We start from the raw sequence: 144,179 nt of genomic DNA, 5'->3' as shown, positions 1-144,179 counted from the left end.
CTCCCCATACCTCTCTCCATTCCTCTCTCCATTCCTCTCTCCATTCCTCTCTCCATTCCTCTCTCCATTCCTCTCTCCATTTCCCTCACCATTCCTCTCTCCATTCCTCTCTCCATTCCTCTCTCCATACCTCTCTCCATTCCTCTCTCCATTCCTCTCTCCATTCCTCTGTCCATTCTCTCTCCATTCCTCTCTCCATTCCTCTCTCCATTCCCCTCTCCATTCCTCTCTCCATACCTCTCTCCATTTCCCTCTCCATTCCTCTCCCCATATCTCTCTCCATACCTCTCTCCATTCTTTCTCCATTCCTCTCTCCATTCCCCTCTCCATTCCTCTCTCCATATCTCTCTCCATACCTCTCTCCATTCCTCTCTCCATTCCTCTCTCCATTCCTCTCTCCATTCCTCTGTCCATTCTCTCTCCATTCCTCTCTCCATTCCCCTCTCCATTCCTCTCTCCATATCTCTCTCCATTCCTCTCTCCATTCCTCTCTCCATTGCCCTCTCTATTCCTCTCTCCATATCTCTCTCCATTCCTCTGTCCATTCTCTCTCCATTCCTCTCTCCATTCCCCTCTCCATTCCTCTCTCCATATCTCTCTCCATTCCTCTCTCCATTCCTCTCTCCATTCCTCTGTCCATTCTCTCTCCATTCCTCTCTCCATTCCCCTCTCCATTCCTCTCTCCATACCTCTCTCCATTCCTCTCTCCATTCCTCTCTCCATACCTATCTCCATTCCTCTCTCCATTCCTCTCTCCATTTCCCTCTCCATTCCTCTCTCCATTTCCCTCTCCATTCCTCTCTCCATATCACTCTCCATTCCTCTCTCCATCCCTCTCTCCGTTCCTCTCTCCATTCCTCTCTCCATATCTCTCTCCATTCCTCTCTCCATTCCTCTCTCCATTCCTGTCTCCATTCCTCTCTCCATTCCTCTCTCCATATCTCTCTCCATACCTCTCTCCATTCCTCTCTCGATACCTCTCTCCATTCCTCTCTCTATTCCTCTCTCGATACCTCTCTCCATTTCTCTCTCCATTCCTCTCTCCATTCCTCTCTCCATTCCCCTCTCTATTCCTCTCTCCATATCTCTCTCCATTCCTCTCTCCATTCCTCTCTCCATTCCTCTCTCCATATCTCTCTCCATTCCTCTCTCCATTCCTCTCTCCATTCCTCTCTCCATATCTCTCTCCATTCCTCTCTCCATTCCTCTCTCCATTCCTCTCTCCATTCCTCTCTCCATTCCTCTCTCCATTACTCTCTCCATTCCTCTCTCCATTCCTCTCTCCATACCTCTCTCCATTCCTCTCTCCATTCCTCTCTCCATACCTCTCTCCATTCCTCTCTCGATACCTCTCTCCATTCCTCTCTCGATACCTCTCTCCATTCCTCTCTCCATTCCTCTCTCCATTCCTCTGTCCATTCTCTCTCCATTCCTCTCTCCATTCCCCTCTCCATTCCTCTCTCCATACCTCTCTCCATTCTTCTCTCCATTCCCCTCTCCATACCTCTCTCCATTCCTCTCTCCATTCCTCTCTCCATTCCTCTGTCCATTCTCTCTCCATTCCTCTCTCCATTCCTCTCTCCATTCCCCTCTCCATTTCTCTCTCCATACCTCTCTCCATTTCCCTCTCCATTCCTCTCTCCATATCTCTCTCCATACCTCTCTCCATTCTCTCTCCATACCTCTCTCCATTCCACTCTCAATTCCTCTCTCCATATCTCTCTCCATACCTCTCTCCATTCCTCTCTCCATTCCACTCTCCATTCCTCTGTCCATTCTCTCTCCATTCCTCTCTCCATTCCCCTCTCTATTCCTCTCTCCATATCTCTCTCCATTCCTCTGTCCATTCTCTCTCCATTCCTCTCTCCATTCCCCTCTCCATTCCTCTCTCCATATCTCTCTCCATTCCTCTCTCCATTCCTCTCTCCATTCCTCTCTCCATTCTCTCTCGATTCCTCTCTCCATTCCCCTCTCCATTCCTCTCTCCATACCTCTCTCCATTCCTCTCTCCATTTCCCTCTCCATTCCTCTCTCCATTTCACTCTCCATTCCTCTCTCCATATCTCTCTCCATTCCTCTCTCCATTCCTCTCTCCGTTCCTCTCTCCATTCCTCTCTCCATATCTCTCTCCATTCCTCTCTCCATTCCTCTCTCCATTCCTCTCTCCATTCCTCTCTCCATTCCTCTCTCCATATCTCTCTCCATACCTCTCTCCATTCCTCTCTCCATTCCTCTCTCGATACCTCTCTCCATTCCTCTCTCCATTCCTCTCTCGATGCCTCTCTCCATTCCTCTCTCCATTCCTCTCTCCATTCCTCTCTCCATTCCTCTCTCCATTCCTCTCTCCATATCTCTCTCCATACCTCTCTCCATTCCTCTCTCCATTCCTCTCTCCATATCTCTCTCCATACCTCTCTCCATTCTCTCTCCATACCTCTCTCCATTCCACTCTCAATTCCTCTCTCCATATCTCTCTCCATACCTCTCTCCATTCCTCTCTCCATTCCACTCTCCATTCCTCTGTCCATTCTCTCTCCATTCCTCTCTCCATTCCCCTCTCTATTCCTCTCTCCATATCTCTCTCCATTCCTCTGTCCATTCTCTCTCCATTCCTCTCTCCATTCCCCTCTCCATTCCTCTCTCCATATCTCTCTCCATTCCTCTCTCCATTCCTCTCTCCATTCCTCTCTCCATTCTCTCTCGATTCCTCTCTCCATTCCCCTCTCCATTCCTCTCTCCATACCTCTCTCCATTCCTCTCTCCATTTCCCTCTCCATTCCTCTCTCCATTTCACTCTCCATTCCTCTCTCCATATCTCTCTCCATTCCTCTCTCCATTCCTCTCTCCGTTCCTCTCTCCATTCCTCTCTCCATATCTCTCTCCATTCCTCTCTCCATTCCTCTCTCCATTCCTCTCTCCATTCCTCTCTCCATTCCTCTCTCCATATCTCTCTCCATACCTCTCTCCATTCCTCTCTCCATTCCTCTCTCGATACCTCTCTCCATTCCTCTCTCCATTCCTCTCTCGATGCCTCTCTCCATTCCTCTCTCCATTCCTCTCTCCATTCCTCTCTCCATTCCTCTCTCCATTCCTCTCTCCATATCTCTCTCCATACCTCTCTCCATTCCTCTCTCCATTCCTCTCTCCATTCCCCTCTCCATTCCTCTCTCCATATCTCTCTCCATTCCTCTCTCCATTCCTCTCTCCATATCTCTCTCCATTCCTCTCCCCATTCCTCTCTCCATTCCTCTCTCCATTCCTCTCTCCATTCCTCTCTCCATTCCTCTCTCCATTCCTCTCTCCATTCCTCTCTCCATTCCCCTCTCCATTCCTCTCTCCATACCTCTCTCCATTCCTCTCTCCATTCCTCTCTCCATACCTCTCTCCATTCCTCTCTCGATACCTCTCTCCATTCCTCTCTCGATACCTCTCTCCATTCCTCTCTCCATACCTCTCCCCATTCCTCTCTCCATTCCTCTCTCCATACCTCTCTCCATTCCTCTCTCCATTCCTCTCTCCATTCCTCTCTCCATTCCCCTCTCCATACCTCTCTCCATACCTCTCTCCATTCCTCTCTCCATTCCCCTCTCCATTCCTCTCTCCATACCTCTCGCCATACCTCTCTCCATTCCTCTCTCCATTTCCCTCTCCATTCCTCTCTCCATTTCCCTCTCCATTCCTCTCTCCATATCTCTCTCCATTCCTCTCTCCATTCCTCTCTCCATATCTCTCTCCATTCCTCTCTCCATTCCTCTCTCCATTCCTCTCTCCATATCTCTCTCCATTCCTCTCTCCATTCCTCTCTCCATTCCTCTCTCCATTCCTCTCTCGATACCTCTCTCCATTCCTCTCTCCATATCTCTCTCCATTCCTCTGTCCATTCTCTCTCCATTCCTCTCTCCATTCCTCTCTCCATTCCTCTCTCCATTCCTCTCTCCATTCCCCTCTCCATTCCTCTCTCCATATCTCTCTCCATTCCTCTCTCCATTCCTCTCTCCATTCCTCTCTCCATATCTCTCTCCATTCCTCTCTCCATTCCTCTCTCCATTCCTCTCTCCATATCTCTCTCCATTCCTCTCTCCATTCCTCTCTCCATTCCTCTCTCCATTCCTCTCTCCATTCCTCTCTCGATACCTCTCTCCATTCCTCTCTCGATACCTCTCTCCATTCCTCTCTCCATACCTCTCTCCATTCCTCTCGCCATTCCCCTCTCCATACCTCTCTCCATACCTCTCTCCATTCCTCTCTGCATTCCTCTCTCCATTCCCCTCTCCATACCTCTCTCCATTCCTCTCTCCATTCCTCTCTCAATTACCCTCTCTATTCCTCTCTCCATATCTCTCTCCATTCCTCTCTCCATTCCCCTCTCCATTCCTCTCTCCATATCTCTCTCCATACCTCTCTCCATTCTTTCTCCATTCCTCTCTCCATTCCCCTCTCCATTCCTCTCTCCATATCTCTCTCCATACCTCTCTCCATTCCTCTCTCCATTCCTCTCTCCATTCCTCTCTCCATTCCTCTGTCCATTCTCTCTCCATTCCTCTCTCCATTCCCCTCTCCATTCCTCTCTCCATATCTCTCTCCATTCCTCTCTCCATTCCTCTCTCCATTGCCCTCTCTATTCCTCTCTCCATATCTCTCTCCATTCCTCTGTCCATTCTCTCTCCATTCCTCTCTCCATTCCCCTCTCCATTCCTCTCTCCATATCTCTCTCCATTCCTCTCTCCATTCCTCTCTCCATTCCTCTGTCCATTCTCTCTCCATTCCTCTCTCCATTCCCCTCTCCATTCCCCTCTCCATTCCTCTCTCCATACCTCTCTCCATTCCTCTCTCCATTCCTCTCTCCATACCTATCTCCATTCCTCTCTCCATTCCTCTCTCCATTTCCCTCTCCATTCCTCTCTCCATTTCCCTCTCCATTCCTCTCTCCATATCTCTCTCCATTCCTCTCTCCATCCCTCTCTCCGTTCCTCTCTCCATTCCTCTCTCCATATCTCTCTCCATTCCTCTCTCCATTCCTCTCTCCATTCCTGTCTCCATTCCTCTCTCCATTCCTCTCTCCATATCTCTCTCCATACCTCTCTCCATTCCTCTCTCGATACCTCTCTCCATTCCTCTCTCCATTCCTCTCTCGATACCTCTCTCCATTTCTCTCTCCATTCCTCTCTCCATTCCTCTCTCCATTCCCCTCTCCATTCCTCTCTCCATATCTCTCTCCATTCCTCTCTCCATTCCTCTCTCCATTCCTCTCTCCATATCTCTCTCCATTCCTCTCTCCATTCCTCTCTCCATTCCTCTCTCCATTCCTCTCTCCATTCTCTCTCCATTCCCCTCTCCATCCCTCTCTCCATATCTCTCTCCATTCCTCTCTCCATTCCTCTCTCCATTCCTCTCTCCATATCTCTCTCCATTCCTCTCTCCATTCCTCTCTCCATTCCTCTCTCCATTCCTCTCTCCATTCCTCTCTCCATTCCTCTCTCCATTCCTCTCTCCATTACTCTCTCCATTCCTCTCTCCATTCCCCTCTCCATTCCTCTCTCCATACCTCTCTCCATTCCTCTCTCCATTCCTCTCTCCATACCTCTCTCCATTCCTCTCTCGATACCTCTCTCCATTCCTCTCTCGATACCTCTCTCCATTCCTCTCTCCATTCCTCTCTCCATTCCTCTGTCCATTCTCTCTCCATTCCTCTCTCCATTCCCCTCTCCATTCCACTCTCCATACCTCTCTCCATTCTTCTCTCCATTCCCCTCTCCATACCTCTCTCCATTCCTCTCTCCATTCCTCTCTCCATTCCTCTGTCCATTCTCTCTCCATTCCTCTCTCCATTCCTCTCTCCATTCCCCTCTCCATTCCTCTCTCCATACCTCTCTCCATTTCCCTCTCCATTCCTCTCTCCATATCTCTCTCCATACCTCTCTCCATTCTCTCTCCATACCTCTCTCCATTCCACTCTCCATTCCTCTCTCCATATCTCTCTCCATACCTCTCTCCATTCCTCTCTCCATTCCTCTGTCCATTCTCTCTCCATTCCTCTCTCCATTCCTCTCTCCATTCCCCTCTCCATTCCTCTCTCCATACCTCTCTCCATTTCCCTCTCCATTCCTCTCTCCATATCTCTCTCCAGACCTCTCTCCATTCTCTCTCCATACCTCTCTCCATTCCACTCTCCATTCCTCTCTCCATTCCTCTGTCCATTCTCTCTCCATTCCTCTCTCCATTCCCCTCTCTATTCCTCTCTCCATATCTCTCTCCATTCCTCTGTCCATTCTCTCTCCATTCCTCTCTCCATTCCCCTCTCCATTCCTCTCTCCATTCCTCTCTCCATTCCTCTCTCCATTCCTCTCTCCATTCTCTCTCGATTCCTCTCTCCATTCCCCTCTCCATTCCTCTCTCCATACCTCTCTCCATTCCTCTCTCCATTCCTCTCTCCATACCTCTCTCCATTCCTCTCTCCATTCCTCTCTCCATTTCCCTCTCCATTCCTCTCTCCATTTCACTCTCCATTCCTCTCTCCATATCTCTCTCCATTCCTCTCTCCATTCCTCTCTCCGTTCCTCTCTCCATTCCTCTCTCCATATCTCTCTCCATTCCTCTCTCCATTCCTCTCTCCATTCCTCTCTCCATTCCTCTCTCCATTCCTCTCTCCATATCTCTCTCCATACCTCTCTCCATTCCTCTCTCCATTCCTCTCTCGATACCTCTCTCCATTCCTCTCTCCATTCCTCTCTCGATGCCTCTCTCCATTCCTCTCTCCATTCCTCTCTCCATTCCTTTCTCCATTCCCCTCTCCATTCCTCTCTCCATATCTCTCTCCATTCCTCTCTCCATTCCTCTCTCCATATCTCTCTCCATTCCTCTCCCCATTCATCTCTCCATTCCTCTCTCCATTCCTCTCTCCATTCCTCTCTCCATTCCTCTCTCCATTCCTCTCTCCATTCCTCTCTCCATTCCCCTCTCCATTCCTCTCTCCATACCTCTCTCCATTCCTCTCTCCATTCCTCTCTCCATACCTCTCTCCATTCCTCTCTCGATACCTCTCTCCATTCCTCTCTCGATACCTCTCTCCATTCCTCTCTCCATACCTCTCCCCATTCCTCTCTCCATTCCCCTCTCCATACCTCTCTCCATACCTCTCTCCATTCCTCTCTCCATTCCTCTCTCCATTCCCCTCTCCATTCCTCTCTCCATACCTCTCTCCATTCCTCTCTCCATTCCTCTCTCCATTCCCCTCTCCATACCTCTCTCCATACCTCTCTCCATTCCTCTCTCCATTCCCCTCTCTATTCCTCTCTCCATACCTCTCTCCATTCCTCTGTCCATTCTCTCTCCATTCCTCTCTCCATTCCCCTCTCCATTCCTCTCTCCATATCTCTCTCCATTCCTCTGTCCATTCTCTCTCCATTCCTCTCGCCATTCCTCTCTCCATACCTCTCTCCATTCCTCTCTCCATTTCCCTCTCCATTCCTCTCTCCATTTCCCTCTCCATTCCTCTCTCCATACCTCTCTCCATTCCTCTCTCCATTCCTCTCTCCATATCTCTCTCCATTCCTCTCTCGATACCTCTCTCCATTCCTCTCTCGATACCTCTCTCCATTCCTCTCTCCATTCCTCTCTCCATTCTCTCTCCATTCCTCTCTCCATTCCCCTCTCCATTCCTCTCTCCATATCTCTCTCCATTCCTCTGTCCATTCTCTCTCCATTCCTCTCTCCATTCCTCTCTCCACTCCTCTCTCGATACCTCTCTCCATTCCTCTCTCCATATCTCTCTCCATTCCTCTGTCCATTCTCTCTCCATTCCTCTCTCCATTCCTCTCTCCATTCCTCTCTCCATTCCCCTCTCCATTCCTCTCTCCATACCTCTCTCCATTCCTCTCTCCATTCCTCTCTCCATTCCTCTCTCCACTCCTCTCTCGATACCTCTCTCCATTCCTCTCTCCATATCTCTCTCCATTCCTCTCTCCATTCCTCTCTCCATTCCTCTCTCCATTCCTCTCTCCATTCCTCTCTCCATTCCCCTCTCCATTCCTCTCTCCATATCTCTCTCCATTCCTCTCTCCATTCCTCTCTCCATTCCTCTCTCCATATCTCTCTCCATTCCTCTCTCCATTCCTCTCTCCATTCCTCTCTCCATATCTCTCTCCATTCCTCTCTCCATTCCTCTCTCCATTCCTCTCTCCATTCCTCTCTCCATTCCTCTCTCCATTCCTCTCTCCATTCCTCTCTCCATTCCCCTCTCCATTCCTCTCTCCATACCTCTCTCCATTCCTCTCTCCATTCCTCTCTCCATACCTCTCTCCATTCCTCTCTCGATACCTCTCTCCATTCCTCTCTCGATACCTCTCTCCATTCCTCTCTCCATACCTCTCTCCATTCCTCTCTCCATTCCCCTCTCCATACCTCTCTCCATACCTCTCTCCATTCCTCTCTGCATTCCTCTCTCCATTCCCCTCTCCATACCTCTCTCCATACCTCTCTCCATTCCTCTCTCCATTCCCCTCTCTATTCCTCTCTCCATATCTCTCTCCATTCCTCTGTCCATTCTCTCTCCATTCCTCTCTCCATTCCCCTCTCCATTCCTCTCTCCATATCTCTCTCCATTCCTCTCTCCATTCCTCTCTCCATTCCTCTCTCCATTCCTCTGTCCATTCTCTCTCCATTCCTCTCTCCATTCCCCTCTCCATTCCTCTCTCCATACCTCTCTCCATTCCTCTCTCCATTCCTCTCTCCATTCCTCTCTCCATTCCTCTCTCCATTTCCCTCTCCATTCCTCTCTCCATTTCCCTCTCCATTCCTCTCTCCATATCTCTCTCCATTCCTCTCTCCATTCCTCTCTCCATATCTCTCTCCATTCCTCTCTCCATTCCTCTCTCCATTCCTCTCTCCATTCCTCTCACCATATCTCTCTCCATTCCTCTCTCCATTCCTCTCTCCATTCCTCTCTCCATTCCTCTCTCCATTCCTCTCTCCATTCCTCTCTCCATTCCCCTCTCCATTCCTCTCTCCATACCTCTCTCCATTCCTCTCTCCATTCCTCTCTCCATACCTCTCTCCATTCCTCTCTCGATACCTCTCTCCATTCCTCTCTCGATACCTCTCTCCATTCCTCTCTCCATTCCTCTCTCCATTCCTCTCTCCATTCTCTCTCCATTCCTCTCTCCATTCCCCTCTCCATTCCTCTCTCCATATCTCTCTCCATTCCTCTGTCCATTCTCTCTCCATTCCTCTCTCCATTCCTCTCTCCACTCCTCTCTCGATACCTCTCTCCATTCCTCTCTCCATATCTCTCTCCATTCCTCTGTCCATTCTCTCTCCATTCCTCTCTCCATTCCCCTCTCCATTCCTCTCTCCATTCCTCTCTCCATTCCTCTCTCCACTCCTCTCTCGATACCTCTCTCCATTCCTCTCTCCATATCTCTCTCCATTCCTCTCTCCATTCCTCTCTCCATTCCTCTCTCGATACCTCTCTCCATTCCTCTGTCCATTCTCTCTCCATATCTCTCTCCGTATCTCTCTCCATTCCCCTCTCACCCTAGGTATTGTTCCCATCCCCCCCCCCCCCTTAGGTTTGCTATGTTTTTTTTGTCTCAGAGGTGAACCTGGTGCACAGAGTGGAGGTCTGTCTGCAGTAGGCTGTGGGCAATGGGGGGAGAGTGCTCGGGTTGTTGGGGCACACTGGGGTTTGCAAAATATTGCTTGGCTCTGGAAGTAGTGCTTCACCTGGAGCCAATGGTATTGACCATACTGGGCGAGATGAAATTGGCCGGATGACCGGTGGGAGAGCAGGACCTGGTCCTGGAGGAGCTGCGGATCATTTTTTCTTGCCAGGCTCCGGATCCACCTGCGATGATTTTTTTTCTTAAAGCTCTTGGCTCGAAATGGTTCAGAATTGCACTTCCAACCCGAATCGGGACAGCTTCCTTTCTTTCTGACATGACGTTTTCCCCAGTATTTACTGTCTTTTTCAGGAGCTTTCAAAAATTACTTGGGCTTCACGGATGGAGTCACTTTCTCCTTTTTCTTATCGATATTGCATTCCTTCCTGGATACTTGTTTCTTCCATCGAGCCACTGCTGTCGAACCACTAGCTTTACATATGTTGAAGCAAGCTTTTATTTTCCGTTTTGGTTCTTGGGAAGGCCATTGATCCGTACCCCAATAACTATTTTGTCTCTAAACCGACTTTTGGAGCTCCAGAGGTTCAGGTGTGGAGACTCACTGCTCTCCACCTTTGTTTGATCAGGATTCGGCCTCGATCGTTGAATATAAACGACATTTTTTACTTCTCGCAACACAAAATTATTCTTTGTTGCTGAAAAAAACATCATTGCCAGTTTTGCTTTCATCCGTCTCAAACTAAAGACCAGCAAGTATTTTCAGTGCTTCTGTCCATTCTGGTGATTAGCATAGAGGTTCTGATGTATGTTGGTTGCTTAATGGATATGATGTATTCTCATAACTGCCTCAAATTCTCCCAAAGCTTTTCCGACTGATCGTTAGATTACCCGCTATCTCTAGTTTTGCTGAAAATGGCACATTCTGAACAACAGATCCACTGAGCTGTACAGCGGCTGCACTCCCAGTGCCTAACATTTAACTTTGTGTCTTGGCTGTTGCGGCTGATACGGCTTCATAGGGCAAGATGCAGTCAAACGAAAGTGGTATCTGGCCAGTTTAGAGCATTTGGAGTCGAAATCCGACTTGGGGAGGGGGGGATGCCAAACAGGCGGTAACTCTGGAACCGCCCGTTACATGCCCCGCTTGATATTCAGTCCTATTGAAGTCAACGGATGCGATCCTGTCCGTTTTTGTGCTACGCTGAAAACAAATTTCTACCCCACTAGCTGAAGGGCACATGGGGTTGTGAGCAGCTGGATTTTCTGGTTTCAGATGTACTTTTCCTCTGTTCCCATGTTCTGAGTCTCCTTTTAAAATGCTCTGGTAAATTCTGACACCATAGTGGCATTTGTCATTAAGTTTGGTTGGTAACAAATAAGAAATTACTTCAGGGCTTAAAAGCGTACTCTTTATCGATCAGTCATTCCAATTAAACTGCGTGCCACTGTTAATCAGACAAACACCTCCAAGTCAGAGGGAACGCTCAGGGAACATTCTGTACTTGACTTTGGAGATAAAGTTACACCAATATTGATACAGAGACAGGCCTTCAACATCATTACGTATCAGGGCCAACTCCAGATCATACATGGAATAATCCGCACCCCATACACGGTCCAGAAATTTCACCCCTCCGTATTTACCAAGTTACGAATGCGGGAAAGCTGATAACAGCTTCAAAAAAGCTGACACAGCCTCTAATACACTGACAAGTCAAGGAGCAGCATTCAATTGAAAAACAGTCCCGTATAAAGGCCTCTAACCAAGGCGTCTGCTTCAAGGCAGCTAAATACATTAAATCCCTTCATATTACATTGGTGTACAGGGTTTTTATTAGTGCTTTGGAATTAGATTCTGCAATTCAGTTCATTTTTCTGTGAAGACTGAAACCCCAGAGGTCTCACATATGCACAGTGACCAATCATCCACTTTTGGAGCACAGCTGTTTGTGAGGGAACAGCCAATTCAGGAACTACTCGAATCCTCAGTGACTCACTTACTTCCACATTGTTGCTAGTCTGTTTCTGCTCCTCAGCAACCTTCCCCCCACCTTAGATTCTGTGTGTGTACATGAGTGTGTACATGAGTGTGTACGTGTGTGTGTACGTGTGTGTACGTGTGTGTGTGTGCGTATGTGTGTGTATTAGGGTTGCCAACCCTCCAGGACTGCCCTGGAGTCTCCAGGAATTGAAGATTAATCTCCAGGACACAACCCGAGCATTAAACAAAAATTCTTGGGAGGTGGGGGGAGTTTTAACCTCCCCACGACAGGCAGGAGAGGGTTGGTGGGGGTGGGGGGGAGTTAAATTGGTAAAAATGTGAAACCCAACCCCGACCCACCGCAAACACGCCTACTCCTTATTCTAATGAGGGCCTGCCGTTAAATTTGGCAGGACCTCGGCCATGCTCCTCCGCTCCCTCCCTACCCATAAATATCGAGGCCTATGTGTTTTTTCATTTTCTTTGAACACTTTTGTTTATTAGTTATAGAAATGTTGGAAATGGGGGAAAAAAGGCTGTTTGACTCTGCAGGGCCATTGGAGGGGAAATGTCTTGTGATGAAGCCTCCAGGAATACGTTCAACCAGAGTTGGCAACCCTAGTGTGTATGTGTGTGTGCGTATGTGTGTGTGTGAGTGTTTGTATGTGTGTGTGTGTTTGTGTGTGTGTGTCTGTGTGAGTGTTTGTATGTGTGTGTATGTGTGTGTATGTGTGTTTGTATGTATGTGTGTATGTGTGTGTATGTTTGTATGTATGTGTGCGTGTGTTTGTATGTTTGTATGTGTGAGTGTTTGTATGTGTGTGTGAGTGTTCGTGTGTGTGTGTCTGTGTGAGTGTTTGTATGTGTGTGTCTGTGTGTGTGTTTGTTTGTGTGTGTGAGTGTTTGTGTGTGTGTGTCTGTGTGTGTGTTTGTATGTGTGTGTCTGTGTGTGTGTTTGTATGTGTGTGTGTGTTTGTTTGTGTGTGTGTGTTTGTTTGTGTGTATGTTTGTATGTGTGTGTATGTGTGGTTGTGTGTGTATGTGTGTGTATGTTTATATGTGTGTGTATGTGTGTTTGTGTGTGTATGTGTGTATGTTTGTATGTGTGTGTATGTGTGTTTGTGTGTGTATGTGTGTATGTTTGTATGTGTGTGTATGTGTGTTTGTGTGTGTATGTGTGTTTGTATGTTTGTGTGTGTGTTTGAATGTGTTTGTATGTGTGTATGTTTGTATGTGTGTGTTTGTATGTTTGTGTGTGTGAGTGTTCGTGTGTGTGTGTCTGTGTGAGTGTTTGTATGTGTGTGTCTGTGTGTGTGTTTGTTTGTGTGTGTGAGTGTTTGTGTGTGTGTGTCTGTGTGTGTGTTTGTATGTGTGTGTCTGTGTGTGTGTTTGTATGTGTGTGTGTGTTTGTTTGTGTGTGTGTGTTTGTTTGTGTGTGTGTGTGTTTGTGTGTGTGTGTGTTTGTATGTGTGTATGTTTGTATGTGTGTGTATGTGTGGTTGTGTGTGTATGTGTGTGTATGTTTATATGTGTGTGTATGTGTGTTTGTGTGTGTATGTGTGTATGTTTGTATGTGTGTGTATGTGTGTTTGTGTGTGTATGTGTGTATGTTTGTATGTGTGTGTATGTGTGTTTGTGTGTGTATGTGTGTTTGTATGTTTGTGTGTGTGTTTGAATGTGTTTGTATGTGTGTATGTTTGTATGTGTGTGTGTTTGTATGTTTGTGTGTGTGTTTGAATGTTTGTGTGTGTGTGTATGTTTGTATGTGTGTGTATGTGTGTTTGTGTGTGTATGTGTGTTTGTATGTTTGTGTGTGTGTTTGAATGTGTTTGTATGTGTGTATGTTTGTATGTGTGTGTGTTTGTATGTTTGTGTGTGTGTTTGAATGTTTGTGTGTGTGTGTGTGTGTTTGTATGTGTGTGTGTGTGTGTGTGTGTGTGTAAGAGGGCACAGGACTGGCTCTCACCTCCTTCCCTGTGCGACAGGTCTGAGAGCAGCCAGAAGGCCTTCACCTTCTAAGTGGGTCCAGTTGGCCTTGTGGAAAGAAAGACCCGAGCTTCCGGCTGGCCAATAGTTTGCATCCAGACTGTACTTATATTGGAGGATCTGAGCTGGCTGGGATCAAGGAGTAAGGCCCACTATTTGTGGGCATGCTAAATTTGGGGTCGACCAAGCAAAGCCCCAGGTAAATGAGGTGAGGTGTGATGATGCCACTCCAGCCCCGCTTCCATATTATTTCAATGCTCGCTCCTGTTGTAGGTGCAAGCATTCCCATGTTCCCTCAGGAAAACCCCCAGAAGTTCCCTGGCACTGAAAAGGGGACAGAGGCGTAGAGCTGTAGGTTACCACCCCTTTATCCTCTGCTTTACACTCAGGGAGTAAATGTTCTCCAGAGGAAAAATCAGCCCTGCATGGTTTTTCCTAAAGTATAAAGTATAAATGTGAATGTAAATAATAAAAAACACAGAAGTGAAAAATAAAAGGATAAATGGTGTACACTCTTTTAAAGGATCCTTGACCAGGTGTCTGACAAAGGGGAAAAGACCGTATAGGAACATAGAAACATAGAAAATAGGAGCAGGAATAGGCCATTCGGCCCTTCGAGCCTGGTCCACCATTCATTATGATCATGGCTGATCCTCTATCTCGATACTATATTCCTGCTCCCTCCCCATACCCCTTGATGCCTCTTGTGTCTAGAAATCTATCTCGCTCCTTCTTAAATATATTCAGTGACTTGGCCTCCACAGCCTTCTGTGGTAGAGAATTCCACAGGTTCACCACCCTCTGAGTGAAGAAATTTCTCCTCATCTCAGTCCTAAATGTCCTCCCCCGTATCCTGAGTCTGTGACCCCTCGTTCTAGATCCCTCAGCCAGGGGAAACATCCTTCCTGCATCCAGTCTGTCTAGCCCTGTCAGAATTTTATATGTTTCAATGAAATCCCCTCTCATTCTTCTAAACTCGAGTGAATACAGGCCGAGTCGACCCAATCTCTCCTCATACGACAGCCCTGCCATCCCAGGAATCAGTCTGGTGAACCTTCGCTGCACTCCCTCCATGGCAAGGACATCCTTTCTTAGGTAAGGAGACCAAAACTGTACACAATACTCCAGCTGTGGTCTCACCAGTATAACTGCAGTAAGACATCCTTGCTCCTGTACTCAAATCCTCTTGCAATGAAGGCCAACATGCCATTTGCCTTCCTAACTGCTTGCTGCACCTGCATGTTTGCTTTCAGTGACTGGTGTACAAGGACACCCAGGTCCCTTTGTACATCAACATTTCCCAATCTATCACCATTTAAATAATACTCCTGCCTTTCTGTTCTTCCTTCTGAAATGGATAAATTCACATTTATCTACATTATACTGCATCTGCCATGTATTTGCCAACTCACTCAACTTGTCTAAATCACCTTGAAGCCTCTTTGCATCCTCCTCACAACTCACGATCCCACCTAGTTTTGTGTTGTCAGCAAACTTGGAAATATTACATTTGGTTCCCTCATCCAAATCATTGATATATATTGTGAATAGCTGGGGCCCAAGCACTGATCCCTGCGGTACCCCACTAGTCACCGCCTGACACCCTGAAAAAGACCCATTTATTCCTACTCTCTGTTTCCTGTCTGTTAACCAATTTTCAATCCATGCCAGTATATTACCCCCAATCCCATGTGCTTTAATTTTGCACACTAACCTCTTATGTGGGACTTTATCAAAGGCCTTCTGAAAATCCAAATAAACCACATCCACTGGTTCTCCCTTATCTATTCTACCAGTTACATCCTCAAAAAACTCCAATATGTTTGTCAAACATGATTTCCCTTTCATAAATCCATGTTGACTTTGTCTAATCCCGTTGAAATTTTCTATGTGTCCTGTTATCACATCCTTTATAATAGACTCTAGCATTTTCCCTACGACTGATGTTAGGCTAACAGGTCTGTAGTTCCCTGTTTTCTCTCTCCCTCCTTTTTTAAATAGTGGGATTACATTTGCCACCCTCCAATCTGCAGGAACTGTTCCATGATCTATAGAATTTTGGAAGCTGACAACTAATGCATCCACTATTTCCATGGCTACCTCTTTTAGTACTCTGGGATGCAGATTATCAGGCCCTGGGAATTTATCGGCTTTCAGTCCCATTAATTTCTCCAGCACTATTTTTTTACCAATACTAATTTCCTTTAATTCCTCCTTCTCACTAGTCCCTTGGTTCCCTATCATTTCTGGGAAGTTATTTGTGTCCTCTTCCGTGAAGACAGAACCAAAGTATTTGTTTAATTGCTCTGCCATTTCCTTGTTCCCCATTATAAATTCTCCCGTTTCTGACTGTAAGGGACCTACATTTGTCTTCACTAATCTTTTTCTTTTTACATACTTGTAGAAGCTTTTATAAGTAAAAAAGTAACCGATAAAAAGTTACTTTCATGAAAGATGTGGCCATTCATATGAATAAAGATTTACTGAAGGTGAAAGTCCCACAGTTCCAGCCTTTAATTTAAAAACTAATTACAGAGGATTATTAACAGCAGAAGTGTAAAGGTGTATTTTAAACCAGAGCAAAGCTTTATTTTTGATAAAGTCACAGCATTCCACCACTTAATCGGCAAAATGTCATGCAGAAAAATTTAAAAAGAAAATGGCATGTTTTATACCAGAGAAACCGACTGCGAACCATGACACAGGAATAAGAAGAGCGAGAAAATAATCTGTTTTGAGCCACATTAAAACAATGTTTCGCCTGCATTGGCATTATCATTAGAGATAAAGCCAAGGTTGTCAAGCTAACGGATTCACAGAATAGACTTTGCGGGTTTAAAGCCTCAGACCTCCCATCCCCCCCCCCTTCGTACAGCAAAGGGCACTCGTTTAAAGTTTAAGCAGGGCTGCAGGGGGAGGTCACGACAATGGCTGGAACTGCAGCTGCACTAGGCCCGAGGTCCTTCCTGTCCAAAAAGGCAGAAAAGAAAAAAAAAACGTGCCTCACAGCACAGAAAGGGCATCATTAAAAAAAAATGTTTTAATTCTTCTGTAGGTGGACACTAAAGTGAAAGGGGCTTTTTAATCCTTACCACTTAGAAGTTCGGAAGTTCCCCTGTATTTTACCTTGACCTCGAACTTTTTAAGTTCTCTTTTGAGGCTAATTTCCTCTTTCTAAAAAAAAACTCAATGCTTGAGTGGAATTCAGAGTGTTCCGTTATTTTGTACAGCTGGGGGCAAATAGAGGCAATGATCTATCGTAAGCATTGTAAGGAGATTCATCGTGACATACAGAATGTTCACTTTTCTAAAGAAATGAACTTTGATAGAAATTTTTGTGGAAATTCTTTTGGTGCCTATTTTGCTGAGATTTAATCAGATTGTATGATCTTCCCCCCCCCACCTCAATTTTCTCACATCAGTTTCTGAAAGTCCCAACTTGTCCTGGGATACAGTTTCACAGGTGCTGACAGCCTTCCTGTATCTTCGTCACGTGTGAGCCTGGACAGCGAGCGTCAGCAGCCTGTTTGTTCATAGAGGACAACAAAACCAAGCCCAATCCTCACCTCACCCAACTTCTACACTCACACGTTGTCCAGCGGGGGCCAAGTGACTAGGCATGAGAATCCTGACTGATTTTCTTTCCCCCCTTCCCTGACTGAGGAACAAGGAAGCCCATTGTAGCCTCCCATTGCCCAAACATCTGAAATCACCAAATGCAGCCCAGGGTGAAACCTGGGACCTTCCCATTCTGTTATGGCTCTAATCCAGCCCCAGCCCATAAAGTCTGCACAGTAGGTACAGAGTTCATTTTTTTGAAAGGGAGGAAATTAGCTTCTCACTGACTTATCTCAACCTCAAAGGAGCACAGAAGGGTTCAAAGTCACGTTAAAATACAGGTGTACTCCTGGTCTGTATGGCTCAGCAATGATTTTTAACAACCTCCCGTGATAATAAAGGAATAAAATAAACCAAGTGATGAATAGTAAATGGAAAAAAGCCGATTGATGATGGAACTTTTGATTAATTTATGAACGATATAATCATGAAATTCAGGTGCCTATCATGTATTGAATCGTTAAGCGTTAATACAAACATAGGAGTCGATAGATTCCGTAATGTCCCTGAAGGAGGTGGAAGTGCAGCAGGGTGGGATTCCTACCAGCTGTTGACCCAGGTGGGATTCCTGCCAGCTGTTGACCCAGGTGGGATTCCTGCCAGCTGTTGACCCAGGTGGGATTCCTACCAGCTGTTGACTCAGGTGGGATTCCTGCCGGCTGTTGACCCAGGTGGGATTCCTACCAGCTGTTGACCCAGGTGGGATTCCTACCAGCTGTTGACCCAGGTGGGATTCCTGTCAGCTGTTGACCCAGGTGGGATTCCTACCAGCTGTTGACTCAGGTGGGATTCCTACCAGCTGTTGACTCAGGTGGGATTCCTGCCGGCTGTTGACCCAGGTGGGATTCCTACCAGCTGTTGACCCAGGTGGGATTCCTGTCAGCTGTTGACCCAGGTGGGATTCCTACCAGCTGTTGACCCAGGTGGGATTCCTACCAGCTGTTGACTCAGGTGGGATTCCTGCCGGCTGTTGACCCAGGTGGGATTCCTACCAGCTGTTGACCCAGGTGGGATTCCTACCAGCTGTTGACTCAGGTGGGATTCCTGCCGGCTGTTGACCCAGGTGGGATTCCTACCAGCTGTTGACCCAGGTGGGATTCCTACCAGCTGTTGACTCAGGTGGGATTCCTGCCAGCTGTTGACCCAGGTGGGATTCCTACCAGCTGTTGACCCAGGTGGGATTCCTACCAGCTGTTGACTCAGGTGGGATTCCTGCCGGCTGTTGACCCAGGTGGGAGTCCTGCCAGCTGTTGACCCAGGTGGGATTCCTGCCGGCTGTTGACCCAGGTGGGATTCCTGCCAGCTGTTGACCCAGGTGGGAGTCCTGCCAGCTGTTGACCTAGGTGGGAGTCCTGCTAGCTGTTGACCCAGGTGGGATTCCTACCGGCTGTTGACCCAGGTGGGATTCCTACCAGCTGTTGACCCAGGTGGGATTCCTACCAGCTGTTGACCCAGGTGGGATTCCTACCAGCTGTTGACCCAGGTGGGATTCCTGCCAGCTGTTGACCCAGGTGGGATTCCTACCGGCTGTTGACCCAGGTGGGATTCCTACCAGCTGTTGACCCAGGTGGGATTCCTACCAGCTGTTGACCTGGCCTCAAATCCCTGGGTCGGGGTCATTTGAATATTCGATCCGGGCACCCATGCATGTAGCGACGCATCGGGGGCACCTGCCCTGCTGAAGAGGCAATGGTCGGACCGCTTCCCTGCCCCTCTGAGAGGGGGAACCCCAGGCCTGAAACAGGCCAAAGGGTAGTTGCTAAAAAAGATTTATCAAGGAGCATAAGGCCAGCTTTATAAAAGTAATTGATCTCTCTGATCCACTGGGGCAAGCTGGATGCAATTCCTAGAGTAACCCAGGAATGCCCCATAAACACCCGCCAAAAGTTCAATTGTGCCGTAATGGAAGCAGCCCTAACAAACTCCCAGAACACTGGTGAAATTGCAATTAATGGAAACCAAGTGGATCTGGGTTCCACCTCCCATTGTAACCCTACAGCTGGAATTCTGCTCCTCCTCCCAACTGGAATTTCAACTTCGGGCCTTGACTTCATAGTATTTTTTTGGACTAAATGCACACAATTTTTTCCATAGAGGCATCGTACAACAAGGAGAAACTGGAAACAAAAAATAGACAAAGGGGGTAGGGAAACAAAGTGAACCAAAACAACAGCTCAACACCACTTATAAAAGATGCTTCAAAGGGAGAGTGGAGCTGGACTACATTGTATCTGCATGTTGAGCTCCTTACCTCAGCCCTGCCAGCTATTTCCTGACGGGAAGAGAGGGAAATTTCCATCCCTGTCCCTTTTGCAGAACTCCCAGCAGTTGATTTCAGGGCAGCATTGATTATAGGGCCAGGAGCAGGTCACATGTCCTCTCTACTGTGGATGGCTTGAAGCCAGGGGAGGGGAGTAAATAGCACAATGGCCGACAAATTAAGATGGGTATAGAGGGATATGGGCCAAGTGCAGGCAATTGGGACTAGCTTAGTGGTATAAACTGGGCGACATGGACATGTTGGGCTGAAGGGTCTGTTTCCATGTTGTAAACTTCTATGATTCTAAATACACCATTTCAGTGAGGTCCTATTCGAAATCAATTGAAATAATTAAAAATGTTCTTTTTTTCAAATAGCATGGCAAACTGCACAGAACAACCCCAAATGTTAACCATTTTTTCAGATGCTGATGGGATATACTGTATATTTTTCCAGTATCATTTTGTTTCAGATTTCCAGGATTCACAGATTTTTTATCTAACAAGATATGCAATCTCAAAGCATCCAGGCAATATCACAAGCCGAAGCTTCGCTGTGAAAAAATGCTTAAGAAGCACATGTTAATTGTTACAAAAATTGGTGGTGGAAGTGTTCTGATTTACGGTGGAAGGTACGTATCCTGAACCTCGAAGGTCATTATCTTTATTATCAGCATCCATCAAACTACATTTGATTGCTCCACATAGTTTTCCGAGAGCATTTATAATGCTCTATATTTTTGAACTTGCCTTCTATATCTGACTACTCAGTGACAATTTTCAGAAAATAACGCTATAGAACTAAAACATAATATCATACCATCATAGGAGGCCATTCGGCCCATTGTGCCTGTGCTGGCTCTTTGGTAGAGCCATACAACTAGTCCCACTCCCCTGCTCTTTCCCCATAGCCCTGTAATTTTTTTCCCTTCAAGTATTTATCCCATTCCCTTTTGAAAGTTTTTATTGAATCTGGTTCCACCACCCATTCAGGCAGAGCATTGTGCTGCGTTAAAAGATGTTTCCTCATGTCACCTCTGGTTCATTTGTCAATCACCTCTGGTTACCGACCCTTCTGTCACAGGAAACAGTTTCTCTTTGTTCACTTTATCAAAACTTCATGATTTTGAACACCTCTATCAAATCTCCCCTTAACCTTCTCTGCTCTAAGGAGAACAACCCCAGCTTCTCCAGTCTCTCCACATAACTGAAGTCCCTCATCCCTGGTACCATTCTAGTAAATCTCTTCTGCACCCTCCCTAAGGCCTTGACATCCTTCCTAAACCAGTGTTTTATAAAGATTTAGCATAACTTTTTTGCTTTTGTACTCTATCCCTTGATTAATAAAGCCATATGCTTTTTTAATAGCCTTCTTAACTTGTCCTGCCACCTTCAAAAGATTTGTGTATCTGCACCCCCAGGTCTCTCTGTTCCTGCACCCCCTTCAAAATTGTACCATTTAGTTTATATTGCCTCTCTTCATTCTTCCTACCAAAATGTATCACTTCACACTTCTCTGTTTTAAATTTCATCTGCCATGTGTCTGCCCATTTCACCAGTCTGTCTCTGTCCTCCTGAAGTCTGTTACTATCCTCAACATTGTTTACTACATTTCTGAGTTTCGTGTCATCTGCAAACTTTGAAATTTTGCCCTGTCTACTGATGTCCAGGCCATTAATATATGTCAAAAAGAGCAGTGGTCCTAATACTGACCCCTGGGGAACACCACTGTATACTTCCCTCCAGTCTGAAAAATAACCGTTCACCACTACTCTCTGCTTTCTGTCCCTTAGCCAATTTTGTACCCACGCTGCCACTGTCCCTTTAATCCCATGGGCTTTAATTTTGCCATCAAGTCTATTATGTGGCACTTAGTCAAATGCCTTTTGAAAGTCCATATACACATCAACCACACTACCCTCATCAACCCTCTCTGTCACTTCATCAAAGAACTCAATCAAGTTCGTCAAACACGATTTTCCTTTAACAAATCCGTGCTGACTTTCATTTATTAGCCCATACTTTTCCAAGTGCCAATTAATTTTGTCCCAGATTATTGTCTCTAAAAGTTTCCCCACCACCAATGTTAGGTAGAGTGGCCTGTAATTGCCGGGTTTATCCCCCTCTTTTGGAACGGGGTGTAACATTTGCAATCCTCCAGTCCTCCGGAACTGTCCCCATATCTAAGGACAAGTGGAAGATTGTGGCCAGAGCCTCCGCAATTTCCACCCTAACTTCCCTCAGTAACCTAGGATCCATCCCATCTGGACCAGGTGACTTTTCTACTTTGAGTACTGCCAATCTTTTAAGTACCTCCTCTTTATCTATTTTTATCCTATCCAATATCACTACTACCTCCTCCTTTACTGCTACATTGGCAGCATCCTCTTCTCTAGTGATGACGGATGCAAAGTATTCATTCAGTACCTCAGCCACACCCTCTGCCTCCACAAGAAGATCAACTTTTTTTGTCCTAATCGGCCCCACCCTCCTTGGGCTACCCTTTTTTTTTTGATTCGTTCATGGGATGTGGGCGTCGCTGGCGAGGCCGGCATTTATTGCCCATCTATTTATTACTATTTATATGTTTATAAAAGACTTTAGGATTCCCTTTTGTGTTAGCCACCAGTCTATTCTCTTTGCCCCTTTTGTTCCCTTTTTTAGATCTCCTCTGTACTTTCTGTATTTAGCTTGGTTCTCCACTGTATTATGAACCTTACATTTGTCATAAGCCTCCTTTTTCTCTTTTGCTTTAATCTGTGGAGCTCCTGCGTGCACACAGCAACATTCAGAAACATTTAAGAGAATAAACTGCCGCGATGGCTTACTGAGGGGTTCTCAAAAAAATAAATAAAATTGAATGCCTCGTAGTCAGTGTTGGAACCTGTATTGGTAGCTCTTTAGCCAGGTCTTGAATGCCTGGGCAGATAGGACGAGTCTCTTCATTTGGATGGTTCGTCAGGGTCCTAAGTGACATCACATTACTTGCTGTCAGTTGAGCCTTTAGCATAAAATTCAATTCTAATTGGGCAATTTCTCACAGAAAGATCATGAAATGAAAATGTGACACTGATGAAGTTAATGGTCCTTTAAACACTGGTCGAGAATTAGGAGTGGAAATCTGTCTCGGGCAAAATGGGCGCTGGCGAATTGGCAGCCCGTTTTACACTCTGCCTGATTTTCTTTTCCGATGAAATCAATCTCACCGCTATATTACCGTGTGCATGCAGAAGCTTCACTGTCTATGGGTAGCACTGTGCTGCGGTACGAAATCCAGCCTTTCAGAGAAATGGACCAAAATTTATTTTTTTGGAACTCTACAAGTCGGCTCACTAATGTTGTTGCAGCCAGCAACCCCAAGCCCCACCCAGTAACTTTCCTGAGGCAGGCACCCCAGATGAGACATTAATGGAATGGGCATCTGTCCTATGTATGATTGGGTAAAGTGGGACGGAGCCATGGCACAGCTGGTGGGTGAGTCGATGTTCTGTCCCGCCCAAGGTCTAGCCCCAAAAGTTCCCTTAAAATTCGGGACCAACTTGTTGTTTCAAATAGTAATATTGTGAGCAGCCATATTCTCGGTTTCTAAAATACTGAGAAAATGCAGGTAATTCAACTTAAGGCTATGAGCACAGAACTAGAGGATATGAGTGTAAAATGAACAAGGCTTAAGCAGTGGATATTCACAATAGACTGCCAACTAAGGCGGTTAATGTTGTGTTAATTACAACCTTTAAAAAGAGAGCTAAATGAATAGCTGGTTAAGAAGAGAATTAAGGGTTGTAAGGATAATTACAGCTGGAGCTAATCAAATACTGTGTGAAGCCACTGAGACCATGGATACGGGCCAATGAATTCAACCAGTCTCGAACATTTATTATCCTTTCATAAGATTTTAACACCATACAGATAGATTAGCTGGCCTTTCAGCTCATTGCTGTTTGAAGGGCACTGCTGGTGGAGAATGGCTGCTTTATTTGCCGACATAACATCAGTCACTGCAAAAGCAATTCATGCGGGGAGATTTCAATCTTTGGGCGGCTGACTGACGGAGCTGGCTGCCCGTTCTGGGATTGAAGAGGCCAGAGCCGATTTGAGGCCCGGGCCTCAACCGGCCAGCAGCAGGCACCAAACGGGTAGCTCCTCGGTTTCGGGCCTGAGGAATCTTGGCTGGCTCCTACTCCTAGCTGGTCCTGAGTAGTTTGGGGGAGGAGGCGGGGGTGGTGGGACGTGTGGCCCGGCCCAGCAGTGGCTCGCAGTAGTTTTGTGGAACCAGGAAGACCACTCCTGCTCCGTCTGGCTCCGCAAAAATATAACGTTAAAGATTTTTTGGGGCCCTTTAAGGACCGCTGCTTAGGCCGCTCAACACGAGTATGCATGCATGTGTGTCCCTTAAAATTGAAATCAGGGTCCTACTATGTCATAGGACCCCGATTTGAATAATCAAGATGCCTACTGCCTGAAACAGGCGGGTGCTCCGGCCACCCAAGGGAAGGCCCCTTTCAAAATGGCAGCAGCCAGCTGCCGGCGATAACAAGGGGGTAAGTCTACCGACCCCATTTTGAGGACGTTCCCTGCATTTTAACGCCGATTTCAGCCAGTTAAAATCGGCTTGATTGTGTGAACGACGTAGGTAGAAAGAGGGATGAGGTCCTGGAGGCAGATTTTAAGGAGCTAGGAAAGAGACTAATAAGCAGGACCTCGAAGGTAGTAATCTCCGGATTACTCCCGGTGCCGCGCGTTAGCAAGTATAGAAATAGGAGGATAGGGAAGATGAATGCGTGACTGGAGGCAGGGCTTTAGATTCCTGGGGTATTGGGAGCGGTTCTGGTGGAGGTGGGATCTGTACAGGCCGGACGGGTTGCACCTCAACAGGGCCGGGACCAATGTCCTCGCAGGGAGGTTCACTAGTGCTGTGGGGGAGGGTTTAAACTAATTTGGCAGGAGGATGGGCACCAGGATGTAGCACTGGAAAGGAGAATCAAGGTGCACAAAGGATTGGGAGAGTCAGATAGCACTAGAGTAAAAAATAGTACAGTATTAGGTGGAATCAGACTAAGAGAGAATACAAGAAGGTCTAAGATAGGCTTACAGTGCATGCGTGTAAACACATGAAGCGTGGTAAATAAGGTTGGTGAGCTGCAGGCACAAATAGCCACATGGGAATATGATGTCATGGCAATAACAGAGACCTGGCACAAAAAAGGGCAGGAGTGCGTACTAAATATTCCTGGATACAAGGTGTTCAGGAAAGATAGGGAAGGAAAGAAAGGAGGGGGAGGGGTGGCTGTATTGATTAAGGAGAATATTGCAGTGCTGGAGAGAGATGATGTCCTGGAGGGGTCAAGGACAGATTCTGTTTGGTTCGAGTTAAGAAACAATAGAGGTGCCATTACACTACTGGGTGTATTCTACAGGGGACCAACTAGTGGGAAGGAGATAGGAGCAAATTTGCAGGGAAATTACAGAGAGGTGCAAGAACCATAGAGTAGTGATAATGGGGGACTTCAATTGCCCTAATATAGACTGGGATAGTAATAGTGTAAAGGGTAGAGAGGGGAAGAATTTCTGAAGTGTGTTCAGGAGAATTTCCTTGATCAGTACGTTTCCGGCCCAACGAGGAAGGAGGCATTGCTGGATCTGGTTCTGGGGAATGAGGTGGGTCAAGTGGAGCAAGTGTCAGTGGGGGAACATTTAGGGAACAGTGATCATAGTATCATAAGGTTTAGATTAGTTATGGAAAAGGACAAGGAGCAATCTAGAGTAAAAATACTCAATTGGAGGACGGACAATTTCAGTGGGATGAGAACAGATCTGGCCCGGGTAAATTGGAATCAAAGATTGGCAGGCAAAACGGCAATCGAACAATGGGCGGCCTTTAAAGGGGAGATTGTTCGGGTACAGTCTAGGTACATTCCCATGAGGGGGAAAGGTAGGGCAAACAAAGCCAGAGCTCCCTGGATGACAAAAGAGATAGAGAGTAAGATGAAGCAGAAAAAGACATCAGGTTAATAATACAATTGAGAACCAGGCTGAATATAGAAAGTTCAGAGGGGAAGTGAAAAAGGAAATAAGAGGGACAAAGAGAGAGTCTGAGAATAGACTGGCGGCCAACATAAAAGGGAATCCAAAAGTCTTCTATAGGCATGTAAACAGTAAATGGGTAGTAAGAGGAGGGATGGGGCCAATTAGGGACCAAAAAGGAGATCTACTCATGGAGGCAGAGGGCATGGTCGAGGTACTAAATGAGTACTTTGCATCTGTCTTTACCAAGGAGGAAGATGCTGCCAAAGTCACAGTAAAAGAGGAGGAAGTTAAGATACTGGATGGGCTAAAAATTGATAAAGGGGAAGTACTAGAAAGGCTGGCTGTACTTAAAGTATATAAGTCACCAGGTCCGGATGGGATGCATCCTAGGTTGCTGAGAGAATGGTGGAAATTGCGGAGGTACTGGCCATAATCTTCCAAACATCCTTAGATACTGGGCTGGTGCCAGAGGACTGGAGAATTGCAAATGTTATACCCTTGTTCAAAAAAGGGTGTAAGGATAATCCCAGCAACTATAGGCCAGTCAGTTTAACCTCAGTGGTGGGGAAACTTTTGGAAACGATAATCCGAGACAGAATTAACAGACACTTGGACAAGTGTGGATTGATTAGGGAAATCCAGCACGGATGTGTTAAAGGCAAATCGTGTTTAACTAACTTAATTGAGTTTTTTGATGAGATAACAGAGAGGTTTGATGAGGGCAATGCAGTTGATGTGGTGTATATGGACTTCCAAAAGGTGTATGATAAAGTGCCACATGATAGGCTTGTCAGCAAAGTTGAAGCCCATGGAATAAAAGGGGCAGTGGCAGCATGGATACGAAATTGGCCAAGGGACAGGAAACAGAGAGTAGTGGTGAATGGATGTTTTTCGGACTGGAGGGAGGTGTACAGTGGTGTTCCCCAGGGGTCAGTGCTGGGACCACTGCTTTTCTTGATATATATTAATGACTTGGGCTTGGGAGTACAGGGCACAATTTCAAAATTTGCAGATGACACAAAACTTAGAAGTGTAGTGAACAGTGAGGAGGATAGTGATAGACTTCTAGAGGACATAGACAGGCTGGTGGTGGAATGGGCGGACACATGGCAGATGAAATTTAACGCAGTGAAGTGCAAAGTGATACATTTTGGTAGGAAGAACAATAAAGGCAATATATAAAGTAGGTGCAGAAACAGAGAGACCTGGGGGTATATGTGCACAGTTCGTTGATGGTGGCAGGACAGGTTGAGAAAGCAGTTAAAAAAGCATACGGGATCCTGGGCTTTATAAATAGAGGCATAGAGTACAAAAGCAAGTAAGTTATGATGAACCTTCATAAAACACTGGGTCGACCAAAACTGGAGTATTATGTCCAATTCTGGGCACCGCACTTTAGGAAAGATTTACTAGAATGATTCCAGGGATGTGAGACTTCAGTTACGTGGATAGACTGGAGAAGCTGGGGTTGTTCTCCTTAGAACAGAGACGGTTGAGAGGAGATTTAATAGAGGTGTACAAAATCATGAAGGATTTAGACAGAGTAGATAGAAAGAAACTGTTCCCATCGGTGGAAGGGTCGAGAACCAGAGGACACAGATTTCAGGTGATTGGCAAAAGAACCAAAGGCGACATGTGGGAAAACATTTTTACGCAGCGAGTGGTTATGATCTGGAATGCACTGCCTGAAAGGGTGGTGGAGGCAGATTCAGTCGTAGCTTTCAAAAGGGAATTGGATAAATACTTGCAGGGAATAAATCTCCAGGGCTACGGGGAAAGGGTGGGGGAGTGGGACTAATTGGATTGATCTTGCAGAGAGCCGACAGGGGCTCAACGGGTCGAATTGCCTACTTCTGTGCTGTAACCATTCTATGATTCTAAGTGCTTTGAGATACTTTGATGAATATTACGGGGCAATTTTCCACACTTGCCCGCTGACAGCACATATCAGAAAATGGCAGGCGTACTGCCCATAATTTTTTTTAAAATACAGTGAGGTGGTCAGGTTGGTATTCCAGAGTTTCATTTGTTTTACCCTTATTATTGGAGGTAGGGACAGAGACAAACTTCGCAAAACCTTTCCTTAGATGATACTGAGTTGAGTTCATTATAGAGGTCATTGTACATGGCCAGTGGAAGGAATGGAGCTGATTGATTAAATGCCATTTCATGTTTCATGTGCCCAATATGCACTGGTGGTGGCCGAGGCAGCTCACGGGCCACCTGCTTACTGGGAAAATGTACTCCTGTAAATCTAAATTCAGATCTAGAACTCCGGTGTAGACCTTCGAAATAAGTAGGGTTAGTGAAATTTAGCTGATTAAGAATTGGGAAGGTACCAGGGTACTGAGAAATGGCAAATACTGTAATCTGAAAGAAACTAAAAGGCCAGAGGGGCATGCAGCATGAAGCTCCAGAACACTGCGTTCACAGTAGGTCGTACGTTCCACTTGCTAAGTTCCTTTATTTCAGCAAGTGCTACAGTGTCGAGGAATCGAACATCGACCAAGCATTTCCCCATGTGGAGGGAGGGAGAATAATAAGAAAAGTCACCCTATGACTCTTTGGCACGTCTCCTGCTTTTCAGGTAGACTTTGGAAGCACTCTAAGAACAGATTGGCCAGAAACTTTTTTTTTATTCGTTCATGGGATGTGGGCGTCGCTGGCATTGATTGCCCTTCCCTAATTGCCCTTGAGAAGGTGGTGGTGAGCCGCCTTCTTGAACCGCTGCAGTCCGTGTGGTGACGGTTCTCCCACAGTGCTGTTAGGGAGTTCCAGGATTTTGACCCAGCGACGATGAAGGAACGGCGATATATTTCCAAGTCGGGATGGTGTGCGACTTGGAGGGGAACGCGCAGGTGGTGTTGTTCCCATGCGCCTGCTGCCCTTGTCCTTCTAGGTGGTAGAGGTCGCGGGTTTGGGAGGTGCTGTCAAAGAAGCCTTGGTGAGTTGCTGCAGTGCATCCTGTGGATGGTTCACACTGCAGCCACGGTGCGCCGGTGGTGAAGGGAGTGAATGTTTAGGGTGGTGGATGGGGTGCCAATCAAGAGGGCTGCTTTGTCCTGGATGGTGTCGAGCTGCACTCATCCAGGCAAGTGGAGAGTATTCCATCACACTCCTGACTTGTGTCTTGTAGATGGTGAATGGCACAGGACTCCAAAGAAATAGGAAAACGAACAGCTCAGAAGAGTGATACTGGGAATCTGGACCGTGGAGGCTAGCTCGTGTTGGTTGGTGAAATGCATGAATATTGTAAAGGGAAACAGATCATCTCCCCAAAATTAATCAGGATAAATGGATGCAAATATGCATTTTTGCTTGCTAGTGATTGTCTCACATACTTACTGGGAGGTGGCCCAGCCAGCAGGTAGCTTGGCACATAGAAAGCTCTGATTTTGCAAGACTGGCAAAATTGGGGCTGTGCCTGCTTGTGATGCAGGTGCATTGTATTAGCAGCATGGAGTACTGGCCTCACCTACATCTCTACACATGGAAAACATATAACCTGGCCATGAATGCTATTGGTTTGAGGGGTGAAAATACAGCCAAGCAGCAGCTCATAAAGGGTAGCTGCTGGCTTTCAGAGCACTCGTAAACTTCCGGTGGCCGAGATAAAACTTTGCTGGTCGGAGAAATGGATGCAAGGGAAAATGTGGGCAAAACTGTCCCATCTGCTGACAATACTTTGGAGGTCGTGCTGTAGGAGGTAATGCAAAATAAGGTGGCCCAGAAGGCTTACCCTCCCATGAGAGCTGAGATACAAACAGCATGGGGGGAGGTAGCCAAGCAAATCAATTCAGGCTCTCAGGCCCATCATACTTGGAAGCAAATGAGGCCCAAGTATGCCTGTATCAGAAGTGCCAAGGTAAGGATACCTCCATTTGTCTGCTTGCTTGAACTTTGTCCATGGAAGTTGTGGCCCCAATCAAAATGTTTCTCTCCTGCACCCTCGGGGAGATAGCATGCATTTACCTCTTTTCACAATAATCTTTCATACAACAGAAGCTCAAGGGCACAATTGCAAGTGGATCACAGTAACACCTTGCACATAGAAGTTCAAACTTCGACTGACGTTAAGAGTACTGCCAGCAGAGACACCATGCTAGGTTACTTGCAAAGTCCTGTCACTGGGAGGTCTGGGCATAAGGTTGTTGTTTGCGGGGTTTAGGTAGTTGCTAAGATCTTCCTTAATGAGTTCTGCTTACTGACCAAGGCAGCATACGGCCACTGAGAGAAGACCAGGACAGTTGGCGGATCCACCATACAGAAGCAGCTCACTCATTATGAGGAGATGATCATGACACTTCTTAGCCATGAATATGTGAAAGGGTGAGTTTGGCAAGTTGGATGCACGTTGTCACAGCCCGAAACAGTGACAACATGTATCATCGAGAGGGGAGCAACCGGTCCCTGGCAAAAGTCTGCCGGACTGTAGTGAACCTCCACATTCAGGTACGTATCTTTAATAAACATACCGTTTTGGCAGCAACCTGCAGCAGTACCTTTCAGGCCGGCTGGTTGCGCTGCATGTAGAACAAGTTTTCCTGAACACAGCCAGTCCAGCACCTGCTACGTTCAGGGCAACCCAATTTTGCACAACGGGCCTCAAACAGGTGTTAGGCCTGTAAGAGTAGGTACACCGGGTGGAATAGCCAGCACCATATTAGGCAGGATTAGAGTAGTGGTAAGGGTTAATGGAGTCTCCGAACATAAAGAGGTGCAGAGACCAGCACGGAGGCGTGGGAAGATGTGGGAAAAGGAATCTTAATAGGTGGACTGGCACCAGGGAGTCTGGAGAACAAGAAGGGAGTGTGATGGGATAATGGGTCTCTGTACCTCTTTTATGTAATTAAAACTAAGAGAGATAAGGATGTAAAGGCCATTATAAATAAATGTGGTCACTCATGGATGGAGAATGTTCGGAGAACAATAAACAGGTGGTACAACAACAACAACTTGCATTTCTACCCAGTGTAACTACTCTTACAAGCCTAACGCCTGGCGGAAGGGTCGAGAACCAGAGGACGCAGATTTAAGGTGATTGGCAAAAGTACCAAAGGCGACATGAGGAACAACTTTATTACTCAGCGAGTGGTTATGATCTGGAATGCACTGCCCGGGGGGGTGGTGGTGGAGGCAGATTCAATCGTGGCCTTCAAAGGGGAATTGGATAAGTACTTGAAGGGAGAAAAAATCTCCAGGGCTACGGGAAAAGGTCGGAGAAGTGGGACTAGCTTGATTGCTCTTACAAAGACCCGACACAGGCTCAACGGGCTGACTGGCCTCCTTTTGTGGTGTAACCATTCTATGATTTCTATTGCACCTTTAATGTAATAAAACCTCCCAAGACGCTTCACAGGAGCGTTATTAAACAAAATTTTTGAAGTAAGGAGATCACATAAGGAGATATTAGAACAGGTGACCAAAAGCTTGGTCAAAGAGGTAGGTTTTATGGTATTTCTTAAAGGAGGAGAGGTAGAGAGGCGGAGAGGTTTAGGGAGGGAATTCCAGAGCTTAGGGCCTCGGCAGCTGAAGGCACGGCCGCCAATGGTGGAGCGATTAAAATCGGGGATGTGTAAGAGGCTAGAACTGGAGGAGCGCAGAGATCTCGGAGGGTCGTAGGGCTGGAAGAGATCACAGAGATGGGGCGGGGTGAGGCCATGGAGGGATTTGAAAACAAAGGATGAGAATTTTAAAATTGAGGCGTTGCTAGACCAGGAGCCAATGTAGGTCAGTGAGCTTAGGGGTGGGTGAATGGGACTTTGTGCAATTTAGGATACGGGCAGCAGAGTTTTGGATGAGCTCAACTTTATGAAGGTTGGAAGATGGGAAGCCGGCCAGGAAAGTATTGGAATAGTCAGGTCCAGAGGTAACAAAGCCATGGATGAGGGTTTCAGAAGCAGATGAGCTGAAGCGGGGCCGGAGATGGGCAACATTACAGGAGGTGGAAGTAGGCGGTCTTGGTGATGGAGCAGACATGTGGTTGGAAGCTCATTTCATGGTCAAATAGGACCCCACGGTTACAAATGGTCCAGTTCAGTCTCAGACAGTGGCCAGGGAGAGGGATGGAGTCGGTGGCTAGGGAACGGAGTTCGTGGCGGACTGAAGACAATGGCTTCGGTCTTTCCAATATATAATTAAGAGGAAATTTCTGCTCATCCAGTACTGGATGTCGGACAAGTGGTGTGACAAATCAGAGACAGTGGAGGGGTCAAGAGACGTGGTGGTGAGATTGAACTGGGTGTGTGGAACCTGACGTCGTGTTTTCGAATGATGTGGCCAAGGGGCAAGTATGTAGATGAGAAATAGGAGGGGGCCAAGGATAGATCCATGAGGGACTCCAGAGATAACGGTGCGGGAGCAGGAAGAGAAGCCATTGCAGGTGATTCTCTGGCTACAACTGAATAGTTAAGAACGGAACCAGGCGAGCGCAGCCCCACCCAACTGGACGACAGAGTAGAGGCATTGGAGGAGGATGGTGTGGTCAACCGTGTCAAAGGCTGCAGACAGGTGGAGAAGGATGAGGAGGGATAGGTTACCGTGGTCACAGTCACATAGGATGTCATTTTAGTGAGCATGGGTGAGGGGGGAAGGAGTAGTTGTATTGAGCAATGCGATAACATATCAGCCGAAAGGACTTACACACTAACTGCACGCAGTCAGAACACGCTTATGTATTAACCTCACACTTAAGAGACGTAGTTAACCCTGTAAAGATACCGCACTTCAGGAACTTTACCTATTCTTGTATAGGGAAATCAAGACAACATCGCTTACAGGTCCCGATGAAGCATCGAAATTTACGGCATAAAAGGAGGCTATTTGGCCCATCATGTCTGTGCTGGCCGAAAAAGAGCTATCCAGCTGAATCCCACTTTCCAGCATTTGGTCCGTTGCCTTGTAGGTTACGGCACTTCAAGTACACATCCAAGTACTTTTTAAATGAGTTGAGGGTTTCTGCCTCTACCACCCTTTCAGGCAGTGAGTTCCAGACCCCCACCACCCTCTGGGTGAAAAAAATTCTCCTCAACTCCCCTCTAATCCTTCTACCAATCACTTTAAATCTATGCCCCCTGGTTATTGACGCCTCTGCTAAGGGAAATAGATCCTCCCTATCCACTCTATCTAGGCCCCTCATAATTTTATACACCTCAATTAAATCACCCCTCGGCCTCCTTTGTTCCAATGAAAATAATCCCAGCCTATCCAATCTTTCCCCACAGCTAAAATTCTCCAGTCCTGGCAACATCCTCGTAAATCTCCTCTGTACCCTCTCTAGTGCATTCATATCTTTCCTGTAATGTGGTGACCAGAACTGTACGCAGTACTCTGGCTGTGGCCTAACTAGCCTTTTAGACAGTTCTAGCATAACCTCCCTGCTCTTACATTCTATGCCTCGCCTGATGAAGGAAAGTATCCCATATGCCTTCTTAACCACCTTCTCTATCTGTCCTGCTACCTTCAGGGATCTGTGGACATGCACTCCACCTCTCAGTATCCTCACCGCATGTAATGGGTTATATTAGTTTGTTCATTGATAAAGATTATTCATCAGACTTGAGTCTACCTTGAGTCCACGTACCTATAAGGGATAAGGATTATTCTGAAACCCAACAAGGCCCCTTATTTGCACATGCAATGGGACTAACGCCTGATTCAGGCGCGGACCCTGGATGCCTATATTTGTGCCTATACCAACATGGCGGGTGGAACACTACCCGCTTGTAATGAGCATGTGCTTCCTACCTGCTTTGGCACCTGTTTAGCATCTGAAAAACAAGCGTCTAAGCCATCGAATTTCTAGACCTTTAAGTCTATTCCTTTGCTTGCAGGACAAATTGGAACATTATAAAAGGGAACAGATCTGAAGTAGAAAACAGCTTGGAAATGACAAGCCCTTGATTCGAATTGAAGAGACCACTCTGGACATCAGTAACTATGGCAGCATCGAGGATGTAGGGGAGGGTGAAGACAATGGCTTCCTCCAATCTCAGGGCGAGTACCATCCTGCTCACCATGTTTTGTTCTTCTTTCTACGGATAAACAGGCACACACTAAACCACTAAAGGGTCATGCCAGTATATTGCAAAGCCAGCAACGCTTGAAGATGTTTCTTGCAGCCAGTATTATACCCATATGTTCCTATTCCGTTTTGTAGACCTGAAGAGTGAGCATTATTTTCATCAACTTCTGCAAACCCCCGTACTAACCAATTGTATATTCAGTTGTCTGAAAGTTGTGATTTGCTATTTTTTTCTGGTTGCCAGATCTTCCCCAATAGCTGAAGGAGGACCCACTATGGCCAGAAAAGATAGCAGCTGGATTATCTCTGCTACTGGCAGCCGTGCCAGTAAGTGATACAGAAAAATACCTTTGAGCTGCCTCTCGAGTGTCTCTGGAAGCAACCTTATTTATTTTACAGCACTGTCACTGAACTCAGGACTGCTATCAGCAGGAGTACGATAAGAGGCAAGTATATAAATAGCATCTGCTTCAGTATGTATTAACAGGAACACATTTCTATCCTTGTATGTGTGTTACATATATTGCTGAATTATAAATAGAATAGGACAACGGTATAAGTTTAGTAAAGATTTTAATTCTGCGAATTTCGAGTCCATCTGCAGATGTTACAACTGATGAATGTACACATTACTCAGACACAGGTTAAACCAGCACACTCATGATTAAAGTTTAACAAAAATAACGTGATTTGACATTTGAGAGCAGCATTAACTGAAAATTTCAGTGCCTGTATGAGAAAAAAGGTACAGTAAATCACACTTAATTAAGACGACCAGAACAGCTTTGCTTAGAGTTTGTAGTGTATGCAGCCTTCGATTAAACCCCATAAACCAAGCGTTTACTTTTCTTTTGATATATGTTAGGGAAACCAATGTAAAAGTTTTGAAGAACCCTTGGCATTTACTCTCCACTAAAACTGAAAAAAAGATAGTGCTTCTAGCAAGTCTCCACTATGGTCACATATTTTGGCTCGGCTCTAGATACTGTTCTTTGATATTCCACGTTTCGATTTGTTTGTATATGTTCTCTTGTTCAGCACTGTGCTGTGTGATCATTCACGGTCAGGATTCTGTTCTTGGTTATACAACAGTTAAAACAATTACAAGCCCCCTAAAAGCAATAGGAGACCCTGGCTGTTCTGCAATTCTAGCTTTGATAACTCTGTATTCAAACATTTTACTCCCATTTTAAACTTTAAAAGTGGAGCTGGAAAATGTACATTGGCTACTGTCCTGCTCTAAGGCCAGTAAAAGGTATCGTTACCTGATCAAGTGAGTACTTAACAGGATTTTTCCATGAAGTGATTAGGTTGGTTGAATACAAAGAAGAGGGTCCAAATGGTGGGATTTTCAAGTAGGGTTTTAGTACCTTATGTCCAAATGTTTAAAATTCAGGTTGAATGTTGATTATACCTTTCTATGAACTCGACTTTGTTCAAAAGATTGCAGCTTCATTAATGCTTTCTTTTTTTGACTGAGTTCTCAAGTCCACCACACTATTAACTTACATGGATTCATAGCTGTAGTGTTACATATTGGGTCTTAAATGGCAGACTCAACTTCTAGACTTAATCTCAACTGACATTTACACATCGGCATTCCTTAAGGTGGGGTATGCAAACTCTGATCCATGGGGAGAGGGAAGGAAACTGGGATGATACTCCCCATCACCCAAATGCATTCTCTGTAATGGGCTGGCCAAAGAGCAGTCATTACAGTGAGATATTTGCAGGTAGAGTCACTGTGGAAAAAGAATTAATTACAACTTACAAGACCACCAAAAATGTGAGATCAGGGATTTTAAAAAAAAATAGCTAGGGATAACATTTCATTAGGTATGACACAGTTTTCATTAGTAATAAAGAACAATTTGCTGTTTGCTTAAAAGTATATCACAGTACTTGTTAATGTAACGTTGAAACATTTGAGAATGACGAGTTATAAACAAACATTTAATTCAAATATGGAAGAGAGAATTAGGGTCATCACACTGCTATTAATGCAAATTAGAAACTGCATGGACTTTTTCGTTCTTTGCACAGCTTCACCAACACGTCGGGTAACCCTGCAGCAAAGCTTTGGACCCTGCAATTTATTTTTAAGGCATATGTGTAACTGCATGAGTCAATTAAAGCAACACTGCTGCATAACTGTTATACTTTCAAATCACTGGATACCTCATAGGAACATTAATTTATCTTAATAAATACCAATTTTCACTGCAATTTTAAAATAAAATAATTTAAACGGCATAGTCAGCTTTTCAGTGTGTGCTTCAAGTATGGGACGCTACACTTGAAGCAGATATCACAAGTCCAGCTCCAGTAGGTGTAGACACTTCTCTCTTCTTTTCGCTACCCACCCTTGGCGTTAAATTCCTGATTGAAAAAGTCGACGCGCTGCCCCAGAATCCAATGCACATCAAGACATTGTCCTGCACCGAAAGCTCCCTAACTATTTACCGATGCAAGTTCAGCCTCCACCCAAAGGCTCATGCCAGCAAATCATTTCAACACGTGTGTTACTGGGTGGAATGGGTCACACTTGCGGGAGCCCGGCTTCCTCGTGAACTTGCAGTGCCGCTGCACATACACAATACGCCACGTTAGCATCTGCATATGCGCGGCAGTGATTTGCATTATTTTTGGGAGAAATGGGAGCATCACTCTGTGTACTCTGCATAACCTGACCACAACAACCAGGGTACAATTATTTAATTCACCTCACTCACACAACACAGTGCAACAAGAGAAGTTACCTCATATCCTTTTTTTTTTAGTATGGTGTGCCTACGAGTGAGCTACAACCATAAAACCAACACTTCAAAATAGATGAGTGCCCGTGTAACATGAGCAGATGTGTCCTCCGGCTTAACTCAAACGCACAGAACAAAAAAACCTCGAATGCTGGAAATCTGAAATAAAAACAGAAAATACTGAAGATACAAAGCAGCACCTGAAACAGTAACTGTTCTTTCTCTTTCAAATCCTTCACTGGGCTACAGTGCATCTCCAGCATTTTCTGTCTTTACCTCAACAGCACATAGGGCCATAGGCTTTCAGACGCAGGCTGTCCAGGTACCTAATGAACTGCAGCTTAAAAGTTTGTGGTAACAGAGCAAACTATCTCCACGCATCGAGCCTTCGACAAACAACAATCATGGAGATTCCTGAGAGGAGTGACTGGAGTTTCTGGGCAAGTACAAGGTGCACGGGATGACCAGGCGCTCGTTCGGAACTGCGTCCACTAGAATCAGCGGAAAACAGGAGATTTGTGTATGATTGTTGATCGTTCACTGAAGCGTCCAGTCAAACTGGGCATAGTTAGTGAGAGGAAGAGGATGGGTACACTGAGCAGACTTTTATTGCTGGATAGTCGCTTGCAGTGAAGAGGGATCGACTGTGCGAAACACATCTGCGAAGCCCTCAATCACCTGCTTCGACAAGATGCCAACACAACCATGTCCTGTGTTTTTTAAAAACCAGCAAGCCAAGTATTTATGAAGAGGTATAGGATTCCTGAAACGTTTAAAATGTAATAATTATGCAGCATTGCAACTTTAGGTAGAGCTAAGGCATGGGACAAACCCAGAGCCAAATTACATTTCAGTTGAAACATATAAATATGGTTTAAGATTAAAGTGAATACAAGACAGCACCTAACACACAAATAAGCAGTAAGGCAACAACAGTATTGTAAACTAAAATCAACCACATTTTACCTGATTCACACTGGGATCCATTGCTCTAGTTCAGGAAACAAGCTAACATTTTTAAAACTATATAGGGCTGATATGATTTTCCCTACCTTTCTAAGACTTAGGTACTTTTTTTTTGTATAAGGAAGCTTCTCTAAATTTACTTTCCCTATTGATCACAACAATATTCAGTTCCAAATTCCTACCCTATATGGCTATATAACGCAGGATCGGATATAGTTAACACATTGGTAACTTTTGAAATTGCTTCAGAACATCACAAAAATCTTAGTGTGCTGACAAAACACGCTTCGAGCCCTGGAATCTTAGTGGATTTTCTTTGCTGGATAGTGGTCCATCTGTGCAGAGAGGCCATTTGTGTGTCCATTCGCAGCTATTGTAGAACCATTTAGACAGTCTTTCCTTCTGAAAGCACTCTTTTTCTTGTAGGTCTGAAATTGTCCAAACACAAAAGAGAAAAGAAATGAATATGGGCAAAGCATAGCACAGTAGGCCCACTTGTAGGCAATTCTAATGAATAAGTATCTTGTATACAAGGCAATTCTTCTTGAGACCTTAGATAAAGGTGTATTTGTATGTAACCCAATAATATACAAAAGACAACTCTGTGCCTCCCCCGGTTTCTTGCACTTTATACAGTAGTTTCATACACGCTCGGGACCATGGGGAAGTAGAGCCTTCCACAGTTAAACCGAGGCCTCGGTTTTTATAGGGAAGGGTGCTTGGGCCTCATTTGAATAAATCTCTGCAGAGTCTCGCCCAACACCCGGCCAGATTGACTATGTGACCAGCGGGCGGGAGTGGGCATCGGGCAGCAGGAGGCAGCAGCCAGGAACCCGTGAGAACGTCCTTGGGAGTCAGTCCATGATCGGGGGGGGGATAGGGTTGGGGGAGAGGCTCTGGACACAACCTGGGGGGGAAGAGAGGCTCTGGGCACGATCGCGATGGGGTGGGGGGGGGGTGGAGAGAGGCTCTGGGCATGATCAGGGGGAAGGGGGGGGGAGACTCTGGGCAGGATCGGGATGGGGCGGAGGCTCCAACAAAGGTCGGGATGGGGAGGGAGGCTCCGACAAAGGTCGGGATGGGGAGGGAGGCTCCGACAAAGGTCGGGATGGGGAGGGAGGCTCCGACAAAGGTCGGGATGGGGAGGGAGGCTCCGACAAAGATCGGGATGGGGGAGGGGGGAGGCTCCGACAAAGATCGGGAGGGGGGAGGGGGAGGCTCTGACAAAGATCGGGATGGGGGAGGGGGGAGGCTCCGACAAAGATCGGGATGGGGGAGGGTGGAGGCTCCGACAAAGATCGGGATGGGGAGGGTGGAGGCTCCGACAAAGATCGGGATGGGGAGGGGGAGGCTCTGACAAAGATCGGGAGGGGGGAGACTCTGACAAAGATCGGGAGGGGGGAGGGGGGAGGCTCTGACAAAGATCGGGATGGGGGAGGGGGGAGGCTCTGACAAAGATCGGGAGGGGGGAGGGGGGAGGCTCTGACAAAGATCGGGATGGGGGAGGGGGGAGACTCTGACAAAGATCGGGAGGGGGGAGGGGGGAGGCTCTGACAAAGATCGGGAGGGGGGAGGGGGGAGGCTCTGACAAAGATCGGGATGGGGGAGGGGGGAGGCTCTGACAAAGATCGGGAGGGGGGAGGGGGGAGGCTCTGACAAAGATCGGGAGGGGGGAGGGGGGAGGCTCTGACAAAGATCGGGATGGGGAAGGGGGGAGGCTCTGACAAAGATCGGGATGGGGGAGGGGGGAGGCTCTGACAAAGATCGGGAGGGGGGAGGGGGGAGACTCTGACAAAGATCGGGAGGGGGGAGGGGGGAGACTCTGACAAAGATCGGGAGGGGGGAGGGGGGAGGCTCTGACAAAGATCGGGAGGGGGGAGGGGGGAGACTCTGACAAAGATCAGGATGGGGGAGGGGGGAGACTCTGACAAAGATCGGGAGGGGGGAGGGGGGAGGCTCTGACAAAGATCGGGAGGGGGGAGGGGGGAGACTCTGACAAAGATCGGGATGGGGAAGGGGGGAGACTCTGACAAAGATCGGGAGGGGGGAGGGGGAGGCTCTGACAAAGATCGGGATGGGGAAGGGGGGAGACTCTGACAAAGATCGGGAGGGGGGAGGGGGGAGGCTCTGACAAAGATCGGGAGGGGGGAGGGGGGAGACTCTGACAAAGATCAGGATGGGGGAGGGGGGAGACTCTGACAAAGATCGGGATGGGGAAGGGGGGAGGCTCTGACAAAGATCGGGAGGGGGGAGGGGGGAGGCTCTGACAAAGATCGGGATGGGGAAGGGGGGAGACTCTGACAAAGATCGGGATGGGGGAGGGGGGAGGCTCTGACAAAGATCGGGATGGGGGAGGGGGGAGGCTCTGACAAAGATCGGGATGGGGGAGGGGGGAGGCTCTGACAAAGATCGGGAGGCGGGAGGGGGGAGGCTCTGACAAAGATCGGGATGGGGAAGGGGGGAGACTCTGACAAAGATCGGGATGGGGGAGGGGGGAGGCTCTGACAAAGATCGGGAGGGGGGAGGCTCTGACCAAGATCGGGATGGGGGAGGGGGGAGGCTCTGACAAAGATCGGGAGGCGGGTAGCCCAGCACAAGGGAGGCCCAAGACTTTGCCCCTCCTGGCCCACAAGGAAACCTAAAAAAAAAAACTTTAAAACTTACCTTCTGGGGCTCTTCTGGCCCAGGACCTGACTCGCAACAGGCAGCCATCACCTCGCATCGGACCCAATCTGAGTATTTAAAGTAGGATCCCATTTCCTTACTGCAGGTGTCTCGCTCGCCTACTCAAAAGAGCAGGTTAAGATCGGGGCTCGGCGGGAAGGCAGAGGGATCAGAGGGGGTAAATCTTATTTTAACTGCTCCCCCCCCCCCCCCGACCCCGCCCGGTTACCGCCAGGCGGGGCCAGTTAAAATCTGGACCTAACTCTCTCTCACTTGGATAGCAATGTATAACCAGGCAAGAGTAGAAGCACAAATGTTACACTCGGCCAGTCGATCCTGCCTGTGTGTATTTCACGGGTAAATCAGAGTTGCAACGAAGGAGGACTGACTTTCTATATAAAAGCTTTGAGAGTGTCAATCTCCCTCAAGATTCACATTCCAGATGCCACACTTCAAAGTGTCAAAACTATATTAAACGAAGGGGGTGCAGGAACAGAGAGACCTGGGGGTGCACATACACAAATTTTTGAAGGTGGCAGGACAAGTTGAGAAGGCTGTTAAAAATGAGTATGGGTTTTATTAATAGAGGCATAGAGTACAAAAGCAAGGAAGTTATGCTAAACCTTTATAAAACACTGGTTATTGTGTTCAATTCTGGGCACCGCACTTTAGGAAAGATGTGAAGGCCTTAGAGGGGGTGCAGAAGAGAATGATACCAGGGATGAGGGACTTCAGTTATGTGGAGAGACTGGAGAAGCTGGGGCTGTTCTCCTTAGAGCAGAGAAGGTTAAGGGGAGATTTGATCGAGGTGTTCAAGATCATGAACGGTTTTGAGAGAGTAAATAAGGAGAAACTGTTTCCAGTGACAGGAGGGTCGGTAACCAGAGGACACAGATTTAAGGTGATCGGCAAAAGAGCCAGAGGCGACATGAGGAAACATTTTTTTTTACGCAGCGAGTTGTTATGATCTGGAATGCACTGTCTGAAAGGGCGGTGGAAGCAGATTCAATGGTAACTTTCAAAAGGGAATTGGATAAATACTTGAAGGGAAAAAATTGGCAGGGCTATGGGGAAAGAGCAGGGGAATGGGACTAGTTGGATAGCTCTTTCAAAGAGGTGGCACAGGCACGATGGGCCGAATGGCCTCCTCCTGTGCTGTACTTACTATGATTTAGAGAAAGTAGGGCATTTTATTTTCTGACCTAGAGCTGAAAATTTTCACGGACCTGGTAATCGGGAACCTTTCCTCACAATGTGGATGTGACATGCTCTGAGATTACCTGGGATGTGACATGCTCTGAGATTACCTGGGATGTGACACAGCAACTTGTTCATTTTAATGCAGGGCTATAATTTCCAGGCTATACATTGCATGTCCTTACATGAGAAATTTTTCAGGGGTTCTTCCGGTCTCCCGCCGTAAAACCGGCTTAAAAAAAGCAGTAGGGACGAGCATAATTGGGCTACCTGTGTTTTTTGGGGGGTTTCGCCAGTCTTCTACCAGAGTTACGGTGGGAGATTGGGACAACCCCCACAAAAGTTCTGGGCCGATGTGTTTTTGATAATCCTACTTGTGATTTTTTTTAAGCAATCATTTATGAAGTCAATGGGCCTGTATGGTAGAAAATAACTTTTCAGTACCAAGAAGTAAATGCTGCAATTTCCGAAACGATTTGACAGGAACCTTTGAAGCCATTGTGTTTCTGCAGTATGTCTTGATGCGGATTTTCTGCTGCTTACTGCCTGCGTGAAGTGGGGAAAATTCACTTGGATGGATTCTGAAGGGAAGATTCTGCACGAAAAACCTCTCTGACTTTTTTGACAAAGTAACATCCCAAGTGGGCTGAGGAGCCCTATGACATGATGTCCCTCGACTTCCAAAAGGCATTTGACAAAGTTCTTCATGAAGGGCTGTTAGTTAAGCTTCAAGCTGTGAAGATCCAGGGTAATGGATAAGAAATTGGCTTGAGGGTGGAAAACAAGTGCTTGTTGTTGAAGTTATGATGTCAGGGTGGAAGGGAGCACTAAGTGGAGTGCCAAGGCTCGGTGTTGGGAGCACAACTGTCTCTAATTTACAGCAATTAGATTCAGAAACCCTAGAAAAATTGGTCAAATTTGCAAATGATACCAAAATAGGAGGGGCAGTGGAATCAAAGGAGGCAGATCTGAAATTAAAGAATACGTTGCACAAAAAGTGGGGAGAACAATGGCAGATGGCGTTTAATGCAAACAACTGTAAAGTACTGCTCATAAGCAGGAATAATGGTCGGCGTAAGTACTCCATGAATGATGCTGAAGCTAAAGGTAAACAATTTTACAACACCAAGTTATAGTCCAGCAATTTTATTTTAAATTCACAAGCTTTCGGAGGCTACCTCCTTCGTCAGGTGAACGATGTGAAGGAGGTAGCCTCCGAAAGCTTGTGAATTTAAAATAAAATTGCTGGACTATAACTTGGTGTTGTAAAATTGTTTACAATTGTCAACCCCAGTCCATCACCGGCATCTCCACATCGAAGCTAAAGGTGAAAGAGACCTAGGATGTTTGGTAGACTTTGATGCTCAAAATGTTCAACCAAGAGTAGCAATCGACAAAGTCAATAGAATGTCGGACTATTTAGCCAGAAGAGCAGAATAGAAGTCAGAGGAAGTCATGCTCAAACCGCACAGTGATCTTGCCAGACCACACCTTCAGTACTATGTACACCGAGAGACAAAGGACTGTTTTCAGGAAGTCCTTCAACGCTTGGAGACAGTGCAGAAAAGAGCCATAAAGTTGATCTTTAGTGTCAGATGCCTGAGTTATGAGAAAAGATTGGAGAAAACTGGGCTTTTCAGCATCAACAGACGTGTTTGATCTTACAGAGGTATATGTGACAGTTAACAGAATGGAAAAGATAAAGCCACAAAATTACTTTAAATTGAGAGTAGAACAAGGGAATGTAGGTTCAAACTAGTAAAAGGTGAATTTAGGATTGATATCTGAGAGTTATTCTTGATGACTCTCAAGAGTAACACATGGAATAGACTCCTGGATAGAGTATTAGAGGTGAAAACCCTGGAGTCACTCAAGAAACAACTGGATGCTGCCATGGGGGACTTCAGGGCCTTTCTGGATAAAATGGGTCAAACAGCTTTCATCATCCATAATTATCTGGTGATTTTGTTAAATGGCTTATTTACATTAGTTAAGGTGATAAGTTGGAATAAATACAGCTGACTAGCTATCTTATTTCTCAATTGGTGCAAATAAGATGTAATGAGAGCAAATTATTTAAACAGCTGCCTAATGCTACCACTTACCTGAATATAGAAATTAGTGAAGAGGATAATCAGAGAGATCATGTAGCCAATCTGGAAATACAGCCAGCCACTTGGAAATCCACACGGCCAGATAACACCAAAACTAGTCTGAACTATCGTCAGAACAAACTGGAGCTGAAAATATTGGAGAAATTTAGAATCGTATCTAAGAAACTTGTAAGCAAAGACAAAGTAAAATACCAGATATGGAGTACCATTCTAAAACTAGTGAACTGACAGGGCAATCTTAATTTCTTATTTTAACTTGCCACATTAAGAGAGAGGTTTTGGTCCATTCTATGAATATGACGATAATGGATGTGCATGAGTAATACTGGGGATCAGCTTGATAACTAAAACTAGAGTTCATGGGGGTAAATTTCCTTGGAGCTTCTCTCACTGTGCTGCTGTAACTTCCCTAACTCATTCACGCATGTAAACGGGGTTTCCGCTGCACTTCTGGTGAAGTTACGGTAGTAGGTTATTGGTGAGTAAGTGCTGCTTGATAGAACCGTTGACAACTCCTTCCACCATTTTCACACACCTCGTGCCAAACTGCAATTTGATCTTTTTTTTTTGAGTATCCAAATTTAGCCCAGGACCAGCTCCACAATTCAGATTCCTTCTTTAACACAGATCGATATTTATTTATTTATGTATTTATTGTTTAAATATCCCAGATTAGATCTTGCACTGAACCTGAGCTTAACAACTCATACAATGTGATATCACTTTAACTACTGCCCAAACTTGGTCATGAGAGGGTGAAGGCTACAGTGTGTAATAACATTGTAAACACAATGGAAGATTTTCTTTGATTGCTATTTCTAGTTAAATTGTAAATGCATTCTTTTAGAACATTTACTGAAAATATCAAAGAACATGTCCCTGCTATAATCTCCCCGCCCAATTTACCCAGTTTAACTCCAATTTATCCCAGTTCAATAACTAGTTCCTTTTCAAAAAATCACATCCTTTTGAAATAAAATGAAACCTCTGGGGTAATTTTCCACTTCACTGCCTGGGCGGTAATCTGGCGGAGCAGATCGCTGGCCCGTGGATTTCATTGCGATGGAAATCAGACAGGTTCTACAACCCATTGAGCAATCTGTTCTACCAGATTACTGCCCAGGCAGTGAAGATATAAATTACCGCCTCATCTCTCTCTCTCTCTCTCTCTTTTCTCCCCGGCCACTGCTTCTGCCTTTCTTAAAGCATCTCATATTCTGCAGTATGCACCATGTATCTGTTACTCTAATTATATCCAAATCTTACTTCACGTTGAACACTTTAGTCCCACCATTTTATTTATTCCAACAATTGGTATAAAAACTACTCAGTTTGATCCTTTCTCTTCCCACCCAAAGTTCACCTTTATCCTCAAATTCCTTGTTTTTATCTTACAGCAAATCCCTCCTTTGTGCCATAATTTCTGAGAATGCCCTCAAATAATATCAGGTTTGAAACAATCTTACAATTATACTGACAACCATCTGCTTGCTTGACTGTAATTTTTTTTTCTGCATTACCACTAGGTCTTTCTTTCTAGGCTTCAATATCTATTTCTTCCATGTGGCCATCTTTACCCATTTGTGCCTTCTTTAAATCTTTCTTCATGATACTGAATGCTTTTCATTAGTTTTCTTGCATTTATTTATTTATTTCAATCTTTATTACAAAAGCCCTACCCCCAAAAGGCTCTCAATCATTAATGATGTTAAATCTTTCCTTTCCTACCACCTCTTTAACCACTCATTTGCACTATTTACAAACTGACAATGTGGTCTTCTACTTAAGCTATGTTCATGGCAATCCAGTTTCCTTTCATATCTTTATTTGCGCTGCAGTTGATGTCTCATCTTTTGACTCTTTCTCCATTAACTCAGGGGTTCCCTAGGGCTCTGACCTCTTTCCCATTCTGCTCTCTCTCTACATCAATGATCTTCTCCCGCTCATCATCCAAGCCTGCCCATACCTTTACTGATGATTCCACTCTACATTCATCAACTTTCTTCAGACTGCAGGCCCATAGTGCACACCATCTTCATTCTTTTCACGGTACAATAGCAGAATCCCTACATATTGGTCTCCTCCTTGTTCTTTGATGGGGCAAACCTCTATGATTCTATAAGTGCAGGCAATTGGGACTAGCTTAGTGGTATAAACTGGGCGACATGGACATGATGGGCCGAAGGGCCTGTTTCCATGTTGTAAACTTCTATGATTCATATGAAAATCTTGTTTTCTTTCAATTCTTCAAAGACACATTTTCTTTTGCAAGTCCTTCACCTTTTGCCTTTGATGACTCCACCTTTAGTCATTCATCGATCGACATTCTCAGCTCCAAAATCTCCACTGACTTTGAATTGAACTTCCAATCTCTTCAATTTTTTTAAAGTTGCTTCAAAGAAATGTTGTTTCTTTTTTGTGCCAAATACTTCTTTCCTCCTTAATAAATCTTAATTCTCCATAAACCCAAGACATGAATACACCCCTCTATCTTAGGAGATTCTTCTAACGCCTCTCTCATACTCTTGGACACAATATAAGATAAAGTTTTTTGTCGGATAAGCAATCTTTCTCTCACCTCTAGCCTACAATCTTCTTCTCTCCATTGTAGCCTGTCTCCCTATTTTTACCAAAATTGATGATTATTGCTCCTCTAAACTATTCTCTCTCGGTTCACCTAAGCTCCAAATGTGCCATTCTAAATGCTCTTCCTCATCACCTCTCTCTCTCATCAGTCCCTCCTACAATCTACAGGCTTTTAAAAGCCAAGCTTGGCATAACCTACTTGGTGATTTATCGCATCATCCCTCCGACTTTCTTCAACCTTCCTGGTGTCCTTACACTGTTGTCTTTGGCCTTTCACTGAGTTTTCTCAATAATTAACAAAAAGTAATCGACACATTCCAGAAAAGTCCAGACACCATGATCCCCACTTAACATTCTCTCCCCTGAAAGATCATGTCCAACTTCACAGATTCACTTCTCAATTTTGGAAATCATAGGGGGTGATTTTAAACCCCAAGAACGGGTGGGTTGGGGGCGGGTGGGAGTTGAAAATAATTGTTTTTTTTGGGGTCGCAACCACAAAATCTTCGGACTTTGCATTCCCAGTGGGAAGCCTGTACTTTTACACGCCGATGTTAAACCCGGAAATAAAGCCGGGTTGTGGTCGCGACCCAAAAAACAACTATTTTCAACTCCCACCTGCCCCCAACCCACCCGTTCTTGGGTGTTAAAATTACCCCCAAAGAGTTCCTCATGTCAGCATTCTCCATTATTCTGGATTGGGTCCAAGTCTACCCTTGAACCTGCTGGGCCGGACTGACTGACTGTTTTCCATCACCTCATTCCTTTACAGGATTTCTGTGACGCACTTTCAGAACCCTCCATTCTTCCTCTTTCCCACAGATATTTTCTAAGTTATGGCACTGCCATCTTATCACAAGCTAGTACATTGGTAATTATCACTTAGTTACCATCCAGAAGTTGTGAAGATCATACAAAATCATATTCGTTACCAATGGGAAAGTGCACCGTGTAGATCAGGCATGGGGGAGGAGGAGGGAGCAAATGGTTATAAAAATGTTAAATAATTTTAAATTTTATATTCATGTGCACATTAAAACCATGCGTGCTTTCTGTTCTGTGACTTAAATTGCTTCATTGTTTAATATTAGCAGTTAGCTTGTGGTAAAATGGCAGCGCCGTAACTTCACCAAAGACAAGCCACAATGATGCCCAACCACCCTCTACATTGCAGGATCTCATGCTCAAGAATTACCAACACTATGTGACCCATCCTCCGAGTCACGGAAAACTGAAGGGTTGATACATGAGTATCAGAAGCCACATTTAAATATTTGCACAAAATATAAACTGCAAAATTACAACTTCAACATCAGCTCTCCGTTATGAACAAATATCCACATAAACCAAGACAAAACACAGTAATGGTGGAAATTTGACCTTTGCTCACAAGTTTCCAGGTGGTTGAGTAAAGTGACAAGTAACACTTACCAACTGCCCTTGAGTAATGTATTTCTTCCACCAAAGATAAGGTCGCATGGCTGGGATAGCAGAAAGACCATAATAGGAATACATCAACATATGAATGAAACTGTTAAGAGTGGCCCCAAAGAAAGCTGCAAACAAACATGGAGTGTCAGTTGAACACAATGGAGATTATAGACAAGAAAATACATCAATGCTAAAATCTGGAAAATATGGAAACCAAAAAGACTGGTCTTGAAAAGCAGTCCATGTAATAAGACAATCCGTCTAATAAAGGGATCCAATTTGCCTCATCCTCCTGAGTTCTGTAGACAAGAGTCACTTATGCATAACTTTGAAAGGGTAGAGATTCTATAAACATATCAGAAAGTTTATCAGATAATGGAAGTAACGATTATCAAATGCCATTAATATCTTCCATTACAAAATGTGTGCAACAGCCCATAAATTTAGGAAGCCATATAACAAAAATTTAGAAGATGTTCTGTTTTCCTGATGCTACATTAAGCTCTAGTAACATAATAAAAGTACAAATCACCATCAGTCAGGAAGTTAAATAGTTCCAATGGATTTCCTTCTAAATAAGTTCACAAATAAGAAACTTGTACAGAGTTTGGACTTCAGCATTGATCAAACACAAAACATTCTAGATCAGGTATACAGATACACGGATTACTAAGCTGGAATTCAAATTTTGTAAGTACGTAGCAGAAAACACCATAGCCCAAATGCTAGAGACGAGCCTTCAGATTCAGCTTTGGGTTCCCTAAAATTTGGTCTTTATAAAGCTGAGTCACAGGGACCACTCTTCAAGCCTCTTTAGTTTCCCAGGATTAGACATATACCTACCACCAACTGGATTGCCTACATGGCCGAAGCACAAATTAGCACTCGTCACTCGATCACAAGTACCAGATGAATATTTTGCCAGTAAATTGCCAAGAATCTGACAGGCCTCACCACACTGTGATGGCAATTTGCAAACTCCTCTCAATTAACAGACAGCAGTAAATGTGACAAGGTATGAAAAATGACTTTTCATTTGCAATTAGCAATGGCTGAACAGCAAACGTTAAGTAATGCTTGCACATGATGTTTTTGTGTTTCTGCTTTTTGCACACTACTGCTCTTTTTTAAAGGGGTCGTGTACATCTAAATCCAAACTGGTCAGAATTGGGCCAAATCCGTGTCAATTATTTCATTGCTCATCCTAGCCACATGGGCTAAAAGGACATTATTCATTTAGCAAGAGATACCTCAATTACATAAAAGAGGCAATAAAAATTTAATAACCTCCATATGATCCATGAATTAAGCAAAAGTAATCATGAATAGTATTTTATGTTTAAACGGAGCATGCTTTATCCCTTTTCAAACAGGCCTGTTTTTCAATTCAAAGAAAATTAAAATTTAATCAAACAGTAATTTTCAAGCAAACCATTTCAAAGTACTAGGCCTTGAAGGGACAGATGCCTGATTGTTAAATTTGTAAAATTGTCAAAACTGTCAATTTGAAAAGGAAATACTGCAGCTTTGAAGGGCAACTAAACCCAAAATAACTCAGCATTAAATTACTTTTTTTTTCAGTTTCCCTGCAGCATTTGTGACTTATGAATGGACTGCATTTATACAGTACACTTGACAGGCACGGTCACTGCCTGGTGTTTAATACTGAACATCGTCTCAAACATTCAGTTCAGAGCCAATCGCACAGTGGGGGGGTGTATAGGATGCTTTGACCAGTACCCAAATGGTGCACATCATATAAACAAAATAAGCATCCGCACCCCCTGTCCTAGTGAACCACCCCAATAAATGCAGTCGAAAATATTAAAGCCCCTGAATTTCCTCGGACTTTATGCTGCTGCGCCGTCGTAACTTTGTCGGAGGTGTGGCGGAAACCCCAGTTTACGCTCGTAAACAAGGTGATCGCCACACACCCGGCAGAGTTACGTCGTACATTGGCAAGAGGTTCCAAAGAAAATCAAGGCCAAAGTTTCAAAATAATGCACTGAAATAGGAGCAGGGAGTTAAAATAAAAGATCCAAACAGGTTTAGGTTTAGTTGCCCTTTGAAAAATAAAGTAAGTCTCCTAAAAAAGGAAAGACCGTTATCTCTCTTACAGTGACCACAGGGCACCCAGTTCATAACAAACCACCAGATGTTGAACATGGTGGCATGGTGATAGACATGCAGAATAGTGATCTGATGGTAGTTCTTTCGTAAAATGAAGAAAAAAGTGTCCATGAACTCTATGACTTTAGAGAAGTAGTACCACCAAAGGACACGGATAATCTGTGAAAAAGAGGGAATAATGCTCAAATGTAGTTTATCATGGATGCATCACCATAAAAACCATCTGCTTAATAGCTCGCACAAGGTCTATAAGTGCATCAATTCATTTGTTTTCTAAAGGCAAATAATGTGATGAAGTAGGTTGTAAAACATCGTGGGCCAAATGTTATTATTCTTTGTGCCATCTGGCAAATTCTGTGCTTTACTGAGGACGGTAAATACAAGTCTTCGGCAGTGATTCCGAACAAAAAAATGTTCTTCTATTGCATACCATGAGTCAGTTTGACCGCATAATAGGTTCGAGCGAGATCAAAAATCTTTTGACGAAAACCAGATCACAAACAGAGGACTTTTATTTTTGAAGAAACAATAAAGGAATAACTGCCCATTTCACTTTGGAGGCTCCGGATTTCATGAGGTAAAAATGGCTGCTCTACCTACCAGGTACATGGCGTACTAATTCCTCCAGGGTGTTCCCGACAGCAATGCCAGCCTTGTGCAAAAATCCGCAAGAAACTTTTGTGGCACTCAGCATCAAACCAAAAACCAGCATTTAAATAGTTTCATGTGAGGGCCCCATTTTGCGCTACTACAAGTATTTACGTAAGGAGTCTTACAACACCACGGACCTTGTATTATAGTATTGCACCAACATATGGGTCATTCCATTATATTCAAATTAAATTAAAAACAAAATGACACAACTTATAAGATTTTACAGCAGTAAAACAGGGCCCTGTATTACAACACAGCAAGTTTACCACAATTTACTATAAATTCATTAGAAGCCTAGAAATTACTCCATTGGCAGCAATAAAACACCAAACTAGCATCATTTATGTTTATCTGGGTAATAAAGCTCACTCATGAACATTTGCACAATGTGATTCCTGCATGATGGGGGAGCCAATCACATCAGGCCTCCAACAGCCCTGGCCAACGTCTGTTGACAGCACAAACCAGCCTTTCAAACTGTGCAGGTGAGAAGAATCGAGGTGTTCTGAGAACATTTTGGGCGTGGCAGCAGAGTGTGGGAAACTAAGCAAATGCCTATTTAACTTTCAGGTTTCTCTGAGTATCTGGCAGAAGGAGTGACCGTATGTGAGACACCATCACTCCCACCTCTCCCCGAAGATGTGGCTCACCAGGCATGACAAGGTTATAGCCGAGAGAGTAAATACTGTGTTGCAAAACTGCTGAACCTGGGAGCATGTCTGCAAGAAGATGTCAGACATGAAGGTAATCCACAAAGGTAATTAATATGCATGAAAGGCACCTTCCAAAATATTGACGTGCACTTGTCATAGATGGAAATGAAAAGAACTTAGCCCTGACGAGCTTATTATGCTGAGCTGCTTATTCATGAAAAACATTATATGGAAGTTAACAAGTGCATTGGTGCTATGAGATGACCAAAGGAACCAATAAGATGAACGTGAAGAATAAGTACAGGAAAGAAAAGAAGTGGTCCTGAAGGATTATTGTATCAAGTTCATAGAAACCTAGGCACACAGCATGAATTCAGAAAGTCATTTTGGATAGTAATTGAACTTAGCAAGATGTGTCCAATTCCCTTTAAAGACCAACAATTACCTTTCTACCATGGAATTACACACCAGATACCATGTGGACTACACCACCATGCTCTCCTGTTCAATCTAAAAGGTGGTAAATATCACACTATTGGATTGTAATATTCAGGCTAAAACTCCTGGTCAGGTTTAATTACAAGTAAAATATACAGAAGCGGGAAAACAGAGCAAGTAACTAGCGGTACAATACTTGGCTTACACAATACTTAAACTGTTCCAAAGCAATAAAAAAATCCTAGTAGTTTCTTTCAGTAGCTTTTAACTGAGTCTCTGATATAAGATGATGATCCCACAGAGCCCCTTTTGCCTACCTCGCATGGACTAGGCAGTATACCGCAGGGACAGAGAGATTATGGGAAAACCCCACATTTCTTATACAAAGGTGGTTTCATTGCCCAAGATCAAATGGATTCTTCTCAATAGTCAGGCAATTGAGATCTTAACCTTTTCTAGTTCCCGTATACTTGTCAATGCTTTTGAATAATGGACAACTTCAGGGTTCACCCATCGTAGAGAATGAGTTTCAACCGTTTCCCCGGTCTACAAACTTTCATAGATTAACAATCCAAGGAGGGTTTGACCCAGACATCAACTAAGCTCTGAAGCAATTAACTGTCATTTACAGGCAACAATATCAAAAGAAAACAACTAGGACAGGTGACTTCTATTAAACGGCAGCTGGATTAAAAGAGGTTGGTGTAATGCCTACTCTTTGGGCCACATAGACAAGGAAACGATGAGGCAGATGATGAACTCCTGGTCTGGGTCAGAAAGACCTCTTCATCGCATTGGCCTTTGGCGGCCAAAGAAGTGAGGGCCAGAAACGAAGGATGGCCGTACAGGAAGGAGAGGCCCACCCAGAAGAAGCAAAGCAATTTTTAAAAATAATGGACTCCCTGAAAGCCTCCGTTCACATTGGGCGCTGAGTGTCTGGAGTGCTGCTGAAGGTGCTCCAGCTGCAATCCGGGGAGGATCCCTAATTTACATTGAAGTCAGGGTCACAATAATCCGAGAGCTTTGAGGCATTTTTAATGCATGCCAGGCGAAAGGGGCAGTGAGCAGGCCTGAGGCTGCAGTATCCTATCATGCAGGGAGCCAGCGCCCAACACACAACAACGCTGTGGGTGCTGAGCATCATAGTATCAACTAACTAAAAACGACTTTTAATTGGTACTACTCGTAAAAAGATAATATAACATAGAGATGTTCATAGGAGCATAAAAGTGCGATCTAGCAGCATCGCACCTATGAAACAGGGAATAGTCCTCAAGATGTCTTTAAAAGGCCATCATCATTTTAGCAAGCTGAAGAATGCTTATGTTCTATTATAACGCTGAACACCGATTTCATGCAGGGAGGAATTTTGGAAGCAGCAATAAAACCGGAGTTGGGGGGGGGGGGCGGGGTGGGGGGAGGGAGGGAAAAATCAGTGTTATACTGCATTACTGAAATTTCACTGTGCTAAGACAATTAACGCACTTGATAAGCTTAACGACTAGAGTAATTTCTAGGCTTTAGTGAAGATTCAAATGAATAACTGAATAAATGTGAAAAACTCATCACATTTTACAATAATGTTTAGTTCTTCTTTCAACTAATCAAATCCACTGGGTGCATGTTTCTAAAACTGTGTGGTATGTAAGGCAAAGTCATCTTTTATGGTGATTTATTTTTCTAGCCCCAGGATGTGGGTTTATGCAACAAAAAGAAAACGAGGAATCCATTGTTAATCCAGAAAGGTGGGCAATTCAATTTGAAGGTGTTAGATTCTTGTAGGCAGAGATGAAAATTGCACTTTTACACTGAGATCATATCAGTATGAAAAGAAAATGAAAAAGATAACATTTTATCATAACTTCCTTACCAAAATTGACCAGTCTCACATTAAATTCATGCCTTTTACAATCTCTACTGACATGTAACCTTAAGCGGAGAAGCCATTTCATAATTTGGCGATCATAGTAAGTAACAGCAACTGCTTATCCTATCCCAGGAGCTAGTAATGTCCTCCACGTGATATACCCCAAGGGCTTCAATGAAATCCAACTCTCACAGAGGTCACAAAACGGAGACACCAACATCCTTTTGAAAAGGTTACAATCCTAGATTCTAGGCATTTGTGATCATCTGGTCATCAGGTGAATATGGACGAATTTCATTCCAATAGCATCCAGTTATTTTGTCACAGAACGGCAAGAAAAAAAAACACTACAAAAGAAATATACATGCAAATGTACTGGGACTTTCCCTTACAGCACTGGTCAGTGCAAAAGATATTCGGAAGCGTTGTGTAAAATTTGAAAGGTTAAAAAAAGATAAAAGAAAACATGAAAAAAAGCAGCAATCACGGTCGTAATGCCACCCGAGGGATTTTACCAAGTCGTCATTCCAGCAACAATTCCGTACTCGTATAACAGAAATGTATGTCGTTTTACCTTCAGATCGGCTTCACCAGCATTATGAGTGTCCTGACAGAAAATACTGTATCCTCCATCCCAAACACCTCTCATCAGCTGAGGAAACAAACAGACTTATTTTGTAGTTATTGGTAGTTTATCTCACAAAATTAACAAAGAAAAGGGCTTTTATTTTTTTTTAAAATCCTATCCATTCAACATATACAAACATTAACAAGAAAAGGAAATTTGTTCCAGCAAGCCTGTCACCTCACAGACCACAGGCAATCCGCTCCGTCACGGACCCTACCCGGCTCATTTCATTTCCCTGTGAATGGTTAAAGTTTCTCCGTAACATTCAAAGCAAATCTTGAGACTCAGCGAAACGAGAAAGTGTGGAACAGCAAGGAGCGTTCTGTGTGAATCTCTGAACGTGCGATGAAGACTTTTTTGTGACGTGCTTAAAAGCAACAAAACTACGGCTAACGACAGGATGAAAAGAACTGAGGATGTTACCAGAATGAGCTCTTTATCTATGGCCGAGTGAGAGAGCTGTACCTGGGGAGCTGGTGTGAAATTCTTAATGGGGAAGCATTCCTAGGTGGTTTTCCCCTGTGAAGATGATAGAAAATCTTATTTGTACATGGAAAGTGATGAATGAAGATCTGAAGATCGTGCTGGACAACCAATCATGCCAGACAAAATCATTTACCTTATCTTACTTTTGATCTGGTACACAATGTCCCATTCATGGCATTCTCCATCCTAATCTGTCACATATTTCCCTCCTAATCCACTGTCAAATACTGTCATCCTCAAAAAACAAATGCAGACAATAGGAACGTGCCCAGAGCTTTGCACATTGCATTCATTTAGGATTGGCGCAACCATGCCAAGCAACATGATCCAAAGGCATCCATAAAAGTAATGGGCAATGTCACGCCGTGTTCATCTAGACTGGACGGGGTGGGGGTTTCAGGCGGGCAGATCAAGCATTTGTGGCCTGAGCTATTTTTAACTCCCAGGCCTCACTTGCATGCTGCCAGCCGACTGCATGCCCAATACAGGCGGCAAGAGACAACTGGCCGGGATCAGACGCAGAAAAACCATGGGGCCCAGAGGTCGCCCGGATCCAAGGTAAGTCGCAGGGTATGGGGTGAGATCGGGGCTGTTTCATGCGTGGGAGTGGTGAACCCTGGGTCAGCAGAGGCATAGACTTTCCTTGTGGGGCTCGGAGCAGCTCTCCTGCTTCTTCTGGCCGCACTAAAGAAAACTTTTGACTTATCGTGGAGGGAGGTATACAGTGGTGTTCCCCAGGGGTCGGTGCTGGGACTACTGCTTTTTCTTGATATATATTAATGGCTTGGGTGTACAGGGCACATTTTCAAAATTTGCAGATGGCACAAAACTTGGAAGGGTAGTAAACAGTGAGGAGGATAGAATCATAGAAGTTTACAACATGGAAACAGGCCCTTCGGCCCAACATGTCCATGTCGCCCAGTTTATACCACGAAGCTAGTCCCAATTGCCTGCACTTGGCCCATATCCCTCTATGCCCATCTTACCCATGTAACTGTCCAAATGCTTTTTAAAAGACAAAATTGTACCCGCCTCTACTACTGCCTCTGGCAGCTCGTTCCAGACACTCACCACCCTTTGAGTGAAAAAATTGCCCCTCTGGACCCTTTTGTATCTCTCCCCTCTCACCTTAAATCTATGTCCCCTCGTTATAGACTCCCCTACCTTTGGGAAAAGATTTTGACTATCTACCTTATCTATGCCCCTCATTATTTTATAGACTTCTATAAGATCACCCCTTAACCTCCTATTCTCCAGGGAAAAAAGTCTCAGTCTATCTAACCTCTCCCTATAAGTCAAACCATCAAGTCCCGGTAGCATCCTAGTAAATCTTTTCTGCACTCTTTCTAGTTTAATAATATCCTTTCTATAATAGGGTGACCAGAACTGTACACAGTATTCCAAGTGTGGCCTTACTAATGTCTTGTACAACTTCAACAAGACATCCCAACTCCTGTATTCAATGTTCTGACCAATGAAACCAAGCATGCCGAATGCCTTCTTCACCACCCTATCCACCTGTGACTCCACTTTCAAGGAGCTATGAATCTGTACTCCGAGATCTCTTTGTTCTATAACTCTCCCCAATGCCCTACCATTAACGGAGTAGGTCCTGGCCCGATTCGATCTCCCAAAATGCATCACCTCACATTTATCTAAATTAAACTCCATCTGCCATTCATCGGCCCACTGGCCCAATTTATCAAGATCCCGTTGCAATCCTAGATAACCTTCTTCACTGTCCACAATGCCACCAATCTTGGTGTCATCTGCAAACATCGAGTGATAGACTTCAAGCGGATAGAGACAGGCTGGTGGCATGGGCGGACACGTGGCAGATGAAATTTAACGCAGAAAAATGCAGTGATATATTTTGGTAGGAAGAACAAGGAGAGGCCATATAAAATAGAAGGCACAACTCTAAAAGGGGTACAGGAACAGAGAGATCTGGGTGCATATGTGCACAAATTGATGAAGGTGGCAGGGCAGGTTGAGAAAGCGGTTAAAAAAGCATACAGGATCCTGGGCTTTATAAATAGAGGCATAGAGTACAAAAGTTTGGAAGTCATGATAAACCTTTATAAAATACTGGTTTGGCCACAACTGGAGTATTGTGTCCAGTTCTAGGCACCGCACTTTAGGAAAGATGTGAAGGCCTTAGAGAGGGAGCAGAAGAGGTTTACTAGAATGATTCCAGGGATGAGGGACTTTAGTTTCGTGGATAGACTGGAGAAGCTGGGGTTGTTCTCCTTGGAACAGAGAAGGTTGTGAGGAGATTTGATAGAGGTATTTAAAATCATGAATGATCTAGACAGGGTAGATAGAGAGAAACTGTTCCCATTGCCGGAAGGGTCAAGAACCAGAGGACATAGATTTAAGGTGATTGGCAAAAGAACCAAAAGTGATATGAGGAGAAACCTTTTTTTACACAGCGAGTGGTTAGGATCTGGAATGCGCTGCCCGAGGGGGTGGTGGAGGCAGATTCAATCATGGCCTTCAAAAGGGAACTGGATAAGTACTTGAAAAGAAAACATTTGGAGAGCTACGGGGATAGGGCGGGGGAGTGGGACTAGCTGGATTGCTCTTGCATAGAGCCGGCACGGACTCGATGGGCTGAATGGCCTCCTTCCGTGCGTAACCTTTCTATGATTCTATCTTAGAGAGCCTCCTGTTCTTCCCCTTCAGGTTTTACTGAGCAACAATTTTCACTTATATAGCACCTTCAGTATAAATGCTTCCCAAGGTGCTTCACAAATGGAACTAGACAGGAAATTGGACAATGAGCCACAGAGAAACAGACTAGTAGGGGTGATCGAAAGCCCAGGTTAAAAAGATGTCTTAGGGTTACAAGCTCAGCTGAGGGTCAAACAGGGAGCCACGGCCGAGCACCATCAGGTTCAGTGTGAGTCAGTGTCTGTGAGGGAGATGGAATCCATGGCACGGGAATGGAGTTTATAGTGGGAGCTGGTAGCTTCAGTCTTCACGAAATTAAGTTGGAAGAAGCTGCAACTCATCCATGACTTGATGTTGGACAGGCAGCCTGACAGCAAAGAGAAGGCTATTCGGCCCATCGTGCCTGTGCTGGCTCTTTGAAAGAGCTATCCGATTAGTCCCACTTCCTTGCTCTTTCCCCACAGCCCTGCAATTCTTTCCTTTTCAAGTATATGTCCAATTCCCTTTTGAAAGTTACTACTGAATCTGCTTCCACCACCCTTTCAGGCAGTGCATTCCAGATCATTACAACTCGCTGAGTAAAAATGTTTCTCCTCATCTCCCCTGTGGCTTTTTTGCCAATTATTTTAAATCTGTGTCTCCCTATCTACTCTATCAAAACCCCTCATAATTTTGAACGCCTCTATCAAATCATCATTTAACCTCCTCCGCTCTAAGGAGAACAAACCCAGCCTCTCTAGTCTCTGCAGATAACTGAAACCCCTCATCCCTTGAGAAAGGTGGTTGAGAGGTAGAGCTGGGTGTCACCAGCGTACATGTGGAAGCTGACCTATGCCTGCAGATGATGTCGGCAAAGGGTGGCATGTAGATGATGAAGAGAAGGGGACCAAGGATAAAATATGTAGGATCTCCGGAGAGAGCAGGAGTGGGGGAGGGGAGGGGGGGGGGGGGCCGGAGGGGAGAGACAAGCCGTCAGTGGAGATGCACTTGTTGTGTATGGAAACTAGGAATGGCACGACAGAAGGGCAGCCCCAGGGAGCTGGACAAGGGAGGAGGGGCGATGGCATGGTCCACTGTATGAAGCACTGCAGAGAGGGCGAGAAGGACAAGGAGGGATGGCGCACCATGGTCACAGTAACACAGCATGCAATTGGTTACTCTAGACTTTGTGACTGTGGTAATGTGAGCAGTGCGTAAACTAGACTGGAGAGATCGGAACGGGGAGCTTTGAGAGAGATGGGCACAGAGCTAGGGGGTAACAAAGCGTTCAAGAAGCAAGAACCATAGCGAGGGAATATAAGGGGTGATTCTACAATTCCCCAATGGTGAGAGGCACGGGAGTAGATTTTATACTGCTAGAAATTCATTATCCCTTCACCGCCCATCATGCTGCTGGGAAAGTAGTGAAGAGGCTTGCACAATGATGGTGCAAAAGCACAGAACAACAGTTACAGTTGTGCACTGGATTTTTTTTAAAAAGGACATACCAACCAGACTCTGACCTGATCTAAATTGGCCCATTCCAGTTACTTTGGGTTAAATTTTGGTTCCATCCAATCCCCCATCATGCCATTTGTTTTCATATTTAAATTTGAGAATTCATAAATATGTTTAACAAATGAGTCTAGCGTTTGTTTTAATGTCTTACCGTGATTTTCATTATTGGTATTTTTTTTATTAACGTGAAAACACCCTCATGTCTGGGGAAAATTACAAATCATAGGTGCAGATCAAGCCAAGGAATTTCAAAATCTCTACTGCTTGTCCAACATACAAATCTAGTTTTGCGTAATCCATGTTAATTAAACAGATCCATTGTTTGTACTGAGCAACTATTAAGTAATAAAGTATCATCACCTGGACAGTACTCAAACACAAAAATCAGTATGTTCCCTAAAAAGATTAGTGTAACCCATTCATATCGGGTTTCATTTGTTTGCCCACCGTATGTTGCAAGTTGAAATGGCTCATGTCTGCTTCACAGTGCATATATTTAAGGTCATTCAAGTGCTCAGATACGATTTACAACATTTTGACATTCTCTTGACACAAATTTGAAAAAAAATTGCCTGCTGGAAAAAGCTGCTGAACTATTATACGTGCGAGGGCAGATTTCCCTCTTTGGTGTCTAGAAATTGGATCACGCGTTCTGCACCCGTCTAAAAAAAAACATGGTGTTACCACGGGAAATTGGTCCGCTGGCCTCATTTGTTTATCACCGGCGAGTTGCAGGTGCCGAGATCAGCCGGCTCGGACACTGTCCGAGGTCATTAAGGGAGTCCCGGGGTGGGGCAGAGAGGGGAATGGAAGGCAATCAGGAAGGTGGCAAACGGTGGACGGCAGCAGCCCGTGGATTTAACGTAGGCCCTGGTCCTGCCGGCTCCACAATAAGGTAAGTAATAAAAATTAAATTTACCTTTGCTGGCAGTTTCCAGATGTTCCTTTAAAGGACCGCTGGCGGATGCCAAGCCTGTGAAGAAACTGACCGCAGCGTGCATGTCGCATTCTGCCGGTTATGCAAATCCAATTTTGCAAAGGGGACCTCAAACAGGTGTTAAGCCGGCTATCTGCATATCCAAAGGGCCTAACCCCCGTTTCGTGAGTGCGTCCTGGACGCCAAACGGAGGAGCCTTTACCAATATGGCAACCGCCGCACCTCTGGCACGTAATGAGCGTGCGCACACCGCCCGCCACATTGGACCCTTAGGTGCCCGTTTTATGTCTGTAAAACAGGTGCAGCGTGATCCAATTTCTAGGCCCAGGTGTCCATAATGTGCCTGAGGTGTGCTGCGCCTGGCAGAAAGAGCGTTCATGCAATTTGCCTGTCCCTGTATGGCTCGGGAACACTCCTGACGCAGGCCAGGAAAAGCTTTGCAGAGCCTTCTCCGAGGAGATTAAATAAATCCATGTTAGGTCAAAATTGTATCATCTTGGCTGAGTCAAAGATTGTGGGTTCAGGCCCAATCCAGAATTCGAGCACGCAATCTAGACTGACTCTGTAGTGCAGTACCGTGGGAGTGCTGCATTGTCTGAAACGCCATCCTTCAGGTGAGAATTGAAACTTGGGCCTCAGCTCCCAGTTCTGGTAGATGTTAATGTATGGCAGTACTCAAAGAATAACAGCATGTTTTCCTGGTGTCCTGACCAACATTCTTCCTTAATCCATCACCACCAAAAAATGATTAACTGGTCATTCAGGCCACTGTTGTTTGTGGGATCTTGCTGCTTGCAAAATGGCAACCACATTTTCATACACAATAACAGCCTACGCCCTTCAAAGTGATTCACTGCATCTGAAGCGTTTTGAGATATTTTTGAGAGACATGGTTTTGAAACCATTATATAAATGATTTTGTAACAGTCTGCAAAGACAGGCTTGGTGGAAACATCCTTTTCTTGTTCTGTGTTTTCTTACATTCTCTCTCTGTACACTCAAGATTCAATAATTTCTTCAGCAGCTTTACATAAAGACTATACACTGATGTAACAATGGAATTAAAGTTAATAGTTATAGGTTTTTAAAATGGCAGTGCGCAGGTATTACATTGCAGAAGTTCAGTACTGTTTTAGCCAAATGGATGTTGTATAAATACATACACAGATCAACATAGATAAGACTGGATGAGGCAGGAAACAAAAGGCTCTTTGCATCGACACAAAGAATTAAAACAGGATTAATCTGAAAAATTATATTTGACATGTTGAAGTAGGAAAAGAAAACGGCTCATAGTGTAAACATTACTAGTTCTCTATATACTTGCATAATCATAATCAGGTTATGTTTGATGCACAATTATATTTCACATCTATATAATAACATACATAAGCACAGAGAAATCCAGTATAATAATAATATATATATTTAGGTGGTTTCATTTTTTCAATTTCCTCTCCTTACTGCTTCTTTCCTGAAGAAAGTAACTCATGCCAGCACATTACTAATACCTTGTTTGGGTGGACATTCTTCAGAGGAGACCCTGAACAGCGAGTGCCAATGGGCTAGTCTACCACAGGGGCTTCACAGCTGAGCTTGATCTTGAACTTATCTGATGCCCACGCTTGCACTTTTCAGCTGGGTCAGTGCATAGTGATAAGGGAACGAGAACCCCAGCTGAATTTTTATTCCCACACTGGCTCAGAGACCCAGCTGCCCCCTCACCACGACCAAGTGAAGTCAGCACTCAGCAGGAATTGAACCTGGGTCCCAAGCCAATTGTTGCAATTGCCTCCAAATTGTTTTTACCAAGCACAAATTATAATGAGAAACTGTCCTTGTGGGCTGTTAGACTACACATCAGAGAGAGCAATACATCAAAAAAAAAACTGGAAAAAATAAATTAGTTCATCAAAACTGACAAGAACGTTCATGCTTCTCACCTCGCAAAACATGTATAAGGAAAGGAGAGTTAATCCAATGTTATAGACCACTAGTATTCCCCTAGAAGAAAGAGGTGCCTTGTTCTGCATGTATTTTGGTCCAGCCCAGACCACGAAGAGGTACAGGAGACTAAGTATAAAGGTAGGGGGATATTTATCTAGGAGGAAAAAACCCTCAACTCTGGAATCTGGAATAAGAGAAAAATGAATGTGAGAACAGCTCTTCAAGAACAAAAAACGCTTTCAATCTGTAACTATGTATAGTAAATAATGAGTATTCCAGAAATACAGAGTTTAACTTCTAGTCAGCTTTGAGATGACGCATGATACAGTATACATCAGGCAGAGCTCAACATGTTTTATAACATGTAGAAAATAAGTTACAACACATCATTTATCTTTCCCAAGAATTGTGAAACCATTTGGAAAAGTGTTCAAACTAAATTAATAAAAATGTTTCCCCCCCCCGCACAACCCCCATCAAAATAAATGCTGATTGCATTTCAAAAAAACGGCACACTGTGAATTAAAGCATCTCGAATGAAAATACATTTTTGGCATTACTTTTTGCATCACACTCTTAAAGAACTGAAAAATAGCCATTATCTAAGCTGCAAGCTGAATAAACCGTAATTCCCCAGCATTAAGCAAATTGTTACGGTTCAATGCACTGCAAAGCACAGCCAGGCAACAGGTTGTTCACATTCACTGCACAGCCAGCTGAAGAGGAAGCTTTCAGATAGAGAATGCAACATTTGATGGACTATCTCAAATAAATGAGGAAGCACAGAAACTACTAGGCAGCATTTTCTGATAAAGTGTCTTCAATCATCCAAAAGATTCGAACATAAACAATGTACTTTAGTGGTGATACTGGATGAAACCACACATATCGTCAAATCGGGAACAGTCTGTATCTTTCTCCCGATGAGTGGGTCGCGTTGTAATTTCTTGCATTTCACACTGATTTATGGGTAAAGGGCAGGTTTTTAAAAAATTGTTAGGGTAGCAAAGTGACTAGGTGGCGAAGATACCCTGTCGGATATGGAAAAAGTACATTGCTTTCTCTGCACACCGTCAGGCTTCTGCAGTTACCAACCAGTCCGAATGAGGGAAATTGGACCGTCATTTAACAGTCTTTAACTGCTGTTAGGATGATATCTAGACTGAAACTTAAATAATTGGGCCACGATATAATGTCACTAACAATCCTTCCCTGCGCAATTTTTGAAACAGACAAGAAGTGTCAAAAAAAAGTGAATGAGTGAATAGAGGATAAGGAGGGAGTAAAATATTTTTTAAAAAGCCATTATTTGGAAGAATGAGAATCACTGCCAAGTAATTTTTTCTCACCTTATCCATCCCCTCTCTGCACATATATTCGTAGGATTGTCTACCACTGCCCTAAACACTGGTATGTGCCTCTACCTGTCCTCTCCATTTTATTATACGGTAATTCCTTTCTTTTAGTCAGTTGCCTTTTGTCACTTCAATGATGTTGGATTTTTGAGTTGTGCCCTACTTAAAAAAAAACGCCCACGGCCACAGTGCTCCATGGGCCTGTGTGCTATAATACGCAGTAGAGGGTATGCATGGTTAAAACTATTCAGAGACTGTGACAGTAGGGCCAGAAACCATACTATATAACACCAGAGAAACAGGCAATTCAATTACCAGCGTGAGTCTAAAAGAGACACCCTAACGTGTTGGACTCATGCAAATGCCTCCAGAAGTACAATCAAGTATGAAGAGTTGGGAACATCGGATCAATTCCAGTATTTGGAATGGAGGGAAGAGGGGGAAATAACCCATGCCAAAAGAACTTGGGAGAGGGAACACATTCCCCACATTCCCCCATCCCCTCCCTTACAAGGGGGCAGAAGTTATGCTGCAGCTATACAAAACCCTGGTTAGACCGCACCTGGAGTACTGTGAGCAGTTCTGGGCACCGCACCTTCGGAATGACATATTGGCCTTGGAGGGAGTGGCAGCGTAGGTTTACTAGAATGATACCCGGACTTCAAGGGTTAAGTTACGAGGAGAGATTACACAAATTGGGGTTGTATTCTCTAGAACTTAGAAGGTTAAGGGGTGATCTGATCGAAGTTTATAAGATATTAAGGGCAACAGTTAGGGTGGATAGAGAGAAATTATTTCCGCTGGTTGGGGATTCTAGGAGTAGGGGGCACAGTCTAAAAATTAGAGCCAGACCTTTCAGGAGCAAGATTAGAAAACATTTCCACACACAAAGGGTGGTAGAAGTTTGGAACTCTCTTCCGCAAACGGCAATTGATACTAGCTCAATTGCTAAATTTAAATCTGAGATAGATAGCTTTTTGGCAACCAAAGGTATTAAGGGATATGGGCCAAAGGCAGGTATATGGAGTTAGATCACAGATCAGCCATGATCTTATCAAATGGCGGAGCAGGCACGAGGGGCTGAATGGCCTACTCCTGTTCCTGTGTTCCTATGTTCCACGGTTGCATCTGTGCCATCTGAGGAAAATAAGACGTTTACACCACATGCTCCAAGCTGAACTAAAAGCACTCGTATAACACCTTGGGTGACAATGAAGAGATGCTGTTTAAATGACATTCCACTCATTCATAATTATAACTCATTCACTTTTTCATTTTCACCCAAGGTGCTTCAAGTTTAGCCTGGAGCATGTGGTGGCATAGATGGGAAGGAAGGAAGGGTAAGAGGGAATATGGGTAATGTGTTCCCCCTCCCAAGTTCTTTTGGCATGGGTTATTCCCCATCCCCCTATTCCAAATGGTGGAATTGCACCAATGTGCCCAACTCTTTATACTTGATTGTGCTTCTGCAGACTATGTCATTGGCAAACACATTGGGGTGTCTCTTTTGGACTCACACTGGTAATAAGATTGGACTAGAGCTAACACTACATGAAAGTGTACTCAGATCCTTACTTATGGAGGATGCACAGTGTGTGAAACAATGTTAACAATGTACATCCTGTTATACTACAACTTGTTGCTGGACTTATGTTAAAACCAGAATGGATTTTGTACCAAAATGCTAGTCAAACATGAGCCTTTGGCTCTGATATGCACATGGCTTCTTGCTAAGAGTCCCTATCCAAGCTATTTGACAAATGTCTAAAATCAATCTACAAAGTACTCATCCCTCTTGGACTGGGCTCCAGCTGAACCTCTAGAATACCCAAAGGATCCATTCTGAAAGATGGGATAGAATCCTACTCAATTGCTGGTGCTGCCGAATCTTGTGGATGTAGTAACAGAAAGCTTTAGTGAAGAGTATAGTGAAGAGTTGCTGTCCTTTACCAGGTATTTAGGGCGGTGGTGGGGGGGGGGGCCGCGGGGAGAGAAATGGCAGTTACAATGTGCAATTTCAGAAACCACCATCAAACGGGCACAGAGCGATCGGCAAATCGTGAGAGATGGGTTCAACTCTACGCTCTGCAATCTTGGGATATATAGCCAGAGTGTTAGAGCACAAATCCCAAGAGGTGATAATAAATCACGCCTGGAGTACGGTGTACAATTCTGGTTGCTGTACGACAGTAAGGATATTCTGATAGTAGAGGCAGTGCAAAAGGGGCAACCAAACTGATAACTAGCTTAAGACATCTGAGCTATGAGGAGAGATTGAAGAGGTTGGGATTGTTTATTCTGGAGAAGAGAAGCTTAGGGCACATACAATTCAAGTATCTTTAAGGGAAAAGATAAATTGAACCCTGATAATATGTTTGAGGTTGTCACGAACCCTGGAACTTGGGGATCTAGGCTCAGGCTTAGGGAAAAGTGCGGAGGCAGTTTAGATTTAACAACTTTATGCAAAGGGTGGTGAACATGTGGAATGAACCCGCCAGGGAGACAGATAGCATGGAAACAGTTAAGGAAGAATTAGATAGATATTTGAGGGAGAGGGTGATTGAGAGGTATTAGTTTTTGGGACAGGCTAGATGTACTACAGAGTCTTTTCCGTCCCTGTATTTTCCTAAATGATTTGATGATCTAGTCAGTGGTTGAAGTAAAATTTAATTAAACCCCAATTTGACTATCAAATTAGTGTTCCATATATTGTGCACCACAGAAGCGTAGAAGCCTTAATTACTTATAACTAGCTATGTATGTGTGAGACATTCAGAGAGAGTGGGAGGTATACAGAAGAAAGAGGAGACAGAGGGAAGGAGAGACATACAGACGGACTGAAAAAGAAAGAGAAATTAAGAGGCAGAAAGATATAGGTATATGACAATGAACGTGAATAAGATATAGATAGGTAGATGGACAAACAAATGGAAAAAGGAGGGAGATGGAAAGAGTGGAAAACAAACAAAGAGACAGGGAGGAAACATAAAAAAATTACAGTGAGAGTCGAGCAAAGATGGTTACAGGAAGAGGGTTATTTTTATCTATGAGCAATGTCACAGGAGATCAATTATTTATTTCTAATTGGCTGTAGTGAAAGAATATGCAGGCTGTTTTTTGGAAACAGCTGACTGAAAGCATTAGTTCAGGAATTCTCACTAACGCTTTGTCAAAGGCTGATATGTATCTACCCTCCCCCTGCCAACTGCTAGCAAGCTATAAATGGGAGGCCAGGAGATACATGGAACAGCAAGTCTCTTTAGGGTCATAGATGAGGGGGAAGCGGCCCCATGAATGCATTATGGATACCACTATGCTAGGCTATCGCTCTCTTCCTTATTTCTACATAAACATTGCATGTCACAATAGTTGGTCTCTAATTAAATCAATTTTACCAATCAAAGGATGTAAATAGTCACACTCCCCAACTTTCTTCATTTTCTTCTTTCCATTAAAGCAACATTGACTGCCATCGAGCTAATGGAGTTTGAAAGCCCTTTTGGGGGGGCAATGGCACTTTGTGCACAGCAGAGAACCACCACTGATTGATTGAATGTCAAAGACCTCTATTGTTTCCAAGGTACATTATTAAACATTAAGCAAGCAGGCAGCAAACAGATAAAGGTTGTTTATCTCCAGAGTACAGTCCTTCCAATTGACTGAACAGCACACTGGGGACCAACTGCTACCAATGGAAAATGTAAACTGGCATAACACTGAGCAAAGCCAGCTGCTAGCACAGTCATGTGAGAAGGCAGAGGGAGTATGGGTTTCACTCAGCATTCAGAAAACTGCAACCAGATTGAGACGATTAACTCAGTAAAAATAGGTCCAAATATAGAGTAAATGAACGATTTTAATTTTTAACATAAATCGATAGAAACACTAACAAAGGAGCAAAAAGGGTTGATATTTCATGACATCTGTATTTTGGTTTCAAATTAATTTAACAGTTATAGTTGTACAACTTCTTGCATGTGAGGGAGTACAGAACAGGACACGTGGTCCTGTAAACCGAAATGTAACATTGAAGCAATGTTTCCATAAATGGAGATAATGGTATAAAGGAGCCAGTGTTTATATTACAGAAGGATTATTGTAAATTATGTTAGCATATTTCATTGCAGAGCCTGCTTTCCAACTTTACAATAGGTAAAGCTGCTCTCTGACCTCTTAAGCCCCTCTCTTTGTAAGGTTTCACTAAAGCATTTATTTTTTTCATCTAAAGTTTTTTCATTACTTTATTCAGGAAAAAAACCTAAGACAATGAGTATTGTCTAGGTTAAGACATAGATAGCTTCGAGGTCATTTGTTCCAGCAGGATATGTACTGCAACTATTCAGCTCTTAAATCTGTGGTTTCAGCCAATTTGCACAGCTGTTACACTCTGGTAACTAAACACAAATGTTTCTTTCTTTACACTTGCTCTGCAGTTTTTACCCCTTTTAGCTTATTCGGCACATGCCTGCAGAACAAAACATCATGTCATGAATCAAAAAACTATATCCAAAGTGTAATCATTTTAAAGCAAAAGTATATTCATCAGAAACTTAATGAGACAGGATTGCATGTATTGCATGAAGTGCGCATACCTGGCATTTAAGAGGCTAAAATTAAATCAAGAGGTTCTGGGGTCATAAATCATAAGTGCTAAAAAAGAAAAAAATACAAGTACTGGAAATCTGGAATAAACATAAAAAATGCAGGTCAACCTGTCAAATGTTTTTTTGTGGGACCTGCTTCTGATATTAATCTGACATGGTATGTGTTTCCAGCATTTTCTGTTTCCATTTTAGTGCTAAACTCAATATGACTGAGATTGAATTATTATAACTAAACTTTCAAGTTTCTTTTAAAGTACTGCTTTCCTTACAGTGATGCTGCAGGCACACTGAGCACTGTTGCTAGGTAGACACAACACACTTGAATAGATACTGAAGCCAACTGGGACATGTAACCTCGAAGTTACAAGGCAGCCTATAATAGACGCTAATAGGGTTAAACATTTCTCTTCTCCTATAGCGGTTTACATGCTAATCAGTATAATGTCACTGGTAGCAGCTACAAAGCATGACTTGATCTCATAAGACTTTAAATAAGGGTAAATCCCTAATATAGGTGAAAGGGCAATACAGAGGAGAGCTGATTATATAGCCTCACATCATGGTAGTAAGAACTGTCTTTCCAGATCTATGAGAAATTATATAGTTCCCCTCCAAAAGAAAATCTCGTATCCCGAAGGCAGTGACTCTGTTGGGTGACACTCCTCCAATATATCATCCAAGTGGTCATACTTTACATATGAACCTGCACAGTGAGTAGCATCAACAGACTGACTGAATCTGATGCACCTTCTTTACATCCTTTACACAAGTGCACTTTCCACATGGGAGGTCACTGAATAACAATTAAGAACGTAGAGCATGGTTGGTTTTACCCCTCCCTAACCCAGGAACAATGCGACCAATTGTAATGCCTCAATGCTGCCACCCTGCCCGAGATCAGAGACCGGGGCTGAGGAACCATGAGCAACGGGAGATTTTAAATGAGTCTGCATCCCACTGGGGTCAGGTTATGAGTGGGGTGCCCCAGGGTTCCGTTTTCTGTCCCCATCTGTTCATTATATTCATTAATGATCTGGAGATGGCCATACGTGGCACAGTAATTAACTTTGCAGATGATACCAAATCACGTCAGAGTCAGTAACCTAGAAAAGGGAAATGGTGGTTTTGGATAGATTGGGGAAGTGGCCCAAGACTGTTAAATGTCCTTTCATGTAGACAAATGCAGTGATACACATAGGTACTCATAATAAGAGCATGGAATATATTGTGAGTGGGTGATGAGTAAAGGTAAACGAGAGGGGAAAAGATTTGGGAGTGATTATGCCCGCTCCCCCAAGATTCAAGGTCAGTGTCTAGAAGCTGCAGTCAAAGGAAACGGGGCCCTGGGCTGCGTTGCCCAAACAAGTCAAAAAATAGGTCACAATAATAGGGCTACATAAGGATTTGGTACAACCTCATTTGGAGTACTGTGTCCAGAACTGGTCCTCCACCTCAGGAAGGACTTTGTGACTCTGGAGAAGGTGTCAGAGCAGTGGGAGACATTCAAAGGGGGAGATTCAAGGGGTGATTCAAGGGGTGATTCAAGGGGGTGATTCAAGGGGTGATTCAAGGGGTGATTCAAGGGGTGATTCAAGGGGTGATTCAAGGGGGTGATTCAAGGGGTGATTCAAGGGGGTGATTCAAAGGGGTGATTCAAGGGGTGATTCAAGGGGGTGATTCAAGGGGTGATTCAAGGGGTGATTCAAGGGGGTGATTCAAGGGGTGATTCAAGGGGGTGATTCAAGGGGGTGATTCAAGGGGTGATTCAAGGGGGTGATTCAAAGGGGTGATTCAAGGGGTGATTCAAGGGGGTGATTCAAAGGGGTGATTCAAGGGGGTGATTCAAGGGGGTGATTCAAGGGGTGATTCAAGGGGGTGATTCAAGGGGGTGATTCAAGGGGGTGATTCAAGGGGGTGATTCAAGGGGGTGATTCAAAGGGGTGATTCAAGGGGGTGATTCAAGGGGTGATTCAAAGGGTGATTCAAGGGGGTGATTCAAGGGGTGATTCAAGGGGTGATTCAAGGGGTGATTCAAGGGGTGATTCAAGGGGTGATTCAAAGGGTGATTCAAGGGGTGATTCAAGGGGTGATTCAAGGGGTGATTCAAGGGGGTGATTCAAGGGGTGATTCAAGGGGTGATTCAAGGGGTGATTCAAGGGGTGATTCAAGGGGTGATTCAAGGGGTGATTCAAGGGGTGATTCAAGGGGTGATTCAAGGGGTGATTCAAGGGGTGATTCAAGGGGGTGATTCAAAGGGGTGATTCAAAGGGGTGATTCAAAGGGGTGATTCAAAGGGGTGATTCAAAGGGGTGATTCAAAGGGGTGATTCAAGGGGGTGATTCAAGGGGTGATTCAAGGGGTGATTCAAGGGGTTCGGGGTTAACATGTTCCTACAAAGAAAAAGGGAGGGGCTGCCAAATCTACAGCCCCCTGGATGTCAAGAAGCATTCAGGGTAAGATAAGGCAGAAAAAGAAAGCCTATAATAGACATCGGGAACTCAATACTATGGAAAGCTCAGGAGTATACAAAGTGCAGGGGTGAAGTTAAAAAGGAAATTAGGAAAGCAAAGAGAGGGCATGAAAAATTATTAGCAGGTAAAACCAAAGAAAAGCCAAAGATGTTTTAAAAATACATTAAGAGCAAGAGGATAACTAAGGAAAGAGTCGGGCCTATTAGAGACCAAAAAGGTAAACCACGTGTGGAGACGGAAGATGCGGGTATGGTTCTTAATGAATACTTTGCATCTGTCTTCACAAAGGAGCGGGATGATGCAGGGATTGAAGTTAAAGAGGAGGAGTGTGAAATATAGGATGGGATAAACATAGTGAGAAAGGAAGTATTAAGGGGGTTAGCATCTTTGAAAGTAGATAAATCACCAGGGCCGGATGAAATGTATCCCAGGCTGTTAAAAGAAGTCAGGGAGGAAATGGCAGAGGCTCTGACCATCATTTTCCAAACTTCACTGGATACAGGCGTAGTGCCGGAGGATTGGAGGACTGCTAACGTTGTACCGTTGTTTAAAAAGGGAGCAAAGGATAGACCGAATAATTATAGGCCAGTCAGTCTAACCTCAGTGGTGGGCAAATTACTGGAATCAATTCTGAGGGACAGGATAAACTGTCACTTATTTGTTAAGGGGAGGTCGTGTCTGACTATCTGATTGAATTTTTCAAGGAGGATCGATGAGGATAGCGCAATTGATGTAGTCTACATGGATTTTAGCAAAGCTTTTGACAAGGTCCCACGTGGCAGATTGGTCAAAAAAGCACTCCAAGGTCCCTCACTTCCTCAAAAAGCATATGAAATGCTTTCCTTTATTAGCCGAGGCATAGAATATCAGAGCAGGGATGTTATGCTGGAACTGTATAAACACTAGTTAGGCCACAGCATGGGTACTGCGCACAGTTCTGGTCACCACATTACAGGAAGGATGTAATTGCACTAGAGAGGGTGCAGAGGAGATTTACAAGGATGTTGCCAGGACTGGAGAATTTTAGCTATGATGACAGATTGGATAGGCTGGGGTTGTTTTCCTTGGAACAGAGGAAGCTGAGAGGTGATTTGATTGAGATGTACAAAATTATGGGATTAGGCTGGGTGGCTCGTTTCTCAGCCGGCACGGACACGATGGGCCGAATAGCCTCCTTCTGTGCCGTAAATTTTCTATGATTCTAAGGGGCAGAGAAGGACAACAAGAGTCATTTATAGTCTGCGATCACTGAACTATGAAGACAAACTTGAAGCCTTGGGTATTTACCGTTTGGAGAGAAGGCGACTTAGAGGGGATCTCATCCAGGTACCTAAGATTATTAAAAGCATGGATATCTTGCAAGTAGATAGTGTGCATGAGGTGATGAGGTCAGGGAGAACTAAGAGGCACCCGTACAAACTGAGGAAGGAGGGGTGAGACTGGAAGTCTGGGAGTTTTACTTTTCCCGAAGGGTGATCGTCTTGTGGAACGGGATTCTGGAGAAGGTAGTGAAGGCTGATTCCCTGCAGTCCTTCAAGAAGATGTTCGATGGGATTCCTGGAAAAATGTGTGATCACAGCATATGGAAAGTAACAGTGAACGATTCTGAAAAACAGCTGGTGGGTTTGGGACATTCCGGGGCTCGCTTGGTTGACCATAAACGGTCAGAGAGGAATTTTTTTTAACAGAGGAACTGCTTTTCTTTTTTTTTTAACTTCTCCCAGGAATTGAGGAAAAGGAATGGTTGGAGCAGCTGAAAGGCGGGGGTGGGGGAAGAGGGGAGGGGACGGAGGACGGGGGTGTGGGATGATGTGTGGGCTGGATGGCCTTTCCTTTTCCTGCATGCCTCGACATAAACTGAACTCATTACAGAGCCAGGATCGTTCCTGGGTGGGTTTTTTTTTTGATCCATATGGCTTAAGCACCATACCAGGTGGGACAATAACCCATCAGAGGACCTCTGGGGGGATTCATTTATGAAGGGACGGTTCTGTAATTGGTGCTCCCAGTGCGGAGCTGCACTCACAGAAAGTGCATCACAGGAGATCATCGGTGCGCAGCCTGCAATTCTCTGTCCATTAAAATGAATGCATGAGAAATCACAGGCTACACACTGGCAGTTCTCCACGATGCGCCCACTGCAAGCACTGCTGACCGCTGAGAGCACGGGATTGCAAATTCATCCCTTTAATGAAGAATCCATTGGGAGTACACATGCGGGCCAAAAACAGCAAATCCTGTTGTACGTATGTGGTTTATCCTGCTCCTTTTGAAAAGTTTAATACTGAGATCATGGTGGTTATAATTCTGAGTAATGAAGTGAATGCCAACATCTGGACAAGCCAGAATTCAGAATGGCAAAAACAAGCAAGATTTATGATTTATATTTAGTTTTAAAATGAAACACATCTAGTCAATAAATGTCCTCTTTGATGTTACATTTGTAACTGAAAAATTAACAGGATGCATTCACGTTATAACTGTAGTATAACAGCGGCTTTGCATTGCACCGACCATGTAGTTAGTGTAAACGCAGCCTGGGTTTGTTGGTTTGGTGAGAAAACTGTCACTTGCTGTTCTTATAAGCATCCTCTTAGCAGAGCTATTTCTTTGCCATCACAAAGACCACGTACTTCCATCTCCATAACATCGCCTGCCTTCACTCCTACCTTAGCCCAACGGCAGCTGAAGTTCTCATCCGTGTCTTTGTCACCTCCAGATTCAACTATTCCAATGCTCTGTAAAGGTCAACTCATCTAAAACTCTTCTGCCCTTATCCTATCCTGCATCAAGTCCCATTCACTCATCACCCCCTGTCCTCCTCGGCTCCTAATTCCCCTAATGCCTCAAATTTAAAATCTTCATTGGCGTGTTCAAATTCCTTCACGGTCTTTCTCCTCCCTATCTCTGTAACCTCCTCTAGCCCAAACAACCATCCTCCCGAACTCTCTATTGCTCTGACTCTGGCCTCTTGTGGTGGCCCTACTTTCAGCCGCCAAGGCCCCACGCTCTGGAATTCCCTCCCTAAACCCCTCCATCTCTACATCTCCCTCTCCTCCTTTAACACCCTCTTCGATCAAGCTCTTGGACACCCCTCTTAATACTTCCTTATTTGACTAGGCATCCATTTTCTGTGAAGTGCTTTGTGACATTTGTTTTTACGTTAAAGGTGCTGGAGAAATGCAAATTGTTGTTGGACCCGGAGCAGTTGGGAAAACTGTATGAAATCCTGGCCTTTTGATTATAGGTCATGGCCCTACCTGATACCAGAACAAAGTGGGTGAGGCTTCCTGGAGGAGAAACTCCCACTACACTTAGCTTGGAATAAGCTCAGCCGTTATTACTCCTTGTTTATCGTTGGTCTCGGGCAATTTTGACTTCGTACTGACACAAGAGACAGGAGAACAGTATAAGTAAACAGAAACAGTATAAGACATAAGGAAAGGGCATACAAAAAGGCAAAAAATGGCACAGATCCTGACGAATGGGAAAGATACAAAGATCAACAAAGGGTCACAAAACAGATAGTAAGGGCTACAAAAAGAGAGTATGAAAAGAAACTCGCAAGGGACATCAAAACCAATACGAAGAACTTTTATAGTTATATTAGGAAAAAGAGGGTGGTCAGGAGCAATGTTGGCCCATTAAAAACTGAAAGTGGGGATATTGTCATTGACAATGGGGAAATGGCGGACATGTTGAACAATTACTTTGCGTCAGTATTTACAGTAGAAAAAGAGGATAGCATGCCGGAAATCCCAAGAAAACTAATATTGAATCGGGGACAGGGACTCGATAAAATTAACATAAGTAAAGCAACAGTAATGAAGAAAATAATAGCACTAAAGAGTGACAAATCCCCAGGACCAGATGGTTTCCATCCCAGGGTTTTAAAGGAAGTAGGTGAGCACATTGCGGATGCCCTAATTATAATCTTTCAAAGTTCTTTAGATTCAGGAACTGTCCCTCTAGATTGGAAAATTACACATGTCACTCCGCTTTTTAAGAAAGGAGAGAGAGGGAAACCGGGGAATTATAGACCAGTTAGCCTAACATCTGATGTGGGGAAAATGCTGGAGTCTATAATTAAGGATAGGGTGACTGAACACCTCGAGAATTTTCAGTTAATCAGAGAGAGCCAGCATGGATTTGTGAAAGGTAGGTCATGCCTGACAAACCTGATTGAATTTTTTGAAGAGGTGACTAAAGTAGTGGACAGGGGAATGTCAATGGATGTTATTTATATGGACTTCCAGAAGGCATTTGATAAGGTCCCACATAAGAGACTGTTAGCTAAGATAGAAGCCCATGGAATCGAGGGAAAAGTACGGACTTGGTTAGGAAGTTGGCTGAGCGAAAGGCGACAGAGAGTAGGGATAATGGGAAGGTACTCACATTGGCAGGATGTGACTAGTGGAGTCCCGCAGGGATCTGTCTTGGGGCCTCAATTATTCACAATATTTATTAACGACTTAGATGAAGGCATAGAAAGTCTCATATCTAAGTTTGCCGATGACACAAAGATTGGTGGCATTGTAAGCAGTGTAGATGAAAACATCAAATTACAAAGCGATATTGATAGATTAGGTGAATGGGCAAAACTGTGGCAAATGGAATTCAATGTAAACAAATGTGAGGTCATCCACTTTGGATCAAAAAAGGATAGAACAGGGTACTTTCTGAATGGTAAAAAGTTAAAAACAGTGGATGTCCAAAGGGACTTAGGGGTTCAGGTACATAGATCAGTGAAGTGTCATGAACAGTGGCAGAAAATAATCAAGAAGGCAAATGGAATGTTGGCCTTTATATCTAGAGGACTAGAGTACAAGGGGGCAGAAGTTACGCTGCAGCTATACAAAACCCTGGTTAGACCGCACCTGGAGTACTGTGAGCAGTTCTGGGCACCGCACCTTCGGAAGGACATATTGACCTTGGAGGGAGTGCAGCGTAGGTTTACTAGAATGATACCCGGACTTCAAGGGTTAAGTTACGAGGAGAGATTACACAAATTGAGGTTGTATTCTCTAGAGTTTAGAAGGCTAAGGGGTGATCTGATCGAAGTTTATAAGATATTAGGGGCAACAGTTAGGGTGGATAGAGAGAAACTATTTCCAGGGTTGGGGATTCTAGGAGTAGGGGGCACAGTCTAAAAATTAGAGCCAGACCTTTCAGGAGCGAGATTAGAAAACATTTCTACACACAAAGGGTGGTAGAAGTTTGGAACTCTCTTCCGCAAACGGCAATTGATACTAGCTCAATTGCTAAATTTAAATCTGAGATAGATAGCTTTTTGGCAACCAAAGGTATTAAGGGATATGGGCCAAAGGCAGGTATATGGAGCTAGATCACAGATCAGCCATGATCTTATCAAATGGCGGAGCAGGCACGAGGGGCTGAATGGCCTACTCCTGTTCCTATGTTCCTATGTTCCTAAAACGCAAACTATAAAGGCTTCTGTAAGTCAGCATCATTTCTTAGTGCCAACATATAAATCATTCAGACGTTGACAAGCTAAGCCTACAGACATTTTTTTTTATATTCACTCAAGTACAGAAAAAACTGAATTGCATTAAAGATTCTCCTGCCTACAGGAAAGCAAGAACAATGCCTGTTCGGGAACATCGGGAGGGCGAGATCGGTGGGACAGCGGGAGGGCGAGATCGGTGGGACAGCGGGAGGGTGGGATCGGTGGGACAGCGGGAGGGTGGGATCGGTGGGACATCGGGAGGGTGGGATCGGTGGGACAGCGGGAGGGTGCGATCGGTGGGACAGCGGGAGGGTGCGATCGGTGGGACAGCGGGAGGGTGAGATCGGTGGGACAGCGGGAGGGTGAGATCGGTGGGACAGCGGGAGGGTGGGATCGGTGGGACAGCGGGAGGGTGGGATCGGTGGGACAGCGGGAGGGTGAGATCGGTGGGACAGCGGGAGGGTGGGATCGGTGGGACAGCGGGAGGGTGGGATCGGTGGGACAGCGGGAGGGTGGGATCGGTGGGACAGCGGGAGGGTGGGATCGGTGGGACAGCGGGAGGGTGGGATCGGTGGGACAGCGGGAGGGTGGGATCGGTGGGACATCGGGAGGGTGGGATCGGTGGGACAGCGGGAGGGTGGGATCGGTGGGACATCGGGAGGGCGAGATCGGTGGGACAGCGGGAGGGTGAGATCGGTGGGACAGCGGGAGGGTGAGATCGGTGGGACAGCGGGAGGGTGAGTTTGGTGGGACAGCGGGAGGGTGAGATCGGTGGGACAGCGGGAGGGTGGGATCGGTGGGACAGCGGGAGGGTGAGATCGGTTTCAAAAGGTAGGTGCATTTAGTGTTTTCACGTCATTGCATGTTTTTTTTATTTATTTAGTTTCTTTCTCCCTGATCCAGCCCTTCACACACGGTTTCACCAGGCGTGAATCAGAAGCGGTGGGCAAGCCGCCCAGGTAAGTTAAAAATCTTTCTAATTACTTCACCTGTCACAGGTAAAGTACCTCAATGGTAGTTTCGGCTCTTTAACTCTCATCCCATCGGCTTTAATTGCCAGCGGGACTTCTGGTTTCGGGTCGTCCGTGAAACTCGGAAGCCGGCGGGTTGGAGCCGGTTTCCAAACCTGGACGGGATTTGCGTGATTTTTGGAACCCCACCCGCCCCCAACGCACCCGCGTTTGCCTCCTAAAATCACCCCCAGAACGTCTAATAGCCTGAGATTTGCAACTAACATTATACTCGTAGCTGAAAACAGGTGAAAGATCTCAGGCTGCCCACCATAAGCAGCTCTTTCGAAGCTAAAGCGAATCCACAAAAACGAGTGTTGCAAGAGATGAACAGAAGTGGACACTCAAATAGAAGGCGAGACGTTTGAGCAATTCCATCAGTTGGGATGCTGGGTGATAGTTCTAAGAGATAAGAGCTAGACTGGCCAAAGCAAGAAAGACGACTGGAAGGTGGAACAAGAATTGGAAGGATGGAGGCTTGTCTTACTGGTATGAGACTACTGGAAAGGATGATTTGACCAACAGCTCTTGATGGATGTGAAACATGGGCATTGAAACAGGACACAAAATACTGCAAATCTTTGAGATGTGAGGATATAGAGAGAGTCCCAAAGACCACAAAGAGGAGTAATGAAACTTGAAACAACAAAAATCTTGCATTTATATAGTGCCTTTAACATAGTAAAACGTCCCAATGCACATCATAGAAGGGTTATCAAACAAAATTTGACACCGAGCCACGTAAGGAGATATTAGGACAGAGGTAGGTTTTAAGTAGCGTCTTAAAGGAGGAAACAGAGATAGAGAGGATGAGGGGGTTAGGGATGGAATTCCAGAGTTTAGGGCCTAGGCAGCTGAAGGCACGGCCGACAATGGTGGAGTGATGAAAACCAGGTATACACAAGAGGTCCTAATTGGAGGAGCGCAGCAATCTTGGAGGATTGTAGGGCTGGAGGAGGTTACAGAGATTGGGAGGGTGCGAGGCCATGGAGGAATTTGAACACAAGGATGAGAATTTTAAAATCGAGGCATTGGGGGACCAGAAGCCAGTGTAGGTCAGCGAGCACAGGAGGTGATGGGTGACTAGGACTTGGTGCGCATTAGGATACGGGCAGCAGAGTTTTGGAAGAGCTCAAGTTTACGGAGGGTGCAAGGTGGGAGGCCGGCCAGGAGAGCGTCGGAATAGTCGAATCTAGAGGTAACAAAGGCATGGATGAGGCTTTCAGCAGCAGATGAGCTGAGGCAGGGGCGGAGATGGGCGATATTACAGAGGTAGGCGTTCTTGGTGATGGAAAGGATATAGGGTCAGAAGCTCAGACGAAGGATCACGGGATCACCATGATACAGAATAGAAAATTCCAATCCTTTGGACATAGAGCCAAAGGGGTTGGAGACCAACTAGTCAAGACGATCAAGCTGGGAGAAATTAACAGCTAAAGGCAAGGAGGAAGACCGAGGAAAAAATGGCTGGACAATATAAGGAAATAAAAATAGAAAATCCTGGAAGTACATAACATCTGAAAAGAGGAAAGGCAGATAACATTTTGGCTATAGAGCTGAAAAGTTCACTTTACCCTTTTCAGATGTTAATGGTCTGGCTACATTTTTTTTGAATCTCCAGAATTTGTTGTTTTATTTTATTTTTATCTGGACAATACAAGGAACTGGACAGGAATAAGAACATAAGAATCAGGAGCAGGAGTAGGCCCCTTGAGTCTGCTCCGCCATCCAATCAGATCATGGCTGATCTTCGACTTCAACTCCACTTTCCAGCCCGATCCCCATATCCCTTGATTCCCTTAGAGTCCAAAAATCTGTTGATTTCAGCCTTGAATATACTCAATGACTCAGCATCCACAGCCCTCTGGGGTAGAGAATTCCAAAGATTCACAATCCTCTAAGCGAAAAAATTTCTCCTCATCGCAGTCCTAAAGGGCCAACCCCTTATCCTGCGATTATGCCCCCCAGTTCAAGACCCTCCAGCCAGGGAAACAGCCTCTCAGCATCTTATATGTTTCAATGAGATCACCTCAAATTCTCCTAAATTCCAGAGAGTATAGGCCCATTCTACTCAATCGCTCCTCATAGGACAACCCTCTCATCCCAGGAATCAATCTAGTGAACCTTCGTTGCACCGCCTCTAAGGCAAGTATATCTTTCGTTAGGTAAGGAGACCAAAACTATGCGCAGTAATCCAGGTGTGGTCTCACCAAAGCCCTGTACGATTGTGGCGAGACTTCCTTACTCTTATACTCCAACCCAGTTGCAATAAAGGCCAACATACCAATTACCGTCCAAATTGCTTGCAGTACCTGCATATTAACTTTCTCTGTTTCGCGTACAAGGACACCCAAATCCCTCCAAACACCAACATTTAATAGTTTCTCACCATTTAAAAAAGTCTGTTTTTCTCGTCTTCCTACCAAAGTGAATAACCTCACATTTCTCCACATTATACTCCATCAGTATAATCTGGAATGCCAACCAGAGAAGCAGTAGCAATAGCACATACAAGCAACATTGCCAAACAACCTCATTCATAGCTGTAACACTTTGAAGAAAGCAATCAATATGGTCCCAAGTTAAAAGAAATCCACGCTATTACTGTGGGCTTTACATTGTATGCAGTGCATCAGCTGTCATTATTATGTATATAGAATTTACTACTTAAGCACCATTCTCTCACTCCCAAATTACCACTTCTTTGTTAGATTAAGCAGCCAATTTAGTGCAATTTTATTTACAATAATGGATTTTCATCCAATTTATATTGAAATAGAATTTTTCTTAAACTCTCCTCCTACCACTCAAAAAATTAAAATCCCGCAGTTCCAACTCTCTCATCTAGATACTTTTTCATGGGACTGACATTAGTCACTATAAATGGGCGTTCTTTTAAGTGAACTTTTTTTTAAGGGCCTAAAGAAGAATGACAGCAAGATAAAAGATAATGAGAGTGGTTAAAAAATCAAAGTAAACAAAGGAGCAAGAAAAATCAAAACAAAGTCTGAAAAACAAGAGAGAAGCAAACACAAGAGAAGGAAAAGCAAAAATATGGTATCACGTAAAACATTACAGAAAAAAAAAGTCCTGTGCACTTTCTTCATTATTTTACAGTAGTTACAAACCTTGAATGTTAACAGTTCAATGGTTCTTTTAATTCTCTTGGTGGATTTACACGAGTGTGTACAGGAAAACCACCAAAATAATAAACGCTGATCTGCAGACAGAGTTTGATGAGAATCTGGAAAACGTAAGGGTGAAATCCAGGAGTACAAAAAGGCACTTTGGACAGAGTTTAGACATTTTAGGATTTAAAGAATCTGTTCAGCATTCTCTACCGTATTATTCACAATGAGGAGACTGAAGATTATGGTGGTGGAAATTTGTTTATGCTGGTGGGAAAATCAGAAGCCGGTTGTAATTATTTAAAATTATCACCTAAACATTGCAGAGTTACAGAACCTGACCAATGCACACGACTTTTCCCCCCGTTCAACAAAGGTGGTAAACAACAGAAAATGAAACTCAAGGCCCGTGACTGAAACCTAAATTCTCCGCAATGGCTCTATAAATTCTTGTAGAACAAATCAAAAAGAAATTTTGGAATTTAATTCTAAAGACACCACAAATAAAATTCCTAACTCACAGGACAATTAAAATGGTTGGCAAGTTATTGCTAAAGCAACAAAAAAAAAGTGGTTTCAGAAGTCGCGGACACGATGGGCCGAAGGGCCTCTATCCGTGCTGTATAACTCTATGACTCTAAGTCTCATGTACAGCTGAGGACTGCTGAAATTGCTTGAACAATCTGATATGTCGCTAAAGAAAATAAGTGCATTTAACAACACAATAAAACAGCAAAACAATGCACGACATGAAGTACCAAAGAAGAAAAATAACATGGGCAGAGGAAACAGGGACTTTGACAATCCACCTCGTGGAACAGACACTCACCACCTGTACTGATACTGGTGATGGTTATGTTAATTTATCAAACAATGCTCTATTAACTTTGTACTTGACAGTCTTAGTGGTTCATCATTCCTTATCCCCTAATATATATGGAAGTAATATATAACACGCAAGTCCCATTAAGCACTTGTTCTTAGTCCAGGATCATTTGCTTTTTATTATATATAAACTCAACAAAGTCTTGTTTGATGTTTAAAACATGGTGCTAACTTTCTACATAGTCCAAGGCAAGAAAAATTATTTCCTTATGTCATGATTCAATTGTGTCCTCAGGGTCAGCACAACAGGTCACCGTTGTGATCTTAGACCAGAAGGAGGAGATGGCAGCTCATTATTAAGGAGCTCCAACATAACAAACACAAGGCCAACGATGAAGTCTATGCAGGAATGGCTTCTCGAGGCATCTCATGTATGGAAAGCTAGCGAGATCAAGAATTCATTCCTCTGTGCTGTCCCTTTAGTTTCTCACATCACAATCTCATAATTCTCAAGAGGGAGTATTTAGCCTTGTACATCAGAGGTTAGATAAACTTGTGGGGGATGTGCAACATGGGCTTCACCGCCTACACGGGGGCATCAGTACACTGCAGAACATTAATGCTGGGCACAGCTCATCCCTCTTGTTGATATGCTGCATGTTTGTGGCTTTTGAAAAGTTTCAGGAACCATCTGCCGCATGTGGCCTTTCCTTTTATATTGTGGTTCTTGTATTCATATATATATATGTATTCACTCAGTGTGTGCTTTAGATTATACCATTTCACAGACTGACAAATCATCTCATATACCCACAAATTTTCACATGTATGTTTCACTAAGCGACATATTCCTGGTAACGCAGTGACAGAATTATACTGACAAGATTGCTTAGTGAAATGTTTGCACTTGATGTACAGGACACTCACTAATACACCATAATAACTGGAAAAACACTAACGTAAGGGGTAATTTTACAAATTTAGCGGAATTTGGGTGCACGCCTCTTCAAATTTTCATCCATTAAATTCAACAGATGGAAAATCATGGGGAGCCGCGCCTAAAATGTTGATTATACACTCGGAGCGGGTGAAGGTCCTCACTGGGAGTGCAAATTTGTAAAATTGTCTGTTATGTTAATTTCAAAGCAGAAATATTTTCCTTTCTATCTTAGAATGCGCTTATTAAAAAAAAAACTTGGTCTGCTTAAGCCTAAATTCCACATGTAGCATATGGCTGCAGGAGATGGCAACTGGTAGTTTGGATCTACCCTCTAATGACTGGATAATTCAGTGGTTTTCAACAGTGTGCAGAAAACTTTAAACTGGCAGAAAATTGGCCAGATGCCCCATTTCCACCCAAAATCCTGCTTTGCATGAACCGGACAGAGAGTTTTGCAACACTAGGCACATACAGCTCGGAGGTTTTTTTTGGAATGGATTGCTGGGAATAAGCTGCACATATCTCACACAGAAAAGGACAGATAACTCGAAGTGTAGTACGAGACTGTAAAATACTCACGTTACATAGACGACAAAGCATTAGAGTGAAGCTTGAGCAAATTAAGAAAGTTACTTAAACCCTGCCTTGTGACACACACATAGTCAGACTTAAAACTTTACAATATGGTCTATTCCTTCCTTCCCTCTAAAATTATTGAGCTTTTCTATTTGAGTTTTGCTACTGGGGCTGTATTTTTCTTTGATGCTAATCTTTCACTGTATCTTGACTCAATAATTACTCTTAATGAGCTATAATACTTTTACTATAATACTGTCTGATCTCATGTAGTGTTGCTTACGGACATAAATAAAAGCTGTCTCTCTCTTCTTGAGCCAAGAGGGTGGGAGGGACAACCTTCTGTCAAGAATCAGCTAATGACGTTCTGAAACCAAGCTCGGGGATGACTCTCCCTTTGACTTTCTTTCCCTCTCTCCCTGTGGAAAATTTTCTATCTTCTGCTCTGCACCTATCTGTGACATTAGGGCTGAAATAGGGAGCTCAGTGTATAGGAGATTAATCATGAGCCAATATTCTGCCACTCCCATGATGTGTTGCTGCCCCAGCACACTCTGCAATGGTACTGGCCATATAAAAAAACAGTTCAGAGGGTCGTGCCGATTAGTCTGCCTAGTGTAGATCGTCTCAGTCACTGTTTGCTAATTATTTGAGTTTCAAATTTAATACAGCTAAACGACTGGCCATCTGATGAGACATCCATTAGAATAACTCTGTACGCATAATAAAATGTACATTACTGTCACCAATTGTGTCACCAGCTCGATTAATGCTCACATATAATGACGTTATACATCTTGTAATGTACAGTAAAATATTAATCACAATCCTGTTGAAACACTTACATTGCATTACAAAATAACCTATATACACACATCATATCAAAACTCCTACTCACCTCTTGGTCCAAACCATGAAACGAAATAGTAATTTAGCGTCTTGTCCACAGCTTCCATTTTTAAAATCTATGGTAATTAAGCAAAATAACAAGAGTAAATAGAATGCGACGAATAAGAACATTTGGTGCTGTTTCAATGACTGTCAGTATATTCAATATAATTCCTCATTATCTACATCATACCCTGACCATGCATGTTGTAGGAAATTATATTCTGAAGTTTTAAATGGAGGATATTGCAGTTTAATAACATCGATGCTATTATGAGTTTTAGCTCTGCATCTCGGTTTCTCAACAAAGAAAAGAATGTCTTTCAAATGAAATGCACATTTTTCTTTTACACTGAATTCCGTTTATGATAATGGTCTCCAAATTTAAGCATCGGGGAAGGAGGGGGAAGAGATTTGCTTTGTGTGTTAGGTGTACCAAAACTCTAATATAAAGAATGGGTTTACGAACTCTACACCTAGAGCACAGGATGTCGTCCCCCAGAGTTCAGATCGCTCCACTTTTCCTTTAGGGATGGAAGCGGATGGGTGTGCAGATGGCACAGAGCATATTTTCACCACACAGAGTACATTTCACTAGCCCGGGAATCAGGAAAAGTGGCTGAATAAGTGAAATAACAGCAACCGTTAGATTTCCAAAGAGCACTGATATAAGCCAGTGTTTTGACTCCATGAGGCTTTCACAGATTTGTTTGTATGTGCAAATGCTTATTTTTAACCGGAGTAAAGAATCAAATAAACTGATAGCATTTGTGCTCAGTTGGTCTTCAGATAGCTTCAAATTTATAGAAGGGTGGTATGGGTCAAAGAAATTACACAGAATCTACAGCACAGAAACAGGCCATTCGGCCCACCTGGTCCAGGCTGGTGTTAATGCTCCACACAAGCCTCCTCCCTCCCTACTCCATCTGACCCTATCAGCATATCGTTCTATTCCTTTCTCCCTCTTGTGCTTTTCTAGCTTCCTCTTAAATGCATCTATTCTATTCACCTCAACCACTCCTTGTGGTAGCGAGTTCCACATTCTTATCACTCTCTGGGTAAAGAAGTTTCTCTTGAATTCCCTATTGGATTTATTAGTGACTATCTTAAATTTATAGCCCCTAGTTTTGGTCTCCCCCACAAGTGGAAACATCTTCTCTACGTCCACTCTGTCACACCTCTTCATAATTTTAAAGACCTCTATCAGGTAACCCCTCAGCCTTCGCTTTTCTAGAGAAATGAGCCTCAGCCTGTTCAGCCTTTCCTGATAAGTGTATCCTCTCAGTTCTGGTATCATCCTTCTGAATCTTTCTTGCATCTTCACCAGTGCCTCTATATCCTTTTTATAATATGGAGACCAGAACTGTGCACAGTACTCCAAGTGCGGTCTCAACAAGGTTCAATTCAAGTGTAACATAATGAACCCCAGCGCTTTGTTTGCTTTTTTAATGGCCTTATTAATCTGTGTTAAGTGTAAGAAACATTATTCAACCTATCATACAATCAGAAGAAGTTATAACTCAATATTTAGGTCAGACATTTTAATGAATCCAACAATTGGAGAGAAATTAGAGAGATGGGATAAATTTCTGGTCACAGTCTGAGTTCCCTCAATCAGAATTAACAAATGAAAACTTGCTGGACTTGTAAGGACTTAAGCTTTTTTCCATGTTAACTTTAAGATTTTCTTTTAAAAAATGTTTGCAGGTCAAAAAAAGGGAACAAAGGTCATCACCACCTGACGGATACCTTGAACTACTCATTTAGTTTGCTACTTGTGCGACCACATCTCCAGGAGGAAAAGATTCCCATCTAAATCCCTTTGAATAGCTTTGGGAAATGGATCTATGAAAACCCTATGAAGTCAAAATGCCACACTGTCCACCAATGCAGACAAAGATCTCTTTGGACATCCAGCTGTTGCTTCCCTGACATACGATTAAGATCTGTATACTGCTTTTGCTCAGGAACTCTCACCAGTACCTTACAAATAGATCCTCAAGGAAAAATAACAAAAGTATTCTCATGACAGAGTTAGAAAAAGATGTTGAAATTAAGGTAGATTTTCCAATAACACCTGTCATACATCCTTGATGGAATGGTTGTGATCCAGGCGTTAAAAGGCGCAATGCCAAAATATTTGGTGAACTTAATGATAACATTTATCACCCAATTATGGTTTTATTAAGTAATGAAGCAATGAAAAGAATTGATGGAATCTTCGATCGTTGTAACAAAGATGGTTCCATTGGGGCAGGCAAACATTCTAGGAGACAGGGTTTTAAACCATAAAGCTTGGAGGTCAAGATCCAATGTCCGTGTACACCAGTACCTAAGCAATGGGCAAAGTATTGAAGACTCTCATCAGCAAAGCAAATCTTGAGGCTTTTCTTTCAGAGTAGTTGCGTAGCAGAACTAAATCTCAATGCTCCTCTCATAACAGCTGCCAGTGGTTGGTGGTGTCTGCCTTGAATTCTGGTGGCCTCTTTGATTTCTTTTTCTGGCCAAGGCAGTTTCTAGAGGCAGTTGAGTAGCAGTTGGAAGCCTACCTGGCAGCCATGAGAAAGCTTGGCTGATTCTTCATGCCTACCCTGCATCTGAAGAATCATTCAGGGGTGAGAATTAATTCTTCAGATACAGATATTGTTGGGTTACGCATTTACTTCTTTCCATAGACGGCTGCTCACAAACTGTGTTACAGGACTGGTGTGAGGGATAAAATACAATATATTCCAATATGTACAATACCTTGGCTACCTCACACTGATTATACCTAAAATCCATAAGGGTGTGCTAGCACAAATGCTTTGAACAAAAGGTCAGGAAACCTTTACAAAAGTAGAAAGATATTTAGCCCCAGTTTTATTGACCTAGTCGAGGGTGAAGATTCCACTGGACATAAGTCAAAGGAGCATCCAGACCTCTGATGATGCATTCGATCAGATATTGAGAAAGCACCACGTGATCTGACAGGTAGATGTCAACTCAAGAATGAATCCTTCAGAAGCCACTAATTTGCACACTTGGAGAGAAAACTGCCAAATGTTGTTGCAGAAGATAGCAAATGAAAAGGATGGATTATGACAGAAGAGGAACTTAAGACTTCTGACAATATTACAGATATTTAGTCTCAAACTGTACCAATGAATCATGCAGATGATGTGTATACATTGTTTTATCTCCTAATGCCTCAAATGTAAAATTCTCATCTTACGTTTAAATCCCTACATGGCCTCATCTGTCCCTATCTCTCTTGTGATCTGCTCCAGCATTAACCCCTTCCATCCCCAACTCTCTGTTCCTCTGACTCTGGCTTCTTGCGCTCCCCCCCCCCTCCCTTTGTCTCACCATTGGCAGCCGTGCCTTCAGCCGCCCAGGTCCCAGTCCCTGGAATTCCCTCCCTGAATCCCCCTACCTCTCCACTCCCTCTCCTCCTTTGAGACACTCCTCAAAACCCACCTCTTTGACCAAAATCCCTCCTAATTTCTTCTTCTTCTCTAGCTCAGTGCCCATTTTTCTTCATGTCTTTGTGCAGTCTTGGAATGTTTTTCTATGTTAAAGTGCTATATGAATACAAGTTGTTGAATCAGAATTCTTTTAAGTAAGCAACTCTGCTGTTAGAAGTCACAATTACACTGGAAAATCTGATATTAGTTGTGATATCAAGATTGATTTGGGAAGAGTTATAAAGGGGCCATAAGTAAAAAGTTACTACATTTCCTGTAATTTAAGTAACTGCCCATTTGCTTATGGCTGTTTGAAGAGGAAGTTTGACTAGGAATACGTGGGAAAATATTTCTGGTACGAGAGCTGTCTTTTCTATGGATTTATGCGTTCTTTAAATTATTTTAAGGTCATAGTGATAAGAACTAGAATGAGACGTTATTAATTAGCAACTGTAGTGAATTGAGAACTTACTTCTTGATGTCAGTGCTGTTCTGATCACAACACCAATAGTTTTTATTAGAAACATAGAAACAGGAGTAGTCCATTCAATTAGATCATGGCTGATCTGTACCTCAACTCCATTTACCCACCTTAGCTCCATATCCTTTGATACCCTTACCTAATAAAAATCTATCGATCTCCGTCTTGAAAATTCCAATTGTCCCAGCATCCACAGCCTTCTGGGGCAGAAAATTCTAGGTTTCTATTACCCTTTGTGTGAAAAATGCTTCCTGATTTCCCTCCTTAATGGCCTAACTCCAACTTAAGATTATGTCTCCTCCTTCTTGATTCCCACATCAGAGTAAGTGCTTTCTCCGTGTCTAGCCCATCGAATCCTTCAAACACTATTATTACCATTTATAAAGTCAGCCATTAACTAATGTGCTGTCCCTAAACTCAAAGGGATATGCTGTAACTTATTACTAACCTGGAAGTATTACAGGCCAAACATTGTTCCTCTGGCTTTGCACTATCACATAATAGTCTCAAATCTTTTCTGTAGATGCTATGACTTCAAATTTATCTGGTCTTGGTTCCAGGTTTAAACTGGGATTTCAAGGAAGATGGTACAGGGTAGGACCTACAATTGTTCATCACTCTTCCCCTCAGGAATTTGTAAAGAGTATGGTCTGAAGTAATGAACTGTATTTACTGTGGTTCACATCACAATATAATATCACTTTTTTTTTTAAAAACAGGGAAAGGTTGATGGTCCTGTATGCTCCAATTTCCACAGTGTATGGAGCAGGAAACAGAAACGGAGACCTGTAACACCAGGTCTCAGTGCCTTTTGTAGGTAATGCACATTTCCTGGGAAGCATAGATCGGGAAGGGAAGGTCCCATCTGAAATAGGAAGGAACATTTCAATGCTATTTAAGTGATGAGGAAGTGACATCACAACACCTTCCATGTCATTTTCCAAGGATACCGCTGGGTATACACGTGCCCTGCACACAGCCGAAGAAAACTGGCTGATAGTGCTACAGGGTTACACTCTCAGATCAGAGGATCTGTAACAGGGCAGCCAGCAACTTCAACTTACCTCAGCCAGGTCAATTTTTCAAATTCATCGGTACATGCGAGCTGTACTGTGGAGGCCGTTTCGCTGCTGTTTTTGACCGACCAAAATAACACTTGGAAGTTTATGCACCCGACATCCCGCCCGGGATTTGGAGCGAGTTCCATATCCAAGGAGGTAGCTCGCCCAACACGTAAACTCGGGTTTAACGGAGGTCACGTCAGGAGCACATGAAAGCACATGTCTCAACTTACACTGGCTAGGGGAAGGTTGGGGGGTTGGGGGGGGGGGGGAATTGGCCCCAGAAAGGCTACATTGGCCTTTAATAGAGAAGACAAAACTTTGCCTCAGGTGCAGTAGATGTTCAGACATTGGAAATATCAGATACAGAAAGCAGGTGACCACGAGTACTTTACAATTTCTTTTTTTTCTTTCAGTACATCCCAAAACCAAATTGTAGCCTCTATGGACACTTTCCAGCAGTGATGTAATAAGTCCTCTCCCCTCCCTCCTACCTGTATTGTTGGAACTTCTATTCAGGCTGCACATAGAAGTGACTTTATTGTATATTTATTGCCCTATAGTGAGACACAGGTCCTGAAAACCCAAGATCCCTCTCTTCCGCGATACCTATGGTGCAGTGAGACTTTCACTGCGCTCCAGACTGATGTACCTGACCCCGTCAGCTTTCACAGGATGAGGCAATTTTCATATTTTTGGTGGGCACCTGCCCGGTATCAACACAGCCTGGGTAGTCAGCAAAATGTGTTGCTGGCCAGTGCTTGTGTGAAAAACTCAGCACATCTGGCTGAGGATTTTAGAACAAATTTGAACTGGGCCCCATTATAAGAAAGCTGTCGTCACCAGGGCAAAAATGTCTAGTTTTTGGATGTTCCAGGCCATAAAACAGGCCTACAACACTCTTGTGGGCCCCACTTCTGCCCAAGAAAATCATAGACATCATAGAAAATTTACGGCACAAAAGGAGGCCATTCGGCCCATCGTGTCCGTGCCGGCCGAAAATGAGCCACTCAGCCTAATCCCACGTTCCAGCATTTGGTCCGTAGCCCTGTAGGTTACGGCACTTCAGGTGCACATCCAGGTACTTTTTAAATGAGTTGAGGGTTTCTGCCTCTACCACCCTTTCAGGCAGTGAGTTCCAGACCCCTATCGCCTGGTCTGGGTGACAAGATTTTTCCTCAGTCCCCTCTAACCCTTCTAACAATTACGTTAAATCTATGTCCCCTGATTATTGACCTCTCTGCTAGGGGAAATAGATATCCACTCTATCTAGGCCCCTTATAATTACATATACCTCAATTAAATCTCTCCTCAGCCCTCCTCTGTTTCAAGGAAAACAACCCCAGCCTATCCAATCTTACCTAATAGCTAAAATTCTCCAGCCCTGGCCACATCCTCATAAATCTCCCCGTTCCGTCTCTAGTGCAATCACATCCTTCCTGTAATGTGGTGACCAGAACTGTACGCAGTACTCAAGCTGTGGCCTAACCAGTGTTTTGTACAGTTCCAGCATAACCTCCCTGCTCTTATATTCTATGCCTGGGCTAATAAAGGAAAGTATTCCATATGCCGCCTTGACCACCTTATCTACCTGTCCTGCTACCTTCAGGGATCTGTGGACATGCACTCCAAGGTCCCTCTCTTCCTCTACACCTCTCAGTAATCTCCCATTTATTGTGTATTCCCTTGCCTTGTTTGCCCTCCCCAAACGCATTACCTCACACTTCCAATGGGGTAAAAGACCCAGTGTTTCCCAATCCTGCCTCTTTCCGCTGCTGAAGGTAATCGCCCATCCCAGACACACCCGAAGGTGCTGTACACTTACCTCTTGCAGGTATATAGTACTGGGTGCACAGAGGGCAGGACTAATGGGACACCAAGACACCAGTTCCACCTCCATTAATCACGTCAGGCTGCAAGGAGGCAGGCGCAACAGCTGCCCACCTCTGCCCTGACAGGAAACCCTGGCATTACTTCCAATGGGGTAAAGACCCAGTGTTACCCAATCCTGCCTCTTTCCACTGCTGAAGGTCATCGCCCACCCCACACACACCCGAATCCACTCAGACACAATGAGCTGATTTGTGTAACGGAAATGTCACCTCCCTAAGCATAAAGATGGTAGCCTAGCTTTTCCAAAATGGGTGAAGTTTGCAGCCGAATGTTTAGTTTGAGTCTGGTGTTTCTAACGTCAGCATCCTCCATTCCCCTATGGTAGAAAGTGCTAATGGATCTCCGCCCACTTTTAAAATTGGCATCACCCAATTTGCAAGTGCAAACCGGATGATTGCAATTGAAATTCCCACTAACGCTTCGAAAAATCTGTGGAGACTGCCTCCCGTGATGACTTTTCCGCAGATCTGGAGAATCTTAGGCCTGCATGAGCATAAAATAGCACTGATTACAAAAAGCCATTCGGCCCATAATCCCAGCTCTTTCCACAGACCATGTACAATCTACCAGGTTGTGGACTCTACCTTTTTAATCTTTCTTACGGCCAGTCCAGCATAAATAGTCCTGATTCCCAAAGATAACCAAGTAAAACTGCAGAAGAACAATCAATCTTTCTATCCGTCTGTATATCCCCACATCTCAATAATTCAAGCACTGTCACGGACCTCCGCGAGTGACTCTCGCCATTCTCCTGGCCTCAGCAACACAGGAACATTTGTGTTCCATGAAATATTTGATAATCCCTGTCTATCTGTCACCTTCAATTCCTTTTCCAATAAAATATTTATCCATGTCCTTAAGTTAACTGACATAGCTTTGCCCATTTTTGCTGTGAGTCAGTTCAATATATCTGAGGAAAAATATAATCTTCTAATCTCTAGTTATATTTAAGGCTTGTTAATTTAGAATGTGAGTTATCTTGTCCCATGTTTACAATCTGAGTCATATAGCCTGTCTTTTTCTTTTATTCGTTCATGGGATGCGGGCGTCGCTGGCGAGGCCGGCATTTATTGCCCATCCCTAACTGCCCTTGAGAAGGTGGTGGTGAGCCGCCTTCTTGAACCTCTGCAGTCTGTGTGGTGAAGGTTCTCCCACAGTGCTGTTAGGAAGGGAGTTCCAGGATTTTGACCCAGCGACGATGAAGGAACGGCGATCTATTTCCAAGTCGGGATGGTGTGTGACTTGGAGGGGAACGTGCAGGTGGTGTTGTTCCCATGCGCCTGCTGCTCTTGTCCTTCTAGGTGGTAGAGGTCGCGGGTTTGGGATGTGCTGTCGAAGAAGCCTTGGCGAGTTGCTGCAGTGCATCCTGTGGATGCTACACACAGCGCCGGTGGTGAAGGGAGTGAATGTTTAGGGTGGTGGATGGGGTGCCAATCAAGCGGGCTGCTTTGTCCTGGATGGTGTTGAGCTTCTTGAGAGTTGTTGGAGCTGCACTCATCCAGGCAAGTGGAGAGTATTCCATCACACTCCTGACTTGTGCCTTTTAGATAGTGGAAAGGCTTTGGGGAGTCAGGAGGTGAGTCACTCGCCGCAGAATACCCAGCCTCTGACCTGCTCTCGTAGCCACAGTATTTATATGGCTGGTCCAGTTAAGTTTCTGGTCAATGGTGACCCCCGGGATGTTGATGGTGGGGGATGCGGCGATGGTAATGCCGTTGAATGTCAAGGGGAGGTGGTTAGACTCTCTCTTGTTGGAGATGGTCACTGCCTACATCCATTGTCTACATCCACATCATCTACGTCTCTCCGTAATTTGAAGATCTGGGTCAAGGTTTTCCCCTTGCCCCACATTCACCTTCTTTTCTTATAGAATCATAGAAAGATTACATGTTAGGAAGCCATTCGGCCCATCGAGTCCGTGCCAGACTTCAGTAAAATCAAGTTCAGTTGTGTGATTCTATCCTCCCAAATTCATAGAATCTTACAGCACAGATTGATCATGCCTTCACCGGAGTCCCAGGTCTTGGCAGCATCCTGGTCACTTTTCTATTAAACCTACATATCAATGCCATTTGAAGATAGCGGGGGGAAAAAAATTGGGTAAGGGCTGTTTTTGGGCGCGGGTAGCGTGATGCGCTATTACCCCGCGCCCAATGACCCCTGCACAGGCAGGACGTAAGTTTCGGCCGGCCCGAGGACTCACCTGCAATCAGTGTTCCGTTCCGGGCCTTGCACGTGGAATCGATGCAATTCACACTTTCCACCACAAGGGGGAGCTCAATCTCTTAAAGGGAGGATGTTTCTTCGAAATCTCTTAAAGGTAGCTGGTACCTGTTATTTGCTGAAAATAACAGTCTACTGTCCGCACGGAGTCTGAACGGAGATCAGACATCGCACACGTAAAATACAAATACAGGTCCCATCCCTATGTTTACACACTGATGAGTTATATTAAAACATTGAATAAAGCTTGTGCACTACTAAATCCCACATCCTCCAATCTGCATGCCAGACCTCACCAATCTGCCGATCTGAGTTTGTGCCAGGCCTGCGAGAGTGCATGCACCAAGGTTCTCTACTGAAGTACTAGAGGCCTTGGTGCAAGAGGTGGACAGAAGGAGGGACATCCTATATCCGCAGTGGGGGGGGGCAAGAGGCCCTCCAGACATATACTCAAAAGGCAGTGGGGGATGAAGTCAATGCCAGGCGCACAGCATCATGAACATGGATGCAGTGCAGGAAGAAGTTCAATGCTTTGCCATGAGTGGTCAAGGTGAGTGAGGTCAACTGTCAAGTGGCGTCTCCTACCAACTACACCAAGCACTACACCCCCATCACCCACATAAGCAGGGGAATTAGCTCAAATGGTAGAGCGCTCGCTTAGCATGCGAAAAGTAGCGGGATCGATACCAGCATTCTCCACTCACTTTTAGGGGGATAGAATATAAAAACAGGGAGGTATTGCTGCAGTTATATAAGGTATTGGTGAGACCGCACCTGGAATACTGCATACAGTTTTGGTCTCCATACTTAAGAAAAGACATACTTGCTCTCGAGGCAGTACAAAGAAGGTTCACTCGGTTAATCCCGGGGATGAGGAGGTGGACATATGAGGAGAGGTTGAGTAGATTGGGACTCTACTCATTGGAGTTCAGAAGAATGAGAGGCGATCTTATTGAAACATATAAGATTGTGAAGGGTCTTGATCGGGTGGATGCAGTAAGGATGTTCCCAAAGATGGGTGAAACTAGAACTAGGGGGCATAATCTTAGAATAAGGGGCTGCTCTTTCAAAACTGAGATAAAAACTTCTTCACTCAGAGGGTGGTAGGTCTGTGGAATTTGCTGCCCCAGGAAGCTGTGGAAGCTACATCATTAGATAAATTTAAAACAGAAATAGACAGTTTTCTAGAAGTAAAGGGAATTAGGGGTTATGGGGAGCGGGCAGGAAATTGGACATGAAGCTGAGTTCGGATCGGTCAATGCCCTGTGGGTGGCGGAGAGGGCCCAGGGGCTATGTGGCCGGGTCCTGCTCCGACTTCTTGTGTTCTTTAGATTTGTGGTTGGGATCAGATCAGCCATGATCTGATTGAATGGCGGAGCAGGCTCGAGGGGCCGATTGGCCTACTCCTGCTCCAATTTCTTATGTTCTTATACCAACAAACTCTTTCAATCAGTACTCAACTCTTGCAACCAGATGCTTCCCCTCACCCTTACACATTACCACTGTTTCAAGCCGCCCACCCACAACTCACAGGCCACATACACTGGCAGCTATTCAACCATGACAGGCACATCACCCAGACACACGTCCCGCTTTCTTGCAGGAGAAGGTGGCGCATATCAGGAGGCAGCAAGGGGCAGTGGCATTTAGCCCCTGGAGCCTGTTCCACCATTCAGTGAGATCATGGCGGACCTGTGACCTAACTCCATATACCCGTCTTAGCCCCGTATCCCTTAATACCCTTGGTTCACAGAAATCTATCAATCTCAGATTTAGAATTCACAAGTGAGCGAGCATCAACTGCCGTCTGCAGAAGAGCGTTCCAAACGTCTCCCACCCTTTGCGTGTAGAAGCATTTTCTAACTTCACTCCTGCACGTCCTGGCTCTAAATGTTAGGCTATGTCCCCTCGTCCTAGTATTCAAGTCTAAGAGACCTCCAAAAACAGTTACAAATGTCTCAGCAGCCAGAAGCAATAATCCAGCCACTAACCTGTAAATCCTGCATGGTCCCTTTAAATAGCGCTGGTGGGGGGTCCTCCAGGCACTCTAAGACACGTTCAGGTGGTCAGGGTTAAGACTGTGAGTTGAATTGAGCGTTAAGTCTCAAAATGGTGTCTATCACTTTATATCAGCTTTGCACACCGATTGAAGCCATTTTCTCCCTACTTTACGTGATTCCAGCATTCATTATTTGCGCCTGCACTAATTCCTATACCAAGAAGGCGTCCGGCGCACGTCACGCTGGAAACGTGCATGCGCGTCCAAGACGCCATCTTGGATGTGAGAGAGGCCGTGTAGCGCCGAAACAACGGGTGCTACACGGCCCAATTTAGCACCCAGAGTGTCCAAATCGCACACGCTAGGGGTGGTACCATGATCCGGTGCACCCAGTGGGGAGCAGTGCTCCAAGGGAGTGCATCTCAGGAAATCGTGGCTGCACAACTTGTGATTTTTTTTAGTCCTCTAAAATTAATAGTTGGAAATTCACAGGCTACACATCTGTGATTTACAAGTTCTGCTTTCTGCGAGCACAGCGGGGAGCTGGGAGTGCCGTATCATGGAATCACCCTTAATATTTCAAACATGGCCACAACAATGCAACGTTAGAATGACATCGTTCAGTTTATACTCAAACACCCTTGAGATCTAGTATTTGATTACCATGGTTAATAATGATTTCACACTTTCAACGAATGATGAATAATTATACCAAAATCTTTCTTTTAAGCTTCAAGATGGTTAACAAATTGCCCTTCTGATCTGTCCACACACTGGACAGAATAACCTTTATACAGTGTGGGTTAGGGGTTCCTGGTATTTAATCATGTGAGCATTCAACAGTTACACTCACAAAGCTCCCCATTGTTTGCATGGAATAATCAGAAGATAACAGTGGGAGGAACTACAATAATCTGTGACTGCAAGATCTTTTAACCGTAACGACAGTTTCCCCAACTAAAATGAAAAGAAAATAATACGTAGACATAAAAATAAAACTGTGAATGTGGAAACCTCAAATAAAAACAGAAAATACAACCAACGCCCAGCAGCTTAGTCAGCATCTGAAAGAGATTGATTAAGGTATGCAGTGGGATCCTTGAACCTCTCTTTCGGATGCTGACTGCTCTGCCAGTTTCTACCAATTTCTGGGGTAGATTTTCATCTTCGTCACGGGGGCAGTAATCCAGCAGAGTGAATAACCCAGCCATTATAGAAGCCGCCCAATTTTTATCCCACTGATTTCAATGCAATGGCAGTCGGGTAGCTTCTATAGCGGGCGGGCGGTCCACTCTGCCACATCACCACCTATGGGGCGAAGACAAAAATTTACCCCTCTGTTTTTATACCAAGGTAGCAGGTAGGCTGTTAAACTATTCCTGCATAAAGGAAAAGAAAACCAAAATGACAGTGCATAAATGATGGTTGCAGTCCAGTAGTATAAGCAGTTCAGTGCTTGCCTTCAACCCAGAGGTCAAGTGGGTTCAAGCTTCAAAGCCAACTGTGACTCAAACACACCTGCTGCACTCCATTAGTTCTTGGCTGGGTCATTGGATGAAAGCAAGGTAATCTCTCTCAGGAAGAGGTGAACACCACCTTGCTATCATCCAAATGAACCATTGCCAGACACTCGTGAAATGGCAATGAAATCTGTTCAGCTCAGAAGGCACATGAACCTAGAGATTCCTGCTGGAGATATCAGAGAATTCATGTTTAACGCGATCATGTAATATTGCTCTGTCTCATATATCAATGTTGGCATTAATCTGTTTATTTTATAACGTGTTAACACCTCCATTAAAACTGGAATGCCATTCGCCAACAATAATTTCTAGGTTATTGCAATCGAGCACTTTGCAAATGAGAGTAAAGTAAAATCACAAAAAAGAGCAGGAAAGAAAATGAATCTAAGAGTTATCTCTTATCAACTTAAATTCTATTTTGGTCCTTTTAATGCCCACTTTTAAATGTTACTGCATTGCTGCTGTAAGTATTGATTAACAAACAATCAAATGAGCATTTAGGACAAATAAAGGCTCATTTTATTGATTTCCAAATATCCTGCTTAGGCTTTGAACAATAAAAGTATCAATCTGTTGCATATCAGAACACTATGTTACAGATTCTCAGGATTATATATTTTGGGGTACAGTGTCCACTCTGGGCGCAATCGGGAAATTGGGCCCAAAATGCGCCTGAAATTGCGCTAGTTGGGGCAGAGTTCAAGTTTCTGCTAAAATGCATTTGCCTAATCACAAATATAAGATCTTCCATGAGTAGGGGAAAACCGGGGAACTACAGGCCAGTGAGCCTAACATCAGTGGTAGGAAAATTATTGGAAAAAATTCTGAAGGACAAAATTAGTCTCCACTTGGAGAAGCAAGGATTAATCAGGGATAGTCAACATGGCTTTGTCAAGGGAAGATCATGTCTGACTAACTTGATTGAATTTTTTGAGGGGGTGACTAGGCGTGTGGATGAGGGTAACGCAGTGGATGTGGTATACATGGATTTCAGTAAGGCCTTTGATAAAGTCCCCCACAGGAGACTGGTCAAGAAGGTACGAGCCCATGGAATCCAGGGTGCCTTGGCACTTTGGATACAAAACTGGCTTAGTGGCAGAAGGCAGAGGGTGATGGTCGAAGGTTGTTTTTGTGACTGGAAGCCTGTGGCCAGTGGGGTACTACAGGGATCGGTGCTGGGTCCCTTGCTGTTTGTGGTCTACATTAATGACTTGGATATGAATGTAAAAGGTATGATCAGTAAGTTCGCTGATGATACAAAAATTGGTAGGGTGGTAAATAGCGAGGAGGATAGCCTCAGTCTGCAGGACGATATAGATGGGTTGGTCAGATGGGCGGAACAGTGGCAAATGGAATTTAACCCGGAAAAGTGCGAGGTGATGCACTTTGGAGGGACTAACAAGGCAAGGGAATACACAATGAATGGGAGAACCCTAGGCAAGACAGAGGGTCAGAGGGATCTTGGTGTGCAAGTTCACAGATCCCTGAAGGCGGCGGAACAGGTAGATAAGGTGGTAAAGAAGGCATATGGGATACTTGCCTTTATTAGCCGAGGCACAGAATATAAGAGCAAGGAGGTTATGATGGAGCTGTATAAAACACTGGTTAGGCCACAGCTGGAGTACTGTGTGCAGTTCTGGTCGCCGCACTACAGGAAGGATGTGATCGCTTTGGAGAGGGTGCAGAGGAGATTCACCAGGATGTTACCAGGGCTGGAGCGCTTCAGCTATGAAGAGAGACTGGGAAGATTGGGTTTGTTTTCCTTGGAGCAGAGGAGGCTGAGGGGGGACATGATTGAGGTGTACAAAATTATGAGGGGCACAGATAGGATGGATACTAAGGAGCTTTTTCCCTTCGTTGAGGGTTCTATAACAAGGGGACATAGATTCAAGGTAAAAGGCGGGAGGTTTAGAGGGGATTTGAGAAAGAACTTTTTCACCCAGAGGGTGGTTGGAGTCTGGAACTCACTGCCTGAAAGGGTTGTGGAGGCAGGAACCCTCACAACATTCAAGAAGCATTTGGATGAGCACTTGAAATGCCATAGCATACAAGGCTACGGCATTATCTACCTGTTCCGCCGCCTTCAGGGATCTGTGAACTTGCACACCAAGATCCCTCTGACCCTCTGTCTTGCCTAAGGTCCTCCCATTCATTGTGTATTCCCTTGCCTTGTTAGTCCCCCCAAATGCTGGAATATGGGATTAGAGTAGACAGGGCTGATGGCCGGCGCGGACACGATGGGCCGAAGGGCCTCTATCCGTGCTGTATGACTATGACTCTATGAACCAGTGCAATTGGGCAGCGTAACAGAACGTAATTGTTTATTTCTTTTTCTCTGCATTAAAAAGTATTCCTTGATGCATTTAAGAATGAGTGCAGTTTTATTAATACAGCTGAAAATGGGTTTATCACAAAAAATAAGCCTCTTTAATAAGGGTGTCCAGTCCTCCACCAGGCTTCAACCTTGCCTGTGAGCAATACCACGCTAGTACTGAAATGTGGCCGGCCCTCCACACAGGGATGGAATAACATGTTCTCAATTGTACCATCACCCAAAAAAGCTTTGACATTTTGTATAACTTAATTCCAAAAAAAATTTGTGAAAGTAAGTTTCTTGATTGCAAGCTCCCAGCACACAGCATTATCCTTCAGGAGCACAGATCAGGAAATTGCGAGTATATAGCCCACGATTTTCTAGCTATTAAAATTAACAAACGGAAAATTGTGCACACTATTTTCCCCAATATGTGCTCCCGGAGGCAGAGACTCCACGCTGGGAGGGAGCACTGGGAAAATTTACCCTGTGTGTCAAATGCTAGAGTGTCATTGTCGATAAAGAAATTACATTGGAAGAGTGTAGTACCATTTACGTTTGACTGCATGACATAGGGTGTTATCCTGCCGAGGTAACAAACATAAAAATAAGAACGTGAGTAACTTTAGGGGCAAACATTCCTTTTTCAGAGATGAAACCTCTTATCCCTAAATCCCTTCTCTTCACAAACCTCATTCAATTGTGTTTTGAATGTTTTTGTAATATGTGCTTCAGTGAACTTCGCTGGTAATTTACTTCACAATTCTGTGACCCTTTGAATTAGAACGTTCCACGTGACTTCCTTTCTTATTTCTAATTTGCTCTTTTTTAAAAAAAAAAATTGCTTTTGGAATAGTGCCTTGCACAGTAATGGCTGCAACATGCCGGAGAAAAATCCCAGCAAAAAGATATGAAAAGAGGGCATCGTCACACTACGCACAACTGGAAAGCAATACTGCAACAATAACAAACTTAAGTACAAGATCCTAACAGTAAAAACACATGAGACCAGATTACACTAATCAACAGTTTAAAGCAAGACAACAGCCATTGTGTTTCAATAAGGATGAAGCATGAGAGAAGCCTAATTAAGCCCGATATCAGCAGGGTCAGGGTGGATATAACTAAGGCAGTAAGTCGTGGGGTGTGCACGAGGAAAGGTGTTAGAATCATGGAAAATTTACAGCACAGAAGGAGGCCATTCGGCCCATCGTGTCCGTGCCGGCCGAAAATGATCCACCCAGCCTAATCCCACTTTCCAGCTCTTGGTCCGTAGCCCTGTAGGTTACGGCACTTCAGGTGCACATCCAGGTACTTTTTAAATGAGTTGAGGGTTTCTGCCTCTACCACCCTTTCAGGCAGTGAGTTCCAGACCCCCATCACCCTCTGGTGAAAAAAATTCTCCTCAGCTCCCCTCTAATCCTTCTACCAATCACTTTAAATCTATGCCCCCTGGTTATTGACCTCTCTGCTAAGGGAAATAGGTCCTTCCTATCCACGCTATCTAGGCCCCTCATAATTTTGTACACCTCAATTAAATCACCTCTCAGCCTCCTCTGTTCCAAAGAAAACAACCCCAGCCTATCCAATCTTTCCTTATAGCTAAAATTCTCCAGTCCTGGCAACATCCTCATAAATCTCCTCTGTACGCTCTCTAGTGCAATTACATCTTTCCTGTAATGTGGTGACCAGAACTGTACACAGTACTCAAGCTGTGGCCTAACCAATGTTTTATACAGTTCCAGCATAACCTCCCTGCTCTTATTTGCTATGCCTCGGCTAATAAAGGAAAGTATTCCATATGCCTTCTTAAACTCCTTATCTACCTGTCCTGCTACCTTCAGGGATCTGTGGACATGCACTCCAAGGTCCCTCTCTTCAGTATCCTCCCATTTATTGTCTATTCCCTTGCCTTGTTTGCCCCCCCCCCCAAATGCATTACCTCACACTTCTCTGGATTGAATTCCATTTGCCACTTTTCCGCCCATCTGACCAGTCCATTGATATCTTCCTACAGTCTACAGCTTTTCTCCTATCAACCACACAGACTATTTTTGTATCATCTGCAAACTTCATAATCATGCCCATTTAAGTCCAAATCATTGATATATATCACAAAAAGCAAGGGACCTCGTACTGAGCCCTGCGGATCCCCACTGGAAACAGCCTTCCAGTCACAAAAACACCCATCCACCATTACCCTTTGCTTCCTGCCAGTGAGCAATTTTGGATCCAACTTGCCACTTTCACTTGGATCCCATGGGCTTGTACTTTTTTGACCAGCCTGTCATGTGGGACCTTGTCAAAAGTCTTGCTAAAATCCATATAGGCTACATCAAACGCACTACCCTCATCGACCCTCCTTGTTACCTCCTCAAAAAACTCAATCAAGTTCGTCAGACACGACCTTCCTTTAACAAATCCATGCTGACTGTCCTTGATTACTCCGTGCCTTTCTAAGTGATGGTTTATCCTGTCCCTCAGAATTGATTCCAATAATTTGCCCACCGCTGAGGTTAGATTGACTGGCCTATAATTACTTGGTCTATCCCTCGCTTCCTTTTTAAGCAACGGTACAACGTTAGCAGTCCTCCAATCCTCCAGCACCACGCCTGTATCCAGAGAGGATTGGAAAATGATGGTCAGAGCCTCTGCTATTTCCTCCCTTGCTTCTCTTAACAGCCTGGGATACATTTCAACTGGACCTGGTGATTTATCTACTTTCAAAGAAGCTAATCCCCTTAATACTTCCTCTCTCACTATGTTTATCCCATCCAATATTTCACACTCCTCCTCCTTAACTACAATCCCTGCATCGTCCCTCTCTTTTGTGAAGACAGACGCAAAGTATTCATTAAGAACCAGACCCACATCTTCCACCTCCACACATAGGTTACCTTTTTGGTCTCTAATAGGCCCTACTCTTTCCTTAGTTATCCTCTTGCTCTTAATGTATTTATAAAACATCTTTGGCTTTTCCTTGATTTTACTTGCCAATATTTTTTCATGCCCTCTCTTTGCTTTCCTAATTTCCTTTTTAATTTCTCCCCTGCACTTTCTATACTCCTCTAGGTTTTCTGCAGTATTGAGTTCTCGGTGTCTGACATAAGCTTTCCTTTTTTGCCTTATCTTATTCTATATGCTCCTTGACATCCGGACATAGTTAGACATGGTTTTCAGTGTTCCAACAAGAGGGAATATATTCTTGTAACTAGGATGTGTTACAAGTAATGCGCAGCTAAGCAACTAATTAGAAAAAACCTGCAATAATGGTGCTGAAGCACCTGTTAATTCCTTTAATAGACGCACGTGGTATAAATAATGCTTAGTGCATCAGTCCAACTGTGCAGCATGCCATCTGGACCACTCAAAGAGGCATCGAAAGGCCCGCTTTACTGAATAGGTCCTTCAGATTATTGTGGAAAGCATGAGAAAATGGAGACATGCCCCCTACAGATGAGAAAGGAAATCCACCACTTCGCAGAGGGTCCAGGAGTGTGGGAGGAAATCACATGGGAGATCAACAGTCTCCACAAGCCACCTTACTTGGAGAGATATGAGGAAAGTGTCCAATTTCTAAAAAAAAGAGCCAGGTTAAGCAAAAACAATGCCATCACTTCTGTAACACTGCAATTATATGGGTACAACCGTAAATGGCCTTACATTTCTACATATGAGTATTTCACATTAGTTGAAGTAGCTATCAAAGCAGGTTACAAGAGTCAGCTACATTTACCTGAATAGTTTCACCTAAGAATATTGTTAACTTAAATTTAGCCAGTAAATAAGGAGAAACTGTTCCCATGGCAAAAGGGTCGGTAACCAGAGGTCACAGATTTAAGGTGATCGGCAAAAGAGCCAGAGGCAACATGAGGAAACATTTTTTATGCAGCGAGATGTTATGATCTGGAATGCACTGCCTGAAAGGGCGGTGGAAGCAGATTCAATAGTAACTTTCAAAAGGGAATTAGATAAATAAATAGGAAGGAAAAAATTTACAGGGGAATGGGACTAATTGGATAGCTCTTTCGAAGAGTCGGCACAGGCACGATGGGCCGAATGGCCTCCTCCTGTGCTATACCGACCGTGATACTTTGCTGAAACTTAAACACAAGAGAGAGGTAATGAAGATATTTCTCATCATTACAACAGGCTAAGTTTCTCAACCTGTTCACCAATAGCTGAGAAAGATTACTCACGAACTATCCTTAAGCAAAGGTAGAACTGACAACGCAAAAGTACTCATTTTTCCAGTTTCAGCTGGCACGGTATTCTACATTTAATTTTACTAGACCTGATTATGTATACAATATAATGTTGTACAGGCTTTGTTTCTCATTACAAAATTACATCTCAAACAATCCATAACACCACCTTAGTGGGACTGCTGGCGACACACAACCATTAAAGTAGGCAATTATGGATGTCATAGGGTATCATGGAAGGGCACGGGGTGCTCAAATTTGCACAGTAAACAAAGCTCCTGGTTTGTGCGATGATAACAGCAAACGCTCACTGTGGCAATGATTTTTACTTTAATCAGATTCTGCCCTGCTGTAAAATATAAAAAGTACTATCACTGTAATAACAATATGAGTAACAATACCCGTGTGCCTATCCTGTGCCATCTCTTTTTTTTTAGAAACAGGAAGGTTACAATCCCAGGAGAAGGAAGCCAGTACTATGGCCATCAAACACACCCATTCACACCTAAAGTCACTTGAAGCAAATGTCAGCCCAGCCACAAACACCTTTGGCGGGTATTAGTGAGCTTGATGAAGAAACACAGGGTGACTGAGTCACTGATCGCAGGAGAGGAAAGGGCAACAGAGGTGGATAAAGGAGGGCTTATGTGAAGATAAGACGTGATCACAGGTCCAGCTGAATCAATTCATGATTCTGGTCTCGTAGGGTCACTGATGAAGGATCCTTCACAAGAAGAGTAAGTAAGTTGCCTCGCTGTACAATACAATTCACTGGGCATTGTCATGCAGCAAGATCTGTCTCCTCTGTGGACTGCCATAGCATTAGTGGCATCTGCAGGGGAGACCTCAGGTACGCAGGTGGTGTGAACATCTCCCAGGAATCTTCCTACTGACGTTGAGATCCACAGTTTAAAGCTTGTTAAAGATTAATTTCAGTGTCCTTGGAACAGCAATCAAGGAGGGATCCAGAGACCTTGCAGCAGTGCAACAGTCTCTGTCCACAGAATCAGTCGTCACAGTCGGGGCTTGGGCTCCAGTGCTTGCATGCTTGCAAAAGCACAGCAGGAGATGAATGGCTCTCAAGGCATCACCAGTCCCAGGCCTAGTAACTGCCTACGGGCAAGTGACAGAAGAAACACCAAAATTTGGACATGTTATTCCTGGCACACTGATAGGACCATCTAGTTCTGCAATACGTAGAAGTAGGCGGCCAATGGATCCTCAGGGGACCTCTCAAGAATACGACACATTGGGGGTGATTTTCACTTCTGGCGGACATCGGGCAGAAGGTGGGAGGAGCGAATACGCCACCCGTCCGATGACATCAGAGGTCCGAACCCTTTTAACGGTTGGGGCTCATTTGTATAATTCCAGGACTGCGAGCGCTGAACCAGTGCTTGGTTTTCAGTGCAATACAAAATCCAACGGGGCAATTTTAGTTACGATATATGTACAAAGTTCTGCATTCTGTCCTGTTTGAAGAAATGAACAATGTGCAGGCCTCAAAAGGAAAACAAAAACAAACTGATCAATGGCGGCCACATCCAACCCACTCGGGGCACTGGCTGGTAGGCTGCAGGAGATCAATGCTGCCCCTCCCCTAATCCCCATCCTGGAGCCTGCCTTCCTCTAGCTCTTCTGCTGCAAGCGTTGCTTTTTCAGTAATAATATTGTGCACCATACAATGGTTATTCTGCCAACTCAGTCAGCCCAAATTGCAAGGCACCATTGGAGTGGTCAAAATATCGGAAATGACGTCTTCAGGAGGCCAAAGGTCTGCTCTATTATATTAAATCTAAGTTGATCTTATGTGGTGTGGAGGTTCTACAGAGGTGTAATCTGCCATTGTGGAGCAAGGAACTCATGCATTCGGTCTTCCCCATTCAAGTTACTCAACAACTGTAGAATCCTTGGTTCCCTCAAGATGTGTGCATGGTGAGCACAGCCCAGAAAATATGCATTCGCTTGCAGAATGTTTTGCTGGTAGTTGCATAACATGTGTATGTTGAGAAGCAGTAAGCTTTGCTGTTGATAAATGGGAAGAAACGCCAAACGGTGACGCAAGTACAATTAATGACGCTTTATACTCAGGGGATGGCAAACGACTGGTAAAATTGGTTCTGTATGCTGCAGCTTAAGTTGATGCATACTGGCACGTGGTGAAAAAGGGCATTTGTTACCTCAGCGAGGCTGGGTGACTGCATACTGGTTGATATCTCCTTTGATGTGTGGAGAAGTTGAGTGTAGTGGTTCTCTTAGTTCACCTCCTCTGACCTCAAGCCTCCCAGGTCGTCATCACCTGATAACTGCTGCTCCTCATACTTCAAAGTACCTAGCATTAACAGACTTAATGCACTCTCCACATTGCAAAGTTCTTCGAAATCAGAAAATCGGGCGGGTTGGGGCCTGTAAAGGAATTCATCCAATTTTCCTTCCATTTTAAATTAAGGGAGGGAAATCAACATGTTTCTTCACAGACATGCACTCCGACCTAGCCGATGTTCCACTGCACCTTGGTGATCCGCCCCATTTTACTCGATCGTAACACATCATTAGCAACAATTCGCCTCAGTGCCCTGGGCAATGAAGAGGAAAAGATAAAAAATTGCCCAGGGGTCCCATTCTTAATTAGCATCTAGTGACTCATGCTAGAAACTCCATATCCAGACAGGATCAGATTTGGCTATGACGCCCCCATAGTCCAATAGCCTGCTGACACTGTACGGGCCCACACATAAAGAAAGGCGATTTGTGATGCAGCACTAGAACGTGCCAGTTACCTGTGGAATTGTGCACAATCATAATTATGATTACGTTACAATTATGAAGCAGGCTATCCATCGATATTGTACATAGCCACATACACCATGTGACTTCAACACTGTTCACTGAACTTAGCAAAATACATTCGCTGGTTTTTTTTTTCAATTTTCAGCCCAACCTGAAGCCGACTGAGTACCGGTCAGGACAAAAAAAGACTGCAAATTTTGAGACGGCTTCCTGCAGCTGAATGAGGATGCACATGTACAAAGACTCAGGCTATCATTATGCTCCCACTCATCGGTGTAAAGCAATTTTTGATACATATCAACGTGAAAGCAGCAGTGTAACTATGGAGTCAGGTCCTGATCAATCTCCCGAACTCAACGGAAGTAGTCAAACACTGCTTGGGCTTCACACCGAGTGCAGTAGAATCACAGAAGCACAGAGACAGGCCATTCAGCCCATCAAGTTTGCCCAAGTGTTTTTCTGCATATGAGCTACCTGGTCCAATCCCATTCCCAATCCCCAAAATTTAAAAAAAATTAAGCAATTATATAATTCTCCTTAAAAAGAATTTGTGAACTCTACAACAGCTTGTGGCAGAGAATTCCACATTCTAACCGCTCTCTGTGTAAAGACATTTTTCCAACCGCCCTTTAAATTTTTTTTGTGATTCTATTAAATTTGTGCCGTCTCATTACTACCTTGCTGACCAGTGGACACAATCAATCACTATTTACCCTATCATAATCTTAAAGACTAACCACTAACCTTCTCAGCAACCAGTAGCAAAGCCCTAACTTCTCAAAGTCTCTCTTCATATCTGCATCCCCATATAAAATCCGAGGGAATCTATGCTGCGCCATTTCACGGAATTACACAGAACGTACAGCACAGAAACAGGCCATTCGGCCCAACTGGTCTATGCCGGTGTTTATGCTCCACACGAGCCTCCTCCCTCCCTACTTCATCTCATTCGATCAGCATATCCTCCTGTTCCTTTCTCCCTCATGTACTTATCTAGATTCCCCTTAAAAGCAATTGCCATTGCTTTTATATCCTTATCATGGAATGACAAAAACTGCAGCCCAACTAATGTTTCGTACATTAGTACAATGTTTTGTAGCTCCTTGCTTTTTTATTCTACGGCAGTGAATTTCCGCAGGGATTCTCCCACTCTCAGCCGTAACTTCAGCAAAAGAGCCGCAGAAATCTTGGGAAAATACTATAAACCGCACAAACACCATTTTTCTGTGGTTTCTGTAGCTCTTCCACTTAAGTTATGACAGACGAGGAGAATGCTTACCCCCCATACCTCTAGGTACAAAAATAAAGATTGTGTTTGCTTTTTTTTAAGGTCTTATCTACTTGTGCTGCCACTTGTAACTGTGTATCTGCACACTTAAGTCCCTCTGTTCCTCTATTCCATTCAAAATTTTACTCTTTGAAGGTGTACATCCTTCCTCAATTCTTACTTTGAAAAAGTAACTACTTCACAGTTTTCTGCATTGAACTGCATCTACCACCTGTCTGCCCACCCTGCTCACCTATCTTTATCCTCCTGCAGTCTTTTATAATTCTCATTACAAATTGCCAATACCCGCCCCCCCCCAACCATAAATAGTAATATTGTTCTCTGCATTTTAAATCCAGTTCATTTAATCACATAGAAATTGCCCTGAAATTACACGGGCAGTTACGCCGGGATCATGCCCACCAGTGCCCTCCAGTACTGACCCCGCCAGTGTACGCCGGGGTCAGCGGATGGACAACTCATTTGCATAGGGCCGACAGGCCCATGTACCGTTGTGGAGATTATGAATGAGGACTTTGTCATGGTTTTTCAAGGAGGAATGTAGCAGTGGGAATGAATGGGCGCAAGAGGAGGAGGTAGAGTAATTAGATAGGATAACTAAAGATAAGGAAGTAGTACTGAAAAAAGATTGCTGGAACTCAAAATAGAAGAGGCAGTTTCAGGTGCCTTACTTCAGGAACGATGTCAAAGCCATGGAGAGGGTGCAGAAGAGATTCAATACCAGTGGTGAGAGGAGTTACTTATTAGGAGAAACTAAAGTGACGAGCTCTTTACAACAGTGAAGGTTATGGGGAAATTCGATAGAGATGTTCAAAATTATGAAGTCTTTTCATAAGTTAAATAGGGAAAAATTATTTCCCCTGGTTGGCGAGTCGATAATTAGAGGGTGTAAATTTAAGATCATCACCAATTGAACCGAGGAAGAGGATAGACAAATGTTGTTTCCGCAGGGGATTGCTCGGACGTGGAAGGCCCGACCAGAAATGGTGCTGGAAGCAGAATACATAACAGCTTTTGAAAGGGAAGTGAATAAACATTTGTAAACAAAAAATTTAAAAGGGCATTTTTGTCTATTTGGCTTACTCGGGACTTTGGGCTAATTCATATTAAGACGCTGCTGTTATGTTAAATTCGACCACAGGGAGTTAACACCTATTTGGGAATGTTGATTATACATGTTAGCTGAGACCAGGTGAAGTGACTAACAGAATTGTGTTTCCTGCACACCCTATCAGTTTGAGACATTGGGGTTCATTAGTACATTTTAGAGAAATGTTAGAATGACTTCCCTTCACTGAGCACAGTAGGGGTCTTAGCTGAACAGACCATGTAGGTGCCATGGTGGAAGGCAGGTTTCTGATTCAAGGCAAAAGTTTTAATTGGCAGCACAATCAGCCAGTCCGCGACACAATGTTAGGGCAGGGTCAGAGTTCAGCTTTATCTGTCCGTGTCTCTCTGGAAAAGACACTGTGGTTTAAAGTAGAGTTTTGAAACAGGGAAGTAAAGAACTCTCTTTTTCTAAAGTTAGCACCAGTCAGTTCATCAAACACTTGCTTGCAAAGTAAAGCCAGGCTTATATCATGGACTAAGTTTGAGTAATTGCGTAATTTACTATTTTTGATGTTATAAGGAGTGACAGGAAATAAATTTAATTTCACTGGAAACTGTATTCCATTCAATCATGAATTGCATGTAAAATAAACCAGTTCGTTGGTTAGCCTTTGACCTCATCTCACTCGGCTGATTATCAGTCCGCATTCCAGAAGCTAGGGGAAACACACATGGGACACATGTGAAATCATAGCATCCAGCACACACATCAAGAGGTCTTACTGTTATGGCTCCGGGTCACACTATTGTAGGTCTAGATATTGAGTAACAAAGGGACTCTCCATATTGTAGGATATGCAAGAGTTTACTTACAGGAGAGTCCGTTGACACTGAATCCAAGAGAATATCTAGGGCAGACCCAAAATTTGCGACATGGAACAAGTGGATGGATTTTTCAGAGAGCAGGCACGGTCATGATGGGCGAATAACATTCTGCGCTATAAAATTCTACGATGCTATGTTATGAGCGCAGCCACACCATCCGGAGGAGCGAGCTCGAAGCACACATCCATGCACGCATGTGCAGTGTTCCTTTAACACTGATCTCAGCCTGATCCACCACAGCAGTGTAACTCGAGCCTGCTAACTGCATATCTCACTATACAAATATCAGTCCCATATCAGCATCTGTGGTATAACGGCAACCTAAGACTCGATCATTGTGCAGACCCAGATTAAAAAGAGGCATCATTCTCTCCTGGTAAAAGGTCACTTTATCAGCAGTGCGTAAGGCGTACAATTACATGATTGTGTCAGCCATCTCTGCTTAAAAATTTAATTTGAATAAACTTAAACAAGCTACATAAGCATTGAAACACAATTTGTGCTGCAGCAAACATTGCCCAGCAGGTAAATTGGAACATTTTCAACGAAGATTCATCATAAAAGACTTCACACCAGTTTCACTCTTTGCCCCAATATCGACAAAACGCTAATCTAGCAGTCTGCAAATTTGCTCCAGCCAAAACAAAATGAACTGAATAAAGATGATGTAATGCACCATCTGTCTTATGTACACAATTTTCAGATCCCCACGACTAACCACAATCCCCACCACATTTTTTGTTCCATGGGCATGCACACATTGTGTACACATTTAATAATTTCATACAAAAAGAAAGAACGGTGGCCTTTTTGCTTGCACATAATTTTTAACTTGCAGCTGAGGTCAAATTCTTTTGAAAAAAGACCCAGGTTGAACCATTCGATATTATTTTGCATATTAGTCACTAACATCTAAAGCTGGCTGCAGACTTTTGTCTCTATTGGGTAATAGCCCAGGCAATGGAGTGAGGTTTGAAATCTGATAAGATAAAAACCATTTGTCCATTGTAATGAAGTGAATGTAATTTGCTAGAGAAAGGTTTCACACATCTGTTCTTCCTGGCACTTATTGCAAAATATGCTCCAATGTGTAAACAGCAGATTTGTATCCCTTATTATTACTCACTTGTCAATTCCCTGCACTCGGGCAGAAAGTCAACTTCTTGCACTTGGATGCAAGTCAATCTTGTCTGCAAGATTGCAAATGAATGCTTGGCTTCACTGAGAACATGTGGCCCCATGCATTAGAGCTTCTCAGCAGGCTAATAGTGCAACACTGCACCATCCAGCTGGCACCTTCCTAATATACAAAATTTCTCTTCACAGCTTAACAACAACATCTTGTCTCTCACGTGGAACAAGTCGGAGGGTTAATTAAGAGGCTTTCAGAAGAAGGGAACGTGACAGCAGTTTTGGGTGGTGGGTTGAAATATACAGTGGGGGGGAACAGACAGAAAAGGTGGGTCGAAACTCATCTTCTCATGTTCATACTTTAAAAAATAAGTAATGCAACAATCAAGCTCACTCTCCAGCAGTCAGATCTGGTAGAAACTGACTGTTTGGGCCTAACAAAGTTTCTGAGGTGCTAAATTTCCGCTTTAACTAATACAATACTGGGAATAAAATACAGACAGAAGGTGTTTTTCTCTTCCATCCTTTGGAAAACTGACTGATTACCAGTACAAGATGAGTTCTTTTCCTTCACAGATGAACTGTCTTTCACAACTCTTCTAAAATAGAAGCTGCACATCAAGTGATTGAGCAGGAATTAAATTCATGCCTGCTGCTCAAATGTTTCTCATCTTTGAACCACACCATTTTTTTTTAAAGTTTACTGTATCAATAATCGTGGCCCTGAATTTCCTCGGGCTTTCTGCCGCTGTGCCGCCGTAACATCATCGGAAGTGCGTCGGAAAGCCCGTTTATGCGTGTAAACAGGCGTTCCGCTGCATTTCCGATAAAGTTACAACGGCACAGCAGCAGAAAGTTCAAGGAAATTTAGGGCCCATGTTTTTCTGGTGATTTATTTCCTTCCTCCCTTTTTCCACCAATTTTCTCTCTTGCCGTCCTGAAAGCCCCGACTCCTTGCTGGGTCCACTCGCACCAGAGTTCTTCTGCACCTTGATCAAGTGGTCACGTGCGACCCTAGACAGCGAGTGTCGGAGGGCATCAGAGCCAAGCTTAATTCCCAGTCGTCACCCGATGCCCACAAACGTGTACCTTCAGCAGATGTTAGGAGCAGCACCTCTTGTAGATTTGCCCTTCCCTAACCCAGGAACGCTGCGGCCAATGTTAATTGCCCTCACCACTGCCCCTCAGCAACAACAAGGATGGAATCTGGGATCTTCCTGTTCTGTACGGCTCAGCCATTCACTGCCTTCGCCAGCTGCTGATTTTTTTTTCTGTCCCAGTCCCATTTTTATAACGATTTTTCTCCCTTGTCATGTATCATCAAAAGGATACTATACGCAAACGGGAGCACAGAAATGACCATGGGGAAGTGACCGGCAAATTTTCCTCTATTCCTATGGGGGCCTGTTGACTTTCTGCTTACTGCTTCAGCCGGTTAGGCTGAGATTGAGAATGTACCATATTGGAAACTGGGGGGTTCAAACCCAGGTCCTAATCTCAACCGGTGATTAGTATGGTAACATACAGCACCACAGACTGTCTCCTGCCAGGTACCTTAACCAAAAATAAAACATAACCTACTTCACCCTATAATCTACTTCCTTTTCATTTTTTTCCCCTCATCAGCTCCTAATACGTAATATAAAAATAAAGACATGCCAACAACATTCCCAACTTCAACATGATTCTCAATTCCAAGTTGACAGGGGTCCACTGCAAATCACTTCAGCAAATCGTCTGCGCTGTGTGCCATCGACAGATGTTGCCAAATGCGTTTTGGAGGACACAGAAAATTAGAAGAGTAAAAAGTTACATGTGGAATGCACCTGAAAGATTATACAGCACTGCTCGTGAACAGAATAAGTGAGATTATTCAGGATTACTTTGCCATCTTGTACAAAACAGCAAAGACACACATACCAAGTTACTTAATTGCAAGACACTGCTTGTACAATTATGCACAACACAAGGCAACATCTCCTGCGTAATTATCCTTCTGAACACAGCATGAATTGTGCTTTCTGACACAGTATCTGCACTACACTGCAATCAAGCTGGCACAACTGGTTAAACAGTCCACTGTAGTTTTGATGGGGTAAGCAGTGACATGGATGCTGCTAATTCCTGGTCTGGGTACGTCTGCTCAACAAACAAAAACCCAGCTGCGTATGTAACATGGAGAGCATTTTACAATGATGTAGATACTGAGCAGATAGTAAGAAAATCGGGAGGAGGAGGTGGAGATAAAAGGCACAGTAAATTAGCACCAGCCCACGGACTGGTGATTCTCCCACAAGTTGGAATACCGATCTCAGTAGTACCACTGTGGGGAGGCACTGAGGTACTTCCCCAAGGGCAGCAGGGAAGATTAGAGGATGGATCACCCGGGCTGTCCAAGCACATCACCTAGTAGGCAGTTTTAAAGATAATGGCAAATCGCCACCTATCCTCTGAGTTGTGTTGTCAATTTAAAACAGTGAGCTTAGGAGAAACGTCTTTGACCAAAAAAAATATACACTTTGGGTCGAGAGAGGGAAAGAAAAGAAGAGAAAGAAATGGTCCTTGAGACTAAGTTGCTTCATATGAAGATTTCCTCCAGAAAACAAGACAGAATAACAAAAGCAGCCTCCTGTGAATCTCCAGCAGCTGCGAACCATACCCGAGCCACACATTTTGAAACCTTCCATGATTTCCAACGGGGGCGAGAGGTGGCATGAAGGCTGCAACCATCATCAGTTACTACAAGAAACGACAGGTGAGGCTTCAAATCAATCATTAAGGGTCGAACCTGTGGGCGAAATGCACTTTTACTCTGATCCTTAAATATTCTTCAGCTCTTATGTTAAATGTCACGAGATGACATCAGTACATGAACAGATACTGCAGCACCTGCACTGCCATATTCAAATTGACTTGTTAGCAAGCAGCGAACAATTTTGGCTTAAGTGAATTACAAATGTAGTACCCAGTAGGAGACTGTGAATCAGGTTTGGTCTAGAATTGTTGTAATATTGATCTCAGCAGCTGTCTAGAATGAAAGGCACATTTAATGAAGCCTAATTTGCTACTGTTTTTAATATTCAGTCAACATTTTTGGTAAAGATGAAGTACGAAGCCAAAACAGCTCCTGTTAAATAATGCTCCTGCAAACAGGGTAAAAGGTTTCTCAGAATAACAAATCCACAGCTGCTTTTTAGTTACCAGCACAGCTGTCAACACTGGAGAAATCTATGTCTAAGACATAGATTCGACAGCACCTCCCAAACCCGCGACCTCTACCACCTAGAAGGACAAGGGCAGCAGGCACATGGGAACAACACCACCTGCACGTTCCCCTCCAAGTCACACACCATCCCGACTTGGAAATATATCGCCGTTCCTTCATCGTCGCTGGGTCAAAATCCTGGAACTCCCTTCCTAACAGCACTGTGGGAGAACCGTCACCACACGGACTGCAGCGGTTCAAGAAGGCGGCTCACCACCACTTTCTCAAGGGGCAATTAGGGATGGGCAATAAATGCCGGCCTCGCCAGCGACGCCCACATCCCATGAATGAATGAATAAAAAAAGACTTGCAGTTGTGAGCTTTGTACCTGAGCCATCCGGTTGGGCCAAATACATCAAACATACTTACAAACAGCAAGCTGCGGCTGCCACATAGGCTATCAGGATTGCTCAGTAGTATTAATGTGCTCTCCATCTCATCTTTTACTATCTTCTCTATCTCCTTTCTCTTCACAGATACCTGTTTGTGGGATTCGCAACCACAGATCCTATAGTTCCATTATATAGCTTTCATTAACAATATGAATGTTAAAATAGTCCTGTCTTTTTAGCAATCTCATGCCTTCTCTCAGTGGATTACCATCACTATGCTAACGCATATAAAATTTTTGGACTTTTACCTAAATGGAGGTGATTTTGCCCTAATTTAAGTTATGTTACTGATGGCAGGTCAAATCAGCTTGCAATGGGTTAACTGCCAGAGATACACAAGTCACTTAGCATTTTGACTAGTATGATTCCAAAGTGAGATCCTAATTTGAACAGCCATCAAACTGTGTACTTTTACATGTGACATAATCTTTGAGACAATGGGAAGTAGCTTACTACATACCTGCAGTCCTGCAGCTGGAATGATTTTCATTCTTTGTGCCCTATAGGGGGTTTAGCTGAGCGAGACATAAAGGTGGCACCAGGTCCCAAACCAAAGGAAGCAGCTTTCAATCAAGGTGCTAACTATGACTGGTAGCTGGGCAGACTCATCCTCAGAACTCAAGAGTTGAGGGAGAGGTCAGGGGACAGTCGTTGTTTCTCTCTCCATCTGGAGAGGGAGTCTGATACAGTGAGAGACACAGAAACATCTCTCTTGCTAGTCTGTCAGGGAGATTGCGAGGCTCCAGGGCTAAGTATGAACATGTACACCCTGTAACAGATGAAGTTAGGTTCCTGCTTTCCTCAGGGCAGCTAATTTGTAAGTGACTTTTGTTGGTTTATAATCGTGCCTTGTCTCACTACAGTGCTTTTCGATCCCCCTTCTGTAAAGACAGGAGGACGCGTGTGGCAGCACAAGAGATCAAAATAACCAGTATTTGCAACAAGAGGTCTATGCTACGATTCCCAGCCACGCTATCGTTTAACTACAGTAAAGGTGCATCTCCAGATTGTAAGGGATGCAAGGTCACATTACAGGAGTGACTAAGCCCTAGAGAATACCCACTGTAGACCCACGAAGGTTATAACAACATGCAAGACCACAACTGGGTCAAGTGAAATTTTCAAGACTGAGGTGGATAGATTTTCGTTGGGTTATGGGTATCAAGGGATAGGGAACAAAAGCGGGTAAATGGAATTGAGGTACAGATCTGCCATAATCTAACCGAGTGGCAAAACAGGCTCGGCCAGCTGAATGGCCTACTCCTGTTCCTACGCCCTAAATACTTACTGTTCTTAAGTAAGCAAAGATGGCAGTCAATTTGCACACACCAAGATCCCAAAGTACAAATGAGATGCATGACCAGTTAATCTGATTTTGATTGAGGAAGGAATGTTAGCCAGGATATCACCCTTTAATTTGAATAGTACCAGCTGATAATTTATGTTCACCTTAATAGGTAGATAGGGCCTTGGTTTAATGTCTCATCCAAAAAAACAGCGCCCCTGACAATGTTGTATTCCCTCCCTTAGTACCACACTGAAGTATCCGCCTAGATTATTTGCTCAAGTCCTGAGTAGAGGCTAAATCCAGAATTTTATGGCTCAGCGACAAGAGTTCTGACAATTAAAACAAGCTGACACTTATGGACTGCTACCGAGAAAAGGGAGTGAAAGAAAAGGAAAGAAGCCATTAAGCTGGCATTAAGAGCAGTCAGAAAGAAATGGCTCGTTAGGCCTAATGGCTTTTTCCTGTTTCTAGAAGTTCTAAAGATTTGCATTTTGTTAGTTTAGACAGTTCTCTGGGCAACTTGAACACAAGGCAGCTGCATTTTCCTCAGCAATTCCACCAGACTTCCACCATTCCACCAGAAGAATTAGGAGCAGGAGTAGGCCATACGTCCCCTCGAGCCTGCTCCGCCATTCAATAAGATCACGGCTGATCTTCTACCTCTACTCCACTTTCCTGCCCTATCTCTTGATTCCCTTGGTGTCCAAACATCCATCGATCGTTGAATATACTCAACGGCTGAGCATCCACAGCCCTCTGGGATAGAGGATTCCAAAGACTCGCAACCCTCTGAGTGAAGACATTTTTCCTCCTCTCGGTCCTAAATGGCCGACCCCTTATCCTGAGACTGTGATCTCTAGTTCTAGACTCTCCAGCCAGGGGAAACAGCCTCTCTGTATCTACCCTGTCAAGTCCTCTAAGAATTTTAAACGTTTCAATGAGATCACCTCTCATTCTTCTAAACTCCAGAGAATTTAGGCCCATTCTAGTCAATCTCTCCTCAGAGGACAGCCCTCTCATTTCAGGAATCAATGTAGTGAATCTTCATTGCACCCCTTCTAAGGAAAGTATATGTTTCTGTGGTAAGGCGACCAAAACTGTACAGAGTACTCCAGGTGTGGTCTCACCAGAGCCCTATATAATTGCAGCAAGACCTCCTCACTCTTATGTTCCAACCCCCTTGCAATAAAGGCTAACATACCATTTGCCTTCCTAATTGCTTGCAGTATCTGCATGTTAAGTTTCTCCTCACTTAATGATGGCACTATCCTTCCTTCTCTGACTGGATCGATCATATAAACTGGAGATTACACTAAAACTGATTTGGGAAGATACCTATAGTAGATGGGTGCACTATCAAATGGCCAGGGTGAGCATTGATTGGCTTTATAGGTTGCCAAATTCCTCGAAGCTGCTCCTGCTCCGTCGCCTTAACTTCACCAGAAGTGTGGTGAAAACCCTATTTATATGCGAGGCCGCTGTGGCTCAGTGGGTAGCAATCTTGCCTCTGAGTCAGCGAAGGTTGTGGGTTCAAGTCCCACTCCAGAGACTTGAGCACAAAATCTAGGACTGATACTCCAGTGCAGTACCGAGGGAGTGTTGCCCTATCAGAGGTGCTGTCTTTCAGATGAGATTTTAAACCAAAGGCCCCTTCTGCCATCTCAGGTGGACATCAAAGATCCCATGGCACTAATTCAAAGAAGTGAAGGGGAGTTCTCCTTGGTGTCCTGGCCAATATTTATCCCTCAACTAATATCACTAGAACAGATTATCTGGTCATTATCATATTGCTGTTTATGGGACCTTGCTGTGTGCAAATTGGCTGCCATGTTTCCTACATTACAACAATGACTACACTTCAAAAAGTACTTCATTGGCTGTAAAGTGCTTTGAGATGTCCTGAGGTCGTGAAAGGCGCTATATAAATGCAAGACTTTCTTTTTTTATAAATGGGGTTTCCACTGCACCTCCGACAAAGTTAAGTCAGCAGTTCCAAGGAAATTCCCAGCCAGAGTTTTTTCTCAGCTTTCTTTTCATGTGTTCATATGTACTTTCACACATACCTTAAGTATTGTTTAAGGCCTGTTAACGTTATTCTAATATCCTCTAGTTTTGCACTCACAGTCCAAATTAAGTAACATTTACCAACTCTCAGCCTTTTAAAAGCCTGGATTGTGTCTTCTCCAAATCCTTTGTCTCAGTTCTAAGAATTTCTATTCACAAAATAGAATCCTAAATTCTTATTGCTCGTCTCTGACATCTCTACAATGTATTAGTCCCTTGAAGGTCATGTGCCCAAACCGAACGCACGTCATTACAAATGTATAAATGAATGGTTGGGCTACAAGATTGGAATAACTTGTTTCAACTCTAAACAAATGTTGTTGAGGTCCATTCTTGTACACGATTAATCTCCTTAATAACAATTTCAAGTTGACTGAATGCTTTGATGAATGGCCAATTATCTTACCCAATTCCTTTTCAATTCCCATCTTTGCCGAGGCACACACTTATGGCCATGTTTCACATTCCATTTGCAACGCATATAATATTTCACTGCATCAAAATCTGTCATTTCTTAACCAATCCGTCTAATTGGCCCTTTAAACGCTATCAACACCTCATACACATCTAGCCGCATAGCATGGCATCATCAGCAAATATTATAACGTTACATGAGATATCCTACTCCACATTATTCATAAGCAAAATGTTTTGAAATGCCTTCCAAAAATTCAAGTAGACTATTGATCACTTCAGCAACCCTGCGTTGCTAGTGCGCAAGTCGGAGATAAGGCTGCAACATCGTAGCGCTGACCCTCCAACGTGCTCTCCATTGGGAGCGCAGGGTTGCTAAATTTACCTTAATAAGTGCCAGCCTTGGTTAATGGCGGCTCTCAGAAGGTCATGAGTTCAAGCACCACTCCAGAGACTTGAGCACGTAATCTGGCTGACAATTCAGTGCAGTACTGAGGGAATGCTGCACTGTCAGAGGTTTGATCTTTCTGGTGAGATGTTACGGAATTACATAAAATTTACAACATGGAAACTTGCCGTTTGGCCCAATCAATCAGTCTATGCTGGTGCCCACCCTCCTCACGAGCAGTAGTCCTAATCCCATGTGCCCGCCCTGTTCCTATATCTCTATTTCCTTTTCCATCAACCACCTATCTAATCTATTCTTAAATGTTGACATGGTCTCTACTTCAATCCCTAACTCCAGTAGTGCATTCCATAGCCTTACAGCCCTGTCAAAACATTTCTCCTGCTCTGTCCTAAATATCTTACCTTTAATCTTATATCTATTTCCCCTCTGGAAACAGTCCATTCCCTCTACTCTGTCCCATCCCTTTGTGATTTTAAATACCTCTATCAAATCACCCTATGATCTCCTCTGTTCTAATAAAAACTGCCCCGACTTTTCAAGTCTTTCTTCATACTTTTATTTCCTCCTACCAGGCAGCTGCAGCAACTCGCCAAGGCTTCTTCGACAGCACCTCCCAAACCCGCGACCTCTACCACCTAGAAGGACAAGGGCAGCAGGCACATGGGAACAACACCACCTGCACGTTCCCCTCCAAGTCACACACCATCCCGACTTGGAAATATATCGCCGTTCCTTCATCGTCGCTGGGTCAAAATCCTGGAACTCCCTTCCTAACAGCACTGTGGGAGAACCTTCACCACACGGACTGCAGCGGTTCAAGAAGGCGGCTCACCGCCACCTTCTCGAGGGCAATTAGTTATGGGCAATAAATGCCGGCCTTGCCAGCGACGCCCACATCCCATGAACAAATAAAAAAAAAGCATCCTAGTGAATCTGTGCTGTACCCTCTCCATTGCCTCAACATTTGGAGTACTGTTTGCAGCTTTGGACTCTACACTATAGGAAGATAATATAGAGCCCAAAACTGCAAACAGCACTGCAACTGTGGTCCTACTAAGGTTTTACATAGATTCACCATACATCTCGATTTTTACATTCCATACTTTGTGATAAAACCCAGTATTTCATTAGCTTTTATATCACCTTATTGACTTGAGGTGCTTAAAACAAGGCCCCATCTGCCCTCTCAGGTGGATGTAAAAGATTCCATGGAACTGTTCCAAGAAGAGCAAGGGAGTTCTCCCCTGTGTCCTGGCCAACATTTATCCCTCAACCAGATTATCCCTAAAACAGATTATCTAGTCATTTATCTCATTGCTGTTTGCGGGACCTTGTGATGCACAAATCGGCTGCTGTGTTTACCTACATTACAATGGTGGCTATACTTCAGAAGTACTTCATTGGCTATGAAGCAGTTTGGGACGTTGTGAAAGTTACATCAATGTAAGTTCTTTCTTTTATATCTTATTGGGCTGTTCGCTAACCTAGATAATTAACCGCTTCAAAAATTATAGATTTGTGAAGTACCCAATTTTTCTCTAAATCCATGCTGACTACTCCTTGTAGCCACTGCTTTCTTTCACTGAGCAATGAAAGAATTCCTTAAAATACTCTCAATCACATGCTCCAATACTTACGTTAGGCTAGCTAGTCTGTAATTCCTGGATCCTTTTATTTGAAGTCTTGGGATAATATTTCTAACGTGTTCATCCTCAGGAACAGCTCCTGCATCTGTGGAAATGCTGGAAAATACTAATCAAAGCCTCACCTATTTACTGTCTCATTTCTTTGAAGAATTTTGGATACATGCCAACAAATCTAGGTGCCTTCTGAATGTACATACCGAATCCAGACACCAGCCAAGCGAAGAAGAAAAGGTAACACTTGCTTTGCACAAAGAATTCTGTAAAAATAATGATTAAAATAACAGATTGAGGCAGGCCCACAACTCAGCCTTAAAGTGAGGCAAGCTCACGACTCAGCCTTAAAGTGAGGCAAGCTCACGACTCAGCCTTAAATTGAGGCAAGCTCGCGGCTCAGCCTTAAATTGAGGCAAGCTCGCGGCTCAGCCTTAAATTGAGGCAAGCTCGCGGCTCAGCCTTAAATTGAGGCAGGCCCACAACTCAGCCTTAAATTGAGGCAAGCTCGCGGCTCAGCCTTAAATTGAGGCAAGCTCGCGGCTCAGCCTTAAAGTGAGGCAAGCTCGCGTCTCAGCCTTAAATTGAGGCAAACTCGCGGCTCAGCCTTAAATTGAGGCAGGCCCGCAACTCAGCCTTAAATTGAGGCAAGCTCACGGATCAGCCTTAAATTGAGGCAAGCTCGCGACTCAGCCGTAAATTGAGGCAAGCTCGCGACTCAGCCGTAAATTGAGGCAAGCTCGCGACTCAGCCTTAAATTGAGGCAAGCTCGCGACTCAGCCTTAAATTGAGGCAAGCTCGCGACTCAGCCTTAAATTGAGGCAAGCTCGCGACTCAGCCTTAAACTGAGGCAAGCTCGCGGATCAGCCTTAAATTGAGGCAAGCTCGCGGCTCAGCCTTAAATTGAGGCAAGCTCGCGGCTCAGCCTTAAATTGAGGCAAGCTCACGGATCAGCCTTAAATTGAGGCAAGCTCGCGACTCAGCCTTAAATTGAGGCAAGCTCGCGACTCAGCCTTAAACTGAGGCAAGCTCGCGACTCAGCCTTAAACTGAGGCAAGCTCGCGACTCAGCCTTAAACTGAGGCAAGCTCGCGACTCAGCCTTAAATTGAGGCAAGCTCGCGGATCAGCCTTAAATTGAGGCAAGCTCGCGACTCAGCCTTAAACTGAGGCAAGCTCGCGGATCAGCCTTAAATTGAGGCAAGCCCGCGACTCAGCCTTAAATTGAGGCAAGCTCGCGACTCAGCCTTAAACTGAGGCAAGCTCGCGGATCAGCCTTAAATTGAGGCAAGCTCGCGACTCAGCCTTAAATTGAGGCAAGCTCACGGATCAGCCTTAGAGTGAGGCAAGCTCGCGACTCAGCCTTAAATTGAGGCAAGCTCACGGATCAGCCTTAAATTGAGGCAAGCTCGCGGCTCAGCCTTAAACTGAGGCAAGCCCGCGACTCAGCCTGAAATTGAGGCAAGCTCGCGGATCAGCCTTAAATTGAGGCAAGCTCGCGACTCAGCCTTAAATTGAGGCAAGCTCGCGACTCAGCCTTAAATTGAGGCAGGCTCGCGACTCAGCCTTAAATTGAGGCAAGCTCGCGACTCAGCCTTAAATTGAGGCAAGCTCGCGACTCAGCTTTAAATTGAGGCAAGCTCGCGACTCAGCCTTAAATTGAGGCAAGCTCGCGACTCAGCCTTAGATTGAGGCAAGCTCGCGACTCAGCCTTAGATTGAGGCAAGCTCGCGACTCAGCCTTAGATTGAGGCAAGCTCGCGACTCAGCCTTAGATTGAGGCAAGCTCGCGACTCAGCCTTAAAGTGAGGCAAGCCCGCGACTCAGCCTTAAAGTGAGGCAAGCTCGCGGATCAGCCTTAAACTGAGGCAAGCTCGCGACTCAGCCTGAAATTGAGGCAAGCTCGCGACTCAGCCTGAAATTGAGGCAAGCCCGCGGCTCAGCCTTAAATTGAGGCAAGCTCCCGGATCAGCCTTAAATTGAGGCAAGCCCGCGACTCAGCCTTAAACTGAGGCAAGCTCGCGGCTCAGCCTTAAACTGAGGCAAGCTCGCGACTCAGCCTTAAACTGAGGCAAGCTCGCGACTCAGCCTTAAACTGAGGCAAGCTCGCGACTCAGCCTTAAATTGAGGCAAGCTCGCGACTCAGCCTTAAATTGAGGCAAGCTCGCGACTCAGCCTTAAATTGAGGCAAGCTCGCGACTCAGCCTTAAATTGAGGCAAGCTCGCGACTCAGCCTTAAATTGAGGCAAGCTCGCGACTCAGCCTTAAATTGAGGCAAGCTCGCGACTCAGCCTTAAATTGAGGCAAGCTCGCGGCTCAGCCTTAAATTGAGGCAAGCTCGCGGCTCAGCCTTAAATTGAGGCAAGCTCGCGGCTCAGCCTTAAATTGAGGCAAGCTCGCGACTCAGCCTTAAATTGAGGCAAGCTCGCGACTCAGCCTTAAATTGAGGCAAGCTCGCGACTCAGCCTTAAATTGAGGCAAGCTCGCGACTCAGCCTTAAATTGAGGCAAGCTCGCGACTCAGCCTTAAATTGAGGCAAGCTCGCGACTCAGCCTTAAATTGAGGCAAGCTCACGGATCAGCCTTAAACTGAGGCAAGCCCACGACTCAGCCTTAAATTGAGGAAGGCCCACGACTCAGCCTTAAATTGAGGCAGGCCCGCGACTCAGCCTTAAAGTGAGGCAAGCCCGCGACTCAGCCTTAAAGTGAGGCAAGCTCGCGACTCAGCCTTAAATTGAGGCAAGCTCGCGACTCAGCCTTAAATTGAGGCAAGCTCGCGACTCAGCCTTAAATTGAGGCAAGCTCGCGACTCAGCCTTAAATTGAGGCAAGCTCGCGACTCAGCCTTAAATTGAGGCAAGCTCGCGACTCAGCCTTAAATTGAGGCAAGCTCGCGACTCAGCCTTAAATTGAGGCAAGCTCGCGACACAGCCTTAAATTGAGGCAAGCTCGCGACTCAGCCTTAAATTGAGGCAAGCTCGCGACTCAGCCTTAAATTGAGGCAAGCTCGCGACTCAGCCTTAAATTGAGGCAAGCTCGCGACTCAGCCTTAAATTGAGGCAAGCTCGCGACTCAGCCTTAAATTGAGGCAAGCTCGCGACTCAGCCTTAAATTGAGGCAAGCTCGCGACTCAGCCTTAAATTGAGGCAAGCTCGCGACTCAGCCTTAAATTGAGGCAAGCTCGCGACTCAGCCTTAAATTGAGGCAAGCTCGCGACTCAGCCTTAAATTGAGGCAAGCTCGCGACTCAGCCTTAAATTGAGGCAAGCTCGCGACTCAGCCTTAAATTGAGGCAAGCTCGCGGCTCAGCCTTAAATTGAGGCAAGCTCGCGGCTCAGCCTTAAATTGAGGCAAGCTCGCGGCTCAGCCTTAAATTGAGGCAAGCTCGCGGCTCAGCCTTAAATTGAGGCAAGCTCGCGGCTCAGCCTTAAATTGAGGCAAGCTCGCGGCTCAGCGTTAAATTGAGGCAAGCTCGCGGATCAGCCTTAAAGTGAGGCAAGCTCGCGACTCAGCCTTAAATTGAGGCAAGCTCGCGACTCAGCCTTAAATTGAGGCAAGCTCACGGATCAGCCTTAAATTGAGGCAAGCTCGCGACTCAGCCTTAAATTGAGGCAAGCTCGCGACTCAGCCTTAAATTGAGGCAAGCTCGCGGATCAGCATTAAATTGAGGCAAGCTCGCGACTCAGCCTTAAATTGAGGCAAGCTCGCGGATCAGCCTTAAATTGAGGCAAGCTGGCGACTCAGCCTTAAATTGAGGCAAGCTCGCGGCTCAGCCTTAAAGTGAGACAAGCTCGCGGATCAGCCTTAAAGTGAGACAAGCTCGCGACTCAGCCTTAAACTGAGGCAAGCTCGCGACTCAGCCTTAAACTGAGGCAAGCTCGCGACTCAGCCTTAAACTGAGGCAAGCTCGCGACTCAGCCTTAAAGTGAGGCAAGCTCACGGCTCAGCCTTAAATTGAGGCAAGCTCGCAACTCAGCCTTAAATTGAGGCAAGCTCGCGGCTCAGCCTTAAACTGAGGCAAGCTCACGGCTCAGCCTTAAATTGAGGCAAGCACACGGCTCAGCCTTAAATTGAGGCAAGCTCGCGACTCAGCCTTAAATTGAGGCAAGCTCGCGACTCAGCCTTAAACTGAGGCAAGCTCACGGATCAGCCTTAAACTGAGGCAAGCTCGCGACTCAGCCTTAAATTGAGGCAAGCTCGCGACTCAGCCTTAAACTGAGGCAAGCTCATGGATCAGCCTTAAACTGAGGCAAGCTCGCGGATCAGCCTTAAACTGAGGCAAGCTCGCGGCTCAGCCTTAAATTGAGGCAAGCACACGGCTCAGCCTTAAATTGAGGCAAGCTCACGGCTCAGCCTTAAATTGAGGCAAGCTCACGGATCAGCCTTAAATTGAGGCAAGCTCACGGATCAGCCTTAAATTGAGGCAAGCTCGCGGATCAGCCTTAAATTGAGGCAAGCTCACGGATCAGCCTTAAATTGAGGCAAGCTCGCGACTCAGCCTTAAACTGAGGCATGCTCACGGATCAGCCTTAAACTGAGGCAAGCTCGCGGATCAACCTTAAACTGAGGCAAGCTCGCGGCTCAGCCTTAAATTGAGGCAAGCACACGGCTCAGCCTTAAATTGAGGCAAGCTCACGGCTCAGCCTTAAATTGAGGCAAGTTCACGGATCAGCCTTAAATTGAGGCAAGCTCGCGACTCAGCCTTAAATTGAGGCAAGCTCACGGATCAGCCTTAAACTGAGGCAAGCTCGCGGATCAGCCTTAAATTGAGGCAGGCCCGCGGATCAGTCTTAAACTGAGGCAAGCTCGCGGATCAGCCTTAAAGTGAGGCAAGCTCACGGCTCAGCCTTAAATTGAGGCAAGCTCACGGCTCAGCCTTAAATTGAGGCAAGCTCACGGATCAGCCTTAAACTGAGGCAAGCTCGCGACTCAGCCTTAAATTGAGGCAAGCTCGCGGATCAGTCTTAAATTGAGGCAAGCTCACGGCTCAGCCTTAAATTGAGGCAAGCTCACGGATCAGTCTTAAATTGAGGCAAGCTCACGGCTCAGCCTTAAATTGAGGCAAGCTCGCGGATCAGTCTTAAATTGAGGCAAGCTCACGGCTCAGCCTTAAATTGAGGCAAGCTCACGGATCAGCCTTAAACTGAGGCAAGCTCACGGCTCAGCCTTAAATTGAGGCAAGCTCGCAACTCAGCCTTAAATTGAGGCAAGCTCGCGGATCAGCCTTAAACTGAGGCAAGCTCGCGGCTCAGCCTTAAATTGAGGCAAGCTCACGGCTCAGCCTTAAAGTGAGGCAAGCTCGCGGATCAGCCTTAAAGGTGGGTACTTGAATTTGGAGGCTCGGGAGAAGCACTATTTGAATTTCTAATGCAGCCTTTACCACCTTACAACATACGCCAGGGTCATTAGATCACTGACAGACTGAACCTTATCTTTCTATGGAAAGACCGCCAACATGGTGACGACACTGTAACACATCAGAGAAATACTCAATTAAGCTCAATTAACGGTATTATTCATCAAACCAAAACAAACTACCCCAGTCCCAAACCAGGGATTTTCTTCTTTTATTTATTAGATGCCAAACAACATGGCCAGATGCAAATGCTACAAAGATTGATGTCTCACAAATCTGGCCATTGCCATTGTTGAAAGCATGAAACCACAAATAAATTTGTACTGGGGGCTGACACTGCGATTCAGTGAATAACCATAGCCTAAATCATGTTCCAGTAATCCTGGTCAATACAAGAGTATAATCTTTCCACAGGCAGAAAACTCCCTTTTGTTTAAAGCTGCTTGACTACTAAAACACAAAGTAGGCTTTCCATTCACATCAGTTGCAGTTAAGATCGAAAATATCCAACCCAAAAACTCAGTACAGTGGGGAAACCAAAAGACCCCTAATTTAGGAACACAGATCGAGAAAGTGATAGCTTGCATTATAGCATACAGAATAAGAGATAAGAAAGAAGGGAAAATATGGAGGCTGAGAGAAGTGTGAGATAGAGGAGACAGCAAGAGAGATAGAGGGAGACAAAGAGAAGAGAAGAAATGTAGAGATAGATAAAGAGAGACAAGGTGAAAGAGAGAAAAGCAGAAAGAGATTTAAAGAAATGATGAGGGAGAGAGAAAGAAAGCTTGAGATGTTAAGCTTGAGAGAGGAAGAAAACAGAGAAAGGAAAGAAAATTGCGAAACAAATGATAATGCGTAAAAGATAAAGTGCACCAGGAAGAAAAAAGTGAAAAGGGGGCAAGAGATAAACCAAACGAAAAAAGTGTGATAGGAGAAGAGAAAGAGTACAAGAGGCTGATATAAACGAGTGACAAACAAGGAGAGAGAAATGTGGGAAACAAGAGAAAGGCAAAGTGTCAGAGCTGGAGATACAAAAGTCAGGAAGAATGTGAAAACTGATTAGGGTGAGACAGTAACAGAGAGTAAAGACAAACAAACGTGAGATAAGGACAGAAAAAGAGACAAGGCAGAAGGAGAAAGATTAGGAACGATATGAAGAGAGGGACAAAACGTGAACAAAAAAAGAGAGAAGAGCGAGCAAAGAAAGAGATGAAGAAAAAGGATGGAGCAAGAAAGCAAACGAGAGAAAAAGGAGAGAATGTGAAAATAGATTAGACAGAGAGAGAGAGAGACATACAGATACATGAACACAAAGGCAGACTGAGGCACAAAGACCAATGATTTTCCAGCTTTCTGTGTGGGGGACTTGTGAAAATATTGGCACACTTCCAGGCATGCTGGCCTAAAAAAAAAACGGGCACTGAAGGGTCCAAATGGTGTGCGGTGCACCGGGAAATCACCGTATGACAAATTGGTTAGGTCGAACTCGAATTGTCGCGGGCGGGCGGCTGAAACTAGCGCTAAAGCCCACTGCCTATGCGAACGGAGGGCCTAACGGCCATTTCAGGTCCATTTGCGAAATTGGATCACGACTGACCGCAGAATGAGGTCAGTTTTCTCGGACCTAAAGCAGCGGTGCTTAATGGGACCACTGGAGGTCGCCATGAAAAACATTTTACTTGCCTGAATGCGGAGCCAGGAGAAGCAGGAGCGCTCACCCCTTCCTGAACTCCTAACCCCCCCTAACCCCCCCAAACCAGACTTATTGTAGGCCCGGTGCCAGCAACCCTGCCGGCCAACGTTCCTCCTCTTTGCCACCGGTGAACTGTCTTTCAGGGCGCCACTAGCACTCCCTTTGCGCCGGTTGCAAACTGGCGCAAGAGGCCCAATTTTCGGTGGTCCTCCTGCGCATCAGTTACGCCGCGGTTTTGCCGCTGCTGGGTTCACTCCTGAATTCAGGCACAAACCAATTTCTCAGTCCTAACTCCTGAAAGACAGTATTAGATACCCAAAGGAAAACAGTACCGTCACTGTAGAATTTTTTTTTTGCATATACTGCATTAGTGGGTCAGCAAACACAGAAGAAAATACAGAGAAATATAGAATACGTTATTCGAGACACCCTGCTTTGCCGCACAGGGTATGGGTAGCCTCGGGTGGACGGAAATCTGATGGCTCTGTACACTCCTGGGGTCTCGTGCTCTCTCGCCCTGTTTCTTGCTTCTCCGTTTTTCTCTGTCTCTCACAATGATTTTTTTTTTGAACCTCGGCTTCTTTCTTGTTGAGGTGCAGGAGGCACTGTACATGAGGAGACAGGGGGAGCCGTTGAACAGCCAAGAGCTGAACAGCAAGCACACTGCTAGCTGCTAAGGATACCGAGGTAATTTTCTGGAGACTCCACTACCAACGTAAAGTCTCATTCGACAGGAGTCCAGAGTGGATGTCGGAAAAATTGCTAATGCCACAAACGGGGCATGCTGACTTCCACACACAATTCTAGGGTCTGCACTCCTGCCAAGCGGGACTCTGCGCCAGAAGGTCTTTGAACATTTTCCCTGATGACTGCATAAATTACCTTTTATAGTCAACAGCACTTCTCCACAGATCTGGGACTTTACAGCATCTCTGAGGGCTTTTTTTGGGCCCTATTTGTCACCACCTTTGGGCTGTCACCCAGCCATCCAAGTTTGTTCTGATTCCTGCATTTCCTCTGCTATGGGCTGAACAGAGATTAGGGTAACACAGCTGCTGGCTACCAAGATTAAGGCTTTCCCCTAATCCTGAGCCCAGAGGGAAGCACCGCCAATTATAAAAGACATCTTTTACAGTTAGTAGCTCTCCTCTTTTGGCCAGGCATCTTTCAGGCTTCTCTGATGGTTTCTTTGGGGCCAATGTGTTTGTCTTGGGCAAAACTCTGATGACCTCATGAAGCCCCTGGGATCCCCACCTGGACCCCAGATTGAAAGCCTATAGCACTGATAGAATGACACATAAACAGAGGTAAAGAGACACAAACAGATTGAAAAAGAGAGGGACACACAGAGAAGTCAACAGTAACAATATGCATTTGTACTGCACTTTTAAGATAGTAAATGCCCCAAGGCACTTAACAGAGGAGAAAAAAACAGACACGAAGCAGTAGTAAAGAGTTAGGGGAGGTGGGCCAAAGGCACGTTCAGAAAGTCGGATTTTGAGGAGGCTTTTGAAAGTGGTAATAAAGCAAAAGGTTTAAGGAGAAAAATCCAAAATGTAGGACCAAGTCAGCTGGCACCAAAGGTGGAACAAAGCAAGGGATGGATGCTCAGGAGGCTGGAAGAAGGGAGGGACGTAGGGCTGTGGAGGAGCTTGCAAAGGTAGGGAAGGGTGAAGTTGTGGGGGGATTTGTAAACAAAGATGAGGATGTCGAATTCAATCTTGCTGGGGAATGGAGAACCACTGGTCAGCAGAGCAAGGGTGACTGGTGCATAATAGGATGTGGTCAAGAGAGTTTTGGATGAGTTGGGGTGAGCTTGGAAGGTCAGCAAGAAGATAAAGGTGCCCATCAGAGTTTCACTAGTGGAGGGGTTGAGGTAAGGGTGGAGGTGGGTGATATTGCAGAGGTGGAAATAGGTAGTCTTGGTAATGGGTAGGAAATGAGGTTTCAAGCTCAGTTCAGTCAGATAGGACACTAAGGTTTTGCCCTGTCGGGTTCAGTCTGAGGTGGACACTCCTCCTCCCAGTTCTGACGAAGGGTCATCGACCTGCAACGTTAACTCTGTTTCTTTTTCCACAGATGCTGCCTGATTTGCTGAGTATTTCTAGCATTTTCCCTCTCTTTTTCAATCTGTTTGTGTCTCTTTACCTCTGTTTATGTGTCATTCTATCAGTGCTATAGGCTTTCAATCTGGGGTCCAGGTGGGGATCCCAAGGGCTTCATGAGGTCATCAGAGTTTTGCCCAAGACAAACACAATGGCCCCAAAGAAACCATCAGAGAAGCCTGAAAGATGCCAGGCCAAAAGAGGAGAGCTACTAATTGTAAAGAGTTGGAGATGGGATTGGAGGCTAGGGTTTTTGGCATGGATTGAACAGGGTGGTTTTCGTATTGGCCAGAGGTGGAGATGGGATTGGAGGCTAGGGTTTTTGGCATGGATTGAACAGGGTGGTTTTCATATTGGCAATATGAACGTGGAGAAAGGTCTGGTTCATCTGCCACTTTACGTTGGATAAAGAGTCAGACGGCATATTGATGGTATAGACTCGTGGATGCTCATGGAGAGGTAAAACTGGGTGCTCTCAGCATACATATAGAAACTGAACCCACATCTATGGATGATGTTGCCAAGCGGCAACATGTAGGTAAAGAATATGAGGGGCAAATGTAGCCTTTGAGGCACTCCTAAGGTGACCGTGTGGGGAGGGAGGAGAAGACATTGCAAGAGATGCGCTGTATATGTTGGGACGGGGACAAATGGAACCAAGCAAGAGTGGCGGCAAAAAGGTGGATCATGAAGGAGAGGCAGTGGAGGAGGTGAAGGGGTCACTGTATCAAATGCTGCTGAGGATCATTACCTTTTGCCTAATAGGCACTGGTGATTCCATGTTCCAGGATAGCAAAACACTTTCACACAACAAAATGTACGAGCAAGCAAAAACAAGCAGCCTCCCACCGACGGATACACAAACTAATCCTTGACCTTGGCACAATTGAACACGACTTAGCAAGTGGGTAACTGCACCACAAAACAAGAAATGTCTCACATTTCCTGACCTTACAACTGGAACTAAATAACAAAGAATATTTCCTAAGTACTGTATTCCAATACTACAAAGGTTTTCTCTGTATTGTTGCGTGTTTAAAAAATTCTGAAGGCAACAGAGAGTCTAACCACCTCCCCTTGACATTCAACGGCATTACCGTCGCCGAATCCCCCACCATCAACATCCTGGGGGTCACCAGAAACTTAACTGGACCAGCCACATAAATACTGTGGCTACAAGAGCAGGTCAGAGGCTGGGTATTCTGCGGTGAGTGACTCACCTCCTGACTCCCCAAAGCCTTTCCACCATCTAAAAGGCACAAGTCAGGAGTGTGATGGAATACTCTCCACTTGCCTGGATGAATGCAGCTCCAACAACACTCAAAAAGCTCGACACCATCCAGGACAAAGCAGCCCGCTTGATTGGCACCCCATCCACCACCCTAAACATTCACTCCCTTCACCACCGGCGCACCGTGGCTGCAGTGTGTACCATCCACAGGATGCACTGCAGCAACTCGCCAAGGCATCTTCGACAGCACCTCCCAAACCCGCAACCTCTACCACCTAGAAGGGCAAGGGCAGCAGATGCATGGGAACAACACCACCTGCACGTTCCCCTCCAAGTCATACACCATTGCGACTTGGAAATATATCGCCGTGCCTTCATCGTTGCTGGGTCAAAATCCTGGAACTCCCTTCCTAACAGCACTGCGGGAGAACCTTCACCACATGGACTGCAACGGTTCAAGGTGGCGGCTCACTACCACCTTCTCAAGGGCAATTAGGGATGGGCAATAAATGCCGGCCTTGCCAGCGACGCCCACATCCCATGAACGAATAAAAAAAAAGCTCCAGTCTCACACTTTTCTACATAATGAATCTCAAATACTTTATTTTCATGTCAACAATACACAATTATGACGGATTGTTTCTGAACACAAACGATATGGGTGAGTGGAAGAATCCATTAATAATGTCTGTGTTTTAATGTTAGGGCAAGCAGTCACACAACCAATAATCTGTAATATTGTGAATGACCTAATGAGGAAGAATTTATGCAGTGTTCGCAGAGACCGTGAGCTAAGATTCTAGTGGAAGTGTTACAAGAAGTTTCTTTCCTCAACTATACACTAGGTGAAAATGATTAGTAAATTTGGTGCAGAAATCACCAGGTCTCAGTGTATGTCTATGTATTTATTGAAGTACTGGGTAAAATAAAAGTGTTCCATTTTGTTGGTGATCTGATACTTGCAGTGTTAGAATCATAGAAAGGTTACAGCACGGAATTGGTCAGACTTGATGCCAAAAATAAACATAGAATTACAACAATCATCAAAGCAACAGCAATCTGAACCAGTGCTAAGGTATCAATGAAATTCTACATTAACACTGGTACGCTGAGAAATTCAGTTCACTATTTATGACGTATAGAAGGTGAATCAGGATGGGAAAGAAAGTTCTAACACAGAACTCTGCATGGTCATGGACCACTGCAGTTTTTTTTAAACCAATTTGAGGTTAGCAATAAATCCATACAAAATTATGGTCAATGGTGAAACGAGCTATGGTAGTTTGAAATATTACTATGCCAACTTATTTGTTGGCAAAACAGGGCTTAGGACTTGATATACACGCTCCTGACATAGAAAGGTAGGAACAGGAGTACTTAAGAACATAAGAAATAGGAGCAGGCGTAGGCCATACGGCCACTCGAGCCTGCTCCGCCATTCAATTAGATCATGGCTGATCTGTACCTCAACTCCAGTTATTCACCTTTGCTCTATATCCCTTGATGCCCTTACCTAAAAAAAAATCTATCGAACCGCCTTGAAAATACAACTGACCAGCATCCACAGGCTTTTGGGGGAAGAGGGTTTGAGGTTTCTACTACCCTTTGTTTGAAAAACCTGATGTCACTCCTAAATGAGCCGGCACTAATTTTAAGATTGTGCCCCCCTTGTTTTGAATCCCCCCCACTAGAGGAAACAGTTTCTCTGTATTTACCCTTTCGAATCCTTTTATCATTTTAAACACCTCAATCTTCTAAACACAGGGGAGTACAAGCCAAGTTTATGCAACCTGTCCTCATAATTTAACCCAGTATCATTCTGGTAAATCTACGCTGTACCCCCTCCATGGCCAGTATATCCTTCCTGAGGTACGGTGCCCAAAGCTGAATGCAGTACTCCAGATGGAGTCCGACCAAGGCTCAGTACAACTGAAGCATCACTTACTCCCCCTCAATGTATTGCAGCCCCCTTGAGATAAAGACCAACATTCCATTAGCTTTTTTGATTACTTTTTGTACCTGCGCAATAGCTTTTAGTGATTTGTGTACCTGGACACCCAAATCCTCCACAGTTCCTAATCTTTCACTATTAACAAAATATTCTGATTTGTCTTTCTTAGATCCAAAGTGGATGACCTCACACTTCCCCATATTGAACTCCATCTGCCACAGTCTTGCCCGTTTACTTAATCTGTCCATGCTCCTTTGTAACTTCCTACTCCCATCTACATAACTTATTGTGCCTCCTAACTCAGTGTCATCTGCAAACTTGGATACGCAACTAGCTCATACTTGTTTTAAGTGTTCAGTCACTCTGTCCCTGATGATAGATTCCAGTAACTTCCCCCACAACTGATGTTAAACTGATAGTGCAAATTCACTAGCCCTGTACCTCCGCATGGTCAATATATCCTTCCTGAGGTTAGGTGTCCAAAACCGAACACGGTGCACCAGATGATCAAAATCTAAACTAAACGCACACTGCAAAATCCGAGATGTCTTAACTGGATTTGTAATTGCTCTTTGGATTAGGAATGCAAAACTGAAAAATCAAAATTTCCACTGCTTCAATGGTCTGATCATTTTTGACCGGGGCCAGCAGAAAATATTACTTCACTGATCCTAAGAACCAGGGGAGGAATATACAGGCATCCAACTACTTGAAAAATTCTGCTTAGAAATATTTATTCTAATTTGTGCCAGAATATTGATGCAATGAAATGGACTGAAAATTGAAATGGGAAAAGAGCAAACAGTTAAAATAGGAATAAATGCTTAGCAAATTTTGTAAAAAGGGGTTTTTTTTTGGGGGGGGGTGAACATACAAAAATCCAGAAAACTACCAGAAGAAAAATTGTCCCCAACTTGTATGATTATAGTAACTGAACTCAGGACTAGCAGCTCACTATTCCTATTCAACCAGTTCCCAAAACTAAAACTTTTTCACTTGGGTATTTGCTGCAGCACGACCACAGATCCTGATGTCCCTCATGTTCGGAGACCGTCCCTGAATTTCCTTAATAACCTTGAATCCTGGATCAGTCCATTTTTGCCATTCTAACTAAAGCCAACACTGATTTAAAAAAAATACACTGCGCCTGTGCCAAAACAAAGCTTTATCCCTGATTCAGACCAAAATGTTTCACCTACATTCAGAAAGTTAGCTTGGATGGAAAATGTTGTATAGTCATAGTGAGAGGAATGTCAGTTCTAGCACTGTCCTCGAAAGGGTTGAAAGTTTGATCTCTGCTCCTACTGTACCTTCCTGTAACAAGAAAAACTTTGCACACCACACACTATTTCAATTTTTTAAAACTATCCAAATGCCATTTCCTTGCCTTATTTTACTAATTTTGCAACATCACACATCATGTATAGTTATATCCCCATCTCAGAAACACCAAACATTGCCAGATTGACATGTAGGTGGCACTTAAATATTAAATCACAACATAAACTGGTAGGTCTTCAAAAAGACTGTAAATGGATCACGTCAAAACGGGGAGAGAGAGAGAGAGAGAGAGCACACCCTGAGAGAAAAAGCTGCAAAATGATTTTCTCCGCCAGAGTAACAAGAAGAAAAAATATATATATATTACAAGAAACACTGCTTTGTGTACAATCAGTGCAAGAGGTCTCTTTTTTTTTTCCAGAAAGCCTCCCTTGAAATCAGGCGGAAAACAAGATGCAAATCCAAAAACACATTTACTTGTTTCTACAATGCAAACTACGATTGAAATGCAAAATATATAAAGTATTGTCTGTACTGTTGGAGATTGCACTGCTGCCCGTCCACCGCCCGGAATCACACTACAACCGGAGGCAGTCACCTCCAGACTGAATCCTACATCACTCCCACCTAGTCGCCTTCTTGTGGAACAACATAAAATAACATTTTATATATATCCACATATATATATATTTAATGATCTGAACTCACGAGAATGTTTAATGCAGCAATGCCTCACTCACCTCGCCAAAAATAAAAATCCTGATAGCAGAAGTAGGGGGAAAAAACACACACAGAAAAAGAAATCCCTTCTCCTCCTCTCCGGGACAAGCGGCGAGCAGAGACCCGGACTTCAGCTCCCTCTGAGTCTGATAACCTAGTGCAGAAAGAGAGAGAGAGAGAGAGATGAGAGGACCAGGGGGAGAGGGAAAGGAGCAACGTGGGGCTGAGGATCCGCTTTATAGTCCCGGCAACGTCACATAACACAGCTCGCAACTCACCGCGGGTCGTGGCCGGGTGCTCACTCTCCCTCTCCTCTCACTCTCCACTCCCTCTCCTCTCACTCTCCCCTCACTCTCCCTCTCCTCTCACTCTCCCTCTCCCTCCTCCTCACACTCCCTCTCCTCTCCCTCTCACACTCCCTCTCCTCTCCCTCTCCACTCACTCTCCTCCTCACTCTCCCTCTCCCTCTCCACTCCCTCTCACTCTCCCTCTCCTCTCCTCCCTCCACTCCCTCTCCCTCTCACTCTCCCTCTCCACTCCCTCTCCTCTCACTCTCCCTCTCCACTCCCTCTCACTCTCCCTCTCCTCTCCCTCTCCCCTCACTCTCCCTCTCCTCTCCCTCTCCCCTCACTCTCCCTCTCCTCTCACTCTCCCTCTCCCTCCTCCTCACACTCCCTCTCCTCCACTCCCTCTCCTCTCACTCTCCCTCTCACTCTCACTCTCCTGCACTCCCTCTCCTCTCCCTCTCACTCTCCCTCTCCCTCCTCCTCACACTCCCTCTCCTCCACTCCCTCTCACTCTCCCTCTCACTCTCACTCTCCTCCACTCCCTCTCCTCTCACTCTCCCTCTCACTCTCACTCTCCTCCACTCCCTCTCCTCTCACTCTCCCTCTCACTCTCCTCCACTCCCTCTCCCTCTCCACTCTCTCCCTCTCACACTCCCTCTCCTCTCCCTCTCACACTCCCTCTCCCTCTCCCTCTCCACTCCCTCCCTCTCACACTCCCTCTCCTCCACTCCCTCTCACTCTCCCTCTCCCTCTCACTCTCCTCCACTCCCTCTCCCTCTCCACTCCCTCCCTCTCACACTCCCTCTCCTCCACTCCCTCTCCTCTCACTCTCCCTCTCCACTCCCTCCACTCCCTCTCACACTCCCTCTCCCTCTCCTCTCCCCACACTCCCTCTCCTCTCACTCTCCCTCTCCACTCCCTCCTCACACTCCCTCTCACACTCCCTCTCCCTCTCCTCTCCCCACACTCCCTCTCCCTCCTCACACTCCCTCTCACACTCCCTCTCCTCTCACTCTCCCTCTCCCTCTCACTCTCCACCACTCCCTCTCCTCTCACTCTCCCTCTCCACTCCTTCTCCTCTCCCTCTCACACTCCCTCTCCCTCTCCTCTCCCCACACTCCCTCTCCCTCCTCACACTCCCTCTCACACTCCTCCACTCCCTCTCACACTCCCTCTCCTCCACTCCCTCTCCTCTCACTCTCCTCCATTCCCTCTCCCTCTCACACTCCTCCACTCCCTCTCACACTCCCTCTCCCTCTCACTCTCCTCCACTCCCTCTCCCTCTCCTCTCCCTCCTCACACTCCCTCTCCCTCCTCACACTCCCTCTCCCTCCTCACACTCCCTCTCCCTCTCACACTCCCTCTCCCTCTCACACTCCTCCACTCCCTCTCCCTCTCCTCTCCCTCCCTCTCACACTCCTCCACTCCCTCTCCCTCCCTCTCCTCTCCCCGCACTCCCTCTCCCTTCCTCACACTCCCCTCCTCCTCACACACTCCTCCACTCCCTCTCTCTCCTCCTCACACTCCCTCTCCCTCTCCTCCTCCCCCTCCCTCTCACACTCCCTCTCTCCTCCTCACACTCCCTCTCCCTCTCCTCCTCCTCACACTCTCTCCCTCCCTCTCACACTCCCTCTCTCCTCCTCATACTCCCTCTCCCTCTCCTCCTCCACTCCCTCTCACACTCCCTCTCCCTCTCCTCCTCCACTCCCTCTCCCTCCCTCTCACACTCCCTCTCCCTCCCTCTCACACTCCCTCTCTCCTCCCTCTCACACTCCCTCTCCCTCTCCACTCCCTCCCTCTCACACTCCCTCTCTCCTCCTCACACTCCCTCTCCCTCTCCTCCTCCACTCCCTCTCCTCCTCCTCCCTCTCCCACTCCCTCTCCCTCTCCTCCTCTCCCACTCCCTCTCCTCCTCCTCTCCCTCTCTCCACTCCCTCTCCTCCCCCACTCCCTCTCCTCCCCCACTCCCTCTCCTCCTCCTCCCCCCTCCTCCTCCTCCTCCCCCCTCCTCCTCCTCCTCTCCCACTACTTCTCCTCTTCTCCCACTCCCCACTCCCTCTCCTCCCCCTCCCCACTCCCGCTCCTCCCCCCTCCCGCTCCTCCCCCTCTCCTCCTCCTCTCCCACTCCCTCTCCTCCTCCTCTCCCCCACTCCCTCTCCCCCACTCCTCTCCCCCACTCCTCTCCCCCTCTCACTCCCCCTCCCTCTCCTCCTCTCCCACTCCCTCTCCCCCCCTCCCCCTCCCCCTCCCCCTCCACTTCCCCTCTCCTCATCTCTATCGTTTTCTCCCACTCCCTCTCCTCCTCTCCATCTCTATCATATTCTCGCTCCCTCTCTCCCCCACGTTCTCCTCTTTCTCTTCCCTCTTTTCCTCCCTCTCTCCTCCTTTCTCTTTTTTCTCTCCCTCTTTCTCATCTCCTTTCTCTCCCCCTTTCTCTCTTCCCCTCTTTCTCCTCTCTCCCCTTTCTCCTCTCCTCTCTCCCCCTTTCTCCTCTCCTTTCTCTTTCTCTCTCCCTCCCTCTTTCTCCCCTTTCTCCTCCTCTTTCTCCCCTCTCCTTTTCTCTTCTCTCTCCCCCTTTCTCCTCTCTCTCTCCCCCTCTTTCTCTTCACTCTCTCTCCCCCTTTCTCCTCCTCTTTCTCTCTCCCCCTTTCTCTTCTCTTTCCCCCTCTTTCTCCTCTCCTTTCTCTTTCCCTTTTTTTCCTCTCCTCTCTCTCTCTCCCTTTTTTTCCTCTCCTCTCTCTCTCCCTTTCTCCCCCTCTTTCTCCTCTCCCTCTTTCTCCTCTCCTCTCTCTCCCCCTTTCCCTCTCTCTCCCTTTTTCTCCTCTCTCTCCCCCTTTCTCTCCTCCTTTCTCCTCTCTCTCCCTTTTTCTCCTCTCTCTCCCTTTTTCTCCTCTCTCTCCCCCTTTCTCCTCTCTCTCCCTTTTTCTCCTCTCTCCCCCCTTTCTCTCCTCTCTCTCCCCCTTTTTCTCCTCTCTCTCCCTCTTTCTCTCCTCTCTCTCCCCCTCTCCCTTTTTCTCCTCTCTCTCCCCCTTTCTCCTCTCTCTCTCTCTCTCCCTTTTTCTCCTATCTCTCTCCCCCTCTCCCTTTTTCTCCTCTCTCTCTCCCCCTTTCTCCTCTCTCTCTCCCCCTCTCCCTTTCTCTCCTCTCTCTCCCCCTCTCCCTTTTTCTCCTCTCTCTCTCTCCTCTCTCTCTCCCCCTCTCCCTTTTTCTCCTCTCTCTCCCCCTTTCTCCTCTCCTCTCTCTCTCCCCCTTTCTCTCCTCTCTCTCTCCTCTCTCTCTCCCCCTTTCTCTCCCTCCCCCTTTCTCTCCCTCTCTCTCCCTCTTTCTCTCCTCTCTCTCTCCCCCTTTCTCTCCTCTCTCTCCCCCTTTCTCTCCTTTCTCTCTCCCCCTTTCTCTCCCTCTCTCCTCTTTCTCCTCTCCTCTCTCTCTCCCCCTTTCTCTCCCTCTTTCCTTCCTCTCTCCCTCTCTCTCCCCCTTTCTCCTCTCCTCTCCCTCTCCCCCCCTCTCCCTCTCTCTCCCCTCTCTCCCCCCCTCTCTCTCCCCCTTTCTCCTCTCCTCTCTCTCCCCCTCTCTCTCTCCTCTCCCCCCCTCTCTCTCTCCTCTCCCACCCTCTCTCTCCTCTCTCTCTCCTCTCCCCCCCTCTCTCTCCTCTCTCTCCCCTTTCTCTCCTCTCCCCCCCCCCTCCTCTCCCTCTCCCTCTCTCCCTCTCCCTCTCTCCCCCTCCCTCTCTCCCCCTCCCTCTCCCTCTCCCTCTCTCCCCCTCCCTCTCTCCCCCCCCCTCTCCCTCTCCCCTCTCCCCCCCCCCTCCCTCTCCCCCCCTCTCTCCCCCTCCCTCTCTCCCCGGTCCGATCTATTGAACCTCGGTTGTCATCGCCCGGCCGGTCTGAACCCGTGAATCACTTGGGAAGGTGAGGGCGGGAGAGGCAGAGAGACCGCCTCAAGAGCGGACACCCGGCAACGTTAATACCGGATATTCAACGTTATAATTTAATATTTCTAACACAATAAATGTTTAAATGCAGCCGCTCAGACAGGGCGGTGGGCGCCCGCTGCCAGCACCGCGAATCTATCCCCCTTTCCCCTTACACTCGCAACAGTCGTTACCAGGGAAACAGTATTTTTTTTTGTTGCAAAAACCCAGCCTCAAAATAACTTAAGATTAAACCCCATGAAAGTATGGACTAAATTGCATTTTTTTTTTGTTGTTGCTTCTGGTGTTTAATGCCTGTTTTTTTTGTTTCTCTATATAAATCCCTCAATGCCCCCCTCCCCCAGCAAGCTGTTGCACACTGCGCTCTGGGTGATGGTCTCAGTCTCTGTCTCTCTCTCTGTCAGTCAGTCAGGCCGATGCTCCTCTCCTCCCCTCCGCCTCTCTCCACAGCTCAGCCCCCGCTCACGCCACTCATCTGGCGGCTCCTGGGGCCAATCAGGACTCGGTGAACCTGCACCCAGAGGGAGGAGTGATGAACGGAGCAGCAGGGGCAGTGGGTAGGACGCAGGGGCCAGCTGGGGAACAGCAATGTAAATACTGCACTGCTCTCCCCTCCAGCTTGGTCTGAGGCACTTTCAGTAACAAAAAAAAAATATTAATAGTTTCCTCATATGGTTATTTTCTCTTACCCCCCCCACCACCACCACCCCATTTAAAATTCTCTCCAGTACCAAACCATCATGCCTCTAATTGAAATGTCCCACTGGCCTCTATAAAATATGATCTCTATAGATGCTACTCATAAACAGGCTGATGAGCTCCCGAACATATAAAAGAAAGAAATGATTCCCCTGCCACAGTATGTAAGAGACTTGTCTCCACCTTGTGAAACCATACGAAAGCAGGTCCCAGATCAAAAATTCCCTACGCGGAGAGTTACGGGCACAAACGCAATGGAGGCCAGATTTAACTGGAGCGGGGCATCTCACGGTTTGCCCCGTTAGTTAGATTTGTTTGTGCGCATTTAGATTTTAAAATTTTTTTTGCCCACAAAGTTGCTGGAAGTGCGAGCTGATAACGATGCAGCGAGGGCCAACAGGGCATCTGGGACCCTGGTGAACAACGGGACAAGCAATGTATCTCCATAACCTATGAGATTTAATGATTGAGAAGTAAACGGAGGAAGGACTGAGAAGGAGGGTGACTTCAATGTAGAGAAAGAGAAATAAAGAGATGGAAGGAATGATTGGATTAAGAGAGAGAGAAAAAGGAGACAGAAAAGAAAAATAAAATTTAAATTTTAAATTTGACATTTTTAAAATCTCCAACTAACAATTCACAACCTGAAGGGATGAGAATTGTTCACTCTCCGGACAAGAGAGGTTGAGTGGCCGTCATTAATAATTATCACGTTGTTAAAAGGATGCTTATGCTATTAATTATCAGACTTAACTTCCTGTGGCGAGTTTAATGGGCAATCAATGCGCTAATGCAGCAACTTCATGAAAATCACCGGGAGGTTAAGGGCGAGTTGCCATTTTTGCAAAGCTAACGGTGGATGGGCGCAAATCGGCCAGCAACTTGTGGCAATTCGCAATTCATGGTCTATCTCTTCCTCACCACAAGTTGCTGGCCGATTTGCACATTAATAATGGTGTACCTCGTTCAGACGCTGTTATTTTTTCAGCAAAATCGGGCCCATTATTATTACCACCTCCAAATATTTCAATCAGAATTTCTCCTATATTGATTTCTCTCCTCACCCCAATATCTAATAAGTTACTTTCTCCCACTTTGGAACACTTCACACTACATTATTCCCTGACCGAGAGGATCGCCAAGCCAGTGATTTCCAAACTGTTGCAATACCATTCTTGTGCCAGACCCAGGGAGACACAGGTTGACTCACCTTTCAACTGTTACAGATTTTGTGGGACCTTTCCAAAAATTGGAACCTACATTTTTGATGTCTGCTTGTGCTCTGAGTGGCTGCCAGTGTTCAGACACTAGGGCCTCAATTTTTACGGGGGTGGGAATGGGGGAGGGGTGCGCGGGAACCCGGTAGCGGGCGACAAACCCGGCAAGGTCGGGGCCGATCTTAATGGCAGGGTCTCATTTGAATGTATCGCTGCAGAGTCCTGCCTTCTGGGCTTCGTCTGGCCCAGGATCGGGTTCCCGGCAGGTTTTTCCTGAAGGGGAAGCCGACACTGCTCACCTCGCTCAGACCTCTGGTTGAAATTGCGGATCGGGTCCTAATGACATCATCAGACCCCGAACCCGCGTATTTGAAGTCGGACCCCGTTTCCTTCCTGCGGGGGTCCCGCTCGCCTGGTCAAAAGAGCAGGTTAAAATCGAGACTCGGCGGGGGGCGGGGGGGGGGTGTGGGCAGCGGGGTGGCAGGAGGTAAGTGACTCGCCTTATTTTAACTGCCCGCCCCCTCTCCCGCCCGGTTTCTGCCAGGCGGGGACAGTTAAAATCGGAGCCTAGGATTCAATACTATTCTGTGTGTTTGTTCTCCAGTTAAAGAAAGCCAGAGAATGCGACTCGAAAGAAGGTTTATCCTGTGCTCTACATCAATTAAGCTTGTAAAGCTCTTTCAATCGCAATACAGAGAATAGGATTGCTCTACTCTCAAATAGCATTCCCTTGCTTTCTATTACTGGAGAGTGAGGTGGAATACCTATGATAGAAGCTAGCAAATGAGATTTTCATTCAAATGGAGAGAGAGAGAGAGAGAGAGAAGGCAGTAAAAAGCAGGTACATATCATAGTATCATAGTAGGTACAGCACAGGAGGAGGCCATTCAGTCCATCATGCCTGTGCTGGCTCTTTGAAAGAGCTATCCATTTAGTCCCATTCCCCTGCTCTTTCCCCACAGCCCTGTAAATTTTTTCCCTTTAAGTATTTATCCAATTCCCTTTTGAAAGTTATTATTGAATCTGCTTCCACCGTCCTTTCAGACAGTGCATTCCAGATCATAACAACTCACTGCGTAAAAAAATGTTTCCTCATGTCGCCTCTGGCTCTTTTGCCGATCACCGTAAATCTGTGTCCTCTGGTTACCGACCCTTCTGCCACTGGAAACAGTTTCTCCTTATTTACTCTCTCAAAACTGTTCATGATTTTGAACACCTCTACCAAATCTCCTCTTAACCTTCTCTGTTCTAAGGAGAACAACCCCAGCTTCTCCAGTCTCTCCACATAACTGAAGTCCCTCATCCCTGGCACCATTCTAGTAAATCTCTTCTGCACCCTCTCTAAGGCCTTGACATCTTTTCTAAAGTGCGGTGCCCAGAATTGAACACAATACTTCAGCTGAGGCCTAACCAGTGTTTTATAAAGGTTTAGCATAACTTCCTTGTTTTTGTACTCTATGCCTCTATTAATAAAGCTCAGGATGCCGTATGCTTTTTTAACAGCCATCTCAACTTGTCCTGCCACCTTCAAAGATTTGTGTATGTGCACCCCCAGGTCTCTGTTCCTGCACCCCCTTTAAAATTGTACCATTTAGTTTAGATTGCCTCTCCTCATTCTTCCTACCAAAATGCATCACTTCACATTTCTCTGCATTAAATTTCATCAGCCATGTGTCTGCCCATTTCACCAGTCAGTCTATGTCCTCCTGAAGTCTGTTACTATCCTCCACATTGTTTACTACATTTCTGAGTTTCATGTCATCTGCAATCTTTGAAATTATACCCTCTGTACGCAAGTCCAGGTTATTAATATAAATCAAAAAGAGCAATGGTCCTAATACCGACCCCTGGGGAACACCACTGTATACTTCCCTCCAGTCTGAAAAACAACCGTTCACCACTACTCTCTGCTTTCTGTCCCTTAGCCAATTTTGTATCCACACTGCCACTGTCCCTTTAATCCCATGAGCTTTAATTTTGCTAACAAGTCTATTATGTGGTACTTTATCAAATGCCTTTTGAAAGTCCATATACACATCAACCGTACCACCCTCATCAATCCTCTCCGTTACTTCATCAAAGAACTCAATCAAGTTAGTCAAACACGATTTGCCTTTGATAAATCCGTGCGGACTTTCATTTATTAGCCCATACTTTTCCAAGTGACAATTAATTTTGTCCCGGATTAATGTCTCTAAAAGTTTCCCCACCACCGACGTTAGGCTGACTGGCCTATAATTGCCGGGTTTGCCCCTCTCCCCTTTTGTGAAAAGGGGTGTAACATTTGTAATCCTCCAGTCTTCCGGAACCGTCCCCATATCTAAGGAGGATTAGAAGATTGTGGCCAGAGCTCCCGCAATTTCCACCCTTACTTCCCTCAGTAACTGAGGATCCATCCCATCTGGACCGGGTGACTTTTCTACTTTGAGTACCGCCAATCTTTTAAGTACCTCCTCTTTATCTATTTTTATCCACTCCAATATCGCTCCTACCTCCTCCTTTACTGTGACATTGGCAGCATCCTCTTCTCTAGTGAAGACTGATGTGAAGGATTCATTTATTACCTCAGCCACGCCCTCTGCCTCCACAAGAAGATCTCCTTTTTTGTTTCTAATTGGTCCCATGCTACTTTGACTACCCTTTTACTTCTTATATGTTTATAAAAGTCTTTTGGGTTCCCTTTTATGTTAGCCGCTAATCTATTCTCATACTCTCTCTTTGCCCCTCTTATTTCCATTTTTTAGATCTCCTCTGTACTTTCTGCATTCAGCCTCGTTCTCTACTGCATTATGAACCTTACATTCATCATAAGTCTCCTTTTTCTGTTTTATTTTAATCTCTATATCTTTAGTCATCCAGGGATCTCTAGCTTTGGATGCCTTTCCTCTCCCCCTCGTGGGACTGTGTCTACTCTGTGCCCAAACCAACTCCTCCTTGAAGGTTTCCCATTGTCCAATTACTGTTTTGCCTGCCAATTTTTGATTCCAATCCACCTGGGCAAGATCCCTTTTTAACGCATTGAAATTTGCCCTCCTCCAGTTGAGCATTTGATTGTTCCTTGTCCTTTTCCATAACTATCCTAAACCTTTATTATGATCACTGTTCCCCAAATGCTCCCCCACTGAAACATGTGCCAGATGTCCCACTTCATTCCCCAGAACTATATCCAGCACTGCTTCCTTCCTCATTGGGCTGGAAACACACTGTTCCAAAAAGTTCTCTTGTATACATTTCAGTTATTCCTCCCCCTCTTTGCCCTTTACACTGTTACTATCCCAGTCTATATTGGGATAATTGAAGTCCCCCATTATCACTACTCTATAGTTCTTGCATCATTCTGTAACTTGCCTGCAAATTTGCTCCTCTATCTCCTTCCCACTATTTGGTGGCCTATAGTATACACCCAGTTGTGTAATAGTTCCTCTATTGTTCCTTAATTCTAACCAAATAGATTCTGTCTTTGATCCCTCAACTACATCATCCCTTTCCAGTGCTATAATAGTTTCTTTGATCAATACTCCCACCCCCTCCTTTCTTTCCCGAGTACCTTGTAGCCAGGAATATTAAGTACCCAATCCTCCCCCTCTTTGAGCCAGGTCTGTGTTATTGCCAATATATCATAGTCCCATTTGGTGACTTATGCCTGCAGCTCACCAACCTTATTTACCACACTAGGTGCATTTACACACATGCATTCCAAACTCATCTTAGACTGCCTCACATTTGCCCCCTGATTGATCCCTCCTATTTCTGAACTATTCTTTACTCTAATGCTACTTGTCCCTCCCAATCTTCTGTGCACCTCTCTCTCTCTCAACTGTTCTGGATTTTGCAGTAAGGAAAGGATTTATGTAGCACTTTTCACATCCTCAGAACATCCCAAACTGCTTCGCAATCCATTAATTACTTTTGAAGTGTAGCCACTGTTGCGTTGTAGGCAAATGCAGCAGCCAACTTGCGCACAGCAATAAGAGGGGAGGATGCACTGGAGGGCCGAATCAGAGGAGCAAAGGACATGGCTGGGGCATAGGACTGGAGGAGGTTCCAAAAGTGGGGTGGACCGAGGCCATGAAGAGATTCACAAACGAGAATATGAATTTTAATTCGAAAGGTTGAAGGGTCTTGGAGCCAGTGGAGTTTGTGGAGGGTAGTGATAATGGGTGAAATGAACTTGATGCTGGATAGGCTGTTGGCAGCAGAATTTTTGGACAAGTTGGAGTTTATGTAGGGTGGGGCTCACATATATGCCGACCATTAGATCTTTAACCTGAGTTTAGATCGAGTTTACAAGAATGAGAGGGGATCTCATTGAAACATATAAAATTCTGACAGGGCTAGACAGACTGGATGCAGGGAGGATGTTACCCCTGGCTGGGGGGTCCAGAACGAGGGGTCACAGTCTCAGGATACGGGGTAGAATATTTAGGACTGAGATGAGGAGCAATTTTTTCACTCAGAGGGTGGTGAACCTGTGGAATTCTCTACCACAGAAGGTTGTGGAGGCCAATTCACTGAATATATTTAAGTTGGAGCGAGATAGATTTCTAGACACAAGAGGCATCAAGGGGTATGGGGAGAGAGTGGGAATTTGGTATTGAGATAGAGGATCAGCCATGATCATATTGAATGGTGGACCAGGCTCGAAGGGCCGAATGGCCTACTCCTGCTCCTATTTTCTATGTTTCTATGTTTCTTAAGCTGACCATCAGCATTTCAAACCATGTCAGTGTTTCATGATAAAAATCAGCTTTATTTACTGAAATTGAAGGGCAGTTGGCAGGCAGAACTGGAGGCTGTCAGAACCAATCAGGACAGACATTCATTTTAACTTCCGTTAAAATCGCAGTCAGAGGATCATCATATGAAGGTGTTAAACGTAGACCCCTATTATCACCAGCACTAATTTGTAGCCTCATAGTATCACAGTAGGAACAGCGTAGGAAGAGGCCTTTCGGCCCATCGTGCCTGTGCCGGCTCTTTGAAAGAGCTATCCAATTAGTCCCACTCCCCTGCTCTTTCCCCATAGCCGATGTAATTTTTTTTCCCTTCAAGTATTTATTTAATTCCCTTTTGAAAGTTACTATTGAATCTGCTTCCACCACCCTTTCAGGCAGTGCATTCCAGATCATTACAACTCACTGCGTAAAAAAATGTTTCTGGCTCTTTTGCCGATTACCTTAAATCAGTCTCCTTTCTCCTTATTGACTCTATCAAAACCCTTCGTGATCTTGAACACCTCTATCAAATCTCCCCATAACCTTCTCTGCTCTAAGGAGAACAATCCCAGCTTTTCCAGTCTCTCCACATAACTGAAGTCCCTCATCCCTGGTACCATTCTAGTAAATCTCTTCCGCACCCTCTCTAAGGCCTTGACATCCTTCCTAAAGTGTGGTGCCCAGAATTGAACACAATATTCCAGCTGAGGCCTAACCAGTGTTTTATAAAGGTTTAGCATAACTTCCTTGCTTTTGTACTCTATGCCTCTATTAACAAAGCCAAGGATCCCATGAGCTTTTTTAACGCCTTTTCAACTTATCCTGCCACCTTCAAAGACTTG

The 144,179-nt window shown here is 44.9% G+C and overlaps 1 protein-coding gene across 1 annotated transcript; it reads right to left on the bottom strand.

Annotated features, from left to right (window-relative positions):
• Positions 1–34,067: 34,067 nt before the first annotated feature.
• elovl5 (ELOVL fatty acid elongase 5) lies at positions 34,068–132,840 on the bottom strand. Its single transcript, XM_067983995.1, has 9 exons — positions 132,767–132,840; positions 132,509–132,642; positions 82,410–82,476; positions 61,132–61,319; positions 53,542–53,619; positions 49,343–49,514; positions 47,226–47,350; positions 43,200–43,334; positions 34,068–37,661 (listed from the first exon to the last, which is right to left on the bottom strand). Exons 3-9 carry the CDS (start codon positions 82,465–82,467, stop codon positions 37,536–37,538), a joined length of 882 nt encoding a protein of 293 aa, XP_067840096.1. The 5' UTR covers positions 82,468–82,476; positions 132,509–132,642; positions 132,767–132,840; the 3' UTR covers positions 34,068–37,535.
• Between the last annotated feature and the right edge of the window lie 11,339 nt (positions 132,841–144,179).

The sequence above is a fragment of the Heptranchias perlo genome, chromosome 5 (genome assembly GCF_035084215.1).
Source record: "Heptranchias perlo isolate sHepPer1 chromosome 5, sHepPer1.hap1, whole genome shotgun sequence".
Classification (NCBI taxonomy): Eukaryota; Metazoa; Chordata; class Chondrichthyes; order Hexanchiformes; family Hexanchidae; genus Heptranchias; species Heptranchias perlo.
The sequence above is the reverse complement of the archived record's forward strand: the minus strand, read 5'-3'. Positions and strand labels throughout refer to the sequence as shown.

Excerpts from the sequence above, each read along its gene's own strand:
- elovl5 (XM_067983995.1), bottom strand. The coding sequence starts at position 82,467 with ATGGAAGCTGTGGACAAGACGCTAAATTACTATTTCGTTTCATGGTTT. Across the intron at positions 61,320-82,409 it reads TTCATGGTTTGGACCAAGAG|ATTCCAGAGTTGAGGGTTTT; the intron begins GTGAGTAGGAGT and ends CTCTTATTCCAG. Across the intron at positions 49,515-53,541 it reads CTGGTGAAGCCGATCTGAAG|ATTATCCGTGTCCTTTGGTG; the intron begins GTAAAACGACAT and ends TCTTTTTCACAG.